The 134,268-nt window shown below is 40.2% G+C and overlaps 4 protein-coding genes and 3 long non-coding RNA genes across 14 annotated transcripts in view; 2 read left to right on the forward strand and 5 right to left on the reverse strand.

The window, feature by feature from the left end:
* w (eye pigment precursor family transporter white) overlaps positions 1–29,161 on the reverse strand; it is a 74,197-nt gene extending 45,036 nt beyond the window's left edge. Inside the window, exon 1 of the mRNA XM_071670644.1 lies at positions 28,612–29,161. Within this exon, the coding sequence (XP_071526745.1) occupies positions 28,612–28,734 (123 nt within the window). The 5' untranslated portion in view covers positions 28,735–29,161. The remainder of the gene's footprint in view (positions 1–28,611) is intronic.
* On the forward strand, positions 3,079–37,402 carry LOC139753785 (uncharacterized). The gene is made up of 3 exons (XR_011713764.1): positions 3,079–3,324; positions 11,969–12,042; positions 37,158–37,402. It is a non-coding gene; the product is annotated as an uncharacterized lncRNA (long non-coding RNA).
* Positions 37,403–39,089: 1,687 nt separating this feature from the next.
* LOC139753784 (uncharacterized) lies at positions 39,090–41,868 on the forward strand. Its single transcript, XR_011713763.1, has 3 exons — positions 39,090–39,227; positions 40,270–40,359; positions 41,687–41,868. It is a non-coding gene; the product is annotated as an uncharacterized lncRNA (long non-coding RNA).
* Positions 41,869–42,032: 164 nt separating this feature from the next.
* Positions 42,033–56,552, reverse strand: LOC139753778 (uncharacterized). 2 transcript variants are annotated; one of them, XM_071670633.1, is made up of 11 exons: positions 53,590–56,552; positions 51,880–53,075; positions 49,464–49,648; positions 48,762–48,931; positions 48,073–48,226; positions 47,223–47,325; positions 46,846–47,019; positions 44,509–46,313; positions 43,843–43,980; positions 42,583–42,656; positions 42,033–42,195 (listed from the first exon to the last, which is right to left on the reverse strand). In XM_071670633.1, exons 1-8 carry the CDS (start codon positions 54,032–54,034, stop codon positions 45,816–45,818), a joined length of 2,925 nt encoding a protein of 974 aa, XP_071526734.1. In that variant the 5' UTR covers positions 54,035–56,552; the 3' UTR covers positions 42,033–42,195; positions 42,583–42,656; positions 43,843–43,980; positions 44,509–45,815. The 2 variants fall into 2 exon arrangements, with proteins under 2 accessions (XP_071526734.1, XP_071526735.1); XM_071670634.1 differs by lacking the exon at positions 53,590–56,552 and having other exon boundaries at positions 51,880–53,213.
* A 7,609-nt stretch (positions 56,553–64,161) lies between these two features.
* LOC139753786 (ribosomal RNA processing protein 36 homolog) lies at positions 64,162–74,651 on the reverse strand. 3 transcript variants are annotated; one of them, XR_011713766.1, is made up of 3 exons: positions 73,514–74,651; positions 70,864–70,948; positions 64,162–64,790 (listed from the first exon to the last, which is right to left on the reverse strand). XR_011713766.1 is itself a non-coding variant. In XM_071670650.1 (2 exons), the coding sequence occupies exon 1, from the start codon at positions 74,421–74,423 to the stop codon at positions 73,542–73,544; it is 882 nt and encodes a 293-aa protein (XP_071526751.1). In that variant the 5' UTR covers positions 74,424–74,651; the 3' UTR covers positions 64,164–64,790; positions 73,514–73,541. The 3 variants fall into 3 exon arrangements, 1 of the variants encoding a protein (XP_071526751.1); XR_011713765.1 differs by lacking the exon at positions 70,864–70,948 and adding an exon at positions 72,565–72,606; XM_071670650.1 differs by lacking the exon at positions 70,864–70,948 and having other exon boundaries at positions 64,164–64,790.
* Positions 74,652–77,303: 2,652 nt separating this feature from the next.
* LOC139753787 (uncharacterized) lies at positions 77,304–90,083 on the reverse strand. 4 transcript variants are annotated; one of them, XR_011713769.1, is made up of 3 exons: positions 89,888–90,083; positions 87,687–87,796; positions 77,304–79,130 (listed from the first exon to the last, which is right to left on the reverse strand). It is a non-coding gene; the product is annotated as an uncharacterized lncRNA (long non-coding RNA). The 4 variants fall into 4 exon arrangements; XR_011713770.1 differs by lacking the exons at positions 87,687–87,796; positions 89,888–90,083 and adding an exon at positions 80,842–81,078; XR_011713768.1 differs by lacking the exons at positions 87,687–87,796; positions 89,888–90,083 and adding an exon at positions 80,738–80,857.
* A 7,205-nt stretch (positions 90,084–97,288) lies between these two features.
* On the reverse strand, positions 97,289–121,679 carry LOC139753788 (DNA polymerase iota-like). 2 transcript variants are annotated; one of them, XM_071670653.1, is made up of 3 exons: positions 121,546–121,679; positions 108,030–108,167; positions 97,289–99,770 (listed from the first exon to the last, which is right to left on the reverse strand). In XM_071670653.1, exon 3 carries the CDS (start codon positions 99,657–99,659, stop codon positions 97,539–97,541), a length of 2,121 nt encoding a protein of 706 aa, XP_071526754.1. In that variant the 5' UTR covers positions 99,660–99,770; positions 108,030–108,167; positions 121,546–121,679; the 3' UTR covers positions 97,289–97,538. The 2 variants fall into 2 exon arrangements, with proteins under 2 accessions (XP_071526754.1, XP_071526753.1); XM_071670652.1 differs by lacking the exons at positions 108,030–108,167; positions 121,546–121,679 and adding an exon at positions 102,462–102,580.
* Positions 121,680–134,268: the final 12,589 nt, after the last annotated feature.

A 134,268-nucleotide genomic window follows, 5' to 3' on the forward strand; every position in this document is an offset into this window, starting at 1 on the left:
CACCTGCAGTGGGACCGCAAACCTTCGTGCTGTAACTATTGTTATGTCCCTCATTTTCATGTCCCTCACCGCTTGCGTGTACCTAGTTGAGCAAGGCAAGTAAAGAGCGGACTGTCTTCCCTATTTTTATTTTTGTTTCGTGGGCAAAAGATGATGGGTATTACATAGTAATTCTAATATTTTATTCTAGCCTAATCTAAACTAGCCTTACTCCGAATTATCCTAGCTCAAATAATCTAATCTCTCACAACCTAACATAGCCTACCTTACAGTAAACGAACCAGAATGTTAAATTTCTGATGTCGAAATGTTATGATACTGAAGTGTGTCTTCCATTCTCCTAAGCTTACTTACTTTACTTTACGTAAACTAAGGTCACTAACTTAAACCTGAAGTAAAATCATCTGACCTAACCTTACCTGACCCTGACGCAAATTAACCTTACCTAACCTTACCTAAACTGCCAGAAATAATGATTGAGGTTTATCAGAGCGTTAACCACTTTGTTCCATTGTTCCATTTTCATCCTCTAGTAATGGAGGGTCTTGGCAGAGTTTGTTACCCAGCGGCGGGTGTTATAAAAACCCCTATAGAGTATGAGCGATGTGTAAAACAGTGGAATGAGTTTGTTGTGCGCCAAAGTTAGAATTAATTTGTATCGGGGAAGAAGAAAATAAGTCTTTGTTGTCGTAATTTTCCACTCGCTCAAAAGTTTTAGTTAAGCAAACATAATGGTTGTTGAGGCCTCATTAGCTTTTGCGTCTCCTTCATCCTTTCCTAACACACTCTCTCTCTCTCTCTCTCTCTCTCTCTCTCTCTCTCTCTCTCTCTCTCTCTCTCTCTCTCTCTCTCTCCAGCCCTGGTGAATTGAATATATATATACGTATGGAACATCTATCTATTCATTTATACATTACTTGCCCATTCTCCTGATTAGATTGTTATTCAATTGATGGCAATCTTGTACCACTTCTCATTTACTAATTGACAGGAAGTGACGTTGTATAGGGTCACTGAACCCATCTAGGGTGGGGTGAGGAAGCTGAAATTTGCTCCTTGTTACCTCAGCGTAACCTGACCCAGTGGTGATGGGTGATTAGACACACACACAGTAATGATGGGTAGATTTGTAAATATGAACGTATATAGGTAGACTTGTAAGAAGATGCAGAAATAGGTAGATTTGAAGGTAGGTACGTATAAAGGGGAATATGTAGTTGCCACTACGTCTTCTCTCCACCATTAGCAATGTTCCAGTCACCCTGAGACTCCATGACTGCTTTACCCCTCCCTCTTACCCCACTAACGCCCTCCCTACTACCTCTCCCCAATGCCCCTGACACCACTACCTTCCACCCACACCCACCCTAGCTGTTCTACAGGGGGGGCCCTCAAGCCACCAGCACCGACCATCTCTCTCAGGTGGCATTACCCCTAATTACCAGGGAGGTCACAAACATTACTCATAAAGTAAGTAACTAATTACTCCTGTCTTAGTCTAGGGTGTAATTACTTGAGACACAGCTGAGACACTGCAGGTGCCTTTGATGCAAATTACTTTAAACGAGTGGTCGTCCCCCCAAAAAAAATGAAATATCACAACATATTTGTCAACAAGGACTTGGACACTTTACGCAGCCGACCTCTCATATCCAGGTCATGTGTGCTAATGTATTCCCCAAATTTAGGTATTTCCTTTTCTCGTTGCTGTCAGGTCTTGGAAGTGAGACTCTATTACGGTGCATTATATATAAAAAGTCTTGGAGTGCTTTAAGTGATTATGAAATTCGTAATTATTTAGTCAATACAACGTCTCCTGTCTTGGGATAATTTCTTGTTCGTACCTTAAGCAGAGAGTAACAATTAGATAGATTAATTGGTTATTATAAATGCTAATCAAATTTAGGTAACCAAATATCCGACTGTAAAGAAATGCTTTTCCTTAAAAAAAAGGAAAATTAAGAAGAATAAAGAAGCTTTTACGATGAACACAAATCTTTGTACTTGTCCTGAAAAATCTTGAAGCTTTATAAAGGTTCCAAGGTGTGACTTTGGTATGTAGAACTTTCCTTTGTAAGTTGATGAAGTCAAAGTTTTTATTCAAGAGTTTTGAGGTATAAAGCTTCTTTGCAAGATAATAATGAAATAATGGTGTCGTTCTGATATTTTCATGCATAGATGTTTCCGTGAGAACAAATTTATGTGTATACAAGTTTCCATTTCCAGAAATGTCTGTGTGAAAATGCATATACGTATAGTTTCCGTATGTAAAAGTTCCCATGTGTAAAGGCTTCTTTGTATAAAAGTTTCCATATGTAGGGGGTTTCCTTATGTAAAAGTTTCAGCATGTAGAGCTTTCTGTGTAAAAGTTTCCGTACGTAAAGGTTTCCGCGTGTAAAAGTTTCCTTTTAATTGATTAACAGTAAAAGAAATATCCTTTGTGGAAGCCTTTGTTATACTTTTTCTTTGTAATTTTCCTGCCGAAAGTTTTTCTATCTCCTCAAGAGGCTAAAGACAATAAAATCATAATACTAAAGCTTTTAAAAAGTTTTAATTTAGAAGCTTCACTGAGATGTTAACCAGAGCATAGGCACCATGTAAAAGTTGTAATAGTTCCTATGGAGACGCTTCCTTATGTCTTTACCTACAGTAGAGTTCCTCTCTACATCTCTCCTTATGGCACAACAGCAGCCGTAAAGCCCCTAGGACATCTCTTCACGCCCGCGGCAGCTACTACTACGGGTAAAAGTACTCACCTTTTAGTTATATTTTGAGAAGTCCCGAATTGGGGTCGACTCTTCTGCCTCACCTGTAATAAAAAAACATGAGAAATTAGTACGTATTCGATTCTGACAAGCTTAAATTTTTCTTTGTATCTATAAATACTTGTAGCTGTAAAATCTTGTCCTTTTTATGTGTCATCTAGTCAATATATGTATATGGGACCTCATTTATAGATTACAAACTGGAAATATAGATTCATCATTACATTACGAAAAAGCAATAGTTACAAATACCTCTCGAAGTTACTGACTTAAGATATGATGTGTAAAGCAGTCTCTTTAAACAACCACTTGAGGTACCTGAAAAATTAATCATCATTGCGAAATATTGACCCTGAGTCGTTTGAAACGTAGGCAAGTCGTTCGAAACTGATTTGAAGTCCTGATCCGAAGCATGACTTCGAAGCAATAGCCCATAACACATCTTGGAGACGCCCAAGTTCCAAACAAAAACGTTATCTGTGTTCACTAGTGAAGTTTCTCCCATTAGAACCACCCATACTGGTAACAGCCCGTGGAAATGTCCTGTTCTAAGCCTCAGGTAAATCTTACTGGGTTCACATAAGGTTGTAGTGGCTGTCTCACTGGTTGTGGAAAGTGCCGGAAAACCTCCATCACTGAGAGTACCCTCCTAGCTCGTCTCCTTATTATGTTGAGTTGTGAGAGACTCATGATGAGTGAGTAGTCGACTGTAACATGCTCTCTTGCCTAGATTTCGATGCCTTACGTAATCAAACGTATTTTGACGTTGTTCCGTCAAGAATCTTGCTTGATACTATTTCTTTTATGAAGGGTTTACCCCTTTTAAGAACATTCTTCGCGCCTTTTCCCACCTTTACTCAGATCCCTGACCTCTTTCGTTGGTTGTAAAAGATCGCACGATACCTGCAGATAATGTTTTCCTTTCAAAAAATACGTAAACGTAAATTTCACCCTCAACCGTTCTGGTGTTGACGCTTAAGTTCAGCTGGTCTGAGCACTTCGACACATCCACCAGTGCGTGAGGGAGTCCATCAGTCTCTTATTCTAATGAACTTGGCCATTTAACTGGAACGCCATTAGTAAAAACACGTCTTTTAACTAACGTCTGGCAGTTAAAGCCCGTTATGGCGTGTGGTGTCCGATCGTCTACCTCCAGACCCGCATGTGGCCTTGGCTTACTCTTCCTCACTTAAATATTTTGGGCTTCCCTAATGTAATACTTATAATACCAGCTTATGATTTTCACATATTTTTTTTCGAGATGAATGTACGTTAACTGTAGAGGACACCGTCAATTAACAATGACAGTTTCATAAAACAATTATCATTCGAGTGTCAGAACACGTACAGGGGAGTACTCCATACATCAACACCACGAAAACAAAGGCAGGAGGATCCGTGACGTCACGAAACTCCCACAATGCAATTTGCGTGACGTCACCGAGCTACATGCGGCAAAGTCGTGACGTCAACCCCGAAGTGTTTAACGATCGGGAGGTGCCCGCTGATTGGCTAATGGGCAGCAGCGCAGGAGGAGGAGGAAGAAAAGGAAGAAAAAGTGAGGAATACACGAGGAGGAGGAGGAGGAGAACAGGGACTTTTATAAATTACTCCTCATTAACACATAGAGTATACGATAACTCACTGGGTCGGCTCCCAGGCCGTACTTACGTCATTTAATTCTGAAGACACGCGAAGTAGCGATCATCTTTTGTGACGGGCGTTCTATTCTGGACTAGTAGGGTGGCTGGCACGTGACGCTCCGAGGCACGACAGGTTATAACTAGGTAGTGGGGGAAAGAGGAAGGGCTAGGGATACGGTAAATGAGGGTGACATGGATGGCAATTAAAGAAGCAGCTAAAAATAACATCATTAACACCCAAAAATTTTTTGTACAGTCTTGGCCACGATGATGCAGGCCTTTGGTATGAATGACATGGCCTTTAATCTGGTCCTTAAGGGCCCGGTCAAAGGCCACGCCCTCATCGCCAAGGGTTTGTAATGTCTTTGTTCAAGAGCTCGCACTGTCGTGTTCAAGGGTTCGCACCGGCGTGTTCAAGGGTTCGAACAGTCGTGCTCAAGGGGTTGTACTATTGTGCTCATGGGTCGTACCGTCGTGTTCAGTGGTTCGTACCGACGTGTTCAGAGGTTCATACCGCCGTGTTCAGAGGTTCGTACCGTCTTGTTCAAGGGTTCGTACCGTCGTGTTCAGAGGTTCGTACCGTCGAGTTCAAGGGTTCGTACCGACGCGTCCTCGAGTTCACAGAGCCGAAGTATGAAATAAGCCTGGCGACTCTGAACTCCATCAGTAGCGACGTCATCGTCTTTGTCTTCAGGTAGGCAATACAAGCAATAGAAAAGCCGCCATCACGTACAGACCAACCACAGCCACAGACTAAAACCCCTCACAGACATATCGCCCTCACGTACAGACAGCTACAGCCAATATGACCCACAGACCATCACCTACAGACAGATACAGCCACGGGTTAAGACCCTACACAGACACACCGTCTCAACAAGCTAAGACTCTCCACAGACGCACCACCAAACACGTACAGACAGTCACAGACGAAGTCTAAGATCCTCCGTAAATGCAAAAGCTCTATCGATTGAAATAACGCAGCCATGATTAATTCACGGAAGGACCGTCCTCGGATGGTTTGACATACACATAACGCCCAGGGGGCAAAATAGTTTCATGCCATTAGCATAAATATGAGTTGATTTGGACACTTAGAGACTAGATATTCCCATTTTCTGAAGCGTGTTCTTCCCGTTTTCTGTAAAAAGGTGATCTTTCCGTTTTCTACAGTGTGTTGTTCCCGTTTTCTATAGTGTGGTGTTCTCGTTTTCTAGAGTTGGCTGTTTCCGTTCTCTGTAGTGTGGCGTTCTCGTTTTCTAAGTGGTAAAGTTCCCATTTTCTGTACAGTGTCGGTTAACGATTTCTGCCTCATTAGTTCCCTGCACTGATCAACGATCAGTCGCTTGCTGTTGGTTATGTCGTTGAACATTCATTAACCCCTTATCTTAGGTGATGGTCAACGAGGAATCTCCATTGATGTGAGACGTGGGCACTGACAGTTATGCTAGGCTGATAGCATAACTATTACTAAACTAGTAGTAAGACTATTACCAGGCTAGTAAAGGTCTATCATTAGACTCGTAATGGGGTCTGCTACCCCAAGGAGCGCCACTCTTCCCACGAGCCGTACATCTGAAATTAGATTCTGGTGAAAAAAGTTAGGTCAGGAAAACTGTGTTTCGCGGGGTCAATACGTTTGCCCTGGGTCGTTATTATTCCCAGTAGTGGAAAGTTGTGATCCTGTAAGCACATATGTTTCCATCGCCGCCTACACACACACACACACACACACACACACACACACACACACACGTAGTCATATAATTTAACATTAACATGGCAGTGGTCGCGAGTAATATCGATGCTGAAATAGATGATGACCCCCGCCACATTGCTGAGGTGTCAACTCTTGACTTGGAAGAGGTTCTGATCACTGTAGGTAAACAACCGAGCGTCTGGCTGGGGGGTGGAGGAGTCCAGTAATCGCCCTAAAAGGATTAAACCCTGGGAGTACTGGAGGATTGACGAAGCCTTAGGAGATTCGCTCTTTGGTGAAGGGTTGGTGGGCGCTTACCTCTTAGCTCGGCTCCTGATCAACTGTGTGGTATGACCATGAACAGCAAACGTGGTACGCGTCTTTCTTAAGAACTAAAAGGTACAACTACGTGATACCGAACGCTAGCTGAGGACCTGAACGAACTTGTGGAACGATTTATGAACACTTAGAAAACACACCATCGTTGTTCTAGAGAAATATAACTCTGGGACAGTTGTTGAACGCTTTCTGTGCCACACGGCGACGTGGTGGGTGGGGAGACCAGTAGCATCTGTGGCTCTCTCTTTGCCCGTCAGAGACCTCTAGGACGGTAGAGACACTGACTTTGACATACCGTACCTTACCTTATGCTTTCTGAGAAGTACAAGGACGCGGGGGGAGGAGATTACGACTCTTGTAAAGGCTTCAGAGGAAACAAGATCAAGTCAGTAAAACGAAGCTAAAATGGGCGGCCGGTGTTTTGACTCGTATAATACCTTGCGGTACTTTGCTCCTTAGGTCACAAGACCAGAGATCTGGGTCACGGGGTCATTAAAGACGTATCCTTGAATACTTAAATGCACAGGCAGATAAGAACTCTCATGGACTGATATACACATACGCGTTCACATATATATGTACACATTTACGGTGCTTGCAAGCATGAATGCATACAGATCGATGGGGTAACGGATTTACGCTCACGCATACAAGCACAGACGAGAAAACGAACGCATACATGTGCCCGATTCGAGAAATAAGCGTAGAATTTGAAATTATATAGAAACGATATAGAAAATTATGACGATAAAGACATATGTGTCTAATAGAGGGTATGTAAACACAAAACTGCACTAATACGAGATGGGTACACACACACACACACACACACACACACACACACATACATATACATACACACAAACACATACATACATGCATACATACATACATACATACATACATACATACATACATACTTCATTTGTGAACTAATTTCATGATGCTAACAGTGAAGTTATTCGGGTCATGCAGAGATGTAGCAACCAGAGATCACTGCTAGAAACTAAGTGAAAAGCTTGTTAGAGAAGATGTCAAGATGATAAGCACCACTGTGATGGATGACTGGAGTAACCAGCTGACGCAACTGTGCATGTGAACAGCAAACACGAATTCAGAAAGTTATAATGCTGGAGAAAGTTCGACGGCTGTGGGGCCTCCACGAGTGTAGAATTCCTTTCACCTGTACAACATAAATAAGTAATTGACAAAAAAGTAACGATTACACACACACACACACACACACACACACACACACACACACACACACACACACACACACACACACACACATAAGCTCACACACTTATGCACACAAAAACATGCCATAGAACATCATTATATAGAAACTTTAGAAACTTTACGAACGAGTGGGTAACTATGATAGCTTTTATTCGAGAAGTCAGCAAAGTAAACTTGTATTGTCCCCTGACAGTACAGCACAGGTCCCTCCCCCAGCTCTCTCTCTCTCTCTCTCTCTCTCTCTCTCTCTCTCTCTCTCTCTCTCTCTCTCTCTCTCTCTCTCTCTCTCTCTCTCTCTACATCACTGCTCTTCCCCCCTTCCCCTCTTTCCTTCACTCTTTGTCCCTTCCCTCTTCCCCATCTTTATATCTTCTTTATATCATGGTAATTACCTTAGCAGAAAGTAGTAATTATCTCATTAGCATAATTGGCCGTAATGCATAAGATAGTCTCCCGTACAGTTCAAATGACTTAGACCTTACACTCTGTTATTGGTAATATACGCCCAGACGATATAACACGTTACTTGTAAAAGAAATTTACATGATTGTAACATGTTGGAAAGTTACAGAACGAGTATATATATATATATATATATATATATATATATATATATATATATATATATATATATATATATATATATATATATGTATATATATATATATATATATATATATATATATATATATATATATATATATATATATATATATGTGTGTGTGTGTGTGTGTGTATTGCAATACAGTTTCGGCCCCTCAGGGAAGCTTAGTCATCTGGTAACAATGATTTTGTCTGACCTACAGCATGTAAGCCTTGCCTCTCCCTACATGTAACACTCGCCCGATAGGTAACATCACCAACTATGACCTGACCTGTGGCGTTGAGTAACAAGGGGTTTTGTAACTGTGGCGTTGAGTAACGAGGGGTGTTGTAACTGTGGCGTTGAGTAACAAGCGGTGGTGTAACTGCGGCGTCGAGTAACGAGGGGTGTTGTAACTGTGGCGTTGAGTAACGAAGGGTGTTGTAACTGTGGCGTTGAGTAACGAGGGGTGTTGTAACTGTGGCGTTGAGTAACGAGGGGTGTTGTAATTGTGGCGTTGAGTAACAACGGGTGTTGTAACTGTGGCGTTGAGTAACGAGGGGTGTTGTATCTGGCGTTGAGTAACGAAGGGTGTTGTAACTGTGGCGTTGAGTAACGAGGGGTGTTGTAACTGTGGCGTTGAGTAACGAGGGGTGTTGTAACTGTGGCGTTGAGTAACGAGGGGTGTTGTAACTGTGGCGTTGAGTAACAACGGGTGTTGTAACTGTGGCGTTGAGTAACGAGGGGTGTTGTAACTGTGGCGTTGAGTAACGAGGGGTGTTGTAACTGTGGCGTTGAGTAACGAAGGGTGTTGTAACTGTGGCGTTGAGTAACGAGGGGTGTTGTAACTGTGGCGGTGAGTAACGAGGGGTGTTGTAATTGTGGCGTTGAGTAGCGAGGGGTGTTGTAACTGTGGCGTTGAGTAACGAGGGGTGTTGTATCTGGCGTTGAGTAACGAAGGGTGTTGTAACTGTGGCGTTGAGTAACGAGGGGTGTTGTAACTGTGGCGTTGAGTAACGAGGGGTGTTGTAATTGTGGCGTTGAGTAGCGAGGGGTGTTGTAACTGTGGCGTTGAGTAACAACGGGTGTTGTAACTGTGGCGTTGAGTAACGAGGGGTGTTGTAACTGTGGCGTTGAGTAACGAGGGGTGTTGTAACTGTGGCGTTGAGTAACGAAGGGTGTTGTAACTGTGGCGTTGAGTAACGAGGGGTGTTGTAACTGTGGCGCTGAGTAACGAGGGGTGTTGTAATTGTGGCGTTGAGTAACAACGGGTGTTGTAACTGTGGCGTTGAGTAACGAGGGGTGTTGTAACTGTGGCGTTGAGTAACGAGGGGTGTTGTAATTGTGGCGTTGAGTAGCGAGGGGTGTTGTAACTGTGGCGTTGAGTAACGAGGGGTGTTGTATCTGGCGTTGAGTAACGAAGGGTGTTGTAACTGTGGCGTTGAGTAACGAGGGGTGTTGTAACTGTGGCGTTGAGTAACGAGGGGTGTTGTAATTGTGGCGTTGAGTAGCGAGGGGTGTTGTAACTGTGGCGTTGAGTAACAACGGGTGTTGTAACTGTGGCGTTGAGTAACGAGGGGTGTTGTAACTGTGGCGTTGAGTAACGAGGGGTGTTGTAACTGGCGTTGAGTAACGAAGGGTGTTGTAACTGTGGCGTTGAGTAACGAGGGGTGTTGTAACTGTGGCGTTGAGTAACGAGGGGTGTTGTAATTGTGGCGTTGAGTAACAACGGGTGTTGTAACTGTGGCGTTGAGTAACGAGGGGTGTTGTATCTGGCGTTGAGTAACGAAGGGTGTTGTAACTGTGGCGTTGAGTAACGAGGGGTGTTGTAACTGTGGCGTTGAGTAACGAGGGGTGTTGTAACTGTGGCGTTGAGTAACGAGGGGTGTTGTAACTGTGGCGTTGAGTAACAACGGGTGTTGTAACTGTGGCGTTGAGTAACGAGGGGTGTTGTAACTGTGGCGTTGAGTAACGAGGGGTGTTGTAACTGTGGCGTTGAGTAACGAGGGGTGTTGTAACTGTGGCGTTGAGTAACGAGGGGTGTTGTAACTGTGGCGTTGAGTAACAACGGGTGTTGTAACTGTGGCGTTGAGTAACAACGGGTGTTGTAACTGTGGCGTTGAGTAACGAGGGGTGTTGTAACTGTGGCGTTGAGTAACGAGGGGTGTTGTAACTGTGGCGTTGAGTAACGAAGGGTTGGTATAAAGAGACGAGGGAATCGATTCCTGATACCGACTCATTAAAGGCCAGAACTATGCGATAATTCCCTGTGTCGACCGGGTACTGGGCGTTGCTGAAGACCAGGGTTCGAAGAATTGGTAGTTACCTATGTAAACTCATGTGTACCTCAGCATACACACACACACACACACACACACACACACACACACTGATAGTTCATTCGACAGAGCACTGGGACAGAATGCTTTTAATGATGAATTCACATGACATCATTAAACGACGTCATTGGTGAATTACACCCCCTAAACTAACTAACCCCTGACGTCATCACGCAACTGTTCCACACGCTCTGATTGGTCCACCGCCTATCATCATAATGGAGTCTATTTACTGTGGGCGACAAATTGCCTTGACAAGTCCTTAAATGTAGAAACTAGCCATTAAGATTTAATCTATTCTAATTTAACCTCATCTAATTTGACCTAATAGTTTCTATGCTACATTACCTTTGATGATTTCCTCCGGGACCTGATGATATTAATAGAATCATAAAAGATATATATACAACGCTACAACGCCATGAATTTTTGTTTGCTTTTTGACATATCAACTAAATTTCCAGTGTTGGTACGTAATAACAAGACAGCTAGGGGTGCGATGGTTTCTTTGGCCCACCAGTAACCAGATTTGATGTGAAAATGTGTTTTATATCTGATTTCCTTGATGAAGCTGACTCTGGCCAAACCTTCAGCCTTTAACGCAGGAAGAAGAAATAATTTGTTAGCCATAGCGGCACCCTACTCCTTATACAGTATCATAACAGGTCATTGGCTCGATATACGTGTATCAGTAAACGCTTTGTCACATATCATACAAGAAATTTTTACTTTTATAAGTCATTGAAGCACGTACAGTAAGTAGAACCCCAAACTAGGTTGTATTTGAACATGGGATCTTCCTTCCCATTCATCAAATGTCTTAAATATTCCATCTCCCTTTTAGCGTCTAAGAAAACTCATAACTGATTCCATTTTCTAATGTATAAAGTTGTAAGGTGAAGGATTGCATATATCTCTGCTGGAGGAGAAACGCTGGAACGCAGGTTATCGTCCTGAATAAAAATCACCTTATTTATGTGTGTAAGTTGATATAGATGAAGTCAAAATGTCAGAAGGCTTAATTTACATGTTAGTCAGCGACTAGTTTATCGCTCATCATCATAATGCATTACAAAGATATTTCAGATGAAATTCCATCACTTAAATATTTTCTGAAGTAATTGTCCATTGCATTAACAAAGCAATGTTTAGAATCTTAATTTTGTTATATGAGAAATTTATTGGGAAATGCCTTTTTGGCTCAAGCCATATTCACCTCATATTCATCTTCCATAACGTAACATGAACAATAAATTCAGACAGCACTAACACTCATTATTCGGTCGCTGACTTCATAGAAAACATATTACCCATCTGACACTTCTTAGAAAACGTAATATTTTTTTCTTTATTTCCAGGGGGGACTTGAAGGTTACCATTACGGTCACTCCTCATCTCTACTGTGCTCCCCCGTCGTCCCTGTAATGCCGTGGTAAGTGTTCATAGCTTTACAGATAATGAGTTATATCTAGAAAATATCTTAGCCTGCATGCAACATTATTTTTTCAAGCTGTAAGCATGATAAGGATTTACTTTTTCATAACTCGGTTGGTAACTAAGTGAGGGTTGTAGCATGAGAGGTCTAAATCAGAAATCTTCTTTTGTAGTAATCTGTATTTTGAAAACGAGGAGCAAGAGATGATCCCTCATGTAATGACGAAAATTGCATGGCACATACATGTTGTATTATAACATGAAGAATGTATCACTACGCAAGAAAGTTTCTGTTTATAATTTTGCTCTGTGTGGTAGGCACTAGGCAGCCATCGACCAGGAAGGTATATTACATATACTACCCACCTGCGTATAATCAGATCGTCAGAACTGAGTACAAATATAATAGAACCAGAATGTAATATATGCACTCAATCCTGACGATGTAGTTATACGCTTGGCATCGTATTTTAGTTTCCTTGCGGTTTTGCTTGCATCATATGTGCACTCGCTGCAAGTATACTTGTATGTATGTATGTATATATATATATATATATATATATATATATATATATATATATATATATATATATATATATATATATATATATATATATATATATATATATATATATATATATATATATATATATATATATAGAGTGTCCTTTACAATATACATAGTTTCTTGTTTTCAGTGATTCAATGAATAGTGATGAGTACTGATCATATATAACCTCTGCTCTGCAGTTTGAGTGTTGTACTTCAGTCAGTAGCAGGGTAGCCGTGGTTTCTTTTGACGGATGTTTCTCAACGAGGTTGTAATCCTTATCGGTGTTGATATCACTCGTGATAGAACCACATGCAAGTTGAACCCGATAACATTTATCATCTAACAGTCTATATAAATATATCGCAGACACTCGGGGAATAAAGTGCTGTCACGCGTATTTGTCGTGTATGGGGGTGGTGATTACAGGGTCAAAGGCTGTCCAGAGTGTTGTCATGTTAACTCTCTCCTCCTGTGTGTGACGAGAATATGGCACGACAGCCACTGCTGGCAGGTCGAAAGGACTGGATTGTCGTCATACAGACACTCGGGCTAATGCAGTTCATATACTCACTTTAACGTAATCTAACCCGACCTTTTCCTGTTCTAGCTTAACCTAAATTCAAAGCAAAATTATAATCGTATAACTAACACGAATCTTTTTCTAATGTCTCGCAATTCATTCTTCATCTACGCTAACCTAACTACAAAGCATAGCATTAACTAACAAGCTAACGTCGTGGCCAAAAGATAGCCTACCTTAACTGCAACCACGATTATTTCAAAACTAAAACCCCATTAAAAATCTATTCTAACGAAGGCTAATAAGATGTTTTTCTTGTTACTTTTTTTTATTTTCGTCTTTTTCAACGTTACGTGTACATTATTTTCCTTAGTTCTAAGGTCTTTCGTCAGGAGATTTAAATCATGTACCATAGCGTAGCCCAAACAAAGACTTTGTATTTATCATTTCTTCGATCGACGTCCTCGTTCGAATCCTAAGGGGGTCATGGGTCATCTATCCTAATTTCTACGATAGAAATCTTTGGGAATAGTACGATCCATTAACCCCAACACAGACTAAGGAGATGATTGCATTTCCTCACGAATATCGAAGCCCCCCTCTCCCTCCTCTTTTTTTACTGCATTAGTCTTTCACCAGATTCCTGTGTGTAAACCTCTTACATTTATACTGTAGGACCTACGAACGATTTACGTTCAAATGTATCAAAGAAATTTCACATTTCATTGATAATTTTATAAATAATTCACTTGCACGAGTACCTTTACGTTCGAATGTCATGCAAATACTCAAAGACATTGTTCACGTGTATTCTACGCTGCGTATATCCAAGCAGCATTTTAACATGGGTGAGATTGCTATTGTGGTTTAGTGTGCAGCTGTTCACATTAAAAACCCAGTATGTACTCAGACTTGCAACGCAAATAGCAAGTATGTCTCGTTAAATCATTTAGATACTTTCGCACTTCCTATGCATGGTGGATACTCAGTTGGTGTGTGTGTGTGTGTGTGTGTGTGTGTGTGTGTGTGTGTCGTTTATCTGTGTGACTTTGGGAATGTATATATAAATATTTATAAGGATAAGACTCAGGCGCCCGTGATACATTTTCGTTTTGCCGTTGTAGAACAACTGTGGACTGTGTCGCTGAGGCACTGGGCGTAATTGTGACTTATGGTAGCGTTATTGACCATGAGTCAGCACGTGACATCCCAGGGGGTCGGATCCACATGCGTTCGAATCCTATGGTCGGTCGTCAGCGTGCACTCAACCCAGATGTTCATCTTTCTCACGGGGCTAGTCGATAAATAGGTACCTGGCTTACGCTGAGGTGTATATGTGAGTGTGTATACATACATAGAAATAAAGACATGATACATATATTCGAGGTAAAGGGGCAACACGCGTGACACACACACACACACACACACACACACACAGTGCGCGCGTGCCGCAATCATAGAGGCGCAAAGAACCAACAAAGAGGATCCTGATGAGTGACATAAAAGCAGTACCGAACCAGAATGAAGAGAGCTAGATTAAAACGAAAGGACAGAGGACTCAAATGTACCCCATTTTAGCTATCATCCAGAACGCCCACAAATCAGGTGGCGTTCAAACTTCTCGAAGACGAAACGAAGAGTAAGATTGCCCAAGTGAGCACAGATGCATGGCGAGTATCTAAGGTTCTAAGACATAAGTGATCAATCGAGAACTGAGTGAGCCAGGAGGAGAGATCCCGAAATGAGAGGAGAAGCTAAGCTTGTGAACGATGTGTTGGCGTTGTTGTCGATCTGTACAACAAATTCATTGCTTAGCAAATGACTACATACCTTCAAGTCATCCGCCAAGTTGCCAGTAGGAACAAAATAGTGGATCAAATGTGTGAGAACCCATTGCACCAAGTTAGATAAGGAATAAGGTCCCTATGTGTTAAGATATGTGCATTTGTTTTATGGATCTTTAAGCTCGAAAATGGTTCCATCTTGGGATTTTGATACTGTGTTACCATAGCCATGGTATGACATAGCAGGCTATAGTCTGTGGTCACTACCTGCACTGAACCGTGAGAAATATGATCAGTTGTTGGTCAACATTGTTTCTCTTTAATGCTTTGCCCCGACGGAGGCGTTCATGTAGCCAGGATGTAGGTAGGTAGGTAGGTGTACAGGAGAGAGAGAGAGAGAGAGAGAGAGAGAGAGAGAGAGAGAGAGAGAGAGAGAGAGAGAGAGAGAGAGAGAGAGAGAGAGAGAGAGAGAGAGAGAGAGAGAGAATGTGGATGGATGGGTAAGAGAGATGTCATCCTTCAATAGGTTTCTTGTGTTTTACACGATGTCGAGTTGAATACGCCAGCCACAGGGTACTAAGGTTACGTCAACGCACACACACACACACACACACACACACACACACACACACACACACACACACACACACACACACACACACACTGGTTTATGCATCCTAGACCAGTCGTGAATCTGTTGACTTCTGGGGAAAAAAAATATGTCCATCTGTCCTTCTATCGTCTATGTATCCATCATTACTTCATTCTCAGTTTAACAGGGGGCGAGGGTGACTTATCTTTATAATTCCAGGTCAGAGTTTTACTCCTTTTTCATGTATACAATAGAACAATTACTGCCTTTGTCCAGTCATCATGCGCCTGACTGTTTTCCCGTGTTTCCATACACACTTTGCAGGTCCGCTCCACAGAAGGTTCCCCACCGCGCTGTACTGTCTTGTTCACCAGTTCTTGTATCCCCACAGCATCTCAGTTCTTATAGGGCCTTACTGCTCTCCTTGATTCTTCCTTTACAGTGTTTTCCTTTCCAATATACCCATATCTCTCCCACCCTAACCTCTGTACATATCTATAGTACCAATAGGGACTTATCTTTCACTCCCATTTCCAACCAGTTCTTTACCATATTCTCTTCATTTATTAAAGATTTTATTCTTTATTTTTAGTATTCTCCCAAACTTGTCCTATATAGTCTCAGTCTTTACACATATGTATCTTCTACTGTGGGACGCATGTGGGAACAGAAGCGAACGAGCAGACATGAAACAGAAACAGGATAGTGAAACAGTTGAAGTAAACAGTCTATAACCTGGCCAGGAAGAAACTGATTAATAGTTAAGTTAATATTATGTAACATGACTTTGAGGAGCTTATTAATACCTTAGGTCAGAAGCACTGTAACCAAGCTAAGTCACACACGTTAGTAACACGATAACGCCAGTTGATATCATCATTGAGAAACACTTCAACTACGAAACACTTCCCTTAAAAGCACTATTCTTATGAAACACTGTAACTACGAAACACTTCACCTAAAACACTGTAAATAAACACTAACTAACAAAACACTGTAAATGAGAAACACTGCAGCTAAGAAACACTGTAACTACGAAACACTTCACCTAAAACACTGTAAATGAGAAACACTAACTAAAAAAACACTGTGAATGAGAAACACTGCAGCTAAGAAACACTGCAACTACGAAACACTTCACCTAAAACACTGTAAATGAGAAACACTAACTAAAAAAACACTGTAAATGAGAAGCACTGCAGCTAAGAAACACTGTAACTATGAAACACTTCAACTGAGAAACATTGTTGCTACGAAGCACTGCAAATGAGAAAGACCACAACCAAGAAAAAACTATAACACAGTTATGTCCACCATCACTTGGGTCTGAAATCCCCTTAAGTAACGAAGTGACGTTGGTTGTAACCACACAGGTCACTGAGAGAGCGATACAGGTCAGGTTCACAATCGCACAGGTCAGTCATAACAGGTCGTATTCAGAATCACACGGGTCAGGTTTACGAATCGCTCAGGTCCTCCCCACAATCGCACAGGTTTGTACCACTGGTTAACAGGTCATCCCTACAGTCACACAGGTCAGCAGGCTACCACGGGTTCACAGGTCAATCTTACGAACAAACAGGTCAATAGGCTACCACAGGTACACAGGTCAACCCCACAGCCACACTCACAGGTCAACCCTACAGCCACACTCACAGGTCAGACAGAGGTAAGCGTGTTAGTGTCAGCTTGCTGTGGCCTCACGGCTCACGTGAAAGGTTTGGAGGGAACTTGACTCCTACATGCCCCCCCGTGACCAGCCCCAACGACACCGCCACGGCCGCAGCCGAAGCAGCCGCGGACGGAGCCACCGCTTGCGGCCACAGACCGCACTTTAGTGCTCGCTAGTCCACGGCTAACTTACATCGACCGAGGTAATCACTGGAATGCTTCTTGCGTCTGGGTTTTTTATTTATGGATGGGATAATTTGCCTCACCAAGACTATAATTTGTCTCACTGGGACTATAACTTGCCTCATCAGAACTATAATTTACATCACCAAGACTATAATTTGCATCAGAAAGCCTATAATTTGTCTCATCGAGACAAATTTCTCCTCACTATAACTTGCCTCACTAAGGAGATATGATTTGCCTCACCAGCACTATAATACCCCACGCCAAAATTATGGATCGCCTCCTCAAGCTTATAATTTGCCTCCCCAAGATTATAATTCAAAACCACCACGAATACAGATAAGCTCACGAAGTTTACCCAAGCCTTGCACTCGTATATACAGAAGAGGTACGAGTTCATCTCCCCTTCAGAACACATGGCGTACCACACTTCTTTTTTCTTTATCTTTACATCGTCATTTATACCTGAGGCACGTCTTATCTGACACCACTGTGCGAATCTGAGACTTTGCTAAATATAACCTCTCGTGCATGACCTTCGAATGTACCTTACTATACCAGTCTGTGAGCCAACCATGGCAGAGTTCTCAAATTGTGTGGGGGAAGGGGAGGGTTTTGATATGGTATGTCTGTCTGTCCCACCCGACCTCCTCATCATGACGGTACGATCGTTGAGAGCGACGGTACGACTCCGGTACACGACGGTACGAGACCATCCGGGTATGACAGCCTAGCATCTGACCTGACCCTCATGGATCAGGGCAAGGGTCACTGATCATCCCATCATCCCCACGGATCGTACCCTGTATCATACACGAACATACCCGGCGTATACGCTACATGATCAAGGCGTCTCGTTGCGTCAGAGTGAGACGTGGGTTACTCCCTCAACCCACGTCCGCGTCGTCCACTACCTGGTCGGTCGCTGTGTGCGTCACGTGGGGCGCCACGTCGCGCATCACGTAGGGCTTCCTAGCCTGGCCGAAGGGCTCCCGACGCCTAGGCCTAAGGAGGAGGACCCTGTCACAGCCGGCCCCCCATGAGGGGTTTGCTGTGGATTATCACCGTCTTGACGCACCTCGTGTTCACTGCTGTTCACTGCCATCATCGTCTTTCACGTTATTAACCTAAAGCTTCATGAAGGTTTGCCTCGATCAGGGATAGCAATTACTTCGAAAAATATCGATAGATTTTGCTTTCTTCGACTGAACGAAATATATCGAATTCGCTCTAGCATCTTGCTGTATTAAGTTACCAAACTTATTTGGTTTCTTGTTTTGTCGCCTTATTGGCATGGATGAAACTAGTCGAAAATCATGAAGATCCTATCCAGGATACCGATATTTGGTTGAATATCTGTCAGACTGATATTGTTATGAATATCTATTGTGGTGATGTCTTGATGAATGTCTTTCATACCCTGATAAACAGCTATCGTACCGATATTCCGATGAATATCTGTCATTATGACATATTAATATTCAATAGGATATCTTCTTTCTTAAAGCCAGGAATGAAACACTGAATGAATATCCAAATATTCATCAGTCAAGATGTGATATCGAATTGCATGTAAGGCCTGCAGACCGAATATTATCTCGAGAATCTTGTGGTGAAATCATCTCTAACTAAAAAAAATGGGAGTTTCAGGGGAGTATTGGGCAAGTTGTGTGTGTGTGTGTGTGTGTGTGTGGGTCGGTGGATGGGGGGGGGGGGGTTATCGGGTTGCCCATAGTGCCGGAAACCACAGACCAAGATTATGTCGTGGCGGTGGTGGTGGTGTCCACGGCAGACTGGCCAAGACAAGTCAAGAGCTGGGCTGGGCTGAACTACGTAGGCCTGAGAGAAGAGGAAGCTCATTTGAGTCGTTAAAGGGACACAGGTTCACTGTAGTACCCGTGTGACGAAGAGTTTAGTTGACTTTGGAGGCTCTCTCTCTCTCTCTTTCTCTCTCTCTCTCTCTCTCTCTCTCTCTCTCTCTCTCTCTCTCTCTCTCTCTCTCTCTCTCTCTCTCTCTCTCTCTATATATATATATATATATATATATATATATATATATATATACTTAGTCGCTGTCTCCCGCGTTAGCGAGGTATCGCAAGGAAACAGACGAAAGAATGGCACAACCCACCCACATACACATGTATATGCATAAACGCCCACACACGCACATATATGTACCTATGCATTTCAACGTATACATACATGTACATACATAGACATAGACATATATACACATGTACACATCCACACTTGCTGCCTTCATCCATTTCCGTCGCCACCCCGCCACACATGAAATGGCACCTCCCTCGCCCTGCTGCAGGAACCACATAAGGACAGAAGGGGTTCGTGGGGCAGGAAGGTAAGGTAAGGTAAAACCGGCCGTGGGTACTACGTGGATAAAACTTTAATAAAATCTCACAGACTTCAATGTAACATTACCCTCCATAGTGACGACTTTTAATTAAGTCATTGAGGGGCTTTTTCACGTGCGTTTTCTATATTCTGATTTTTCCCGAGGGATTTAAAGACACGTTTCTTTACCTTGCTGGTTATCTCTCGTACAGTTATTTATTTGGTAATTTCTCGTACGTTTATTCATTACTGTGAATTGCTTATACAGAACTGGACATAGGATTGCTGAATGGTTACCGTGACGAGGTTCTCATTCTTAGATTATCTTATTATCAAGATAATCCTTGTAGTAGCAAGTTTTACATAGCTACCGTGAAGATTCGCTGATCAGCTAAACGGCGTACATGTAAGAAGGAAAGTCTCACTACATCACTAGTCACTTTCGACCTTATGATTCCTACGCTGGTGGGACAAGCGTGCGCGGGATCTCATTTTCTGTTTAAGAATTTTTTTTACCGTTTTCTCTTCATTACACCTATCATGTCACGGCGTGCACTTTATCCTTGCCTGTTGCACGCACTCGTTTCTCAACTCGTTGCACACGTATGCTGCAGGAGAGTACGTTTTCCTCCCTGAAGCTTGAGAGCGCTTGAGAGAGTGTTGAACTTTACGTTTGTGTCTTTGTACATGACAAATATGAAGGCAGAAGTTAACGTAAGACAGTTAGAGAACTTGTGTACCCCCTTAAGTTGGCATGAGTCAACTTCATATTTCGTTATTCCTGAGAGAGAGAGAGAGAGAGAGAGAGAGAGAGAGAGAGAGAGAGAGAGAGAGAGAGAGAGAGAGAGAGAGAGAGAGAGAGAGAGAGAGAGAGAGAGTGGAGAACCCTATGGATATATATCATGAATTATATTTTGAGATACAACTCGAGCGGAGAGTTACCTACCTGGAGAACCTTCTTATTATTTTAGCACTCGAGGATTAGAACGATGGTGATTACTGATCCACTCTGGCCCTCAGGAATAGAAGAGCTATTCTTTTCTCCAGTGACATATATATATATATATATATATATATATATATATATATATATATATATATATATATATATATATATATATATATATATGTAAAACTCTCTCCCCATAACAAAAATAGTAATCAAAAATGGTAATCACACTTAAGGTACATATTCTCTCCTTGTTTACCACAAAACCGCAGGGCGGCGACTACTTATGGCAAGTCCTTCACCCTCACACTTGTATGTGTCATCTGAGCTAGACCCAGCCACAGGCATCACCCTGACCATCCTTAAGAAACACTAGACGCACCAGAAACACAATGTTCCATAGCATGTTAGCCGTCCATGTGTTGCGCCTCTGCTTCATGAACCAGCTGAGGACAAGGGCTAGGGAGGAGGAGGCAGGTACGCTAATGAAGGCAGTTTATCAAGCGTAGGGGGGATAGGGGAGGCGGAGGAGGAGGAGGAGGAAGGGGGATTAATTAACGATAGTCTAACGTTTCAATTACGAGGGTAAACATTCCCTCATGATGCTCACGAGGGCTGGGAGGAACACAACACGTCCCTTCCTTACCCTCTGGGGGTTCAAGGCAAAAAATCTGAGGGTTTCGCACGAGTTTTGAGGTCCGAACGGTGCGTGTGTGTCCCCGGGGGCTGTGCACGGTCCACACGATGCGATCTGACGAGGGGGATGGAATTACACCTGAGGGAGGCTGAGGTGTGCCGCCCCACCTCCTCCTCCCCCTTTCCCTCCTCCTCCTCCTCGTCAACGACACCACCTCTGCGGTGCGAAGAGCATATCCCTCCTGCGAGACGTACATATCTCCGGGTGTGGCTCTTGTGTTTTTGACAGACTGGCATGCACCAGGTTAGTTCTCCAGAGCTGGTCATCAGCTTTGTGATGACTCAAACGAAAGATTTCTATTCGGGTGTCATGCAGGATGCGTTGTTCAACTGTGCATGATGGATAAACACGGAAATCATCTGTAGATCTTGCACGTATAAAAGCGGTCATGAGATGTATGGGGTACTAGAAAATGTACAAAAATTGGTATCCAAGATCATTCTCCGTCCCTCATATCCTCTCTTTCATCACTTATAAAGAAGCGCTAAACACATTGGTTCCCCGAGCTTCCGAAAACCTTCAACCAGGAGGAAACTAATTCATTATTCCGCCACCGTCACCTCCTCTCACCAGAGATCCCTCGTCCCCGAGTTACAGGCTGGCGCTACAACTGCATCGAGCCAATTCGCCGTTCTTACATTTCCCACCAGAATATCATCAATAATCAATAGACTGGCTCCCCATTGTCAGTATAAAGCCTTTCCTTCACCCTCCTCTCTCCCCTTCCATTAACAACTCGCTGTCTTTGTATTATCTATACATTTTTCAGCCTTTGGCTACATTTGATTTGATAAACCACTAAATACTGTTATTACTATGATTAGCTAGACAGCAACGAGGGACAGACTGAAGTGTTCCTGGCGTGTGTAGTATCACGATATCATGATAGAGGAAAAAGGAAGCAAAATTGATGGGTCAAATGAGACGCTAAAAATTATGATATTAGTACATACTGCCTCCTCATTGAAAGAAGTTCATTTCGAGTGTTAAGCAATTTTCCGCTGATTTCAAGCTTGCCAGAGAGACATTCCAGGATGTTATCTGTCTTGCAGAAGAGTTAACTCGACATAATACACCGAGAGAAAGTATCATTGATAAATGAAGAAAAGTATCCCTGACAGAAATCGTTCGAAGAGGGATTCGAATTCGTCGCTTTAGGATTCACATCCAGTATTCCGACGCGAATGCATTAGAATGCTATATAAGAGAAGGATTGTTTCGGAAGAAAATGGACGATTAATATTCTTGTAAAGGTGGAAATGTAAATGTACACAGATCATAATGTTGAACTTTTCCATCCGTCGCTTAATAAAGTTGATATTTTTATTGAGAATTTGTTGAACAGGTTAATAAAGATTACTGTTAATGCGGAAGATTTTACTGATTATTTCATGTAAGAAAGCAGCGTAGGGGACAGAAGCGCACCTCGATTGAGTGAGATTATATTGCCTTGAGTTGTGATCGTCATTACATATAATGTCACTTGATTTATGATTGTTGCCAAAGCAGCAACATGTGCTTCGGAGTCACTTCAGATATCGGTAAAGTCCCTTAGTACCATCCCAGAGTAGAAACGGTACCTTTGATGCTATCTTATTGAGGCCTTCATAACTCCTCCTCCTCCTCCTCCGCTCGCTCACTCTCTCTCTCTCTCTCTCTCTCTCTCTCTCTCTCTCTCTCTCTCTCTCTCTCTCTCTCTCTCTCTCTCTCTCTCTCTCTCTCTCTCTCTCTCTCCTTTCGGGGACAAATTCACGCGAACATGTAACTAGATCTAAGGAAGAGATAAGATAGTGCGAGCCCGAGACATGTGATATAGGGGGGTTGAGGACAAAATTATGCGTATGGATGGAAGGTGGAAATGCACCTGGGACGTGATGACTAATGCAAGACGCGGTTCGTCCATGTCTGTGGTGACCGCGTCTGAAACCCGGCCCTTCGCACCACAAGCAAACACGTTACCACCCGATCTCTCACGGAGACGGAGAACATTAGAGAGGAAAACTGAGAATCTCTTTCTTTATCGCGGTCGTCACAGCTCGGAGACGTCGTCTGAGAGGTCGCAGACAGTGAGGATGGGAGGGGGTAGGGTGGGGGGGGACTGGAGGAGGGATGGCATCTGGTTTCACTGGGATCTGTACAGCCTCGTCAGTGACATAAAAAGAATAGGCAAGCACGAGCTATCAGTGATGTTTACATTGGAGAGTGTTTTATGGCAGTGAAATATAACTTTCTCTCTCTCTCTCTCTCTCTCTCTCTCTCTCTCTCTCTCTCTCTCTCTCTCTCTCTCTCTCTCTCTCTCTGAATAGGGTGGTTAGAGGAAAGGAAGAAGAGGTGGGTCAGGGGAAAAGGATAGTTTGAAATGAGACGAAAAGACTGATGTGTGTGTGTGTATAGGTGTATAGCTGATTTTCTGGAAGGATGTTGTTGCCTTATTCATATGAATACCCTCGGCAGGCTCGTGGTGTGTATGTATTCGTGGTGTATCCTTTTCTTTTTTTTCGTCAGGTGTTGGAGTATCTTATACCGTATGACGTCATGGTGACGTGCTGTATTGTGGCCTATGGTATCGCAGTGATGATGATTCTCCTCACGTATGACGTCAAGGTAATAGGTAGTCTTGGGGTATATGATATCATATATGAGTGGACGAAAGTTGTTACATCACTGACATTGGGAGCAGAGGCATCTCTCTCTCTCTCTCTCTCTCTCTCTCTCTCTCTCTCTCTCTCTCTCTCTCTCTCTCTCTCTCTCTCTCTCTCTCTCTCTCTCTCTCTCTCTCTCTCTCTCTCTCTCTCTCTCTCTCTCTCACTATTCCTGAATCTCTCCCTTACTCTATCTCCCTCTGTATTCGACTCCTCCTCCTTCACCTTCTCCTCCTCATCATCATCATCATCACTTTCCCAGCTCTTCGTCAACATCGCCTTTGCCTCTTCCTTTTCCCTTGACGACCCTCGCCCAACTGAGTCCAGGGCAGGTGTGAGAGCAGATCCGGTAGTGCTGCATCACCCTAATTATGAGGCTACTTGTCAATGAGGTGTGAGGATGATTGTACGATCTAAACCTCAACGAAGAATAAAAAAAAAAACGGTCATAAGAATGATTTAATTCATCTTCGAATCTCCTTTTCCTTTGAGCTCATCATCTTCAACCCTGTATGAGTAGATCTCTTTTATTCTCGTCAAACAAACTCACTTCCGCGTGAGCTCGAACTTTTTGGTATGGACAGACTCACTCTCCACCATATACAGACGCACTCTACATCCCACCCTACAGTATCTAGACTTATGGTATAGCTATTTCCCTGTACGATAATGAATGTCTACTTTTCTGTACGCAGAGTTGTCCATCTACGCCACTTCCCCTTTTCTCTCTAACGCGTATGTACGCAATCCCACCATCTGCGGTCATATACCGCACCGGACGTAAGTTCGTAATCGCTATGCTTCGAGACGATCTCCTCTATACGCAAACATTTACGTCATGTACGTAGCTTACGTTCCTGGTACGCAACGCGGCTCCGACGTGCCCTCGTCATTGGTTCAGAATCCCGGGACAGGAGGATCTGTGGTCTGTCCCGTCCCTTCAGTCCCACTCACAACCTCGCCTGCTGCCTCCTCCCTTGCTCCGTCATCCATCTGCCTCGACCCCTCCCATCACCGCAACCGTCTGTCCCTCACTCCCTCCTGTCCCAATCCCCTACCTGCCTTCTCCCCCCCCACACCCCCGCTGTGATCCCCTTCCTGGTATCACCTCCATAATCGTGGTAGGATCTGAGGGGCTGGGAGTGAGCCGTGCCGATGGTACTAAGACCTACCTGTACGGGCACCAGCTGGCCGACACCCAACACCACTTTCCTCCCTCTCCGTCAGCCATGGCTAACCCGGTGCCTGGAGCCCTTGGGAGGTGCATGTATTCGTACGAATATATTCGCTTCAAATCCACGACTCGCATTACTTGCAGCTCCCTTGGCTACAGATCTGTGTACATTTTTCTACTCCTACCACATCATTTCATGTCTCTGTTCTTTTCTGACCACAAACAGCCTCGTTAGGATCCAGTGGTCTGTTGCTTGTGAGGCAAAAGACCTGAGAGAGAGAGAGAGAGAGAGAGAGAGAGAGAGAGAGAGAGAGAGAGAGAGAGAGAGAGAGAGAGAGAGAGAAGAGCCGAGTTGTCTGGCGAGCGACTTGAGCTGTGTGAGGTAAAACTACCAGGTCACAGAAAGATCTCTTGTCACTCGTACGTCTTCACGGATTATCTCCAAGATGTTCCACTGGCGAGGATGGTCTGTACTGGGTGTCATGTGGGTGCGCATTACTCCACTACACACACACACACACACACACACACACACACACACAGTCAATAGATAAGGCCCTGCTAGTGTAAAACTCCCTCCCCACACAGTAGATATACGTACTCACAAACAGGTAATTACACACTTGATTGACTTTACATGTATGTAATTATCTACCATATCTGTAATGACGTACTTGTAATGTATGGATAAGGAGCTTTATACTCGTGAGGCCACACCTCTGGAACATTACCATCACATAGCTTTCTACACTTCTGTGTGCTGGCGGCATTCACGATTTCATGACTCAATTTGTTCTGTTCATCCATCATTCCTGTACCATCAAAGTACCTTACCTAACACATCTCTTGCTTAATTTCATGCTATGGTTTCACTTTGTCTTTACATCTTTCGGAGAAGTGTTTATTGTTATCGTCTTCAAATTGGTTTTAAATCTAAATGGCTGTGACTGCATCACCCTTTGCTCTTCTCTCTTTTATGGTGGACACTTTTTTTTATTGTACTTGTATAACTGTCTTCGTTTTACCTTGTGTGTGTGTGTGTGTGTGTGTGTGTGTGTGTGTGTGTGTGTGTGTGTGTATATGTGTGGACACGGGGAAGGATGGTGATAGCATATCAACCCCCTCCCCCCCTTACCCCGCAGTCACGGTCTTGCCACAACCTCTCGACCACATAACCTACACCCGCGCCCCTCCTGCCACGTCACATAATCTTTCATTTAGTTATTCGTCTCAAATCATCATCACTTTTCATCACATTTCACTACGTACATATTTTACACTTGTAATTGCCGTTCACAAGATCAGGCTCCGTAGCTTATTGCCAAGTCTCACGAGCTGAAGTATCTGCCTGGCCTCCACAAACAGCTTTATGGATCAACAGAACTAGCTCTGGGTTTTCCTCCAATTACATGATGGACGAGACAAGTAATTACTTATCCTGGGTTACAATGATTGGTGTGTGTGTGTGTGTGTGTGTGTGTGTATAGTACACGAGCGAAATATCACCGTCGACCAATAAGTAAAGCATCATCGGGAACCTATCCGAGTTAATGGAGCCTATCTGACACTGCTCCCGCAAGGGGCGCAGCCTGGAAGCTGCAGGGGCTGTGTCCTTGAGGTAATTATGAGACAGCCGTAGCGATATATCGATTGATCATCTCGGTCATTAAATTTCCTTCTCCATTTGATTCATATCTTGATTTAGTCTCTTGTATGATGATGCATCCCATTTTCTGTGATTACTATTTGTGATTGCTATTTGTGTGTTACGGAGGAAGAGTTTTACAGTCGTGTTGTCTCTTCTCTTAACTTTGTATGAATTCATCATGTCTTCACTCCTATGTATGTACACACACACACACACACACACACACACACACACACACACACACACACACACACATACAAAGTTCGATTATCAGATTCACTGCTTTGGAAATTCTGTCACATTTATTGATGCTTATCTCGCAAGAATTATGGTATCTATAAACAAAACTACGATGGCGTTATCTTTCATATATGCACAGTGGCTACTGGTATAACAGAATTCTTTTATTCGCAATGGCGAAAAGAGAAAGAAATTGATAACTGATTGAAGGGACTGAAAGCAAATAGTATATCGGAGGTAAATGAAGTTACCAAGGGACGGTAGGGCCGCTTGCGTTGGTGTGTTACGGCCGCATGCGTCGCTGGTGCGTTAGAGGGTCGCTACGTGTGTTGTGTGTGTTGGTGTGTGGTGTTCCCACGCACTCTGCCCAGAAGGCCTAGCTAGATCCCCTTTGCCAAAACAGGTTCGTCCACGCCTGTGTAGTCTCTCAACCGTAGCCGTACTACTACGGGACGGACTACGTCTACTATGGGGTGGGTTTAGGTAACGGTATGGGGCAGGGCATGGCTACTATATAGCGAAAGGGGTATGGCTACTATGATAGTGGGGTATGGCGACACTGAGACGGGATATGGCAACTCTACTGCTGCTGTTGTTTTTATCTGCTTCTGGTATTGTTCTTATGGCTTTTGTTGCTACTTCTAAAGCTGTTTCTGCAGCTGCTGTTGTTCCTAGGGCTTCCTGTCGTGTATTGTGTTGTTGTGGCCACGACTACAGCTGCTTCTGTCACTTGGTGTACTTCATGTTGGTAGCGTAGCCCTGCAGTGGCCTTCATCTTCAGGAATTCATATATTTGTGAGGTGAGGAAAAGCTTGTACTGGACCCCTTGATGCGAGGGAACGACAAGCTACACTGCCTAGCTAGTCTGTGCGTGAAATCCTCAATTAGAATTTGACATCAGATGAATTCGTTGTACTGCCATTCCTCTACGTAACAGTTCATCTGCGTATGTTATTCATATTCACCTGTTCATTTGAACGCTGTACGACTGCAGTTTTAATATTCTTTTTATCTGATTTAGTCTTTGTAGTTACATTTCCACATAGACTACGTAAGTTATGTGACGAACCGCAGTTTTTCACACATGTGACGTGCAGTTCACAAGTGACTCTTGACTTGATCCCCCACGACTGACACTGGGATATATATAAGGAAAATATAAAGAAATATCAAAAGGCGTTTTTAGGAGATTTAGTCTTGCAAAACATTTGCAAAGAAGAGCTCATTATCTCCTGGACGATGTGAAGAAAACTGTTTGGTCTTTGCCGAGATGACAAAAGGCGTCTACCACGTCGTAGGAGCTCAGTCCCTGCACTGTCCTTTTAAGGAATAGTGCGTATATCAGCTCAAGAACACATATCATGCAATTCTTGGCCGGATTAAACTATCGAAGTCAGGGATGTCAACATCGAACTCAGAGGCCTTAAGTCTCCGTACCCAAGTTGATGGCTAGCGGGCCAAACGCACTGATTTACGGACATTATAATCATACCCATTGAGATAGTTATCGTTTTTTCCTCTGATCAAAACCTCCTCCTCGAGAACTTAAAACTTACCTGTTCAGAGTTGTGGTGGCGCACCTTGCTGCTGCTGCTGCCTCCGTTGGTCGAGGGTCCCCTTCGCAGCTCTACTGAGTCGTACTTGTGGTTGTCTGTAGCCAGGAGCTGCTGTTTCTCCATGTTTAATGCAACACCAGCACGAACCAACACCTCCGACACCTCTCTCTTTCTCTCTCTCTCTCTCTCACACACCACACAGCACAGTCGCCGCGGGATATCACGGACGGGCGGTCAAATTCCAGTAAAAACGTTTAGATTCTTTTTCTTTAACTTCGAAGAACGTTCACCAAGCAAGGAATTCTGATGACAACTATGTTGGGTATCCGTTTTGCGCATCTGGGCTCGTTGTTCGATACGCTCCTTTGGGCTTCTGTAAATGCAACATGTAGACTAGTCGGCCACTACTGACGGCGAGACGGAAGGAGCATCAAAAAGTGACGGTAAAGTGGGTGTTGCTCTCATTATTCCCAAGTACAGTGCGTACCGCACTGGTCCCACGTCGTCAGGAGACTTCGCGCTCGATTCTTGAAAAGTCCACTTCCCTTTCAGCTTCCTTTCCTTTCATCTAGTAGAATTTTGGAATTCCCATAAGATCAACTGTCAGCATTTATGCTACAGGGGTGAGCTGAGGACGTAGGTTGTGCATGTGGGGGTAACTGTACAGTCGTGAGCGTACCCCTCCGCCCGCTCGTGTCAGCTACGTAGTTCGGACTCAAGTCACTGAGTTCGCGGCAGCGGACGTCGAGGAGAAGGTGGACAAGTTGACGTGCCGGGGTCGTGGAGCCGTCTAGCGCGGTGCCTACCTACCCCTAGCCGTCTCCACCAGTCAGCTGATGTGTGCCGGCCTCGAAGCTCGACCTCCCGCCTCACACGGCTCTACCCCTCTCTCTCTCTCCCTCCCTCCCTCTCGACCCTTCCTTCTCACCTCATTCTCACACCTCCATTGATGTGTCTTCAGTTCCTACCTCACTCTCACAATCTTTCAAAGTTTGTCTATAAGCTCTCTCTCCTTACTTTAACATCTCTCCTGATTTGTCTTTAGCTCAAATCCTCACTCGCTAATCAAGCAGTCACACACACGCATACACACACACACACACACACACACACACACACACACACACACACACACACGCCTCTAATAGCCCCTCGTATTCTCAATGACCATTGGTCACTCAGAGTGCTTCCAATGGTCGTCACCTCTGCCTGTCATACTTGTTAAACGTTTTTGAATACGTCAGAAGCTGTGACCTGGGAACAAGCTGTGGGATGTGCCGATATAACCTGCTGATCCACTGGATATTAACTTTCGATCCTCATAGCCTTTACCGATCCCCTGATCCTTAACCGATACCTCATCCTGATCCTCAACCGATACCTTATCCTGATCATCAACCGATACCTCATCCTGATCCTCAACCGATACCTCATCCTGACCTTAACCGATACCTCATCCTGATCCTTAACCGATACCTTATCCTGATCCTTATCCTACTGCTGCTTATGATATATCCTCCTACCGATATATCCTCCTGATCCGCAGCCGATGCGTCCTTCCGATCTTCAGCCGATATATGCTGATGGTCTTTTGCAGCCGATCAGGAGAGCAGAGGTAATTGGTCAGAGGGGAAGTCAGGAGTGAGAGGGGAGAGGGGCGGCCATGAGTGAGATGGGCGGCCAAAAGTGAGAGGAGAGGTCAAGAGTGAGAGGGGAGGTCATGCGTGACATACGAGGTCAAACGTGGATGGGGAGATAGAGAGTGGGAGGTAAGGTCAAACGTGAGAAGGGAGGTCAGGAGTGAGAGGGGAGGTCATCTCGGGTTACACCGTGTCTGGCTACTGTAACGTGACCCAGCGAGGCATCACTCAGCCGCTACCAAACACCCGCACCCCACGATTGTAGGCCTTCACACACACACCCGCTGACAACACTGACCAGCCCCATCGGCCTTAGGCTTCCACCGACTGGCAACACTGCCCCTCCCACCCTCCCTAACCCCAGAGTGATGACCCCCCAAGAGTCGATCTTTCCACCCATCCAGTGACAACACTATCCAACTCCTCCAAACCCCTGACCCCCATAAGGACTCACTAACTGACAACATTGTCCTCAGTGACACCTTGTCTCAAACCTGACCCTCAGCGCAGTAACATTAACAAATCAACTCACAGTAAGCTACTGCAGAGCATAGATCCTCTGTTTAGTGTCCCATGACGATCTACATTTACTTCATTACTTGAGTGAAAGTGCGAAACTAAACTATCTTTGATCCCTTCACGTCAAGGTGGACCAAATATTGTAGATATTTCAACACATCGATAATATCAAAGACGTACATCAACATTACAATAAATGGTAGTCCAAATGTAACTTGACGTTTTCTCATTTGTTTTGGAGTGACGTATTCCACTGATTTCCTATTGGGGGTGGAAACTAGCTAGTAACGAGGCAGTAACTAGTTTCTACCATGGGAATAACTGCTGCAAAGTTCTTGAGACGAGAGTACATCTGAAACTCTTGTAGATGATCATGACACACAGGGTTTACGATCCTTATACTGTTCATTTGTTGAGCAGAGTTTTAGGAATATTTTGCTTTCCAAAACGTATATATTTCACCAGAATTCTTGACCTACTGGTGATGATGTCATCACCTCGAACACGATGATACGATCCTATTCACGACCTTACGACCATTGTGGCATATTGACATGTACGACCCTTGTATTATGATGACATGTACCTTTCTACAACCAGCCCTTTCTGTCCACAGCGGCTCTCGACCTGTTCTACAGATATCATTATGGCCACTGGTTTCGTAAGTTGTCTGCATGGGTTTGAGCCTTAGGCACTCGTCTGGCTGCTGCTTCTCATGTTTTGTGTGTGGACACTGACAACACGAGGATTAACCTTTAGGATACGCCTTTCCTTCGACAGGAAAGATGTGGAACTCCCTTCCTTCATTCATCTTACCTTCTTCCCATAATCTGTCTATCTTTAAGGGTGTCGTCCATACACACTTGGGGAACCCTGATCCTCTTTTTGTTACACCTTTTCTTTTCGCACGAAATGGTCTTGATTGGGATATTTTAGTCAATATATATATATATATATATATATATATATATATATATATATATATTCCTATGAGTCCACGGGGAAAATGAAACACGATAAGTTTCCAAGTGCACTTTCGTGTAATAATCACATCATCAGGGGAGACACAAGAGAGAAATATAACAATCAGTTGATATACAACGGAGAGACCTAGCTAGGACGCCATATATATATATATATATATATATATATATATATATATATATATATATATATATATATATGAAAATCCTCCCCTCTCGTTTTTTTTCTTAATTTTCCAAAAGAAGGAACAAAGAAGGGGGCCACGTGAGGATATTCCCTCAAAGGCCCAGTCCTCTGATCTTAACGCTACCTCGCCAACGCTAAAATGGCGAATAGTATGAAAAGAAAAAGAAGGATATATATGAATGTGTGAAGAACGTGTCCCGCCAGAATGACGGCTTCAGCCACCAGCAGAATTGGGACATACATATTTGTGGCAGAATTCTGAGGTAAGAGAAGCCGTGTTGGTTCTGAGGAGGGGATGACCGCTCAAGTTACCGTCACGTGCCCACACTGCCACCAGCGCCACAGACCTCACCAGCACTGCCACCGGCACTGCCACCACCTATCACTGTATTACCACCACCTCACTCCAAAAACACCACCCTATCACATAATTGTGGTTCACATCTGTGCCATCAAGACCAGTCACACTCTTTGTGCAACGTTCTCTTCCTACCAGCCCTGCTTCCAACATTGTTGTCACTGTCACCACGCTGCCCACCATAGTGCCAACACTGTCGTGTGGCCACCAGCCCACCACCCCAAACCGCTGCGCCGACCACACTACCACCATAACACCATCTCTGCCTTCACGCTAAACATCTTCACACCATCACTATTGACCCAACCCCATCATCACTATTTTCTCATCACCATCATCATCACTACCACCACACTATCACCACCATTCATACAATACCATTACAGCATAGTCACTCACACTACTTACACGACAGCATCTGTACATTGTGATTACACGCAAGACATTTACCGTGATGTCTTCGTCATAAGAAGTATTAAACCCTGAATATATAATGTTCAGTAAGCCATTACTAGAAGTACAGGGAGGATAGTCATTAGAAAACGCAAGGCAGTGCTTAGCTGAAGTGCATACAGTAAAGAGGATATTCGTTTTCATAACCAGAAATACACAATAGAAAACGAGACTTATTATTTGCTCATTACGCCTTGAGTCAGACCGCTTTCAGGCGACGTTTTCCAGTCCTGACCACCGAACTTTGTCGAGGACGAAAGAATAACCAGAACAAATCCTAAGAACAACAATGAAATTGATTCTGTTGTTCAGGAACAATCCTGAGCGAAGGAAGACTCGGAGATTTCGAGTAGAATTGCACTAGCCAGAAATATTGGTTTGAAATCAAACAGAAGACGTACAAGAAACATGGAAAAAAAATTTTAGCTGTAAATTTTTCAAACTTTCAAACAAATTCCTCAGATCCTATCAAGGCAAAGATTATTATCTATACATGTAAATCACTGCTAAAGTAATGCTTTGATTATTTTGACTATCACTGAGTAAACGTGTTCACGAATGACAGAGTAAAATGTACTTATTCCATATTCTTTTTTAGAATAGAGACAACAAAACACCTTGGTTGAAATTATTTCGGAAATTGTTTTCCATTCATCTCTTCCCATAGAAGTTCCATGGTAGTACACTTTCCCCGCCCCGTAATGCAGGAGGAGCCTGAATAGCTATCTATTTTCCTGTGAGCTGGTGTGCCGTAGGGTGTCGTGGACCGGGAAGGGGATCTCCTCTTTTCTATCTCGTCTCCTTCCATATGAATCAAGAATGTAGGGGATCCTATTACTATTCCCCGGCAGGTACCCTCGTCATAAACCATCAGATCCCATGTTATCTTTCCTTCCTATAAACCACACCCACAACCACAGCCACAACCACAGCTCCCAGACGTCAACCTTTCATCATCTTTCACCACGCAACCCACGCTACCACCACACTACCATCACTGCTACTACTACCACTACTACTACTAGAAGTAGTAGTAGTAGTGGTAGTAGCACCACCACTGCTACTACCATACTTCAAACATACCCAAAACATAAGACTCTCATTATTACGTCTTGTGAGAAAGTTTGTGCATTAAGATGCTTATATTTAGCTTATATTCTTTCAACGGACTTGCATGTAGCGCTGTCGTTTGTATTACTCCTCAACCGTGGAAGCCTCCTGGCTGAAGGGCAACAACACTCATTTGAAGTCAGACTCAAAAATGATATTCTATCATTATCGTAATGGTTTTTAGTAATGTAACTTTATTACCGTAATTGTCATTTCTAGTATTAGAGCTTAGAAATTCTTATTATTATTGTCATCATTATTTTCATTATTATTATTATTATTATTATTATTATTATTATTATTATTATTATTATTTGAAATTATTATTTGAAATCATTTTCCATAGAGCGAGATGTGGTAAGCGTATACCGACTAGAGAAGGTGTTTCTGGTCTCCTTGTGATTGAAATGTCAGCAAGTTATGCTAATTTAGGGGTCATTCCTTCAGTAGATTTTCAGCTAGATTCAAGTATGTGTTTCAGCTCTATTCTAGAAGTTGGCAGACCCATTATGGCGTGGATTTCCGCTAGATTTAAGAGCCTGTAGTCGTACTAGGTTTTAGGGTTTAGAAGTGCGGTTGTGGTAGACAGTTTAAAAATTCAGGCCACCGTCACAGAAGGGAGGTGCTATCTGCTGGAGCTGTGTTATCTTGGTGCCACAGTTTAGAAGTCGTGGCTCAAAAGTAATAAATGCAGAGAGCGCAAGGAAATTTTTCCTCGAATATCTTGTCAAGTGTTAGGGATCACAACGTCTTTGACCTGCTTATCTACCTCACCTCTGACCTGTGTGACCTTGTTTGACCTACTGCTGCCAAGATTTCAGAATCATACCTGACGGTGACCCAAATGACATCAGTGCTCTTGAAACAGCTTCAAGAAAGAGGCGTTAATCGTAACCGTTGTATAAACTGACCCTCGGGTTGATAGGTGGTGGGAGCGAGACGCGCAAACAAATGGTGTAGGACGAAGGAATCACTCAGGTTGTATTATTTGACGAAAACACCCATGATGGTGATTAGAAATCATATAAGTTGTTAAATACATTCATACAGACAGCTTTTCAGTACGCGAGATAATCACCAAGGCGAGGATGGTACGTGTATAAGAGTGTCACAAAGATGATATATTGCCACCATGACAAGAGTGCCACCACGACATAGGTCGTCTTCCTTGCTGACCTCAATGATGCGTCAGCCAACAGAACGCAAAAGGTCTTTTATAGAGAGTAAATCCTGAAGTACATTACTATTCGCATGTTGCGAAAACTCCACATGACCTGTGCATGACATTCATCCCGGTGGATTCCAGAATACCTGGAAAAGAGAGACGGCCAGACAGTAAGTACACTTAGTCAGACAGACAGACAGACATGGAGACAGACAGGGAGGCAGACAGAGAAAACGCAGTACAGTTTGGTTGTTAGCAAAATCGTCGTTGAAAAACTAAGAATTTTGTATCCTTCGTTTTCTTTACTTTCTGTTAGACGAACATGCCAGAAAATATAGCCCAGTTTTCTTGTGTGTGTGTGTGTGTGTGTGTGTGATTCATACTTATTGAAACAACTTTACCTATGAAATATTCAAAGGGCAGATCGAACCTTGCCGTCATGGTCACGAAATCTTAACGACAAGAAAATGTGTCGACGAATCAAACCATCACACATTCGCTGATGTGTTCCTTCCTCGCCACATCACTAGACGCAGGTGTGTTAAGGGCGCGGGGCGATAGGCCTTGTGTCTCCGTGGTTGCATCACCGGGTCATTGCCGTCTGAGGGGTATCGTCTACGCTGTTATCTGTTAGTCATCTACCCCAGACCTCACCTCTACCCCAGGTGGGTTGGTCACCAGAGGGAGAGGCTGTCGCCTGGGGGAGGCCAGCCAGGTAAGGAGCTTGTGAAGTATTAGCATGAGGGAAGGGGGGACTGGCGGGGTGGAAGGGGGAATGGGGGAAGGAGTGATGTAGGGGAAGGGAATGGGTTAAGGAGAGGTTGGGATGGGGTTGTGGAATGGGGTTGTAGCAGGGAGAGGAAAGGACTGAGGTGAGGAGGGATCGGAGATGGAGAGGGAGTGGTGAAGGGGGAGTGAGTGATGTGAGGAATGGGATTAGTTGGAAAGGGAATGGGTTGAGGTTAGAAAAGGACTTGTGGAGGGTTTGGGTTTGGGGAGGAATATGATGAGAGAGGGTAGGGGGTGAGGTGGGGAGGTGGACAAATTTTGATGGGAGAATGAACTGGAAATGGGTAAGATAGGGTTAGGAATGGGAGTAGAGGGAAGAGATTATGATGAGAGAGTGATTGGGATGGCGAGAATTCATAGAAAAGTGAAAGAGTAGAGTGGGGGAGAAGTGGGGTGTGGCAGGTAATTAGATTGGAGGGAAGGCTTGGGGGAGGGGGATGTTGGTGGATCGTGAGTGGAATAATGAGGAAGGGAGGTGGGAGGAGGTAGGCTGCAGGGGTGAGGAGGTCGCGAAGGAGGCAACAGAAGCCGGACAAGATAGACGTGTGGGTTGCATCACACGTGTCGCCTTCTGCCTCGTCTGGCCCACCACAAGATGTTGTTTCTTTCTTTACCCCAACAATCACAGGTGCCAGTCCTTATCTTGGCCAGGCCTGGAGTCAGACGTGGAAGATAATCACGATGATAAAGATTTAGTCGAGAAACTTGAAGTTCTGAAGAGTTGGAAATATTTCTCTTAAAAAAAAAAAATAGGTTATTATTGTTATCTAGTGATTTATTTATGGGAAATGAGGGAGAGAGAGAGTATTTGTGTGTGAAGATAGGAAATGTGAAATGTAAGTTAGGGTCATATAGAGGGTTGCTTAGTTGAATCTAGCCGAGTAGCTTAGTATCCGTGAGATGAAGTAAGACACTGAGGGTATAGGAAGGTTCCTGGCATCACTTCAACACACCTCAATCAGAAGCGTAGTATTATCGTAGGCGGCTGCTGTCTGCAACCTATTACGTACGTGCTGTTGGCGAAAGGTATAAGACGCTCATGAAATATCACAAATTACTCGAAAATCTTACATAACACCAACTTCGTCAGACGCGAGTTGAACCATGGTGGAATTTCGATTCCTTGATTGACTTAAACAGTTTGTTACATGGTCATGGGATCAATCATACATCATATACCACAACTGTTATTACATATAAACAAGCTAATGGTAAAAGTAAGTTGTAAATCTAAGTGAATATGAAACGCCTCGAATCATTATGAGCCGAGGGTTCAAACTCATGAAAATATTGCAATGAATGTATTGAGAAATCAACATAGTTTTATTGTCTTTTGTTACAGATTCACACCCCATAAAATGACGATGTTTACTGCTGCACACAGCAACGTGGCAAGACGCGGTACAAGTGCTAATTCTGTGCTTAAAAACAACGTTAGTTCTACGTACATTCCCCCTCCCCCTCCTCCTAACTCGCTTTAGATGAGCTCTTTGGATAGTATTATCTTTGCGTTGTCGTCCTATGCCTTCTGATATCAATCCTGTGATCTGAAATATTATCTAGAGGCGATAAAGTCCTGTACTTAAGCATGGAAATGATTAAAAGATAAAAAAAGAAAATCATAATTCGCTTTATATCTATTTGGTACCTGTCTGTCAGAGTATTATTATATATTTCTTGAAATTTTGTTTCATATATATATATATATATATATATATATATATATATATATATATATATATATATATATATATATATATATATCATTTCAAGTATAGGAGTCTTTTCCTATGATATATTCTAGTTCTAGGGTGAACGAGGCCTTTAAATTTTTCAGGCGCGCGAGCGTTTAAATTTCTTGAACTCCGCCATAAATGCCGAGACGAAACAGGTTTTAGATTATTCAAACGCGTGACGATGTTTAAAGATCTTGGAAACGTTGAGGTTTAAATCTCTCGGGTGTACCAGCCTTTCAGAGGCAGTAGTAAATTTCCAGTGCGTGCAGTTATATATATATATATATATATATATATATATATATATATATATATATATATATATATATATCCCTGGGGATAGGGGAGAAAGAATACTTCCCACGTATTCCCTGCGTGTCGTAGAAGGCGACTAAAAGGGGAGGGAGCGGGGGGCTGGAAATCCTCCCCTCTCAATTTTTTTCAATTTTCCAAAAGAAGGAACAGAGAAGGGGGCCAGGTGAGGATATTCCCTCAGTGGCCCAGTTCTCTGTTCTTAACGCTACCTCGCTAACGCGGGAAATGGCGAATAGTTTGAAAAAAGAAAAAAAAAAAAAAAAAAAATATATATATATATATATATATATATATATATATATATATATATATATATATATATATATATATATATATATATATATATTGCTGTACGCACATGTGCATTATATTTTCATAAATCAATCGTGAAAATCAAAGCAACGACTGAATGATAATCAGAACGTTAACTAGCAAACGATTATACGACGCGGGAAACAGGTGCAAAGGCTACATAAAGAAATACAGGAAAGCCCGCGCTGCAGGCATGTATGCAAGGCAGATGCCAAAATTCCTAGATGATTTGATTAACGAGCGCCATCTATTGAGCGAATGAAGACCGACTCTTTTCTCTTGAGCATAGTGGCTGTTTTCGTAGTTTTCATGTGGATATTCTTATTCTATTCGTTTAAGATAAATCGTTGCCTTTACATGGTTTTTTTTATACTTAAAACATTGGTTATCATGTATTTTTTCAAGACGTTGCTGATATTTCCTCGTTATGTTTCACTAAATCGGTTGAGCCTTTCTTTGAAGAAGTTCTTCATAATTTTGTGTAATCCATATTAAACCGTGGGATCAACAGCAACCGATATAACTTGCTTCTATATTTGTGCTCCATCAATAATATACGACATTCCAAACATGTAATACAGAACTAGAGGCATATCGATCACATTGAACAAAACACACACACACACACACACACACACACACACACACACACACACACACACTTTTTTTGTCTTAGCGAAGAATATAAGAACATAAGAACATTTTTTTTTCTTGTACACAACATGGTTTGAACGAGCTATTCGTTGTAGTACACTAAAAAACGAGTTTCTTGAATAGTATTCATTAGTCCCGCGACATGCAAATAATTCGACGATATAATCATACACGAGTGCCATCTAGCGACTGGTTGGACGATCATGTCTTCGGTTGAAAAGTTGCCAGTTAGTCGCAAACGTCGACACTCTGTGAGTCCCGTCTGGCTGGGAACGTATTTGGCGGGGGTCACTTGACCACAGACCTACGATGAAATTACACAGCCATTTTTTCCGCAGCTGCAAGAGAGTCAACATATCTCCCATTGGTGACTAATTGTCGTTGGTTTACTGAGAGTAAGTTGCAACTTTTTGTTCATGGAAGGTGATTCTGGTATGTTTTAGTTGTTTTGAAGTGCATTTGCTTAGGGTTGAATAGTCAAGGTATTTTTTCAACTGACAGTCGACAGAACTTTAGAATGGGAGTTTGTTCAGTGATTAGTCCATTCGTGTTTTTGAATGCATAGAAAAAAGTTTATGCTAAACTGTTCGTTTATTTGATGGTTCGTTTTGGTAAATTAGCTCGTATGCATATCGATACTAGGTTAGGTATTTTTTTCTTGCAATTATAAGTGTAATACTAAGAATAAAAGCTGTTGAGCGTGACTTAGAACATCACATTTTTCTACCACGTCGATGATAATGGTGGTTATTTAGAACTTGTATTAGTTTGTGAAACGTTTATAACTAAATGACCACTTTATTTGACAAGACATGTGCAAAGCAACCATTATTGTTAATAACCGTTATGGTAATGTAAGGGCACTGTGATTTGAATTACATCGAAGAATCATGATGGATTTAGTAGTTGATAAAGCTACTTGTAGTGATTACTTCATAAAGAACCTAATCTCTAATTCTATTATAAAGTAATCACCAGGTAGTTTTAACTATACTGTATCTATTGATTTTCGAATTGTTATAAAATTACTATAACGTTTATTAAGCAAGTACGTTGCTTTGCACATGGCTTCATCCAAACTAGGTAGTTTTTTTCGCTTCGAATCTAGCGGGAAAAAATTTTAGTCGCCCACCGTTTAAAAAGGATACAACCGGGAAGGTTATCTTGGTTAGGTTGTTTATCGTAGTTTCAGGTAGTTATACTTGTTAACCGTAAAATTCCATGTCTTTAGACTGTGTTCCATGGAGTTAGCCGTTTTACCTGTGGGTAAGCTACATAAATCCTTTAGTTCAAAACTTTTTACAGGAGTGATAAGGCTGGATAATTGTAGTTTTTAAACTGCCAAAGAGGAGTTGAATTACGCATGTGTACAACATTTATAGGTAAAAATTTTTCAGATGAAAAAAGGACTAAGTTGATTTTAATCAAACGTTGCAGGTGACGCCGACGGTGTTGTCATGGATGCTGACATTGGTAGTACTTTCCACAAGTTGTTGGATTACGTCATCGTAAACTCCAACAGCCACGGTGAGTTGCCGTTCCAAGAGAGAAAGTGTTGGTCACTAGGAACATCGAGTTTGTGTCCGAGCCATTTTTGCAGTAAGTATGTGGATCAAATTGAAATAATGGACACCGTGCACCTCCGTCCATCGAATTTAGGCGTCGTTAAATACTTTGAAACACGAAATAAGAATGCACAGAATTGGTAACGGTGCGCTTTAGGGTCGCCATGAATTAAGACAGATGTGTAACGTAACTTGAAGCTGTAGTGTTTAGAGACTTTAAAGTTCTTAAGGAAAAGCGATTGATACTTTTATAAGTAAACGAATGTATAGCGAGGAAGGCTGTGATCAGGGGAAATGCTTGAAATAAAATCATAACTTACTATTAAGACTTTACATATATCCTAGCCGCTGTAGCTTGCATTTGAAAATTTGTGTTCCATTTGAAAGTTGGATATTTTGATTCCAAAAATGACACCTATTTAGGTACTCTAATTTAACTTGATAATGATTGAAATGGACATTTATGTAGGGATGTAAGAGAGAACATCGTTGCTACAAGTATTCCTACCGTAACATATTAACTTTTCTATTATAATGCAATTCCATGAACTCTGAATTCTCTGCGGTCAACTAAAATGTCGTGTTCGGTTCCTTCAGAATTATCGTAAAGCAGTTTTACGTTGCGATGATCGGTAGAATGTTATAATGTCTGGACAATTCGGAAGGTTCTTAGGGTAGGGAGATTTACGAATTAGAAGATGAATGGTAGAACTTAGAGAAAATGAAGGTTAAAAACATATTCATCTAGCAGAAAATGTTAACCAATTTCTCTAATAGGCATGTAGGTCGATAATTATTGTGACACCCGTCAATTCATTTAACTTACAATAACAATCGATATTGCTGTTGCCCTGATACAGGTTTACTTCATAATCTGTAAGAGGTCGGAATATAGTCTCGCATTAATTTGTTTGGGAGTATAGAAGTAGGCTTGTTTTTCCCGTAAATTTTGTGCGAGCGTGTTCGGTAACTCTATACCTATAAGCTTACACCTTTATCTTTAGGTAGTTGTACGCTCGCTCAGTGTAAAAGGTATGCAGGAAACGAGAGAGATCTTGTTTATCTCTAGAAAGAATTTGAAGCAGCATCGAAAACGTGTTTATAGTGTTTATTGCAATGAATGTGTATTATGGATCAAAAATAAGTATATAGATTACTCGAATTGGTTTATATGGGTGAATTTTTTTATTTTAGTGGGTGCACATTTTCACAGCTTAATGGCAAGGAAGTGGTTATATATTGGCAAAGGAATTTTCTGGCCATGAATTTAAAAGCCTTTATTATTTCAGGTTGAGAGTATGGAGACGAGATGCGGTGATGAAGGGTATGAGCACCCGGTCTGTCTACAATGAAGCATCTGATAAAATATCCATGCCAGGAGACTCTAGTTGAAGGACGATTAAAATGTAATTTTGGTATATTAACTGATGAAATTATTGTATATTGGCGGGAATAAAATGGAAAATTTTAATCTCTGTATTTATTCATAAAATATACATGAAGGATGGGTAGAAAATGGCCGTAATTTACGTTAAGTTTAAGCGGTGAATTGCACATAGATTTAGACTCCAGAACTATCTTCAATATGCCGCTTAAACTTAGTCTTTTTTTTTTTCGAGGAAATTCAAATATCCACCCAAAAAAACAATTTTTATTATATACCATCTAGATAGCTAAATACATTTTGCTCATCACATACAAAATTTCATTGCACGTTTCCTAATACTTTGGAAACTATTTTCGACGACTATCATCGATGACAAGCTGACGGTCACATATCTCGCCACACAAACACAAGCTGTAGAGAAAGAATATTAAAATGAAAGCTTTCAACATTCATAAATGAAAACGGCTAATAACACACCTTAGCACAGACTGCATTTAACAAAACTATAATTGTGACTATCAAATACCCAAATAAGCTTTTGGACTCGCATTTGACAATACTAGTCTTGCTTTCAACTGGAGTTAAACAGGATTCCAAAAGAATTTACAAAGATACAGCCTTCAATGAATGACTTACAAAATCAATCATAAAGCATGAAATAACACTTGCTGTGTAAGCCTTTTTAAAGTTATCTTCCGTTACCTAATAATGGTTGTGGAATGATGTTACCGCATCTCCCGACAAAAATTTAGAACAGTTACAACCTTCTCTTCTTGCTGCATACATGATGATACTTACCTATAAAGGATTTTGCTAACAGAACTGCAGATACGCCATGGCGAAGGTCAGCATATGAACCCCCGTCATCAAGCCTGGAAAACGAAATATAATTTCTTTAGTTGTAAATGTTGACATGTTTACCAACACTAAATACATTTACAAACATTTGTGAATGATTTATTGCATATACACATAGTAACATGAAAATTAACTGGAAATATGTAATTATCACTCATATTTCAGTTCAACTGCAGAAAATATCTATTCATTGAAACCTGATAATTTCAATTGTTCCGTCCATAACTTTTCATCCACTTAAATAGCCAAAACACAAAAAATTGAAAACTGTCGAAATGAAAAGAAACATACTATATGCAAATAATATTCTGATCGTGAAAACATGCCCAATACTATTTCAAATATAGGTTATCTGGTGTATCAAACGCTGCCTCTGGTTTAACAGAACTCATCCCAGATGGTAAATATCCCATAAAAAAAGCCACAAAAACAATTTACTGGTGTAACCATTTTTTTAATCAACCACAGTTTGATTCTTTTATTCCAATGTAATCATATATTTTTTGCTCATTTCTATTTGTTTTCAGACAAAACGAACAGAATTATCTGGTAATACTACTTAGGAATACTTCTTTACCCTATAAATCGCAATTATACTTGATAATATAACCAAATATGACTAGCAGTCATACTTGCACTAAAATTTACAGGATACAAAATCAGTGTACCGATTATTTTGATATACTGAAAGTAACTTCATTTGCCAACCTTCTTGATATTATTCACGATAATTTTGCATTAAAAAATTCTCTCTCTTATCTACATGATTTTTTTTTTTTATACATTTATCTATATTACCAATAGTCTCTCGACTAAGAGAACAGATTACGTGCGTGGATATTCTGAGCATCGAGGCAAACCCTCTTGCAGGATTTAATGCGTTTTTATTTAAAAATTTCACGAAAAAAATTGAAAGACATTCTTTAGAAATATTTTTATTGTCTAAGAACACTTCAAGGTAATGAATCAATATATAACCTTGCCTCGACTACGGGATTGTAATGGCTGCATCCCGATGGACAATGATTATGGTAATATGTATTACGGCTAGGATTTCTACAGACGACTTTTCATTGGGATTCATTAAAAAAAGAAATCGACTAATGCATCACTAAACATACGTACTCATCCCTGAGTTTGGCACAATCCTACGTCACCTCAAAGTCTTAGAGCAAAGCTTTCCCGTGTTACAAAACTTACAAAACTTAAAGTCTTCAGTGTCAACTTCCTCAGCATTATCTTGGCGTCCACAATGACATCCATTTGGCGAAACTAGAGATGCAGTGACGACCACACGAAGGTCAAACCATTTCTTGGTCAGCATTGCACTTTACCATTCTGAAAAAAAAAAAAAAATCTAAAATGAGGTAAAGATCACAACATTCAGGCGGCTGTGTGAAGCTCTCGTCAGTTTGAAAACCCCATACGAATTTCAAGTAACCAAAAATAAATGCAAATTAGCTAACAAAATAGTTGCTATGGACAACAGACGTTACTGCCAGGCAGTAACGTACAGGCGTTAATGATCACAGTTACACTGGAATTAACAATGGGAACGAATCTGCTCTTACAATAAAGTTGCTTGTGTCAGTTTCAACAGCTTTAAACAATAGGCAGACATGTTAACCCCAGTCATTTAGAAACTTCTGAACCAGAAGGCTAAAGTTCTGAGATTCGTTTCAGCAAATTAAAAGTGCGAGATGCTGAAAATTTTTGTTTAAAATGCTTGTTTAATACTACGAAACCAGTTAACTAATAATTATCAGCAAAATTTGATAAACATCAAAACCTCTGCTGCACACGGCATGAAGGTTTTAATATACACTATAAAATAGAATAAAAAAAATATTCATAAAATCAACTAACCTGCTTGACACGACCTGTTCCTCCAGCTGTCACCAACGGAAAGACCCGAGCAACATTTAGTTCGGCCCGACGCCAACTGTGTCGCTAGTACCGCTCCTTCTTTCGACCAATCACCGCGCAGCCAGACAAATGGAGAGCCAATCACCCAACTTCTTCCAATGATTTACAAAAAAACACATACACTGCATACCATATTATGATATATGTATATATATGTACTGTATGTATAATGTAGTTATGGTATAACTCAATTTATACCTGAATGCCTCCTCATATTTGTGTATTCACAGACAATGCATTCTGAACTGCTTGTTTGGCCAGTAATCATTCGTATCTTTGTTTTAATATCCTTCTGTATCAATTCACTTAATAATTAAGATCACCATCACCGTGGTATGCCACAGTAGTCCTTGGGCATATATTTCTTCAGGGACCAACAAGTAGTGTCAGACGCACAGATGTGAAGTTCCACTGATATTGTGAATTACGTCACATTTTACACCTAAACATTATTCATTTTCTGTGATCGGGCCGTAGCACAGCGCTGGCATAACAGCGTCACCACAGAGATGCTGGGCAGGGAGTATTCACTTGTGTTCACAGAAGTAGGAAACAGATCATATTTACAACTCTCAAAAGACCAGAAACTTAACCTTTGATCGCGACATAAATTTCCATTATTTACTACCCATTCCTTTCACTGGTTTTACAGGGGACCGCATCTTTTATTTCGTTGTATGAAGGCTAGACCAACTCGCTAAAACCATGGGGTCTGTGCATCTACATAACTCATACAAGGTATCACCTACACATTTTACTATGTCATCTCGTTTCTGGTAACAGAAATAAATGAAAGCATAGTGAGGACTCCCGTTTTCAGAGTAGAATCGTGTAGACTACAAGACTGATACTATTTCTAAAATGTGCCCATAAAATCCAAATATACTCATATCGTAGTTACCAAACAGGACTTCCACGAATGTCAGCATTCACAGGAGAAGCACAACTGTCATACAGTACCTCACAATATCAGCTATCGTCTACTTTACTTATGCAATCATTCATCAAAATACGTGATTTATTTTATTACCCCCACACTATCCCATCGTACATTACTCGTTCCAAAAGTATGTGATAGTAAGAACAAAGAACAAGATTAACATCCACTCCACTTCCACATCAACAAATCATGTAAACATCTGCGTATCGAATACGGTTATTAGGAATGTTATTAATGAAGGAAGTACAGTATACTGTATGCCTGTCACTGTGGAGATTTTTCACTTCAGTTGCTGAGCGAGAGGGCGCTACCCAATATAGGCTATTAGCCAATAGACTAGGTTGAAAACCATGAACACTACCACCATGAACATCCTAGCCAACTTTTCCATGCTCCTGACCGACATGCGAAGCTTCCAAAGTCTGTGTACAAGTAGCCTCCTCCTCCTGCAGGTCATGTCATTCATGGGTACCTCCAGCGTCATCATGTCCTCAGACACGTCACCATTTCTGTGGCCTCCGGCAGGCTTTTGGGGCGCCCCTTCATCTTGATGGTGATGTTGGTGGTGTGGCTGTTGTTGGCTTTGGACGAGTGCCTTACTAGTACTCGGTAAGAACACCTTCTCCGATGTTGGTGGCATCACGCTCAATTCATTTGTCTCGAGTCTGTTTCGCTTCTTCGCTTCGTGTAGGAAGGCATCGATAAGGATGTGGAATACGATGATGAAGAATGTGGAGAAGATGCAGAAGAGCAGCCAGATGTCGACCAGCTTGAAGTACGACGTTTTAGGCAGAGATGCCGCCACCTGTCGGAGGAATCAAAAGTAAACAATCAACTAAGCAAAAGTTCACGTCTTACGAACAGAGATGTGAGCAACAGCCACCTTACCCTGGCTGCACAATGAGATTAAGAGAGCCGTAAACCAGAGCCAAAAACTACAGCTTGAATTTAATGATCCCATAACGCCAAACATTGTTGTCTTAACATCAAAAAAGACTAATATGGTGTGAAATTCTGTAGGCTCATAATAGCCTTCATTTGCTCTACCAAGGATACAACTTTTGTTAGAAAGATAATCCTATAACCTTAATGATCTTTTGGTTTCAGTAATCTTGAAAAAATCATAACACAAAGAATATTTATTGATTTTTCTACAACTCCACAACCATGGTCATCTGTCATTTCAATTCTCGTAAAGAAATCCAATCATATTTTACAGATGAGTGCTAAGATTCCGACAATGATTACACATAATTCTTACACACTATAATTATCAGGTACTTCCTTAAATCTGAGCCTTGAATGATGTAGAAGAATTCCTCCCTCTATGACCTGACCTGAGAGAAGAGTGTGGCCATGACCAGGAGGGTGGTGAGGGAGGTCATGACCCGGACCTCGAAGTTGTCCCTCTTGAAAAACAGGGTCAGGTAGCTTATTGCCAGCATCGTCAAGGATGGCACGTAGATGTTGATGACAGCATAACCAACACGACGGGCCAGAGGTACCCTCACCTGGGAGACATATATATATATATATATATATATATATATATATATATATATATATATATATATATATATATATATATATATATATTCATATACAAGAAATCAGATCAAGGACATTACATGAGGGTAAGTTCACCACGAACGATGGGACCCACTGAAAGATGAGACCACTAAAAGTGAGTAACGAAGGATGAGTGACGACTCACCTTGAGTACTGAAGTGTTGATCCGTAGACTCACGGGACCCACCGTATACTCAAGCAAGAGTTCGCTTCCCTCGTACTCAGCCCAGCTGGCCTCCGAGTCCCACCTGCCAAAGACCAAGACTTTACTCATTATTTACTCATCTATCCCAATATGTAAGGATAGCTTACCTATAAAAGCTTCATGTAAATAACTCTATGCAAGCTTCAAAGCAAGGCATCACGTACTCATTACGCACTCGTCTTACTCAATATGTAAAAGTAGCTAATACATTCACTACTCATGTATTCAGCTAACTTTCACCGTGTCTAACTCATCTAACATTTGTTGCAGACATCTATCTAATCTACCGAATTTTCACGCGAGAAGATTTACTTTATTACTCAGTACACATTAACCATTTACTCACCTATCCTTGCAAAGAAAATATCATACCTGTCATCATCGTTTTAAGTCTCATGCAATATCAACGTAGCATTTCAAGAGGTATTGATATATCGAAGTATATTCGAGTATATACAAGCTTTTTATACACGTTCTTGGCACACTGATAATGCATGTACATTGTATATAATACCTAATATCATAGCATGAGTTTAGCTTTGTTAAGAACGCGTGTGTAGTACTGAGTGTTCGACAGGGTAGTGGTTATGGTGAAGCGTGTGTTGGTCTTGTTATAATGGTGGTGTGGGTGTAGTAGTAAGTGTGTGAATCCCGTTTGTGTATTGCGGGGAGAGAGTTATACTTTCGTGTTGCCCATCTCAACCTTGTATATATCTACTACCTCACCCTTACTCTTACGTGTGTGTGTGTGTGTGTGGGTGGGTGTGGGTGTAAAAAAGAGTACATATACCTGAGGTCCTCAGAGCTGTCGGCTCCTAGATGGAAGCCCAGGTAGCAAGTCTGCTCATCGAAAGGGTAGCGAGTTAGATCGAACTCACAAGTGAAGGAAGCCTGGTACTTACGCTTCTCCACCAGGGGGTTGTCCCGTCCCGGGAACAGCCGCACTGGGGACGTCAAAATAAACATCAGTCAGTGACGAAATCAAGATGGTTGGTATCAACACATGAAAGGGGATCAGAGACCCAAAAAGGAGTGGATATGATCAAACACGTGGATTCTGACCCATTATTTTCATGAGAAGACATCATATTCCACCTATAACACATCCTGCATGGCCCTTGTCCTGCCCCATAAAGCTAGTTTACAAGAAGATACAGTGCTATTCCAATTGGGTCAGTGTCTTTGGGCTACCAGACATACGACGCCTATGGGCAACATGATTTCGCGGTGCCTCAGCTTCATGTAGCCTGAGATGACTTATTACGATAAAAATCGTGCCAGTTCAGAAGTGACCTCAAAATAAATGATCCTTAACGTAACCTTATCAGGATTATGGTAACTAAACACGATCCCTTGACCTACTTCATCCAGAGTCACTGTCATGAAAATAAACCCCGTTTCTAACTTGACAGTAATTAACAACACCCGTGACCTAACCTGTCTCACAATACCAGTTGTTGTAGGTAGATCAAAACGTACCTTCCTCTGGTATGGAGTTGTCTGTGCCAGTGTGGGTGCCTCGCCGGAGAACGTAGGTGAGGGAGGGTGAGGCATGCTTTGAGCTGGAGGGGTGAGTGGTGTCCACGGTGTTCAGGAGCACCACGGTGGGCCGCCACACCTCCGATAGCTTGCTGTCCACCAGGTTCAGGCTGTCATAGACGGAGGAGAAGACGTTGAACCTCTGCCTGAACCTATGCATATGCCAGCTACCTTGAAGATCCGCCGATTATTATCAATCCTAAAAGTTTCTTGAATCTCCGTGAACCTTTACGCCAAAAACTTCACTGTAGCTTCAGTTTTCTCCCGGTTCTGTGAAGCTTTCATGCTGTATCACTCAGTATCGCTAAGCTTTCATACTGTGCCTCCCTCAAGTACCGTTAAGCTTTTATAACGTGCCTCCCAACACTGGCAAGCTTTCGCACTCTACCTCCCACACTGCTAAGCTTTCGTTCTTGTACCTCTTAGCACCATACACTTACATCACCACCTCTCGTACCGTACTGTACCTCCCAGCACTACCAACCTCTCGTACCGTACTGTACTTCCCAGCACCACCAACCTCACGTACCGTACTGTACCTCCCAGCACCACTAACCCCTCGTACCGTACTGTACCTCCCAGCACCACCAACCCCTCGTACCGTACTGTACCTCCCAGCACCACCAACCTCTCGTACCGTACCTAGGATCGCTCTTGAGGTTGACGTACGTGGTACGAGACTCGGTCCACACGAGGGTGAGGCCAAAGGCAACCTTGAGTAGCATCTCGGAGGTGTCGACGCGGAGGTTGCTCAGCGAGACCAGTCCAGCAACCTCCAACGCCTCGTTGTCCACCGATCTCTTAGGCAAGCGAGGCGCCACGTTTGTCTTTACGCAAGGAAGACGATTTGGGAGAAATTAGCCACAAATTAGTCACAAATTATGGAGAAATCTGGAAGTAGAAGACAAGATGTCTCACTGGACTGATACTTGTCATTACTATTTGTGTGCCATACTGAAAGCGATGCTTAGGACATACAAGCAACACATTTAGACAACACCAGGACTCCACAGGTAAAATGCCTCTATGCTTTGGTACCCCCGCATAAGTTCAGATCTCAGTCACTCACCGTGACACCAATGATAAGAACCTGTTATCCCATCCACTCCTTCTACTCTTACTTCTATCAATCAAGCAATAGAGGAGTTACGGGAATCAACCACACTCGTTACTCTAACGCATGAGGGAACTGTTTTATCATCAGTTCTTACCACTTAAAGTTTGGTGTCTTTTGCACAGTGGTTAGAAGAACGTTCGTCATTTTAACAGCCACCAGGATGTGGACCTTTGCATCCATCACTCTTTGCTGTCCTAAGCAATACAAAATGTTTTCATTCTTTTATTTTGTGCCTGTCAAAGTTACCTCAACAGAGTACAGATCTGTTTTTGGGTGTCGTATGCCTCGGTCATGGACACGAGACACTGAAAAAAAGAGGCAGAAAAAATAAAAGAGTGAAGAGAGAAAATAAATACTCTGAGTTATTTAGGAAATGTAAAACTTGTTTCTTAAACGGGGTCAGTTTGTCGTTGCCAGGAGATACACGCGATGGTAAGGAGTTCCCAAGCTTTGTGGTGTAGGGAAATATAGACATAACAAAGGTCCACCCTTGACTGAAGACAATGAAGAACTGGACTCCCTCAGCATATGAAAGAAAATGCAAGCCAGTAGGCTATCTATATACTGTTCATGCTTCCACTATGTTTATTGACAGGTTAACTGGAGTATGCAAGGTTCGTGCCTGCCTGTGGCTTCAACGATGTGTGTGTGTGTGTGTTTACTGTTTTGATTACTAGTTGTGTGTTACGGAGAAAGAATTATATACTCGTGTTGCCTCGTTTCTTGCTTAAATGTACCATGTTTTCTTTTTTTTTACTCCTGTGTATGCATATGTTAGCACAACACACCCTAGCTTAAGAAAGGTACCATCCATTCATCGACCAAACTCGAGGGCAGAATGAATACCTTGATTGACTGTGGGCCGACTGCTGCGCCAGGATTCGAACCCACTTGGGTTCGAATCCTGAGCAGGTCCATGATTAGTGACGTTAACCACGTGTCCGTGTTTGTGTGTATGTTCCTACATGAGTGCGTGTGTACTTTCTCACAATCCGGAACTGTACAAGCAACCACATGCAACATTTAACCGCTACCCAATCGAGGTGCTAAACTAATCCAGCTGATCGCGTGCTGAAGCCGTCTGTACGCGTTGTAATTGCATGAAGCTGAACACATGAATGACAAAGCTTTTTCTTCCATCAGAATTACGTCCTTGACAGTACAGCCCTTAACAGTCTTGAAGTGCAAACTCTTATTCATTGAAGCAACTTTGCCATGAGAAGTCTGCCGGTCAAACAAAATTATAGGATATTTCTTGAGAGCCAATTACATTCTGACCAGCTGCCTAAACTGCAACAAGATTGCTAATGTGTCCAAATTACCACTCCTGCGGTGTATATCGAAGTATCACCTAGGGGGACATGACGCTGTTGTGCAATATATGAACCAGTGACAGAGGTAACTCCAAATCTCAAGCCTTTTCCTTTATTATTCTCAAGGTTACCAAGAGGAAGGAAAAACACGTCTTCATTTCTGGCTCTCGATCAGAATTAGTCTTTGGTTGTAATTTTTTTTTCTAGATTGGAATCTGTACTGGAATTTTCTAATTTCAGACCATCTATGTCGAAAGGAACGTAATCTATTTCCAGGAATAATACTAGCGACTATAAACGAAGCCTTTTATAACCACGAAAGTATTGATTCCGTCATCTCTCAGTTCTGCTATTGTCTCCTCTATTACATTTGGTGAACGAAAATCTAAAAAAACAATCTATGTTTTTACTATGAGTAAATGTTTCTATATTTTGATTGACTACCCTACCATGTATCTGTATACCAACACGCCATACTTCCAGAACACACGTCCCCTTACAAGTGACTTATGAAACGCCTTCCTATACCCTATATATACTGCTACCAGCACGCTATCTTGCATTCAAACTCTCTCAAATCATGATACCAGGGTGTCACCATGTAGGTCTACTTGTCACAGCACATTACCTTGTAGTCCGGCGGGAGACGGACCAGCAGACAGTCGGCCTCGTCACTGTTATCTCGACAGTCGTATTTGAGGTCACAGCGGAGGGTCAGGTCGACGCAAGTGCCGTCGTCGCATGTGTACTGGTGTTCCTCACACACTGATAGCAGGAGACGCCGGACTTCGCCACTCTCTTGATCACACAGAGGCTCATCCAGATGCCACCATTTTCGCCCCATCGGGTAGTCGTACTTGGAAGGCTGCAAGTGCGCCATGGTCTCATTCGACTGATGGTTTAGCCAAACCCAGCGAGCGCCATCGTGGAGAATCTTGTAGTCGCCGTATCCCACGAAGACTCTCGTATCCTTGTCGTACTTCATCATGTAGTTCAAGTTGCGCACGTGGGTTTCGCACGACCCCTTCATAGTGAGGATGATGTCGGGAGGGACAACGCAACAAGTACAACTCAGAGCGGGGCAGTGCTCGTCGACGACGCCCACCGCGTCCAGAGCGCCGCAGTTTTCATAATGGAGACCGTTGGGTTCGTCGTCAGCCCAAGGTATACCGTAGGCAGGGCGTCCGTTGTAGTGGTAGACCCACTGCCCTTCATCTGCCTCGTCCTCGATGCCCACCCACAGCATCTTACACTCTGGTCGAAGCCTCTGAGCTTCGGAGTAGATGCCTCTAACGTCAGACCAGTTCCTTGGTGTGGGTATGAAGCCTCCTAAGGCTTCACACAGGTGACAACCTTCGTTATAGGTCATTGGAGGAAACACTTGGAACCGGGGAGGCTTCTCGTGATAACACAAGGCTTGGGAGTCTACCTCATACTCGACCACGTCTTGCACCTCCCACTCCCTGTCCCAGCTGATGACATCACCGCGAGGGAGGCTTCTACACATGGCCAGATCACTCACTTCCTCCTGGGGCAGCACCCGGCTCCACAGGTTAAACTGGGTCACCTCACCGATGAAGGATACAACGGTGTAATCCAAGGAGTCGACGTATCCTACTGTCACTTCAGTGGCCCACTGAGGGAGGGTCTCTGACAGGTTGTGGGTCTTCAGGGATCGACCGTCTAAGGACGTGGTCACCTGGTTCAGGCCTCGGTCGTGGTTTATACAGACGAAATACCATCGATACGGACGCAGCCAGCGCGTCAGCGGGATGAACTTGTATTGGTGGGACACCACAATACGCATCCTGTCCACATTGAACTCTGTAACGAGAACTAACATTTGCAGGAAGTCTCGGTAATTACAACTATGGCAACCTAAGAAAAAAAAATCAGTGGATCAGACAATGCCAACGCCATTTACTACAGCCATAGAGAAAAACTTTACGATAGAACCGCTACAGGCTCACCAAACTACCTTAGTCTCCCTTCAAATACATCTCTATTCTGTCAAAGAAAATGCTCTCAATTTTTCCATTTTCTTTCATCACATTTAACCATACACTATTAAAGAAGTAACCAAAAGGACAATAAATACCGGCAGTTTAGAAAGGCTTAAAAGGATATCTGTAAACAATTACGTTTATTTCTATGGAGGGGCTCCACAAGTGTAGAACTCTCCCCCTGTACCGTACAAGTAGTTAATTACTAAGAAATCACACACAGACACACCTGCCTTAACCCTGTTTCCAAAGCCTATTGGCCTCAAACTTAGTCAGTAACTTAACCATAAAAGAAAGAACAAAATCTTTTATTATATGCAATGAAGTTTACCAACCTAGCTGCAGTAGCGGTCGCGTTCCGTTGCCCAAGATCCTAAAGATGACGTTGATCCTGCGAAGCCTCAGGAATTGGAACCTAACGCAGGCGGTGAAATTGTGTCCCGGGGTGAAGTGGAGGTCGTGAGTTCGAGCCCCGGCGCCAACTCCGGGGTTAGCGTTGGCCTCGCACTGCAGGACCCGCTCACCTGAACTCACCCCTATAGCAGTATATATATATATATATATATATATATATATATATATATATATATATATATATATATATATATATATATATATATATAAGCTAAACATTGAACACTGTGGAATGATTAGCGGCGGTGTCTGCAAACTATGACATGATATCGTAGAGAGCATATGAATCATGACTGTTGAAGGTAGGCGACGACAATCGATTTCCGGTGAGAGGAAAAGAAGAAATATTAATTCTATTTCACACATCTACTACGTCAAAGGAATGTGAAGAATACAGAAAATACACACGGAATACCCGTAAGTAATCATAACGATGAAGATCTTGTTGAATGTTGTAGCTAGGTTTCACAAGATAGTCCCTCAAGCATTAGCTTATCCACAGAAAATTGCAGCAACTATTGACCTAGTTTTCTTTAACATTTTACAACTTCTTAACTAACATAACTTGTTCTCTGATTATGAGCTCTTCTCTTTTAATCCCTTGTCTCGAATACATACATCTATCCACCAAACCCCTGCTGTTGGCTGCTGCAGATTAAAACGACAGTAGCTTTTCTCCGGGCCAACAGGTTTATGATGTGTCTGAGGTAAACACAAGCAGAAAGTGCAAGAAGAAAAGATAGAGACGGATGTATGTGCAGTTGCGTAAGGACAGTGAATAGAGATGAGTACAAGGACGGCTGAAGAACCATGGGACAAGGTAATAAAAGAAGGCGAATATGATTAAGTAGATGCTATCTATAAGGTTGCCCAACAGACGTGTTTGAAGGACAGCATTTATACTGTAGGATACAGGCTGACAAGCGCGCGGATGGGGTAACAAAGGAAACAGGAGGACCATAAATCTTGCAATGAGGTTGGGGAACAACAGAGTACCTGTCCAGGTAGCGAAGGTCATCGCCATCAGCACAAGGAGACACCGTGCTTCCATCACGTACTCTTCAGTTAAAGGAGCGACGGATTGTTTTGTCGTCTGTCGTCGAGACATCTAAAAGTCATATGGCTCTCTTCAGTGTCAGTACTGATCCTCAAAATTATCAATCTGGGTTCATCAGAATTTGTATCGTCCACCTTAGTCTTGGCTACGTACGTTATCAAAACGTTTCAGCAAATCTAACATCCTCGTCAGTACAACTCCTTTTTTTTTCCCCCTAGTTTCATATACATATGTTTCTTGTATATGGTATCTTTGCTGTCGTCACCAAGATACAGACTATTCACTTGCAAGAAAAAGTTGGGGAATACCGTCCTTAGTTCTTGGATTTCCTTAGGTTACCACTTGTTGCTCATACAGATAACCAGCCACTGCTGGATCTGCTCTTGTTGGCTCGAGGGTCGAAGGGAGTGAGAGCTAGTCTTCCCTAGCACCATCACCTCACCCCGTCTCTCACGCAGGCGTCCTACACCCTGCATTGTCCACCTAGAGTCTCGGCTGTGTTTATGACATGTGGTCACGCCTGGTCGATGGGCACCTCTGCTGCATTCCTTGATGCGCCTCGATGAAGTTGATGTAGATGATTATCAGTTATTTTCATTATCATAGTAATCATTAATATTATTGCTAGCATTATCATTTTACTATTATCACATCAGTAGTAGTAGTAGAAGTACTATTTCACAGATAATTTACGTCATATACAATAAAGAGTTATCGTAAAGAAAGCACGCCTCAAACTTTAGAGTCACCACGTTAAACATGAGTATTGTGATGACGTCTTTGGAACATGATGTGAAGATGACAAATACTGATGCTGGCGCCTCACTAAGTATAGCCATTCGTCCTTTTCCATCAATTTCTTGATGAGCATGTAGCAGCTTGAAAGCCAGTCGACACAAATATATACACATCTTCTCCACATCAACAACAAAACATATACACACATAAGCAAAGACGAAATCAATACACATTTTCTCATAAGCAAGGTCGAAATATACACACATTTCCCCATAAGCAACGTCGAAATATACATAAATTTTCCCATAAGCAACGTCGAAATCCATACACGTTTCCCCACTAACACCTTACTTACTAAGGGTCTTGTTAGGTATAGGCCAAGTCCTTCTGAGACGCATGGGACTTTCAGGGAAATGTTAAGTGTGTCTCCGTCAGAAGCCAAGAACTTTGCCGATACTCTCGCTGTTGTTTCAATGGCACGTCTCACGTCGACGGTGGGTGTCGAGCCAAGGTTAAACCATCTATTATTTCATCCCTTCCCATACACTACCACCAGCTACCCATTCCCTACATCTACCACATTCCAAGTCCTCCCATAACACCACGAACCACCAGCTCTCCCCTCATCCCACCACTTACAACGCTCTGATCGAGTCCTTCACCCTCACGGTCGACAACCCACAAAAATATGTTCCCACAAAGTTCTTCTGTCAATAGGATATCAAGTGGGTCCCACTTTTCGCCATCGTGGTTGCGGAACTATCGATCTCTCGCCTGCTAAATTACAAGGCGTATTACAGAATGTAGTTTCATCGGGACCTTAACTTGGTGGCACTGTAATGATCGCAAAACCCGAACTGTGTAAATCATGAAGTGTTCATCACACGTTCAGAAGAGCTCGTGAAGGATACGTGTAAGGTGAAGTGTGTACGCAGATGGTAGGTATGTGTTGGGTGAACGGTTGTACATGGGTGAAGGGCATAATGTACGGTTAAAGGGTGTGTATTAGGTGAGCACAGGGTGGAGTGTGTACGTAAAGTAAAGGGCGTCTGTAGGACGAGGGGAGTGTGCACACTAGAGGTAGGTGTGTGCGTGTGTGAGGAGAGAGAGAGAGAGAACGGCATGTGCAGATGAATGCAGAGTAACTGTCTACGATATGAAGGGTGTGAGCAGAAGAGTGGAGAAAGTATCGGTAGCAATAACAGCAAAATAAAAAGATTAAAAAAAAATGCAAAATTGGATATAATAGTAAAAGGCAGCTGCAGTCACTAACGGTGTTTCGGATTTTAAGTTTCACCAGTGTTTTCCTTCATCTCAAATCAAACATGCATCGTTTCTGTATATAATCTTTTGTACAGTGTCCACAAAACTGCATTACCGTGAAAAAGATGAATTCACAATGAGTGCGTACGCTGAATGTTCCCGGAGAAATTTATTGAAATGGAGCAGCATTATCATAAAAAAAAGGAATGATAATGATTAAGTGTAAATACAGGAGTCTATTTTCAAGAGTGATCAGGAACCCGCTTGGCAGCTCTCACAAAGTACGGGAACCCGCTTGGTCAAGAGGCCATGATGAAGTCCAGGATTCTCATTGTAGAAAGCGACGGCCCTCGTGCAGTTCTCTACCAGCTTTTAAAAGACATTTTTCAGTCGAAGTTTTCCTTTGTACATCTACATATATGTACAAAATTTATAGGTATGACATCATCGATGATATGTGCGTGTATGTGTGTTTCGTTTATAGGCTCTGCAAACTTTGAATGTTCTCCAAGACCCTGGAGAGGACAGTGTTAGAAACCTCTTCTGCTATAATAAAACAGAGTTGAAATCCTTACCCGAGGATCTGCGTTAATTAAGGGCTCCTCCCTCTCCCTTTAAAAGCCTGCACAATTAAGCAAATTGTTACTGACTATTCAGGGAAGTAAATTACTTCATCGATTATTGAACAAGATAAATGAGCTTTCCCTTACCTGTGAGAAAAGTAAGACCTTTTGTATTATCAAATTCATGGAGCCAGGAACAAGAAAACCCCTAAATATATTTCAGTACCCCCAACAACCAATGAAAAAACTTTAACAAAGCGGACAACAGCAGCAGCACAGAAAATGGAGAAAAAAATTATCCAACTACCGAGAAGCGAAACAATAATGAAGCGAGAAGACAATGCAAGCCTGAATCAGCAACAAAGTTGTTAAGATCCGACGCCAGGGAGATATTGGACCACCAATCAACCTTTACCTTCTTTCCATAGGATCCTCTGGACCAATTATTACAACCCTTGACACAATAGAGCTAGATTTCTATACCACACCACCAACAAACGTGGGACTGGGTAACCTTCCTCCCCCTCCATAATACATAAGTCTGTGGTAAAGGCAACAGCAATGAGGGTCATGAATTCGTCATTGTTGGGTCGTATATCCGAAGTAGGTTGACTGAAACCCTCACTACTACGAGTCAATCCTCGTTATGGAGCAGCAGAAGATTTGGCATCATTCGTAGCTGGAATAGTCCCCATGCTAGCTACAACCCATGACCTAGAATGAGTCAACAGTTCTGTCACAAAAACAAAATACTTTTGTAGGCAGAAAGACGAGAGAGTAATGTATGTAAAGTAAACATACACTAGATGCAAGAGGATTTCTGCGGCTAAATCACTTAGCAGTGAATTCTAATTATCTAACAATAAAGTCTTTCTGATTATGGAACTAATAAATGTTTAACAAAGTTACGATATATAGAAAGCAATTAGGACAAAAAACAAGGTCACGGTGAAGATACCTCAATGCCTGTAACCAACATCAGATGTGAGAGAAGTAAAAAATGCTCACCTGGAGTTTCTCAATCCACCTTTTCACCTGTCGTGCACTTCGATACTGCCTCCTGCCCGCTATCTTGAGAACCCATCAATTATATAGCGTAACGCCTACGTTTTCTGAGCAATATATCACGGAGCTTTATCACACGGCTTGATGGGGTTACTATTTTGCCCTTCATGCGATACCTCCAAGAACGACAATCCATTTACCACACGCGAAAGTGATGTGGCAAAATTATTTTGCTGGTAGCAATAAGGACAATTGCCCCCTGCCCCAACACAAACACACACACACACAATTGAACAGATTCAGTGTGACGTTAACAAGCGAAGTACTTTTGTTTTCGTCAGTAAATACATTCCTCACGCATTGAACTAGTCTTTATGATATTCATTTTTACAAGCCAGGGCATTCAATACTACTTATGTCAGTTAGTTTCAAGTAAAAACATTGTTACAATTTTATCTTTAAAACATTCTTATGTACTGCAGGTTTAAAACCCTATAGAGATGGAAGAATCAGTATAAGGACTATTTTTCAAGATCAATACGAATCTGGGGTTGAAATTCTGTTTGAGAGTTATCAGGTCCTGTAATTAATTACTATATTCTAAGAAGAATGTGCCATTATTCGCTTCGTATTTATCTGGAATCTGTTGGGTAGGGGAAGCATTATGAGATATATTCTAACATGATTTCAAGTACAGAAGTGTTTTCATTACGTTATGTTACAGTTTTAAAAGAAAAAGGTTTTTAAGTTAAAAAAACCTTTTTCTTTAGCTTGCAGGAATAGAAGCATTTATCCTCTCTTCCTCCAAGATGACCTTTTCTTCCAATTCATCATTCATTTGTTCCTGCTCTGAGGCCATTCAGGCAGGGGATCAGGCATATCGGCCTTTAAAAGACTTTCCTTATTCTGACTTCCATTCATCTTTTATCACAATTCATAACCATTGCAAGCACATTATCTGTGAAGCAAAGCGTTCCTTTATTCAATGTGCGATAACCTTCCCTCGTCTCTTGGTCTTCAGCCAACACATCTCAAACTTCTGTTGCTCTACCTTTCCTTCACTTTTCCATTTTGACAGTACTATAACTATCTCTCCTGTAGACAAAGCAACTGTCTTTATTTTCTGTTTCTCCTCTAACTCCATATTGTATGACTAATATTAATTTGTCCCCTTATGACCCTCTTACTAATCCTATGGCCTTCCGTTAATCTCTTTTCAGACTGTCCAAAAAGTGCTTCTCTCTCTCTGGACACAAATAAGGCTTATGACCCTGATGATTTCATTCCCCATGCACTAAAGGGGTGTGTCTTTGAACTTGGACCTGTGCTTGCTCGTCTATTCCGTTTCTATATAAAAACCCCTCTATCATCCTATTGCTTTAACACCTAACATTTCCAAAACCTTTGAATCCCTCCTCAACAACCATATCCGACAGACACCTTGAATCTCACAGTCTTCTCTCTGATCACCAGTATGCTTTCTGAAAGGTGAGATCCTCTAGTGATATTATTTCCTATCTTACTATTGTCCAGTCATCATCCCTGAAAAATTTTGGAGAGCCTTTGGTATATCCAAAGCTTTTGACAAGGTATGGTGTCAGGGTGTCATCTCTAAGCTCCCCTCCCTTACTTAGCTCATTCCTCTCTGGCTGATTTTTCTCTGTGGTTGTTGATGAATCAGCTTCCCTATCCCCCACATCCACCTTTTTCCACCAACAGCGGTGTCCCTCAAGGTTCTGTTCTGTCCCCTACACTTTTCTCTCTTTTATCAAAGATTTCTTCTCTTCCACAAATAACCAAATGTCCTCTCATGCTGATGACTCAACACTGCATTCATCCACAGCCTTCAATTCCTGATGACTCAACACTGCATTCATCCACATCATTCAATCCTACCTCTAAGAAACTCAGAGTCCTGTTTAGATGCAAAAATTTCTTTTCTTCAGAATACTTGCTCTGTTTATACAAAGAATTGATCATCCTTGAGTGGAGTACTCCTCTCACATACTGAGTGGTTCTAGCTATGCATCCATACTAGACAGAGTAGAAAGCAGGCCAACTTATAAACTATCCCAGACTTCCTTCAAAACTTGACCCTCTTGCACTAAGCCATAATGTTGGTTCACTTTCCTTTTTCTACAAGTATTACTTTGGTTTTTGCTCCTGAAAGCTGGCTGCTTGCATGCCCCCATCATTAGCTAGACCACCCTATACTCAACAAGCTGCCGCATCACAAGATTACCATGTGGCTGTTGCCAACTCAGGGTGGGCCATTTTCATTACCGTTTCTTTCCCTACACCTCGAATCTTTGAAACTTTATACCTTCTCATGTCTTTCCCAATATCTATGAACTGGCACATTTTAAAAGATAAGGTTTCACTTCCTCCAAAATTCATAAATACTTTCTCTTGGCCCTTCTTTTTCCCTTTCATAATTTTCTGTCGCCACCCCGCCACACATGAAATGACAACCCCCTCTCCCAACATGTGCATGAGGTAGCACTTGGAAAAGACAACAAAGGCCACATTCGTTCACACTCAGTCTCTAGCTGTCATGTATAATGCACCTAAACCACAGATCCCTTTCCATATCAAGGCATCACAAAACTTTCCATGGTTTACCCCAGACACTTTACATGCCCTGGTTCAATCCATTGACAGCATGTCGACCCCGGTATACCACATCGTTCCAATTCACTCTATTCCTTGCACGCCTTTCACCCTCCTGCATGTTCAGGCCCCGATCACTCAAAATCTTTTTTCACTCCATCTTTCTACCTCCAATCTGGCCGCCCACTTCTCCTCGTTCCCTCCACCTCTGACACATATATCCTCTTTGTCAATCTTTCCTCACTCATTCTCTCCATGTGACCAAACCATTTCAAAAAACCTCTTCTGCTCTCTCAACCACACTCTTTTTATACCACACATCTCTCTTACCCTTTCATTACTTACTCGATCAAGATCATTGTGTGTGTAGCTATTCATGTATCTATAATTACATCAGGACCTCTTCATAAGAAAGGGCCTTGTTGTTGCTCCAGCAGGTAAAGGGTGCACTACTTCAAGGAGCAGGAAAATGTATACTCCTGTGGTTTGAGTTCATTGACAAGATTGTGCTTATAATGATACAGCCTCACTGTTCCCTGATATTTCAAAGCATAACCAATACTTTTGTATCAAATCAGAATTTCCTTACCTATTTTTTGCTGATACTAATTTTTGTTACATAAAACATGGTTTAGCAATGCACACCAAAAACAAGCTGTTAATCATTTCACTTTCTAAGTACCTGAACTTGTACAAATTGCTTCTCTTACTTCTTGTATTAAATAAAACATGTACACTGTAGGCTGCAAAAATCTAATAAAAATACTGAAACGGGTCCAAACAAATTACAATACAGTAAACCTAATATGACAACTGCTGTTCATAGACGAGTTCACATTCAATACATGTTGAGGAATAGTATTCAAAAATATCTTCATATTCTATTAAATTACACAGAATAGAAACTATGCCATTTCTGTTTTTATTTCAAGTAAGTGTTTTCTTGAGTTGGGTTCAGTTTGACCTCATACTAAAACTACTTGTACTGGAACATAATATGAGAGGGCATTAAAAAAGTTGGATTCATTTCATTACAAGTGAATATGTGAAAAATGAACTTTCTTTCCTAATTGGACTACAAAGACCACCTTAATTTAGTATCATATCACACATTTTTAATTCTGAGCTTCAATGAAACATTGTAATATTGGCTACAAGTGTGCTAACTGCCCCTAAAATCCTCAATATATATATATATATATATATATATATATATATATATATATTTGCGGAAGATGAAAGCCGGCAAGGCAGCAGGTTTGGATGGTATTGCAGTGGAATTTATTAAAAAAGGGGGTGACTGTATTGTTGACTGGTTGGTAAGGTTATTTAATGTATGTATGACTCATGGTGAGGTGCCTGAGGATTGGCGGAATGCGTGCATAGTGCCATTGTACAAAGGCAAAGGGGATAAGAGTGAGTGCTCAAATTACAGAGGTATAAGTTTGTTGAGTATTCCTGGTAAATTATATGGGAGGGTATTGATTGAGAGGGTGAAGGCATGTACAGAGCATCAGATTGGGGAAGAGCAGTGCGGTTTCAGAAGTGGTAGAGGATGTGTGGATCAGGTGTTTGCTTTGAAGAATGTATGTGAGAAATACTTAGAAAAGCAAATGGATTTGTATGTAGCATTTATGGATCTGGAGAAGGCATATGATAGAGTTGATAGAGATGCTCTGTGGAAGGTATTAAGAATATATGGTGTGGGAGGCAAGTTGTTAGAAGCAGTGAAAAGTTTTTATCGAGGATGTAAGGCATGTGTACGTGTAGGAAGAGAGGAAAGTGATTGGTTCTCAGTGAATGTAGGTTTGCGGCAGGGGTGTGTGATGTCTCCATGGTTGTTTAATTTGTTTATGGATGGGGTTGTTAGGAGGTAAATGCAAGAGTCCTGGAAAGAGGGGCAAGTATGAAGTCTGTTGGGGATGAGAGAGCTTGGGAAGTGAGTCAGTTGTTGTTCGCTGATGATACAGCGCTGGTGGCTGATTCAAAGCAAACCAATACTATTTGGTAAAGTTGAAGAATTCCTTACTAGTATTTGTGAATACAATTATTTGTACATAAGGTTAGGCAAGTCAATGCGAAAAGAATGGTGTAACAAATCACGTAAGTACGGTGATTTGTAAAATTCTTTCTTACTTCTGATTGAAATGAACAAGTGGATCATAGGTAGGCGAGCAAAATTTTACCTAAAATAAATCGGAACGTATCCAAACAAAACAATACGTTATATATATATATATTTTTTTTTTTTTTTTTTTTTTTTTATACTTTGTCGCTGTCTCCCGCATTTGCGAGGTAGCGCAAGGAAACAGACGAAAGAAATGGCCCAACCCCCCCCATACACATGTATATACATACGTCCACACACGCAAATATACATACCTACACAGCTTTCCATGGTTTACCCCAGACGCTTCACATACCTTGATTCAATCCACTGACAGCACGTCAACCCCGGTATACCACATCGCTCCAATTCACTCTATTCCTTGCCCTCCTTTCACCCTCCTGCATGTTCAGGCCCCGATCACACAAAATCTTTTTCACTCCATCTTTCCACCTCCAATTCGGTCTCCCTCTTCTCCTCGTTCCCTCCACCTCCGACACATATATCCTCTTGGTCAATCTTTCCTCACTCATTCTCTCCATGTGCCCAAACCACTTCAAAAGACCCTCTTCTGCTCTCTCAACCACGCTCTTTTTATTTCCACACATCTCTCTTACCCTTACGTTACTCACTCGATCAAACCACCTCACACCACACATTGTCCTCAAACATCTCATTTCCAGCACATCCATCCTCCTGCGCACAACTCTATCCATAGCCCATGCCTCGCAACCATACAACATTGTTGGAACCACTATTCCTTCAAACATACCCATTTTTGCTTTCCGAGATAATGTTCTCGACTTCCACACATTCTTCAAGGCCCCCAGAATTTTCGCCCCCTCCCCCACCCTATGATCCACTTCCGCTTCCATGGTTCCATCCGCTGCCAGATCCACTCCCAGATATCTAAAACACTTCACTTCCTCCAGTTTTTCTCCATTCAAACTCACCTCCCAATTGACTTGACCCTCAACCGTACTGTACCTAATAACCTTGCTCTTATTCACATTTACTCTTAACTTTCTTCTTCCACACACTTTACCAAACTCAGTCACCAGCTTCTGCAGTTTCTCACATGAATCAGCCACCAGCGCTGTATCATCAGCGAACAACAACTGACTCACTTCCCAAGCTCTCTCATCCCCAACAGACTTCATACTTGCCCCTCTTTCCAAGACTCTTGCATTTACCTCCCTAACAACCCCATCCATAAACAAATTAAACAACCATGGAGACATCACACACCCCTGCCGCAAACCTACATTCACTGAGAACCAATCACTTTCCTCTCTTCCTACACGTACACATGCCTTACATAATATATATACATATATATTATCCCTGGGGATAGGGGAGAAAGAATACTTCCCACGTATTCCCTGCGTGTCGTAGAAGGCGACTAAAAGGGAAGGGAGCAGGGGGCTGGAAATCCTCCCCTCTCGTTTTTAGTTTTCCTAATGAAGGAACAGAGGAGGGGGCCAAGTGAGGATATTCCCTCAAAGGTCCAGTCCTCTGTTCTTATATAATCAAGTGTAATCTCTATCACTTTCTTCATCCATATATTCTTTTTTGGTAAAAAGAGAAGAAAAATACAGCCAACTAGTTACAGATCATCATCAAGTTCTACTTTATCCCATGAGGCTTGTCAAACAGACTGGCATTTTGGACCATCTTCATTTGAGTGCAAAAGCATTTGACATCCATAAGTAAAACTGTTCGCTGGTGGTAATCTGGATGGACAGCCCAGTTATCCTCTTCATGACAATCCACATTTATCTGGAAAGAAAATTTTTTATCTCCTATAAACTTTACTACAATGAACAAATATGAACCATTTCAAAACACATTTATGCCCTGCCAAATAATCCTTCCCAAAAATCTCAATACATCTGGGGTAAACCATGGAAAGGTCTATAGGGGCCTGGATGTGAATAGGGAGCATTGGTTTTGGTGCATTACACATGACAACTAGAGACTGAGCGTGAATGACTGTGGCCTTTTTTTTTTCCCTTTTTGCTGGCACTACCTCGCTGAAGCGAGGGGTAGCAATGCTGTTTCCTGTGGGGCGGGTGTTGCCAGGAATTGGATGAGGGCAAGCAAGTATATGAATATGTACAAGTGTATATATGTATATGTCTGTGTATGTGCATGTATATGTATGTATAGGTGTAAATGTTGGTATGCATATGTATGCAAATATACATGTATGGGTGCTCATGTGTATATACAAGTATATATAAGTATGGTTGAGAGAGCAGGAGAGGGTGTATTGAAATAGTTTGGTCACATGGAGAGAATGAATGAGAAAAGATTGACAAAAAGGATATATGTGTCAGAGGTGGAGGGAACGAGAAGTGGGAGACCAAAATGGAGGTGGATAGATGGAGTGAAAAAGATTTTGAGCGATTGGGGCCTGAACATGCAGGAGGGGGAAAGGCGTGCGAGGAATAGAGTGAATTGGAACAATGTGGTATACTGGGGTCGAAGTGTTGTCAATGGATTGAACCAGGGCATGTGAAGCGTCTGGGGTAAACCATGGAAAGTTTTGTGGGGCCTAGATGTGGAAAGGGTGCTATGGTTTCGGTGCATTACACATGACAGCTAGACACTGAGTGTGAACAAACGTGGCCTTTGTTGTCTTTTCCTAGCGCTACCTCTCGCATGCATGGGGGGGAGAGGGGTGCCGTTTCATGTGTGGCGGGGTGGCGGTGGGAATGGATGAGGGCAGCAAGTATGAATATGCACATGTGTATATATGTATATGTCTGTGTACGTATGTATGTATGTATATGTTGAATGTGTAGATACGTATATATGCGTATGTAGGCGTTTATGTATATACATGTGTATGTGGGTGGGTTGGGCCATTCTTTTGTCTGTTTCCTTGCGCTACCTCACTAATGAGGGAGACATTTCCATTTACAATACTGAACACCCCGTGTACACCAAATATTCCCTTAACTGCCACATTACTCAACTTTGCATTCAAATCACCCATCACTATAAGCCGGTCTCATGCATCAAAACTGCTAACATACTCACTCAACTGCTTTCAAAAGACTTGCCTCTCATGATTCTTCTCATGACGAGATGTATAAAAGAAAGAGGCAAGAGGTCAAGAGAAAGGTGCAAGAGGTGAAAAAGAGGGCAAATGAGAGTTGGGGTGAAAGAGTATCATTGAATTTTAGGGAGAATAAAAGGATGTTTTGGAAGGAGGTAAATAAAGTACGTAAGACAAGAGAACAAATGGGAACATTGGTGAAGGGGGCTAATGGGGAGGTAATAACAAGTAGTGGTGATGTGAGAAGGAGATGAAGTGAGTATTTTGAAGGTTTGTTGAATGTGTTAGATGATAAGAGTGGCAGATATAGGGTGTTTAGGTTGCGGTGGTGTGCGAAGTGAGAGGGTCAGGGAGAATGGTTTGGTATACAGAGAAGAGGTTGTGAAAGCTTTGTGGAAGATGAAGGCCGGCAAGGCGGCAGGTTTGGATGGTATTGCAGTGGAATCTATTAAAAAAGGTGGTGACTGTTATTGACTGGTTGGTGAGGATATTCAATGTATGTATGGTTCATGGTGAAGTGCCTGAGGATTGGCGGAATGCATGCATAGTGCCATTGTACAAAGGCAAAGGGGGATAAAGGTGAGTGTTCAAATTACAGAGGTATAAGTTTGTTGAGTATTCCTGGGAAATTATATGGGAGGGTATTGATTGAGAGGGGTGAAGGCATGTACAGAGCATCAGATTGGGGAGGAGAAGTGTGGTTTCAGAAGTGGTTGAGGATGAGTGGATCAGGTGTTTGCTTTGAAGAATGTATGTGAAAAATACTTAGAAAACCAGATGGATTTGTATGTAGCATTTATGGAGCTGGAGAAGGCATATGATAGAGCTGATAGAGATGCCCTGTGGAAGGTATCAAAATATATAGTGTGGGAGGTAAGTTCTTGGAAGCAGTGAAAAGCTTTTATTGAGGATATAAGGCATGTGTACGAGTAGGAAGATTGGAAAGTGACTGGTTCCCAGTGAATGTTGGTTTGTGGCAGGGGTGCGTATTGGCCACAAACATCTCATTTCCAGCACATCCACCCTCCTCCACACAACTCTATCTATAGCCCACGCCTCGCAACCATATAACACTGTTGGAACCACTATTCCTTCAAACATACCTATTTTTGCTTTCCAAGATAATGTTCTCGCCTTCCACACATTTTTCAACGCTACCAGAACTTTTGCCCCTCCCCCACCCTGTGACTCACTTCCACTTCCATGGTTCCATCCGCTGCCAAATCCATTCCCAGATATCTAAAACACTTCACTTCCTCCAGTTTTTTTCCATTCAAACTTACCTCCCTATTGACTTGTCCCTCAACCCTACTGTACCTAATAACCTTGCTCTTATTCACATTTACTCTCAGTTTTCTTCTTTCACACACTTTACCAAACTCAGTTACCAGCCTCTGCAGTTTCTCACCCGAATCAGCCACCAGCGCTGTATCATCAGCGAACAACAACCGACTCACTTCCAAAGCTCTCTCATCCACAACACACTGCATACTTGCCCCTCTCTCCAAAACTCTTGCATTCACCTCCCTAACAACCTCATCCATAAACAAATTAATCAACCATGGAGACATCACGCACCCCTGCTGCAAACCGACATTCACTTAGCACCAATCACTTTCCTTTCTTCCTACTCGTACACATGCCTTACATCCTCGATAAAAACTTTTCACTACCTCTAACAACTTGCCTCCTACATCATATATTCTTAATACCTTCCACAGATCATCTCTATCAACTCTATCATATGCCTTCTCCAGGTCCATAAAAGCTACATACAAACCCATTTGCTTTTCTAAGTATTTCTCACATACATTCTTCAAAGCAAACACCTGATCCACATATCCTCTACCACTTCTGAAGCCACACTGCTCTTCCCCAATCTGGTGCTCTATACATATCTTTACCCTCTCAATCAATACCCTCCCATACAATTTCCCAGGAATACTCAACAAACTTATACCTCTGGAATTTGAGCACTCACCTTTATCCCCTTTGCCTTTGTACGATGGCCAATCTTTGGGCACCTCACCATGAGTCATACATACATTAAATATCCTTACAAGCCAGTCAACAACACAGTCATCCCCTTTTTAATAAATTCTACTGCAATACCATCCAAACCTGCTGCCTTGCCAGCTTTCATCTTCTGCAAAGCTTTTACTACCTCTTCTCTGTTTACCGAACCATTCTCCCTAACCTTCTCACTTCGCACACCACCTTAACCAAAACACCCTATATCTGCCACTCTATCATCTAACACATTCAACAAACCTTCAAAATACTCACTCCATCTCCTTCTCACATCACCACTACTTGTTATCACCTCTCCATTAGCCCCCTTCACCAATGATCCCATTTGTTCTCTTGTCTTACGCACTTTATTTACCTCCTTCCAAAACATCTTTTTATTCTCCCTAAAATTTAATGATACTCTCTCACTCCAACTCTCATCTGCCCTCCTTTTCACCTCTTGCACCTTTCTCTTGACCTCCTGCCTCATTCTTTTATACATCTCCCAGTCATTTGCACTATTTCCCTGCAAAACTCGTCAAAATGCCTCTCTCTTCTCTTTCACTAATAATCTTACTTCTTCATCCCACCACTAACTACCCTTTCTAATCTGCCCACCTCCCATGCTTCTCATGCCACAAGTATCTTTTGTGCAAGCCATCACTGCTTCCTTAAATACATCCCATTCCTCCCCCACTCCCCTTACATCCTTTGCTCTCATCTTTTCCATTCTGTACTCAGTCTCTCCTGGTACCTCCTCACACAAGTTTCCTTCCCAAGTTCACTTACTCTCACCACCCTCTTCACCCCAACATTCTCTCTTCTTTTCTGAAAACCTCTACAAATCTTCACCTTTGCCTCCACAAGATAATGATCACACATCCCTCCAGTTGCACCTCTCAGCACATTAACATCCAAAAGTCTCTCCTTCACACACCTATCAATTAACATGTAATCCAATAACGCTCTCTGGCCATCTCTCCTACTTACATATGTATACTTATGTACATCTCTCTTTTTAAACCAGGTATTCCCAAACACCAGTCCTTTTTCAGAACACAGATCTACAAGCTCTTCACCATTTCCATTTACAACACTGAACACCCCATGTACACCAATTATTCCCTCAACTGCCACATTACTCACCTTTGCATTCAAATCACCCATCGCTATAACGCGGTCTCGTGCATCAAAACTACTAACACACTCACTCAGCTGCTCTCAAAACACTTGCCTCTCATGATCTTTCTTCTTGCCCAGGTGCAAATGCACCAATAATCACCCATCTCTCTGCATCCACTTTCAGTTTTACCCATATCAATCTAGAGCTTACTTACACTTTAGCACATACTCCCACCACGCCTGTTTCAGTTGTGCTACTCCTTACCTTGCTCTTGTCCTCTCACCAACCCCTGACTTTACTCCCAAAACATTCCCAAACCACTCTTCCCCTTTATCCTTGAGCTTCGTTTCACTCAGAGCCAAAACATCCAGGTTCCTTTCCTCAAACATACTACCTATCTCTCCTTTTTTCTCATCTTGGTTATATCCACACACATTTAGACACCCCAATCTGAGCCTTTGAGGAGGATGAGCACTCCTCGCCTGACTCCTTCTTCTGTTTCACCTTTTAGAAAGTTAAAATACAAGGAGGGGAGGGTTTCTAGCCCCCGGCTCCTGTCCCTTTTAGTCGCCTTCTACGACACGTGAGGAATATGTGGGAAGTATTCTTTCTCCCCTATCCCCAGGAAGATGTTTTGAAATGGTTTGGTCAAATGGAGAGAATGAGTGAGGAAATATTGACCAAGAGGATATATGTGTCAGAGGTGGAGGGAACGAGGAGAAGTGGGAGACCAAATTGGATGTGGAAAGATGGAGTGAAAAAGGTTTAAAGTGATCGGGGCCTGAACATGCAGGAAGGTGAAAGGTGTGCAAGGAATAGAGTGAATTGGAACGATGTGGTATACCGGGGTCGAAGTGCTGTCAATGGATTGAACCAGGGCGTGTGAAGCATCTGGGGTAAACCATGGACTCTGTGGGGCCTGGATGTGGAAAGGGAGCTGTGGTTTCAATGCATTATACATGACAGCTAGAGACTGAGTGTGAACGAATGTGGCCTTTGTTGTCGTTTCCTAGTGCTGCATCACACACATGCGGAGGGAGGGGGTTGTTACTTCATATGTGGTGGGGTGGTGATGGGAATGAATAAAGGCAGACGGTAAGAATTATGTACGTATATATATATGTATATGGCTGTGTGTGTATATATATGTATACGCTGAGATGTATAGGTATGTATATTTGCGTGTGTGGATGTGTATGTATATACATGTTTATGTGGGTGGGTTGGGCCATTCTTTCGTCTGTTTCTTTGCACTACCTTGCTAACGCGAGAGACAGCGACAAAGCAAAATAAATAAATAGAATATATATATATATATAATTTTATATTATTATACATAATCGCTGTTTCCCGCGTCAGCGAGGTAGTGCCAGGAAACAGACCAAGAACAGCCCACACATATATATACATAAATGCCCTTGCACACACACAGACATATCAACATATTCACGTACACATACATATATACACATATACATATTCATACTTGCTTGTCTTCATCCATTCCTGGCACTACCCAGCTCCACAGGAATCAGCATTGCCGCCCCCTTCTTCAGCGAGGTGGTGCCAGGAAAACAGACAAAAAGGCCACAGCTCCCTATCTACATCTAGGCCCCACAGACCTTTCCATGGTTTACCCCAGACGTTTCACATACCTTGGTTCAGTCCATCAGCAGCACGTGGACCCCGGTATACCACATCGTTCCTATTCATTCTATACCTTGCACTCCTCTTACCCTCCTGTATGTGCACGGGAAAACTCAACTTTGGTGGGGTTGTATTGCTGACAGTAAAGTGTCATCATAGAACTTCTCCCTCTTGGGCTGCCAGAGCCTTTCTAAAGGCTGCTTTGTAAATCTAGAATGACATAAATTTATCTCTGCTACACAAGTGTAGCTTGAAGATAACAGCTCTCAAAGGATTATCAAAGATTAAGCGGCCAATGTCTTCAGAATGAAAATCACATCTGAGATATGCTGAACTGGTGTTTGTAGCATTATGAATATGAGTAATGCCCAAAACAAAGGTTAGAAAGTTTCACTTATACATCTCTAAAAAGAAAAATAATTTCAAATGGGTGTACATCATCCAAAACCATATCATCAAATTTATAGGACTACAATATATCCAAATCTAATAATAGGTCAAATATCAACATATCAATACCATTCAAAGCATTGCAGCAATTAAAAAATTTTGTCATGTCAATGTCCACTGCAGTATTTACTATAGCCAATGAATGAGAATAAGAAAAAAATTAAAGGAAATGAGGGCAAAATAAAGTGCATCCAAAACTACGAGCAAGGTTAAGTCTTTTAATGCTATCTTCTTTACCATGGATGTTTCACTGATTGTTACAGTATGTAACACAACATTATCCCTGAGGTTCATTATCCTCTCCACTATTGAATGATTTCAATACGTTGGATAGAAATAAATCCCAATCATACTCACCAGTCTTAATCTAGCACTTATATAAAATACAACATTCCATAAGCAAAGTACAGCATGCGATTCCACAACTAATGAAAACACAGTACTTATTAAAAGACTTTTACCCATCTTTCTCACCCAAGGAAATACTTAAAGTATAAAACGTGTATTCTAATTTTCCCAAACAAAGCCAAATGATATGCTAACCTACACTGGGTTACATTACATGTGGTTTAGTTAGCTTATCATCTTTGTGAGAGTGTTTACAAGTTTAGCAATGCACCAAAACTGGCTAAATACTCAGTAATTCCGTTTAGTAAAGGTCATGCAAAGTTTTGAAAATACAATAAGAAATGCTGAGTACGTTTTAGAGTATTATAAATTATTCAATACTGTTAATTATGGTAATAATGGTGTTATGAAAACCTTACTTAAATGCCCTGGTAAGTGGGGTTTATCTTAACTTTCAATACTCAAGCCAAAATATAACATTAACTTCCACGATGATGATGGCAACTGCTGATAAGTATCAGGAAACTGACTATGAACTAAGTGACCACTCTAAACAGCACAGCCTGGCAAGCACCCATTCCATGCAGTACCTTGCAGCTCATACCATTAATATTAGTATGATTCATCATAATCTTGGCTGGAGAAGATCATGTGAGGCTTCTCTAGGGTCTGTTTAGTTTTAACCTGTATTTTAACCTATACCTAATTAATTCCACATTATCTGATATTCATAAGCCTTATCACCATCAATATCATAGAATACCATGTGATCTAAATCACACTCTGTTGCTTCATTTAATTCTTTAGTCATTACACTACCACTGAAGAACAATAATGCTAAATATCTAAAGCTAATTTTAAAGTAAAGCTAAACTAGTAACATACTAAAATCTGTTATATTTAATTCTCACGTTTTCCTTGATCTTCATAGTCCTCCCCACTTTCTGGGTTCACTATGGGAGCAGGATGGAGAGAAGGGTAGTGCACTAATATGATGTACATCCTATCATTCCCACACAAAATTTCTCTTTTATCATCAAATAAATTGGAATGTGATATTATTGAAAAAATATGGTGGAACAAGTAAATATATAATTCGCTACTTAGAATGATATACATTTATAAGGAAATAAAGCATGCCAATTAAAGAATGAACAAAAAGTAAATGGTAAAAGTCTAATTTAGCTCTGCTTAGCTAATAGCTTTAGACATAGTGATATTTTTCTGCAGTGTTGGTTTAATGTTTAATGCATCATATAGCAGTTACTCAGTATATTCCGGAAAATTATATCTTAAGGAATAATGATGAATCAGGTAAAAGTCAAGGGAGCTATATATATAAAAAATATGTAGGATAAATTCATGTAAGGGTAAGAAATAAATTCAAAGACAACAACACAACCAACAGAAACTTTGCTAACCTCCTGAGCAATCAAAATCTATCTAAATTTCAATATTCTAGTCAAATATTCCAGTCATAACCATGGCTGACCATCAAGAAAATGGCACTAATAATCAACTAACATACAACATACTGAGCAGCCATGCAATCCCCAACAGCAATTCAACAACTGGGTATGGTAAGTGTGAGATTTTCAAAGGTGCGACTGATTCTTTACAACTGCTTTACTTGCTTTTACATTATTCTACGTTGGTAAACATAACCAAATACTACTGCTTTATCTAACTGAATTAAACATAATGCTCCAAATCATCCTCCCCAATTTATTTATCATCTACACAACACTACTATTGCAGAACAAAATCAGTGAATGTCCAAAACTAGTAGCGATAGTGAGCTAAAACTAACTTTTACCATAAACATTTATCTACCCTTAAACTGTAGAGAATTACTCTCACCTTATGAATTCAGTGCGGGCCTAAACATTCAAATTTTTCCTCGATTCTTCATCTCCTTTGCAAGCTTGCGCTTCTCCTTTCGTTCAAGGTATTTCTCAACTCTGTTTGTTTTCTTCAGCTCTTCATATTGAGCAGCCTTAAGTAAAATCTTCTGTTCCCTTTTGGTCATAAACTTTGGTTTCTTTCCTTGCCTAAGTGAATCCATTTGACGGTGTCTTACACCTTTACGGATTTCCATTCCTTTTTCATGTTTTGCTTGTTCCTTTTCCTGATTCTCCATACGCTGAATTATGGATCTCATCTTTTTCTTTTTGATAGGATTAGACACTGACTTCATTTCTTCCTTTAAAATTTCCTTTTCCTTCTTCCTTTGGTCTTTAAGGAAACGATAGTTTCCTTTCCATATCGTCATATTCAGATGTCCTGACAGATTATCAAATCTGGGATCTCGAGTAATCTTCTTCTTAACATTATGTCTTGGAAGAGAGAATAAACGTGGAGCAGCTTTACGCATCATTGGTACTTCACTGGGACGATTCTTGTTGGCACGTTTAAACTGTTCTTGTTTCTCTGTCTGCCTTGTTTCTGTGGGGTCAGAGGAGGGATGTCCACTTCCTTTAAGTACCTCCTGCTTGAATTTTTTCACGCCCATATCTTCTTGAAGTTTTAGAAGTTGTTTCATAGACATCTTACTGTAAGGATCTTGATCTTCATCATCTTGCTCTGGTATTTCTCCATCTCTGCTTTCATCACTATCAGTTTCTGAACTACTGTCACTCTGATATTCGGAAGGGAAGAATCTCTGCTTGTTATGGGCATTCATTTCCCATGCAAATGACGTACCTGATAAGCCAGAACTCGGCTTTTCTGCAAAATCTTCATTAAAATTCCGAGATGATGGAGAACTCATCCTTGATACACGTGTTTTTTTCAGAAGATAAACAATGGTACAAATCCTTTATTTCTTTGCACAGTTCACCTAAATCCCACCTGCTTTCTAACAGTGTGCTGTTTCATTCCTTCATGAGACTGACTGGTTATTCTATCCAGGTTACAGAGATGTAATCAACAATCTTTACCAAGAGAGACCACAGGACAACTTGTAAACAGAAACCAGGTGTTCTCTATCGTCCGGACAGTCGCGTTTGTGTTTATCTAAAAACAATTCCATACACTAATCTTTATAAAAGGTCATATGATATGAAGATTATATTCTTATATATAAAAAAAAATAAGTAATAAAAGAATTCGACTTCTTTGAATGAAGCTTTCGACGTTCGAGTTGATTTCGATTTGCTGCAAATTGGCTTTGATTTTATATGAAAATTTTCCCTCCCCCCACCCCCAAAAAATTATAGAATGACTTATGTTTTAGAATATTAGTCGAATTACACATAGGGCATTATTTCTTACTAGTTGAATCGAAAAGTTAGTCTAAGAAATTTAGATTTTTTCTTTTTTTTTTTTTTTTTGGAGGGGGGGGTGAAGTTCATCAAAATGTGATTTAAATGTCACTCAAACAGGGCCTATGGAAGGTGGGTGCAAAGGGTACAGAGTACCCGGGGGTCCAAAACGGGGTTCGGGAATTTTTCGGGATTTCAGGAAATGTTTGCGTATATTGAAGACTAGCATTCACATTTTGTGTGAGCTTACATAGAATATTAAGGCGTTTGGCATAAGAACAGGGATCAAGCTAATGACTGAGAATGTAACATTGTCCATCAGATATTCATAATACAGAACACTGCCATGGAGGGCAGAATTTAGGTTGGTCCCACATGTAATGCCTGTCCATAGAAAAGAACTGAAGCAACCATCTCTCATCTGTTCTAGGTTATGTGAGAAGGAAGTCAAGTATAGTTTTGTGGTGAAATTTATTAAACTGAACTGATATTATAAACATTAGGAAATTTAAATGTATGATAAATTCACATCAAAAGTAGCAATATGACAAATCAATATATACGGGAACTTCAGTATTTTCAAAGTCTATAGACTCCTGCTGTCAACGAACACATGTATCACTTAGGGTAAACAGCATTTCGTTCTTCGTTAATTCATGCATCAGCCACATACCACATCTTCCTTTTGTCTAATCAATGGTTGTGTATATGACCTAGAGGAGTATTGTTGTTTTTACATCGTTGAACAGAGTTAATTTTGAGACGCCAGTAATAACTGACTGCACGCTTTGCCATTGTAGTCATCAATGGATTGTTTTATGAAATCTATGCTTATAAGCCAAGCCCTGGAGCATATAAAGCTATTCAGCGATCTTAAAAGTTTATAAAATTCTTAGAAATTCATTTCGAATCAAATGACCAATTTCAGGTTTGATAGACCAAGAACAGAACAAATAGTATATATATAGTATATAGCATGACCTTTGCGGCATGGAAATTATAATTCCTACTGCCATAGCTCAACCCAACACTGCTCCACACAAGGCCCGCCACAGTGTTAAGTCCATGTAGATCGTGGGGAGTCAATGATATTAAAGTATAATATAGTTACCTAGCCAAACAAGGGAGGTGTTTTATTCACTAGAATTACTTTCATTTATTGTTTTCTTGATTGTTCCAGTAATTTGTAATGTATAGTACGTTTTTAATCTATGAAAATTTGTAGTTTATATCCTGTATGAATAATCATGTATCCTAATAGTGCATTTATGTAAACAGCCATGTGTGAAAAATGTTTATCAAATGACACTTCATGGAGAAAAACTTTTGGTGATGGGAATATCACTGTGGTTTCTCATAAGTGCTGTTGTACCTGTGAATTCTCTTGAAAAACTGGTTTTTGGCACAAATTTATACGCTTTGCATAATCGATTATGTGGTGCAGAAGGTAACTCTTTTAGTTAGATGGCTTTTGGACATTCACACTGCTTCTCTGGTTTATCTAAATGTGCTTCACTAAAGTACTCCTTGTGTTCGGCGGTGGACTTATAAATTCATTAGCCATTTTCCCTCTTCACCGATGCAATTATCAGCAACAAACGAGCCTTCTTGGTAAATACATCACACAACTATCCTTTACTTTTGGAAAATATTGCATTTAAATTTTTCAATATCTGAAGACTTTCTCCAAGTTTTCAATGATTTTCAGGTACTGCCAAAGCAAATTGGTTGCGGTAATGGCAATTTTTATGAATTTATGATGCCCATTTCATCCAATGTTTTAAAACTGGGGACAGTCCGTTCGACCAATGGGGCTACTGGAAATTATCAATTTCCAAGTCTTGATAGTATTTAATATAAACCATAGTAAATCAATTTTCATAACTGTAAACTTCAAGTTTCTACCAATTAGGTATCTAACTAAATGCAGTTTTTAACATGCTTTTTTTTGTAAAGGTAGATATTTCAATTATCAAACATTTTAGTTATTACGTGACACATTGTCAGCATCATCCTGGAAAAAGATTTAGGTTTTAAAAGTATCAAAGTTGTACAGTTATTTTATTCAAAATACAATCCAAAGTACATTACATTGCAGAATATCATGCAGATATTCTGTTTGACTAGTTATGGTCTTTTTAAATTTTAGTTTATTAGTAAAAGCTTCAAATAAATCACAAAATTATACTAAAATAAACTTAAGTAATTACACATTGTCACCCTAGCATATTAGGGTAACTTCAAGTTACCACACACTCATTACATGTAGTACAATCTACACGAAAATACAAGCTTTGTAGCGTTACCCGAACAAGTTCTATACCACACTACAACAGTCTTCATGTGCCTTTACCGGGAGGTTGTGTGTGCGGGGTTCCTCCCTCACCGCTGGGGGTCATCAGAGCCAGAGATTCCACGGAAAGGGTTTTTGTTTTACCAGCGATGGGCACTTCCCTTTCCTCCACTCACGACTCCTCGCCAATGTTTAATCACTAGTGCCTTTTGCAGGATATTTCACAACAGAACCAGGAGGTTTATAAAATGTCAAACTGCTGTATCTAATTGTACACTTTCCCGGTCACCTTACTACGTTCTAGCTTCATAAACTGACAAGTTACAATTCTGTATCAGAGAATATAGATTTCTACCTGTACAAAGTCGATCTATAATAAAAGCAAAAATTTTAGTTTGCCTACTCCTAGTCTAGCAAAGATTCTGCACAATATGTGGTACTAGTTTTTAAAACCTAACACTTCTAGCTTCCGTACTTGCATCATTGCGCCTAATACCTACCTAAATGTATACCTACCATATCTTGTACATTCATATTTTATAATCCAACCTTCTTCCTACAACGTCTTATGCCCACGATTCATCTATATTCCCAGTTATTGCTCCTCAAAACCCACTCTGACTACAATATAATCACTCAAAAACCCACCCTAATGCCAAACTCCAGTTTGTTTTGCCCCTTAAATGCCTCAATTTCTTTATGCTAGTGAAAAATAATCTCCAAACAATTTACTAGACTCGATTAATGTCAAGCTAAAATCTACCCAAATCCCATTTGAAGCATTAGGGCTTCATTGCTACGATGTGCAGTGCAGTTCATTGTCGGTCGTACGTTGTCCATCTCATGATCCGAAAACAAGAAAAAAGTAATTACCAAGAAATTATTCAACATAATCTGGCATACATTGGTATAAAAAATCGTCCATGCTAGAACGTCATGGATATAACATGTATAATAAATGCAAAGAAATATTCTAAAAAAAAAAAATCTTAATATGATAAACACTTCAAGTCATATCAAGTCATTATACCAAATTTATAAAAGGACAAAATGCATGCACATATATCAAAATATTAAAAATATAAGGAACAAATATAAGCAAGAAATTCTACACAAATTCCAATTGTTAAATTGAATACAATTAAGAAAATATAAAAAGAATCAAAATAAACCAGTCTGACAAGTGAAAAGTATATGAATATGTTCAATGTACATACAAGGCAAATGCCCGTAAATATTCAGCCAATCCGAACCCATTCCCCAGTCGACATTTAGCCAATCATATCCCAACCACCCCTGTCGACATTCAGCCAATCAGAACCCCAACTCCTGTCGATATTCAGCCAATCAGAACCCTAACCTTTTTGAAATTCAAAATGGACACTAAACATATGAAAAACCTTTGCTTATATGTATAATTTGGATCAAGGCCATGCAGATACATGGAGCAGATGCTCGCCTGAAAATAAAACATGTGAAAATACTAGTAATTGAAGCTATCAATAACCTAGTTAACAATATATGTACATTTAGGCACAAGAATCAGTAAATTTCAAAATTTTCACTTTGTTCACACTGACGAACAATTTCCTGAAAAGGAAAAAAAAAATGCATTAATAAACTGTCGACAAAGATGAATTTATAAACTTGCGACTTAAAAGTACACAAGACAAATTAACATGAAGTGGCAAAACAATAAGATATTTAATCATGGAAAAATATCACTTATAATAGATTTCCTAAATTCTGGCGATCTTTATGAACGCCATGTTAATATACGTGTTAATGCTGCAGACAAGCTGGTCAAAGCCAATGTGAAGCTCTGGTATCGCCATTTCAAGTATGAACATTTGGTAACAAGAGGTTGTCTTGTCCATGTAAACACATAGATGATTCCATCAATTCCAAAGTCCGATGACATCTGAAAAAAAAGCAAAAAACTTTAAAACCACAGTACGTAGTTAAACGAAGATCATACAAGTACCAGTCAGGCGCTTAGAATTAAAGAGCAGAAGCTAAAAATTAACTGCAGTCTTTATGAAAAAGAAAAAACAGGCACAAGGACTTCTTAGAAACTTTCAGAAAAAAAAAAATCAGGCAAACTAATAGGATAATTTCCCCCTCAAAAAAGAATTGTACAGTCTAGGGGAAACATTTTTGGCAGAGAGCCTTTCGTTTCATAAATGAGTTCATGCAATCACATTCAACTAATATTTTCTAGCATGGTTATATACCGAACCTTGGCCTTTTGATATTGCTTTTTAAAGTGAAAGTCTCAATATCCCGTGGTTTTAACACTACAATGTTTATATGATTTCTGGATATATCTTTTTTTTCAAGGAGATAATCTATCATTCAATTGTCAATCTCCTCAGTTGAACTGCTCATTTAACTTCGACTCTACACCTTCACTTAGAACACGGCCACTCCAGCTCTACTCTACCCCTGTTCTGGCACCAGTAGTTCCTTTTATAGCCTCAAAGTTCCTCTACTCGATTTCAAAATGCCAGAGGATCCATTAATTGTGCTCCTATCCAAGCTGGTCCACTATCCACAGATAAAATCCTTTCCATTTATGTCTTTTGGTCCTGCATCCTTATTAACCATTGGACGAATAATTTTCTGTTCTTTATTTTCATAAACTTTTACACTTGAAGTCTAACCATCACTTCTAGTTTGTATCTTTGCCATGATGCTCATAAGAGAGACCCATAAGATTTTGAAAAATAAGTACACATTCTATGCACATATGGATGAAGGACATTTAAAATAGTTCTCGTATATAACGTGTCTACGTCCTATGCAAAAAAAGTTGGTGTACAACTCATTCCAGACTTTTTAACCTCCAAGCCATTGACAGTAGCCACACAAGTGACCATTATTAGTTAATCACACGATTACGGCAATCACTATTATGGGAAAAGTAAACAAACTTTACTAAAGAAACTAAAATTGCCTGCATTACATGTTAATCTCTTAAAAGTAACAAGCCAAGGACCAAGCGATTTCATGTCAAACTAAAGAGTCAATTCGGTGGTTACTGTGATACGAATAACTAAGATTTGAAAATTTTCCAATTTCATATATCAAACCTTACGTAGTACCTACATTGCCTATTTTCCATTATAATGAATCTAATCCATCTTAATCGAATTATATCTAGAACAGTATTTTATATCTGATTAAATCAAATCACTCCAGTAAATTAAATGAATACCCAGTCATTTTACGTTACGATAAATTAACCTAAACTAAACCATCCGAAGTGTCAATTACACTCTAAATATTAAAGTTAAATATATTCGAAACCTGGTAAAAGATACTCAGACCCACATTCTAACGTGGCTACCCAACCGGCAACCAGTAAAGAAAACCCTCAAAGAAAAAAAAAAACCCCGACATAACCCAAGTAGGTACAAACATTGACAAATACACAAAATGTTTAGCACAGCAACACTGACTAAACAAACACAGAAAAAAATTGACGACAATCAGGCTTACAAATCCTCAGCTCACGCCACTTCTCACCACAAATTCTTGGATGACACAGAAAAAACGGATATTTTTGCGAGTCATAGGTAAACTCGGTTGAAGGGCTTCATGTGAAACTCCGAAGATGGAAATATATTAACCTCGATAGAATCGAAGTACTGTTCTTTACGATACGTTTTCTCAGCACTGCAGTAACACTATCCATATGAACTCATCTAATTCTCACGAAGGATTCCAGAGTAAAGATAGGCCGAAAGGTGATGACGTGGATAGTAAATACTTTAAAGCCGCTCGTGAGGTGCTTTAAAACTGCATCGAAATATGTCCGAGTGTCGTCTTCAGTGCTTCGTGACGTCGTACCTTCTGTTCGAACGCTTCACACCTCTGGACCAGGAACGGGATTGTTTACTTATTCAAAAATCTTAATAATTTTTACTTGATATATACCTTTAATGCGTTGCCTCGTACATCTCACAATGATAGCACTCTGTATTCTCAAATTCAGCGATTGCTCCTCTGTTCCATTTACACTTTCGAAACAGGAGTCATCCGCCACTGTTACCAACACCAGCAACAATGCAAGTGTTCAATGAGTAAGAGCGTCGTTAAGGTAGTATTCCATTCCTTCCGTCGTCTTCTTTTACCATCTTATATGAGAAGCATCTAATTCAGTGGCTATGGAAGCCCAGTTTTCATTAAAGCAAATTCTGAACAATATACGTATGTCTGACAAACATTAGATTAAAAGACAACTTCTCTCACATACTCGAACCTTACCGACAACCTCGTCCAACTTTATATCCAAGAATAACACCACCAGTGTTCTACGTCAAGAACCTACTAGTAGCATGGAATATATTTTGGGTCTGGTTCTAAATAGAACCATAACCAATATCTACCTGAGTCTTACTTTTTTCATGGAGGAGATAGGTTAAGATTACGCAAATACTTCTATGACAGACCCTTAAACAACTTTGTAACATTAAAAGTTACCGATGTTATTCATGGAGATAAAGAGAGATCTATGTCTCATGCATAGCGAAGGGAACCTGGACACATTGATGACTGTTACAATATCACAAACTGGACTGTTTTACACACACACACACACACACACACAAATAACTGGAGAGATGGTATAGCTAAGTAACAAAAATTTATTCATTATACAATTTTGAAATGTCTGTGTGCTATGATTTCCATTCATAAACGTGTCAAAACAAAATTCGACGTCTTGAATCAACTAGAATCAACCAACGTATCAACCAGGGACAAAGTTAAGAGGTGTTCGAAACCCAGAACTTCTCGTCTGGACTCAATTCCATGTATTGTGGCCCGCCCGGCACCGCGGTGGACTTGGCCACAAATGTAAACACGGGTGAGTCCAATTCTGCAAAGGGGAAGTCTATGAAATAATGAAATCGAAAACTATTTACCTCGATATCTAAGCGGTACACTGTAATAGGTATTCTTTGGGAAACGATGGTATGTATCACGTGCACATTCAAAGAAAGAAGGTTTAGAATAAATACTGTGGCAAAGGATGGGACACAAGAGACATGGGCGAGTCCATTCTCGAGTGAGCGATCGAAAATACGATCCAATCCTCTCTTTCTTCTCGAGAGAAATTGAGAGTAACGGGAAGATGATGGGCTCTGCTTGCCTCTCACCTTCTTTCACTCACTTTCACCCCAAGATTCCCCAGCTCTCTCCTTCCTCTAGTGGACTTTCATCTCCAATTTTCAGGTCAACTTGTCCTTTCTCTGTAGCGAAGAATGTTATCATTCGCTCTCTCTCTTTCTCGAAGTTTCAACTCTCCCCTTTGTCATTGTATTAAACGTGACTTAAACATCTTAAAAAAGGGTCTATTTGCATCTCTCTCTCTCTCTCTCTCTCTCTCTCTCTCTCTCTCTCTCTCTCTCTCTCTCTCTCTCTCTCTCTCTCAGATGGGCGAGTCCATTTCAAAGGAGGAAACTTGGATGACGTTCGCGGTATCGATCCATATCTTTCTCCTCAGGAGAGAGTGAAAGTAGTGGACAGATTGCGCGGCCTTGCTTCCCTCCTTCACCCCCACTTCACTCACTTTTACCCCCATGGATTCCTTCAGCTCTCTCTCTCTCTCTCTCTCTCTCTCTCTCTCTCTCTCTCTCTCTCTCTCTCTCTCTCTCTCTCTCTCGTCCCTCCTCCTGAACTTTCATCACCCAATTCAAGGTCAAACTGTCCTTTTTTTTTTTGATCAATTGCATCACTGTTTAGCGCTTTCTCTGAAATTAATATTTACGTTTTCTTTTTCAAATCTCTCTCTCTCTCTCTCTCTCTCTCTCTCTCTCTCTCTCTCTCTCTCTCTCTCTCTCTCTCTCTCGTACATGATTTCGGGTGAGTCCATTTCGGTCAGGGGTCTTCTCCGTCTCCACTATCAATGCGTAGCTTTTCCATTCAACGGAAGAAAGTGAAAGTTGTGGGCGGATCACCGGATTTCTTTTCTACGCTCTTCTTCTTTCACTCGACGATTTTCCCGCCTCTCTCTCTCTCTCTCTCTCTCTCTCTCTCTCTCTCTCTCTCTCTCTCTCTCTCTCTCTTTGAGGACTTTCAGCCACAGCTTTCAGGTCAAAATGTCCTATTTCTTTTCGATTAGAAGCAACGGTGCTCCCGTTTTCTCTGAGTTTCATGATTGCGTTTTCCTTACTTCGTGCAGTTACGTACGTGACGCTCTCTCTCTCTCTCTCTCTCTCTCTCTCTCTCTCTCTCTCTCTCTCTCTCTCTCTCTCCTCCACTCCCACTCTCTCACACACATACCTGGGCGAGTCCATTTTGGTGTAGGGCAACCAGAGTCTTGGCAGCGTCAAATCGACCACTCTCTCCCCAAAGAGTGAAAGTAAAGAGGCGACTGAGCGAGTGTTTTCGCTTCCACTCTCCTCCCCTTTCACTCACTTTCTCTCAAGAGTTCTCTGGCTCTCTCGTCCTTCTTAAAGACTTTCAGAAGCAATTTCGTGGTCAACCTGTCCTCTCTCTCGAAAACAACGCCATACCCGTTTTCTCTGAGTTTCACTTTTCCGTTTTCTCTGTCTCAGTAGTGACGTAAACATAAACATATCTGTCTGGCTCTTTCTCCTTTTCTCTCAGTTTCTTTCTTTCTATTTAAATCTTTCAATTTGTTTCTCTATTTTTCATTAATAAACTAATTCATTCTTCTCTCTCTCTCTCTCTCTCTCTCTCTCTCTCTCTCTCTCTCTCTCTCTCTCTCTCTCTCTCTCTCTCTCTCTCTCCTCATCCGTTTGCTTGTCTGTCTGCAGTCTGTTTATGTCTCTTACTCTTTCCTATTACATTCTCATTAATCTTATGTATGTGTATGTGTGGATATATGTATGTACGTATGTACGTATGTATGCATATATGTATGTATGTATGTATGTATGTATGTATGACTGAATCATAAATGCATATCGGTTTGTCTATCTATCTATCTGTCTGTCTGTCTGTTTCTCGGTCTATCTATCTATCCATCTATTCATCTATCAATCTGTTTCTCTTTGTCCATCTCTTTGTTTATCTGTCTCTCACGTGAGTAAGTCCATTCTGGTACAGGGGAAGTCGGTGTGCCAACTGACATGGAAGGCATTGCCACCTCATAAGAAACTGAAAGTGACAGACAGGGAGTGAAAGTGGCATCGGGGTCTACGTTCCTGCCTGTTTTCCCTTTCATATCCACTTTCCTTCATGGGATATATCGAGCTTTCTCGACTTTCACTCTCAATATCAGGTCACATTATCCTTTCTCTAGCAACTCTACATCCGGCTTGACTAAATTTCTCCTTTCCATTCTTATCGTCTCACTCATGTTCCAAGCTTTCATAAATCTTTCTCTCTTGGTCTAAAACACTCAAACTTATACAGGGGTAAGTCCATTGTGGTATACGGGGGCACTCGCTACTGAAAGTGAAAATTCAAGCCTTTCCCTTCTCAAGGGAAAATGAAAGTTCAATATGAGTGGCCTTCGCTTCTCCTTGACTTCCCTTTCATTCACTTTCGCTCACGGTTCTCCAGCTCTCTCGTTCGCGTGGAAGACTTAAATCCAGGTCAAGTTGTCCCTTTCTCTACCAACAACAACTCTCTTTCCATTTTCTCCGAGTCTCCATTCTCTTTTGTCTTAGAAATGGATCAAGCGTTCACATATTCTGAGTTTCTCTTTTTTACTTTCACTGTACCTCCGTCCCTTCCTTCCTCTTCTTTATCCCCGACGAATGCGTCTTTCCCAGGCCTTCCACATCAACTCATTGTCTTTCCCTATCCGAAGAAAGTGTTCCAATTATCAATTCACAATCCCAGAAAAATGGGTAGACTCATCGACCTGAAAATCCATTATGAGATTGACTACTTCACACAGCGATGGGTGTATAAAGTAAACGAAAGAAATATATACAATCATTTACCACAAATGAGCAGTAAAAATGAAACCAAATATCACACACATAACTGTACGAAAGCGCAGGTAATCTTATGGAAACATAGAGGACCAGTACCTTCATATACAGGGTGTCCCCCCAAAAAAAATGTACTAACTTTTTTGCACCCTACAACTCACTGAATATTTTTTTTTTTCAGATACAATTGAAATTGATCCTGAAAAAAATTCAGTGAGTTACAGGGTGTCAAAAAGTTAGTACATTTTTTTTGGGGGGGGGGAGGGCACACTGTATTTAAAGAGCCACAACGTAAACCCTGCAAGAGTCAAGTAGACGGCAGATGACACTTCCATCTATGAACGTCTTCATTTGTTCCCATTATGGATACGTAGGTGCTAAAGATACACTCACATCCTCTCGTCAACAATATCTCTAGTAATCCCTAGCTACTGTTTTCTTCCATTTCTCATCTAACAGTTCAACAAGGTATCCTGAACCACTTAGAATTACTGAATCAGTCTACAGCTGTTGTGATGTCGCTTCACACGTACATCTCGCACCATTGCTGTGGGGCTCATGTAACTCCCTCTTAAAATATATATAATCAAAGTCTCTCAACCTAGAGATATCTACTCCGAAGAGTGTAACAGCAGTAACAGTCACTCTATCTTAGAAATCCAGAGGCTGTGGTATTCAAGTACTCAACATCAAGAAACCTCACACCTTCCACTCTTTATCAAATCAATTTAAAAGTACTCATTTCTCTGTAGCGTTAAGGCCAGACCACTTCACTTGGACTTTGAGGAGCCAACTCCCTCCCTAAGCTCTATAAAAATCTATTAGAGTCGTGTTACTACTCGAACAGGTCTTTCTAGTTACGTTGGGAATGATCTTTGTGATCTTGGCGATAACAATAAGGATATTCTCGACCCAGAGGCAGGCACCAGTGATGCACAGGTGAATATAAGGCTACAAGGAGGAAAAGCTGATGATGTAAGATGTAACTGGTTTCAGCGATTAAATCTTTGATCGACTATTGATTTCTGGACAAGGGTTTGCCATATACGTTTCTGTGTTTTTAATCTAATTACTCATTTGTACTATGTGGGGGAAAAGTTCTACAATCGTTAGGCCCCATCTCTTGGACTTTCTCTACCACATACATCTTAAAACTTCTACAAGCTGCCAGCCATAACAATTTTATCGCTTACTCTTATAATATTTAAGTAACTCTTTGAATATGTTCTAACAAGGTAATTGCTGCTTAGCTTCTTGTTATGTCCTTTGGTTCTGTCTTTCGATCACTTCCAGAAGCGTTCATTTTGACATGATAAAACTAGTTTACAAAAAAGAAAGAATGATAAAACTTTAAGGCCTTGATCAAGTCACACTTCACACTTCAATCTTCCAGGGTGGACAAATCTATGGCCTGTGACTCTTCACCGTAATCAAGCTTTCTTAATTCTGGCGCGCGTATGTGTGTGTGTGTGTGTGTGTGTGTGTGTGTGTGTGTGTGTGTGTGTAATACATAAGATGAATTAATTGTGAATGGCCACGTAAGTTACATATTGTGTATACATACGTACGTACGTAACTAAGGCAAAATTCAGCATCACTTTCTGTACATCCTGAGGACCAGCATGATCGCTAGGGTGTCATAGTAACAGAGGGAAAGTGAATGAAAAGTGAAAACATGAAAGCAATTTGAAAGCGGTGAGAGGTCCTTCTTAGCACTAGAAAGGACAGTATAGCCCACGTACCGCATCCCAAGGTCCTTGAGAAGCGATAGAAAACGGAGGGAAAGCGCGTAACGCGGCAAGTGAAAATAAGTGAAACTGATTGTCCACCTCTCTCTCTCTCTCTCTCTCTCTCTCTCTCTCTCTCTCTCTCTCTCTCTCTCTCTCTCTCTCTCTCTCTCTCTGATTCCCAAGGTCGGATTCTGGCCATCACTTTCACTGACGGCATTTCCTCCCCCGTCCAGATAATGGACTGGTTCCATCTGCTATATAAACAGAACATCATCTCTTAAGTCCACAATTGTCAGCTGAACGAACTCGCACCATTCTTGCAGGAAATCAGGATTTGCTATTTTTTTCTAGTATTACAGTAATGGTTACTACATATTTCGGCTGGCTTTATCGACGTACCTGATTTCTACTTATAATAACTTGAATACTTTACTTCTGCAAGCAATGTGGCCATACGAAATTTGGATCTTAAAGCAGAAAAAAAATAATGTCTGCTATTATCATGGCAGCCTTATCCCATACGTCATACCACTTGATGTAGTGAAATGAGCCCTTAATCTTTTCCCCCGTTACGACTTTCGTACATCAGTCTCCGTCGGGTGTGTTGTTATTAATCAATTACTTTTTCTGAAGTTATATTGATTAGTCCGTCTGGAATATTGTCCACGAACACGAACGTGTTTACGGAATACGGAGCCAAACCTCTAAGTGTATTTCAGTTACCCATAAAATTTTGACTGATGGTTTTGTGCGAGTTCAGCTTAATTTCTAATCAAATCTACCATGAGTAGAAATGGTAACGAAAGAGACAGAGAGAGAGAGTCGGCAACTCACCTCCTCCTCCTTCTCCTGACGACAACATGAAGTCGAAAGTCGGGTTCCATCGGTCGGTCAGTCGATGGCGAGGGTCAAGCTGCCTCTGGTGCCTTTAATGTTTACAATACCTGCCAAAGATGGAGATACAACGGCGATTTATATAATTCGTTATTAATCACATCTCACATAATGTCTATAGTCGGCTGAAGGCACTCATTAGTTATTTCCTTTATAACTGTTCACATGTATGTTATTTTTTTTTTCTGTAGATAAAACCGTGTTAGGCAGTGAACTAAAATCCTCATAAACACGTCATTTTACACTGACTTACTATTGGATGTATAATGATTTAAATCGTGTATTGCAAATTCATAAGAAATTCTTGATGATTTGTATTTAAGATAAGAGTCTCTCATGCTGATCCAATTGTTTAAATGGTAAGATATTTGTGGCAATCACCGAGAGACCAACACCTTGTGAAGGTCAATTGTAAGGTCTGAAACCCATTTCCTGCATGGCCCACCAGCCAGTCTACCCTGGTGGAAACAATCACTAAACACTCCATAATAAAGTCAAAGCTAATAAGAATGCGGATCTGAATTAGACATTTATTAATATGCTTCAGTGAGAAGCGAGACTGATTCATTAAAGAATACACCGCGTTTTATTGTAGGTGATAGAAGAAACAATTATAGTAGGAACAGAAAATCCATTGAATATGTGTTGAATAAATGTCGACGAATTATATGCAGAGTAGTCAACCTTTCCTCAACCTCAGCAATACTAATGGAAATGGGTGACATTAGGCCGGACGTAATCAGATATTACAGATTTGAAAAGACTTTCTTTGTAGCTAGCCATTAATTCCATTTTCTCTAAATAGTATATGACAGAAAATGAAAAGATTTTAGGGGAAACATAATCAAATGCTCCTGGTATTTATTGTTAATAATTGGTGATAATATTGAATGAAAGATTTTTCTGCTGAAACAGTCAATAACACAAAGATAAAGGAAAATTTGCTTAGAAATAGAATGAAAATGAAGGAAACAAAGACGTTTCAAATACCAAAAGTATACTAGAAAAAAATGCTTATTGCAAGGCTTTATCTCCATCATCATTATTGATTAAAAAACTTGTTGTGTAGTTACCGATTGTAACAGTTTTCTTTAAAAGTAAAACTAAAGAAAATGAGAATATCTAGGGGAAACTCAATCAAATGTTAGTAAGATCATTAGTGAATTGTGATTTGAATCGTGATTACTTTGAATTATTTTTTTATATAAAAAAACCAATGATACTGTTCATTTAATCGCTAGACATCAATGACCTTGTTAATTTCTTTAAGGATTTTAGAGGTAAATATTGATGGTAGAAGTTACTGGATCAGAAATAGCTTATACAAAGCTTTTACAAGTTCATTTACATTCACCAGTGAAACCAGTCGTACGGAAATGTTATCCTTAACACCATGCGTTTAGGACAGAGGTGGGCTGCTGGTACACTCAACAAGGTAGTTTTCTGTGTTCCATCCTCAGGGACGGGTGTTGTACTTAATAAATAAAACCGGATGATGCAACTTGTGAGGTGAAAGTTTAGGATTACAGTCAAATAAAAACACATTCCAGTTTCAAGATACAGAAAACGATAACAAAAAGAAGGAAAATGAAAATACATCAGAACGATGGCGTCAAAGCTAGACGAAAATTCCTACACCAATTTTTTTGATAACAGAAAGAGGATACTGATGTAGGAAAAGTTAAGAAATAATCTTAACATCTGACGAAAGTGAATTGAAAAATTCGATTATGCTAGACATCATCTCATTATGTGAATATTGATTGAAAGAACAATTGGTTAAGTCTTATGAATTGGTGAACGAGAAAGAAAGCTTATCCTAATACTGAAAGAACTGTCTGTATTAGTGTTGTAAACAGTACTCATGAGATGAGTCTTAACGAAAGATACCCTGAATTCATCACTTTCGTTTGACTCATTCCCTGAAATGTTGAAATGGAAGAATAAAGACAAGATACATATGAGGAAGGTTAACAGAAGGGGCAACACGAGTGTAAACCTCTCTTCCTGCAACTCAAAAATAGTAATCAAACACAGTAACATAATCAGGCCTAAAGAATAAGACATTTTCAGAACTTTACAGTTGACTAGACTCAAAAAGGAAAAATGAAATCCAGTTTTCTTTGATGATGTTTACCAACCTGGCTGCAGGATAGGTCGCGTTCCGTTGCCCAAGATCCTGAAGATGACGTTGATCCCGCGAAGACTTAGCAATTAAAACCCGACGAAGGTGGTGAAATCGTGTCCCGGGGTGAAGTGGAGGTCGCGAGTTCGAGCCCCGGCACCAATCCCAGGGTTGGGCTTGGCCACGCACCGTTGTACGCGCCCACCCGATCTCACTCCTGTAGCGGGAAGGAGCGAGTAAGGCGGTAATAATAAACTAAAGGCTTCGCTGAATCTGTCTGGCCTGGCAACCATGTTGGATGTTTGATCTACACGAAAGAGGCTTTAGTAATGAAGTGCCTCTGTGAATTTATGGGTCTTATACAACATCTCCAGGACATAAAGTCTTCGCTGAAGGAAACATACATTTGCCAAAACACTCCAGTTCTGCTCTCCGTGACCTGAGGAGGTAGTGAATGAGGTATATTTCACGGGGACTGTAGGTATTTATGTAACATTCCGCACACACACACACACACTCTCTCTCTCTCTCATGGCAGCTGAGGGCACCTGCGAATGAATGACGAACCTGTCCGTTGGGAAACACCTGATGCATTCCTTGATGGTTGGTTCTTCCGGTCTCGGGACATGTCAACTGCCAGGAGCCATTCAGGACAACAATGACGTTTTGGAACCACCAATCGAGATAAGATTGGAACAAATAATGCTATGATCATATATGTGTTCACTGCATATTTGGCCTTGTATTCCTTTATAGAATCAGTGGTCAACATTAATCTCATTCGTTTTCTAAAAGCTTCAATATTTCCGTGTAAACGTTATCATCATTATTATTATTATTATTATTATTATTATTATTATTATTATTATTATTATCATTATTATTATTAAGTCTATTGTCTTCTTCTCAGTATCTTTAGAAGTGTTAGTATCATTATCATACCATCGTTATGATGTGACATCATCATTTTCTTAACAGAAAATGTGTCTGCAAAAAGACCTATCGTAAAACACTCGTTCAATTCTACTTAAAGAAGGAGAAAGAGTTGCCGTAAGTAAGCAACCCCCTGGCTGTTTTACATGAGGGTCACCAGGCTTAACACGTGTTGAACATGATGATGACGTCTGCAGAATGTACAGTGATCACAGGAACATAACACGCGACCCTGGCTAAGCCCAGACGTCAGTAATGCCTGACGAAGGATGTCAGACCCCGATAATCCTCGAGTCTACTCCAAGATTATCTAACCAAGACATCTAATTTCCTCGATAATTTGCTTCGGAAAATATTCTAAAATTATGTCGTCTTTCCCGACATCCGCACCCCCCTACCCCAAGGATTCCCCCCCTACACCACCCACATCTGTTCCCCCACCCCTACCCCCAATCCCAAACCCCACCCCCACCAAGCCATTAGCTAATCTTGCTTCTTCTCCCCCGCCCTCCTGGGGTCTGACATTTAACCCACAAATCACCCCAGAAGCCCTACTGTCAGGAGGGAGGGTAATTGAGGAGGACCCCACATTCCGTCGGTGTCGTTTACGAGGACCTACCGATCTCTGATGCGGTAGTTACGAGGTGGATTATAGAAGAATGTAGTTTCACCGGTGAGGACCCGCATCACACCTGGCAAGGTAATGATAGCGAACCTCGAACTGTGTAAATCACGGAGCACGTAAAGGGTGCGTGTAAGGTAAAGGGTGTGTGCAGGGTGAAGGGTGTGTGCAGGGAGAAGGGTGTGTGCAGGGTGAAGGGTGAATGCAAGGTGAAGTGTGTGTGTGTGCAGGTGAAGGGTGTATGCAGGGGTGATGGAGACTGTATCAACACTAACAATAGCAGGTCAACAGGAAGGACACTGATAATAACAACAATAACAGCACAGGCAAACACAACGGCAGTCATTGTTATCTTTTCTTTCCTCTTACCTTTACCACCTTTCTACCTCTTCCCTCACCAACAACATCCCGGGTCCTACCACACCACCACCACCATCAACCACACCCCGGGTCCTACCACACCACCACCACCATCAACCACACCCCGGATCCTACTACACCATCACCATCATCAAACACACCCCAGGTCCTACCACACCCCGGGTCCTACCACGCCACCACCACCATCAACCACATCCCGGGTCCTACCACACCACCACCACCATCAACCACACCCCGGGTCCTACCACACCACCACCACCATCAACCACACCCCGGGTCCTACCACACCACCACCACCATCAACCACACCCCGGGTCTTACCACACCACCACCACCATCAACCACACCCCGGGTCCTACCACACCACCACCACCATCAACCACACCCCGGGTCCTACCACACCACCACCACCATCAACCACACCCCGGGTCTTACCACACCACCACCACCATCAACCACACCCCGGGTCCTACCACACCACCACCACCATCAACCACACCCCGGGTCCTACCACACCACCACCACCATCAACCACACCCCGGGTCTTACCACACCACCACCATCATCAACCACATCCCGGGTCTTACCACACCACCACCATCATCAACCACACCCCGGGTCTTACCACACCACCACCATCATCAACCACACCCCGGGTCTTACCACACCACCACCACCACCAGCCCACACTAGCCACACCCTGGGATCCCCCACACCACAACCATCACAAACCACTAACGATCGTTTGCAAATCACAACCCTCGTTTATGAAGTATCTCACATTCATATTATAGCTAAATCACCGATGCCAGAACTTTCACTAATATAATATTCCTAGAATTCATTGTTTAAATTTCTGAAAATAACACGTACACACACAAAAAATTAAAGATTGTTGTATGATAACAGCACCTGAAATCGTCTACACTGCTCTCATAACACGTTCAATACCCGGGTAACCTAACTGATCTCAACGCCTTGTTTCAGAGATAACTGTTCAGCTTCCAATATTTTTTTCCTTACGTTAACCGACATGGGAAGGGCAGACACGTCTTAATCATGGCCATCGCAAATGAAAGAAGAATACACACACAAATAATAAAAACAAAATATCAATCAGCGCTCTGGAGCTAATTGAACACTTTACTGGCGCAAAAGTGCACAAGAGTGGAGTGGGTCTGAGGATGAAGAAAGGAGAAAAGAAAGAGATAGGTGATAGGCTTTATCAGTGGGAGAGATAGCCATAGACTGATCAGGTTGACAGAGAGGAAAACAAGGTTGAGTTATAAATAGTTGTTAGAGATAGTTTTGGTTGAGGGACCATATTGAGATATATCAAGCAAAGGGGATGCAGGTAGAGGATTAGCAACGTTCATGCAAATGTCGCCACGGCTATTCTATTCATGTCTTCTCGTCACAGTCCGTGGTGGGTGGAGAGCTCTTCCTCCCGGATGCTGAGATAGAAAGGCACCTATCACACCATCTCGATGAGGCAACGATCACCGTAATGACAGTGAAAGTCGCGCAAGATGGGGGCGAGGCGACTCGACAGTGACCAATTATTAACAACACCACGGGAGGGAGGTGAAACGGGATGATAACTGAGGACGGAGGTGTGATTAGAGTAATGCTCAAGAGTAGAGAGGACGTCGGGATGATGCCTGAAGACAAAGGTATGACTAAAAAAGCTCGATGGTGAAAGAAGGACGTCGGAATGGTATAAGTCAAGATGATGATCAAGGGAAAGGGGATACTCATCCGGATAATTACAGATAAATGAGCTTTTAGGATGATAACTACATGAGGAGCTAAGTCGCGATGATAACTGAGAGGTAGAAGAATTTTGCTTAGGTAAACACTAGATTCCACAGTGCTGAGGTAATTATGTGGTCTCTATGATGCTGGACAAAAATACCTGGTCTGAGAGAGAGAGAGAGAGAGAGAGAGAGAGAGAGAGAGAGAGAGAGAGAGAGAGAGAGAGAGAGAGAGAGAGAGAGAGAGAGAGTCTACATAGTATTTAGGACGGAATCCTGCATTGAAGTAAGGCTAGCGTGAGAGGGAGAGAGAGAACTTGACTCAAAATCCATCAGATACCGAATACTATACTTGATAAAAATGTTGTGTTTATGTATATGAAGTTCATTCCTGACACCCAAAGCTAACTGACTTCATACCTCCGACACATATATCCTCTTGGTCAATCTTTCCTCACTCATTCTCTCCATTTGCCCTAACCACTTCAAAACACCCTCTTCTGCTCTCTCAACCACGCTCTTTTTATTTCCACACATCTCTCTTACCCTTACGTTACTCACTCGATCAAACCACCTCACACCACACATTGTCCTCAAACATCTCATTTCCAGTACATCCATCCTCCTGCGCACAACTCTATCCATAGCCCACGCCTCGCAACCATACAACATTGTTGGAACCACTATTCCTTCAAACATACCCATTTTTGCTTTCCGAGATAATGTTCTCGACTTCCACACATTCTTCAAGGCTCCCAGAATTTTCGCCCCCTCCCCCACCCTATGATCCACTTCCGCATCCATGGTTCCATCCGCTGCCAGATCCACTCCCAGATATCTAAAACACTTCACTTCCTCCAGTTTTTCTCCATTCAAACTCACCTCCCAATTGACTTGACCCTCAACCCTACTGTACCTAATAACCTTGCTCTTATTCACATTTACTCTTAACTTTCTTCTTCCACACACTTTACCAAACTCAGTCACCAGCTTCTGCAGTTTCTCACATGAATCAGCCACCAGCGCTGTATCATCAGCGAACAACAACTGACTCACTTCCCAAGCTCTCTCAACCCCAACAGACTTCATACTTGCCCCTCTTTCCAAAACTCTTGCATTTACCTCCCTAACAACCCCATCCATAAACAAATTAAACAACCATGGAGACATCACACACCCCTGCCGCAAACCTACATTCACTGAGAACCAATCACTTTCCTCTCTTCCTACACGTACACATGCCTTACATCCTCGATAAAAACTTTTCACTGCTTCTAACAACTTTCCTCCCACACCATATATTCTTAATACATTCCACAGAGCATCTCTATCAACTCTATCATATGCCTTCTCCAGATTCATAAATGCTACATACAAATCCATTTGCTTTTCTAAGTATTTCTCACATACATTCTTCAAAGCAAACACCTGATCCACACATCCTTTACCACTTCTGAAACCACACTGCTCTTCCCCAATCTGATGCTCTGTACATGCCTTCACCCTCTCAATCAATACCCTCCCATATAATTTACCAGGAATACTCAACAAACTTATACCTCTGTAATTTGAGCACACTCTTATCCCCTTTGCCTTTGTACAATGGCACTATGCACGCATTCCGCCAATCCTCAGGCACCTCACCATGAGTCATACATACATTAAATAACCTTACCAACCAGTCAACAATACAGTCACCCCCTTTTTTAATAAATTCCACTGCAATACCATCCAAACCTGCTGCCTTGCCGGCTTTCATCTTCCGCAAAGCTTTCACTACCTCTTCTCTGTTTACCAAATCATTTTCCCTAACCCTCTCACTTTGCACACCACCTCGACCAAAACACCCTATATCTGCCACTCTATCATCAAACATCATCAACATCATCAACACGTAGGTTCTAATTTCCTTCATTAGATTAACAATATAGGGATTTCAATTTGGCCTAGAACAGAAAATGTATCATACTAGCAAAGCAAATTACATTCTTTTAACTCCACCACCCCAAGAGAAAGGCGCAGAACTAGCCATTTCTAGATCTAAGTGAGGCATGAATAAAGATAATGGAAGCAGCAGAAAAATGGATGAGGAAGGATTGATGAGCAAGGTGCAGAAAGCCAGCCAGAAGCCTCAAACTGTGGGTTATCTCAGCCAACTCTGCCACCACCAGCCACACTCATCAATACCAACTCCTCAGCCTGGGAACCCCCATGTTATATCACGTAGCTTCCACATTCTCATGCAATATATCATCCAAACAGTCAAGTTCATCATCTGCTGCGGACCAAGTTAGATTTACTTCAGCCTTCTGCGACATTCCTAAGAATCACGATCCATCATTATCTTCCAAGCGACAGTCATATGATGAAATCGTTTGTTGAAAGCATTAAGGGCAATTGTGCATACATCGAGCTGCTAAGCTAAACATGACATTAACAAATGGGGTACATTTTTCCTTTGTCAATAACCACATATTTCAGTGATGTCTAATCATTCAGTGATAAACAAATCCTCTATTCACTATCATATATATCAGTGAGTAAAGTTATTCATACTGAATTATATTCTAAGTGTCCCACCCTCATTAATTTACGTCATTTCAGGTTGAATTTCATCAGTTATGTGTCGGGCCAACCTTGGCATTTGTCTAGGCCCATTGGTAAGTTGCAAGTTGTGCTAACTTCCTCTTCTGATCCCCACTATAATTTTGGCAGCATCCACAAACAGGTTTTAATAGGATTCTAATACCTTTGGGAAGTCATTTACAAACATCAAGAGGAGCAATGGTTCTAGGAAAGACCCCTAAGGTAAGGCGCTGTTACATCACGCCATTTGAAGAAGACTTCCCAACCAGTAGTTTTGTTCCCTTGCACCAAGGTAATCTATCCATCATCAGTGCTTCCCCTTTATTCCAGTCTGAATATTCAGCTTTTTTACCAGTCTCCTAAGCGGTACAAAGCCAAATGCTTTCTGGGAGTCCAGATACAGACAGTATTGCTGTTTCACTAATGCAGGAAACGATAAATAAGAAATATGAGAATAAGAGTAGCCTTTGCTTTTCGTTTCTACTACGATTCTATTTCTTACAACTGTTATTGACCACAGTTCTGTTTCTTACAACTGCTATTGACTACAGGTTCTATTTCTTACAACTGTTATTGACTACGGTTCTATTTCTTACAACTGTTATTGACCACGAGTCTATTTCTTACAACTGTTAATTTCTTAAGCCTTAACTATATATGCGAATGGTTGCTCCTATTTATAATACAAATGATCTCCATGAATAGACAAATATACTGCAGAGACAAAGAAACAAACAAAAAATTCTAAGAAGCCTTAACAGAGATATTCAGATCTCTTCAGTTATAAGGTAACACCAGGCCTTTTTCATGCACTGTATTACATATTCAAAATGATGAAAAACCTGCAACTTGTGGACTGTGCTACATTGAATATACTTCAAGGATATGTATGATATGTGATAAGACAATCACCACAAAAAAAAATAAATTTTGAATACTGTGCTTAAATGAGAGAACAATTTGATACGTTGAAAAACTGATACTTCATGACTTTTACAATACTGTGGTGATGCAGTCAAAATTTCCCTTTTCAATTACTCAGTTATCTAAGTTCAATTATTCTAATTCCTTAAAAAAAAACTTGTTTTAGTTGGTCTAAGTTATTAATGATTTTACAATGGAGGATCAGTCACACACTATACAAAATGACTTATCATGATTTTATTATAAAAATACAAAAATGTATATCAATAAATTCCTTCCAGAACTTAAAAATTTCTGATTTACTTACACTTGTAATTACATATACAAAATGTAATCAGAAAATTTTTGATAAGTGATTATTAATGATATGCCCAAAGTCAATAAAATGTATAATTGATGCCCTTATTCATTTACCTGTAAAGAAAGTGGGCACAATTTTTGGAAAAGAATGGCATTTAGCAATATCATTAATTCTTTTTGAGATACTTCAAAATAGAACATGAGCTATCTCTTTTCCTATTAGTAGCTGGTGTTTTCTTAGACTGTGTTGAACTTTGTTTTAAAAGTCCATGCTCCTGGAGAATTTCTTTTTTCACATAATCTGGGAGAGCACTAAAAACAGTTGGATCTACCCCAGGAATTGGTAAATGTGAATCAAAAGATGAAGTTTCCTTCAAGTTACATATTTCAAGCTCCAAGGTTTCAGGAGACTCTGTAACACTATAGCTACAGGTGGGTTCACTGCCCTTCAAATCCTCATGGGATGATACATTTTCCAGAAAAACTTTGGAATTTGCTTTTTCACACAAAAAATTTGAACTGGACAAGTCCATGGAAACTCTAGGCTTAAAGAAATTATCTATTTTTTGGTTTTTACTGGAATCATATTTCATGGGACTTTGTTTTGATTTCAATTCTTTTCTTGTCTTCAAATTAGTATTCCTGCTATTATCACTATAACTATGAAGAATTTCATCTTGCAGCTCTCTTGGAAGAGCATTAAAAACTTCTTTATCTATGCCATTGGGTACCTTAAGAGAAGTATCCCTTTCAGATGATGCAAGAGAGTCAGTCTCATTATCACATACATTTAAGCTTTTTACACTATCAATTTCTGAAGAAATAAAATTTTTCTTATCACTAACATTGGCATTTTCCATCACTGTTTCTGTTTTCTTGGAATCATCTTCAAGTTTTCCTGAATGCTGACAAGTCTCTGAAAGTATATCTTCTTCTGAAACATTAACTTCATCAGAAGACACTGTAATACTCCTGTCTTCTCTATTTTTCACAGAGGAGTTTACTTTTAAACACTCCATATCAATACATTCATTAGTCAATGCATGAGATAATTTGCAATGTTTCCGATTACCTTCTCTTTTAAGCTCTGAGTCTTGATCAACAGTGTTTTCCCGAACACGCTTTGAGAAAAATTTACTTATTGACTTGTCATCTGCAGCCCGCTCAACAAATTTGGTGAAAGCAACACCAATAAGAGTGAGGTGAAAATTCTTACTTGTGTCAACCATCTTATGAAACAAACTCATGACCTGAGTCATTAAGGATGATTTGGTATTTTCATTTGCTTTTCCAACACCCATTGTAAATAGTGATGATGAAATTGAAACTTGTCTGGTTTCTCTGTGTCCAAATTTTTTAACGTTGTCAAATTTACGGACTGAAACCTTAACTGATGCTGGAATTCGACCATCATCAGCCAGAAGCTTAAGTAGTCTTTCAAGCAATGTAGAATACTTCCTTCTAACCTCATCAATTGAGGTTACTTTCCGAAAGGCATCTTCTAATCCAATGCTCTGTGGGCGTCCACTCTTTCTTACAGGAGTTTCATCTATTCCAAAACTTAGATCTTTTAATCGTTGACTAGTTTCATCATCAAATTTAGATTTTAGCAAGCTTATTGTAGCATTTTGAAGTTCTTGTACTGTTAAAATTCCTATGTCTTCAAGTGTTCTGTAAGTAACACTGCCAATACCTGGTATACTTCTTGTCAAATTTAATGAACTCATTATGTCGTGAACTTGCCAAGGGAATATAACTGTCTGCTGGTTAGGTTTGTAATAGCCAGATACAAGTTTGGCAAGCAATTTGTTGTGGGCTATACCAGCACAACAAGTGATACCTGTTGTCTCAAGTATCTGCTGCCTAAGTTCTCTAGCTATGTGTGTCCCTGCAATCAATCTTTTGCGGCAACCACAACCACATGGGTCCCCTTGATTCACTTGATCTGGTTTTTTATCACCATAGATATGGCCTTCTACTTCAGTCCTTTTAGAAGTTATGTAATCTTCTACAACTTCTGTTATATCAACAAAATTTTCATCTAAACCAAGTCTTTCCACAAGAGGTGTGAATGTGTGGGCAACAGCAGAGATCTCTGCAGAAAATTGTCGGTAGTGAGTCAGATCTGAACCATCAACAAATATCATATCAGGTAATATCTCTATAGCTTCCTTTATCCACATGCTCTTTTTGACTCCAAGAGACCGAGCTACATAGTTGCAGGTTACCATGAGGTTCTTCTGCTTAATTCCAAGAGGTTTGTCACGAAGGCTGGGATTGCGAACCATCTCCACCTGAGCATAAAAGCAGTCAACATCTATGTGTAGAATTGTTCTCTGATGGTGATCTGGAAGGATAGCCCACTCATCCTCTTCATGACTGAGACAGTCCTCGCTTATCTGGAAAGAAAACTTTATCTCCTACAGACTTTACTACACTGAATTAAAGTTATGTGAAAGTAAAATTAGACAAACTAATGGACTGGGCTTACAGATGGCAAGTGAATTCTAATATCAATGAGTACAAAATATTACACACAGGCATTAAAAATGACAAAAAAATACAATCCGATTCTCTTGACTTACAGCATGTAAATAAGGAAAAAGATAGGTATGATAATCTCAGATGACTTAAAGCCAAGTAAGGAGTGCAGAGAAACAATAAAAAAGGTAAACAAATTTCTTAAGTTCATAGACAAGGCATTTGATTTCAGTTCTAAAAGATTAATCCTCACAGAAAGATTATAACCAGGGTTAAGATAAATGTCAACTTTATTCAATGTTTTGATATATCACGATAACATCAGTGGCTAAAACAGAGAGACATTATAAGCATTAGAATTTAATATAATGAAAAATATTCAATTAAACACTAAAACAAAAAACACTTTTAAAACAATGATACAAAATCAAATTACACAATATTTAAAGGTACTAAAAACATGGTGCTGATTATCGATGGTTTGAGTATTCTTATTTATAGTGCTTCTAATGTTCTCAAATTATCATTAGAGCAGTTTTCAGTTATTATCCTTAGTTGAGAGAACATTGTTCAACTCGGATATTTTTTCCAGCTGAGTGAGAAGTGCACCCTTCCTGCTCCAATGATCTAATAAGTCATCTGTTTATTTGTCCTAGCTGCCAAGCAGGATATGTAGGAAAAACCATGCAAGCTTTCAAAACAAAAATGGCCAGGCACTATAAATAGTTTGTTAAACATCTATTCCATATCTTTCGATGTAACTTTATCATTTCCTTGTAAACAATTTGTTTCCATAAAATGTATTCTCCTGCAGGGGCATTCAGCTCACACGATATGTACATTCCCTTCTCTGACTCACAATTAGGTTTCATCTCTGCCTAAAATCATGGCAAATATTTTCATGAAGCAAAGCATTTCTTTATATAAAGGAGCTATGACATTCTCACTTCTTTTTTCATATGACCAGTATTTCTGAATTATAATCAAAAGTAACTGTATCTGTAATGATTTTTGCTATGCTACCTTTTCTTCACTTTGCCATTTGAACAACACCAATGCTCTCTCTCCTAATGGCAAAACCTCTTTCTATCTCTTTCTTCTCCTTTAACTCTAACTCTGTTCTAGCAGTCCCACACCCCACTACCCCTCTCTGCATCATATTTTCATACAGTCCCAAAAGAACTCTTCTATGGACACATATACATCATACAAAAGAACTGTATCCCTCGTGTTATGAAGGAATGTGCTTCTGAACACATGCCCGAGTTTGCTCATCTTTCTGCTTCTGCTTATGTACCAAACTTTTCCTTCTTGGAAGCATTCACTGGGAGAGATTACTGTATCAACAACTATTAATGATGAGAGAAAATAATCCAAATAACACTTCACCACTCTTTAACAATTCTCTACACCCTACACCATCCATAAATAGCAAAAATATTAACATTCCAAAGCCATATCTGTGCTGTCCTTAAATTGGAACTTTACCAGTGAATATAAGGTACTGATATTGTCGAAAATAATACAAATGGATTTGTCATAATTATTGGAGTTCTATATCACTTGTAGCAATCACTTCTGAGAAGGTTAAGTCATGTAAGATCAAGTTAGCTTAATTAAAGGCTGAGTGCTACTGACATATATTGTGTTACTGACATGTATTGTACACCTTACTGGCCCCTATCACCCGAGCACTGGGGCAGGCAGGGGAGCACTCTTTGTACAAAACTGGCTGCTTGGTCACCTAACTTAACCTGGCAATTGTTTAAGCTACTTGTGCCACTTTACTGCTACATTCATCGCATCAAAGGAAAAAAAGTTATTGCAATCACTGGGATTCCTACAAATATTCATTCTGATGTGTGAGAAGAGGGATTTCTAAAATTCAGTGGATAATTTCAATATTTCCAGCGTAATGAATTAAAGAAAATCTCTTACCAAGAGCTATATTGAAGTCTGGGTTAAGATCTGGGATAAAACAGTCAAACCAATCAACCTTACTTAACCTTCACAGAGGAGTTTCATACCTTGGCTCTCTGACCATAGCCTACCAAAAGATGGACAATAATAAAGAAAAAAAGGAAACCTGGACCTAGCTAGTCATCTACCTGTACATTATTCACACTGCTTATTATAATCTCTGATATCATGAATGTTGCGTGAGGCTGCGAATGTGCTAAACTTTCCTTCTTTCATCATAAATATTTTCAAAACTAGCTTTACAAATTAACATTGCCTGAACTGTTAATAAAGCTACAAATATACCAACAAGAAAGAAGAATAATGGGTAAAGTTCAAGAGTTCAAGTCCTGGGGAAACAAAGAGACAAATTATGGATTTGGAAAAATGTCAATGGACTTCATATACCTAACAGAAGTAATCTATTCTGGATCAATGACTTGGAGCATTATTGTTTCCTATGACTGTTAGATGTAATAATAGAGGGCTTGAGGGTTATGATGATTAAGGGAAATGTGAAGAGTAAGGGAAACTACTACAAATCAATAGAATCTCACTTAACTCCCATAACAGATAAAGAATTACTCTCTCAACGCAAAACACAAGAATCAATATGAGATAACATATTTCTTTGGCTTATAAAACCATACCTCATCACTTGAATCCATGGGCGGGGTATTATTGTTTACACATTCGCAATCACTTTGTCGTCTGCCAGCGCCGCACGAGGCCAGCGGTCATTCAAGCTAGCAAACACACGAGCCATCACTGTCCAAAAACCCACAAACAGAAATGAACGACACAATGATAAACTTTACAAGAAGTCTTGTGTTAAAGTATAATTTTAGATTATTTTTTGGATAACAGTTAGATATAAATACGGGAGTATGAAAGCAAAACAGACTAAAGGAGGAAACAATTTCTGTTACTTTAGAGGCGTCAATATTCATATATTGTTCATAAAATTGGTAGAATTCCTAACAGCGTCCTGAGGCGTTAGCGATCTGTAACGAGGATAAACCAATAGTGATGAAATAATCTTTAGGCTGTCATAAATCTATATCTACTAAAAACTGGCGTTATTACTCATTTTTACAAACGTGTTATCATTTCCAACTAAATATGAATGAAATAAGATTCAGAGAATAGCGTCTTTCAAATGTGAGTCAAAATACCACTGAGAAAAACCTTATCTCAAAAGAAAAATGAGATAATGTGTAGAAAAATTTCATTCCACATTATCAGACTTCGAGTAAACTCGCTGAAAAAATAAACACAGGAGCTGCAAGCTTTCCTCATATGAGAGAAATCTTTAACAAGTCAAAAACTGCTGCTGGACTCTCTTAAAATGTGACTGCTGTACTGGCTGCTGACCTACAGACCAAAAACAAAGCGTGGACGCAGCAATCATGAGACGCAGTGGCTTGCTAAGTCTTTTCGTGGTCTAGTTCATGGCGGAGGCACGCATTCAGCGGGGAAGATATAAAACAAAAGAAAGCTATGTAGGTTGTCTTGATGAAGGGGGTTGCATGAGCTCCCCTCTGCCATCCTATGCACGGGTACCTTTCCATCTGCTTGGAAGGTGCAATGACCTACCTGGAGAAGGGGAGAGGAGAGACTGACACATCCTGAACAAATCCCAAAGTAATCATTCCCTCTGGGTAGGGAGAAAATGACCCTCGCTCCTTCACTGCTGACGTGGTGGAGACTGAATCATTTCCTGTTGACAATGTCCTCAGCGATGTGGATTCACAGTCAGAGGGCCAACTTTCATGTCTGGAAGAGCCTAAATGAGTCCAGACCAAAACGATTTTCTGTGTCTGTTGTTTGTAAAGATCCGTTTTAATATGTGGAGTGATATGTCTGACGACCTCATGAGATCTCGACATTGATCATCATGAACCAGATATCTGGCTCGACCCCATGAGATCCTGACAAGGATCATTATGAAACCTGATATCTAAATGACGCACGGAGAGATGATATCTGCTTTGAAATGCTGTGATGAACACACTTCCTTCCTCTGCATCCTGGATGTGTCAGACGTAACCCGCTCCAACAACACCTTTTAGTGCTTGTGTGAAGTATATATCAAGCTGTAAGATCGTTCTTAATTCAGCGTGAGCACAGTGATTATGGTCGGGGAATCTATGTTGGTTGCATTCGAGTCAAAGAGGACAAAAACGTTCTCTGCGACTATCAGTCTCGAGGAGGACCAGGACCAAAATTTATGGGAAATAAAAGAGAGTCGTGTTCATCCTTATCATACATGTAAACTGAGCATCATCTGAGTCTCGAAGAAGCTTATACACTTTATCAACTTAGTCTACAGAAACAGTAAGTGTAACAGGCAAACAGACATTTTGATCTGTATGACAATGCTACGTTCTGAGCCCGTATGTTTTGAGACTATTCTGTCCACAAGAGAAAACTGCACCCAGCAGATGCTGAGGCCTCTTTATGTCCGGGTGGATGAAAGGCTTATATACAAAACACCAACTTTGAGTAGCATGTGCACTTCTGTATAAGAAAGGTGTGTACGTTTCTCCGTAATGAGAGAGAGAGAGAGAGAGAGAGAGAGAGAGAGAGAGAGAGAGAGAGAGAGAGAGAGAGAGAGAGAGAGAGAGAGAGAGAGAGAGAGAGAGGACGGGGGAACAAGGATTTCTATTACACAGACTGAAAGGATGGCTGCCTTGTGTATGGCCTGGGAGAACACACACACACACACACACACACACACACACACACACACACACACACACACACACACTAACCCGGGGAAAAGAAATACCACAATCTTGAACCCGGACGCCTACATCAACCGAAACTGGCAGAGGCCACGAGTGAGATGTGGACTAAAAACTTGATGTGCAACATTACCGGTACTTGATGATTCTCACAGCAACGAACAGACGAGTAAATAGCTGACATTTATTAGATGACCCTTAGGGTTGGCTTGCTTGGTAACCTGGGGCTTAGCTGGGATGATGACCTGGAGACAAACTGCTAAGAAAGTCGCAGGTCTACGTGTAGAAGGAAAAAAGAAGAGGAGCAAAAAATTCAAACAACTGTTATGTAATATGGAGAGTGTAAAGATGAAAAAGAAATATATGACGAGAGAAGATATATTTGGATAAAATTGTGTCCAGTTAAATTTCAGATTATAAATTTCCAGGACCAAATTTACTGTAGATTTTTTTTCAGTAATAGTTTTTTCAAGGACGATTTACAACTTTGTTGAGTAACTGAAGTTTTGCTTTGAACATCACCCATTCCATTAGTTACCCTCCCTTCTCCATCTGTTAGATACACACGCCATGACATATCAGCTGCCCTTCAGTACCTCAGTTGAGGACGCATTGCATTTATAATCTGTCGTCCACTAGTCTTCGCTAGTGGTACAGTTGGTGACCTTGTGACTCGAAACTTCAAGTTTGTTGGTCGGTGGCGAGAGCCCTTTGCCTGGCTGTCCAAGTCCACTGTTGTAGAACAGGCGGGCAAGTAGGTGGGTGACCCTCCGCCATTTTTCTGTTTAAGTTACACCACCACCGCCACTAACACCGCCATCATATTTTACAGTGGAAAGGTAGCTACCACCACTTCTGTCACAGTGGACAGGTGTCTACCACCACCTGCCATTATTCCATGGCGTTTTTCTCGTGTTGGTTTTGTTTTGTCGTATCCATGAGAAGTAAAAAGAGTGTGTGTGGATGTTAAACTATTACATGACGTTCCTGACTTACACGCTAGGCCATTTACCACCACTCTTATCCTACCTCATACGTCAGGCCATTCACCTTGATTTCTTCAGACAAACACAAAGAAAATTTAACCGGTATACAGTTGTTCTATCTACCTCCTCTTTCTTTACTGAGAACAAAAGTAACACTATCATATAAACTGTTCACACGAGCGATGAACACTTTACTCTTCATATCTAACCTGTTATGAAGTTCGTAACCAGACTTTCAAATACTGAGAGGTCAAGCTGTGGTCTGGAGAAAAGAATATGCAAATCTAGACGTTCCTTCTAACTGGTTGCAATATCTAGTGTGTCCTCGACAGATAACACAGGCAAAGAGTGCTTGCTTGGCTGTTCGCGTCACCAGGCAGTTAAAGCTTCTCCAACCTCTGTATTTCTGTCGGACCATCACACCACCACATCTCTCTGTGGACAATGGCTTACTCCCCAGCCGTCTCAAAGTTTCACAAATCTTATAAAGATCTGTGCTGGCTGTGTTCCAGCAGACGGAGTCTATGAACCGTGAAACTCACGGCCCAGTGACCAGAGAGATCGTCACACGCACGCTTATTCCTGGATCCAGTCAGATACGTCCGGCAGCGTGGGGGAAGAAGACACTATGTAGGTGAGTTCCGATGTCACAAAGCAGTATAGGTCATGATCGGTGTTGACGAGGAAGTAAGAACACATGTTGGGTTCCATCCTCCTCACAGGGACGGTCACCCGTCTCCAGATCACCCTGTTCTTGTTGCTTCTGATCTTTGATGAATGTCGAAGGGGTTTTCACGGCACGTACAAACCCACTCCCCTTTATAGAAAAAGGGAAAACAGCTTGACTCTTGTACAGGCACATAAGATAGTAAATAAGTGAAATTAAGACTAGGGTGCCACTGCAATGCTAACTGCTTAGAAGGTCGAAGAACTGTTTCGGGAATCTTCCTCAACGAAGGCTAAAAACGATCATCTGACCAGTGAAAGAGTCTACCCCTTTATTCCTGTCTGTGGCTCTAGGTTCTTAATTACCCTCTAATGGGGTAGAGTCAGAAACTTCCTGGCATTCCAGGAATACACAATCCATTCATCTCTTCGATCTTAGATGAACTTCTTGCTCATATGGAGTTCATCATCACATAGAAGGGAAGAAACGTTGAACTGCATGTCCCTCTTTCCCTTTGCTTTGTGTGTGTGTGTGTGTGTGTGTGTGTGTGTGTGTGTGTGTGTGTGTGTGTGTGCGCGCGCGCGCGCGAGTAAACTGTTGTTAAAGTTTCTTTGATAATTAACAACAATAGTCAACAGCAACCAGAGTCAGCATGCTGGGATAAGCAAATGATGGAGGTATCCAGCGGCCCAGAGGGCGAGAGGTGGAAGTGGTAGACACTGTGGCAGGTATGACGGTACATGGCGGGCGTCGAGGAGGCAGGCAAGCAGACAAGCAAGGAGGTGTATCACACGGCAGGTTGGAGTGAGGATGGGCGAGGCGGCAGGCAAGCATCTCGCCAAAACGGAGCAACAAAAGCAACAGTAGTAGCACCGGCAGTGGCTCCTGCTGCAGCCGACGGACCTGCCTCATCCCGGCTGTGCTTGGTCATGTAACCCGCTCTCGTTCCAGACAACCCCCTCCTTCCAGAATGGACAAGCTCCTAAGCTCCCAGTAACCTCCTCAGGTCTCAGCCGCCATCTTAAATGAGATCGTGTAGCTTGGCCTTATCATTCTTATCTCACGATCAATTCTGGTTATCTCTCGTGGCTTGGGCTTGGCTGGAAACTGACTAGTTTGGGCTTTCCTTCGACAGTCGCATCTGGGTGTTATCGCCATTTCGCATTGCCCACTCGATACGTAAGCTCCTTGCAGTGCTTGCTTGCCTGATAACACACTGCGTAGTTGTATCTTTTTTTCGATACCGAGTCAACACTCGAGCTTAACATTGTCCACTAAAATATGAGGAGTCAGTTATTCTCTTGTGATCAACGAGGCTAAGGTGGAAGGGGGTCAACCTCAGCTCCTTACACCAGGAATGGTAGGTAAACAGGCCGACATCCAGAAGAAAACAGCAGTGTTGACACAAAAGGAGATGGAATGTAACGGTGATCAAGGCTGAGCTTACAAGAGGCAGTCGTGGTCAAAATCTCAAAGTTCAGCTGGTGGTCTGTGTTGGTGACAAGGATGGCCTTCGTCTAATTTTTTTCTTTTATATTTTTCAGACATGAGCCCGTACGATGCCAGTCACAAAAAAAGGGTATACCCTCTCCTTCTGACCTCTACTTTCATGATGCATATGCAAATGAAATTGGCTTTATAGTCCGCTATACCGGCAATAAAAATCCTTGACATTTGTTTATAATGTGCATCCTTATATTTGCTGTGTACATATAATGTGCATAAAGACACACGCACATATATCTATATAGATAACATATTCACATATATTCAAGCACACATGGACACGTATACCTACATACTTACAGATATACGAACCTCCGTAGTGCAGTGGCTAACATTGTAAATCCATCAATCTAACGGATCAGGGTTCGAATCCTGGATAAGGTAGACATCCCGCTCACAGTCAGCCCAGCTGTTCATCCATCCACATGAGTCTAGTCGATAAATGGGTCCCTGGCGTAAGATGGAGTGCGTACATGAATGAGTAATATGCGTATATAAGGTTAAGACATGGTGTTTATATACAAGGTTAAGAGAGTGGACAACAAGAACACAAAACTCGCTTCTGTAACAGTAATTACACACAGATACTATGGTGTCACACACACACACACACGCACACACACACACACACACACACACACACACACACACACACACACTTATACAATGAGGCTATACATAACGTAGTGGTCGCGGGTGAATCCAGCTCTACCGCTAACGTACCCTGTAACCTCCCATCCCTCCTGAGGGAGTCGACCCCATGGCCTCTCTTGCTGCTGGTGGCAAGAACAGGGTTCTCTCTCGCATCTAGTCACTGGTAGAGGATGGCGCTCCAAAGGAAAATTTCTCCCAATGAGGAGATCAGTCAATTTTAAACTTAATCTAAGCCAACTGTTTGGATGGATAAGTCAATTTTAAACTTAATCTAAGCCAACTGTTTGGATGGATCAGTCAGTTTTAAACGTCATCTAAGCCAACGGTTTGGATGGATCAGTCAATTTTAAACTTAATCTAAGCCAACTGTTTGGATGTATTCGTCCAAAGGTCCACCAAAGAAAATTTAATCTTTAGTGGCTCCTTTTGCTGCCCAGTATATGTAATCGGCGCCTGTGGGACTATAATGACGACTAAACGATGTTTTAACATCAGATTTGTATTCAGAATGAAAAATACTTCTTATAAAAAGTTTTTAAAGGAAATCTAATTTCTTGAGAAAAATGCTAAAATTGAAGGTCAGGGTGTTTTTTGGCTCCAAAAACTTTTTGTTTCAAAATTGAAAGATGATATATTCAAACTCTTCTATAATTGAAATACTCTTGGAAAATATATTATAATGCTCTTAGTTTCCGATACATGCCCAGTAAATACGATTTAAAGAAGCAGAAAACATTTTGAAATTGACTTCATTTAACAGGTTAAATGAATGTCATAAGGACGACTAAACGATGTTTTAACATCAGATTTGTATTCAGCATGAAAAATACTTCTTATGAAAAGTATTTAAAGGAAATTTAATTTTCTGAGAAAAATGCTAAAAATTGAAGGTAATAGGTCAGGGTGTTTTGTGGCTCCAAAAACTGTTTGTTTCAAAAATGAAAGATAATATATTCAAACTCTTCTATACTTGAAATACTCTTGGGAAATATATTACAATGCGCTCAGTTTCCGATATATGCCCAGTAAATACGATGCAAAGAAGTAGAAATTATTTTGAAATTGACTTCATTAAACAGCTTATTTGAATATCATAATGACGACTAAACGATGTTTTAACATCAGATTTGTATTCAGCATGAAAAATACTTCTTATAAAAAGATTTTAAGGGAAATCTAATTTGTTGAGAAAAATGATAAAATTGAAGGTAATAGGTCAGGGTGTTTTTTGGGTCCAAAAACTTTTTGTTTCAAAATTGAAAGATAATATATTCAAACTCTTCCCTACTTGAAATAATCATGGAAAATATATAATAATGCTCTCAGTGTCCGATACATGCACAGTAAATACGATTTAAAGAGGCTGAAAATATTTTGAAATTGACTTCTTTAAACAGCTTATTTGAATGTCATAATGACGACTAAACGATGTTTTAACATCGGATTTGTATTCAGCATGAAAAATTCTTCTTATAAAAAGTTTTTAAAGGAAATCTAATTTTTTGAGAAAAATGCTAAAAATTGAAGGTCAGAGTATTTTTTGGCTCCTAAAACTTCTTGTTTCAAAATTGAAAGATAGTATATCGAACCTCTTCTATAAGTGAAATACTCTTAGAAAATATATAATAATGCTCTCAGTTTCCGATACATGCCTAGTAAATACGATGCAAAGAAGCAGAAAATATTTTGAAATTGACCTCGTTAAACAGCATAATTGAATGTCATAAAGACGACTAAACGATGTTTTAACATCAAATATGTATTCAGCGTGAAAAATACTTCTTATAAAAAGTTTTTAAGGAAAATATAATTTTTTGAGAAAAATGCTAAAAATTGAAGGTGTTTTTTGGCTCCAAAAACTTTTTGTTTCAAAATTAAAAGATAAAATATTCAAACTCTTCTATACTTGAAATAATCATGGAAAATATATAATAATGCTCTCAGTTTCCGATGCATACCCAGTAAATACGATGCAAAGGAGTAGAAAATATTTTGAAATTGACTTCATTAAACAGCTTATTTGAATGTCATAATGACGACTAAACGATGTTTTAACATCAGATTTGTATTCAGCATAAAAAATACTTCTTACAAAAAGTTTTTAAAGGAAATCTAATTTTTTGAGGAAAATGCTAAAAATTGAAGGTAATAGGTCAGGGTATTTTTTGGCTCCAAAAACTTTTTGTTTCAAAATTGAAAGATAATATATTCAAACTCTTCCACAATTGAAATACTCTTGGAAAATATATTATAATGCTCTCAGTTTCCGATACATGCCCAGTAAATACGATGCAAAGGAGCAGGAAATATTTTGAAATAGACTTCATTAAACAGCTTATTTGAATGTCATAATGACGACTAAACGATGTTTTAACATCAGATTTGTATTCAGCATGAAAAATACTTCTTATAATAAGTTTTTGAAGGAAATCTATTTTTTTGAGAAAAATGCTAAAAATTGAAGGTAATAGGTCAGGGTGTTTTTTGGGTCCAAAAACTTTTTGTTTCAAAATTGAAAGATAATATATTCAACGTCTTCTATACTTGAAATAATCCTGGAAAATATAACATAATGTTCTCAATGTCCGATACATGCACAGTAAATACGATGCAAAGGAGCAGAAAATATTTTGAAATTGACTTCATTAAACGGCTTATTTGAATGTCATAATGACGACTAAGCGATGTTTTAACATCAGATTTGTATTCGGCATGAAAAATACTTCTTACAGAAAGTTTTTAAAGGAAATTTAATTTTTTGAGAAAAATGCTAAAAATTGAAGGTAATAGTTCAGTGTGTTTTTTGGCTCCAAAAACTTTTTGTTTCAAAATTGAAAGATAATATATTCAAACTCTTCCATACTTGAAATAATCCTGGAAAATATAACATAATGTTCTCAGTGTCCGAGACATGCCCAGGAAATACGATGCAAAGTAGCAGAAAATATTTTGAAATTGACTTCATTAAACAGCTTATTTGAATGTCATAATGACGACTAAGCGATGTTCTAACATCAGATTTGTATTCAGCATGAAAAATACTTCTTATAAAAAGCTTTAAAAGGAAATCTACTTTTTTGAGAAAAATGCCAAAAATTGAAGGTCAGGGTGTTTTTTGGCTCCAAAAACTTTTTGTTTCAAAATTGAAAGATAGTATATTCAAACTCTTCTATACTTGAAATAATCATGGAAAATATATCATAATGCTCTCAGTTTCCAACACATACCCAGTAAATACGATTTAAAGAAGCAGAAAATATTTTGAAATCGACTTCATTAAACAGCTTATTTGAATGTCATAGTGACGACTAAACGATGTTTTAACATCAGATTTGTATTCAGCATAAAAAATTGTTCTTATAAAAAGTTTTTAAAGGAAATCTAATTTTTTGAGAAAAATGTTAAAAGTTGAAGTTTTTTCGCACCATAAATTTTTTGTTTCAAAACTGAAATATAATATATTCAAACTCTTCTATAATTGACATACTCTTGGAAAATATATAATAACGCTCTCAATTTCCGGTACATGCCCAATAAATACGATGCAAAGGAGTAGAAATTAGTTTGAAATTGACTTCATCAAACAGCTTATTTGAATGTCATAATGACGACTAAGCGATGTTTTAACATCAGTTTTGTAATCAGCATAAAAAATTATTCATATAAAAAGTTTTTAAGGCAAATCTAATTTTTTGAGAAAAATGCTAAAAATTGAAGATAATAGGTGAGGGTGTTTTTTGGCTCAAAAACTTTTTGTTTCAAAATTGAAAGATAATATATTCAAACTCTTCTATACTTGAAATAATCCTGGAAAATATAACCTAATGTTCTCTGTGTCTGATACATGCCCAGTGAGTACGATGCAAAGCAGCAGAAAATATTTTGAAATTGACTTCATAAACAGCTTATTTGAATGTCATAATGACGATTAAATGATGTTTTAACATTAGATTTGTATTCAGCGTGAAAAATACTTCTTATACAAAGTTTTTGAAGGAAATCTATTTTTTTGAGAAAAATGCTAAAAATTGAAGGTAATAGGTCAGGGTGTTTTTTGGGTCCAAAAACTTTTTGTTTCAAAATTGAAAGATAATATATTCAAACTCTTCTATACTTGAAATAATCCTGGAAAAAATATCATAATGATCTCAGTGTCCGATACATGCCTAGTAAATACGATGCAAAGAAGCAGAAAATATTTTGAAATCGATTTCATTAAGCAGCTTAATTGAATGTCATAATGACGAATAAACGATATTTTAACATCAAATATATATTCAGCGTGAAAAATACTTCTTATAAAAAGTTTTTAAGGGAAATCTAATTACTTGAGAAAAAAGCTAAAAATTGAAGGTAATAGGTCAGGGTGTTTTTTGGCTCTAAAAACTTTTTCTTTCAAAATTGAAAGATAATATATTCAAATTCTTTTATACTTGAAATAATCATGGAAAATATATCAAAGTGCTCTCAGTTTCCGATGCATGGTCAGTAAATACGATGCAAAGGAGTAGAAAATATTTTGATTTTGACTTCATTAAACAGCTTATTTGAATGTCATAAATACGACTAAACGATGTTTCAACATCAGATTTGTATTGAGCAAGAAAAATACTTCTTATAAAAAGTGTATAAAGGAAATCTAATTTTTTGAAAAAAATCCTAAAATTTTTTTGGCTCCAAAAACTTTTTGTTTCAAAATTGAAAGATAATATACTCAACCTCTTCCATAATTGAAATACTCTTGAAAAATATATTATAATAATCTCAGTTTCTTATATATGCCCAGTAAATAGGAGGCAAAGAAGTAGAAATTATTTTGAAATTGACTTCATTAAACAGCTTATTTGAATGTCATAATGACGACTAAGGGATGTTTTAACATCAGATTTGTATACAGCTTAAAAAATTATTCATATAAAAAGTTTTTAAGGAAAATCTAATTTTTTGAGAAAAATGCAAAAAATTGAAGGTAATAGGTCAGGGTGTTTTTTGGCTTCAAAAACTTTTTGTTTCAGATTTGAAAGATAATATATTCAAACTCTTCTGTACTTCAAATAATCCTGGAAAATGTGACATAATGTTCTCAGTGTTCGATACATGCCCAGTAAATACGATGCAAAGCAGCAGAAAATATTTTGAAATTGACTTCATTAAACAGCTTATTTGAATGTCATAATGACCGTTAAACGATGTTTTAACATCAGATTTGTAATCAGCATGAAAAATTATTCAAATAAAAATTTTTTAAAGGAAATCTAATTTTTTGAGAAAAATGCTTAAAATTGAAGGTCAGGGTGTTTTTTGGATCCAAAAACTTTTTGTTTCAAAATTGAAAGATAATATATTCAAACTCTTCTATACTTGAAATAATCCCGGAAAATATAACATAATGTTCTCAGTCTCCGATATATGGCCAGTAAATACGATGCAAATGAGCAGAAAATATTTTGAAATTGACTTCATTAAACAGCTTATTTGAATGTCATAATGACGACAGGGCAATGTTTTAACATCAGATTTGTATTCGGCATGAAAAATACTTCTTATAGAAAGTTTTTCAAGGAAATCTAATTTTTTGAGAAAAATGCTAAAAATTGCAGGTGTGTTTTTTGACTCCAAAACCTTTTGCTTCAAAATTGAAAGATAATATATTCAAACTCTTCTATACTTGAAAGAATCTTGGAAAATATAGCATAATGTTCTCAGTGTCCGATACATGCCCAGTAAATGCGATGCAAAGGAGCAGAAAATATTTTGAAATTGACTTCATTAATCACTTTATTTGAATGTCATAATGACGACTGAACGATGTTCTAACATCAGATTTGTATTCAGCATGAAAAATACTTCTTATAAAAAGCTTTTAAAGGAAATCTAATTTTTTGAGAAAAATGCTAAAAATTGAAGGTAATAGGTGAGGGTGTTTTTTTGGCTCAAAAAAGTTTTTGCTTCAAAATTGAATGATAATATATTCAAACTCTTATATACTTGAAATAATCCTGGAAAATATAATATAATGTTCTCTGTTTCCGATACATGCACAGTAAATACGATGCAAAGGAGTAGAAAATATTTTGAAATTGACTTCATTAAATAGCTTATTTGAATGTCATAATGACGACTAAACGATGTTTTAACATCAGGTTCGTATTCAGCATGAAACATGCTTCTTATGGAAAGTTTTTCAAAGAAATCAAATTTTTGAGAAAAATGCTAAAAATTGAAGGTAATAGGTAAGGGTGTTTTTTGGCTCCAAAAGCTTTTTGTTTCAAAACTGAAATATAATATATTCAAACTCTTCTATACTTGAAATAATCCTGGAAAATATATAATAATGCTCTCAGTTTCTGATACATGCCCAGTAAATACGATGCAAAGGAGTAAAAAATATTTTGAAATTGACTTCATTAAACAGCTTATTTGAATGTCATAATGATGACTAAGCGATGTTTTAACATCAGATTTGTAATCAGCATGATAGATTATTCATATAAAAATCTTTTAAGGAAAATCTAATTTTTTGAGAAAAAAGCTAAAAATTGAAGGTAATACGCCAGGGTGTTTTTTGGTTCCAAAAACTTTTTGTTTCAAAATTGAAAGATAATATATTCAAACTCTTCTATACTTGAAATAATCCTGGAAAATATATAATAATGCTCTCAGTTTCTGATACATGCCCAGTAAATACGATTTAAAGAAGCAGAAAATATTTTGAAATTGACTTCATTAAACAGCTTATTTGAATGTCATAATGACGACTAAACGATGTTTTAACATCAGATTTGTATTCAGCATGAAAAATACTTCTTATAAAAAGTTTTTAAAGGAAATCTAATTTTTTGAGAAAAATGCTAAAAATTGAAGGTAATAGGTCAGGGTGTTTTTTGGCTCCAAAAACTTTTTGTTTCAAAATTGAAAGATAATATATTCAACCTCTTCTATAATTGAAATACTCATGGAAAATATATCATAATGCTCTCAGTTTCCGATACATGCCCAGTAAATACGATGCAAAGAAGCAGAAAATATTTTGAAATCGACTTCATTAAACATCTTAATTGAATGTCATAATGACGACTAAACGATGTTTTAACATCAGATTTGTATTCAGCATAAAAAATTCTTCTTATAAAATGTTTTTAAAGGAAATCTATTTTTTTTTAGAAAAATGCTAAAAATTGAAGGTAATAGGTGAGGGTGTTTTTTGAAATTCCCAGTAAATACAATGCAAATGAGTAGAAATTAGTTTGAAATTGACTTCATTAAACAGCTCATTTGAATGTCATAATGACGACTAAGCGATGTTTTAACATCAGATTTGTAGTCAGCATGACAAATTATTCATATAAAAAGTTTTTAAGGAAAATCTAATTTTTTGAGAAAAATGCTAAAATTTGCAGGTAATAGGTCAGGGTGTTTTTTCGGTCCAAAAACTTTTTGTTTCAGAATTGAAAGATAATACATTCAAACTCTCCTATACTTGAAATAATCCTGGAAAATATAACATAATGCATTCAGTTTCCGATACATGCCCAGTAAATACGATGCAAAGGACCAGAAAATATTTTGAAATTGACTTCATTAAACAGCTTATTTGCATGTTATGATGACGACTGAATGATGTTTTAACATCAGATTTGTATTCAGCATGAAAAATACTTCTTATAAAAAGTTTTTAAAGGAAATCTAATTTTTTGAGAAAAATGCTAAAAATTGAAGGTAATAGGTCAGGGTATTTTTTGGCTCCAAAAACTTTTTGTTTCAAAATTGAAAGATAATATATTCAACCTCTTCTATAATTCAAATACTCTTGGAAAATATATTATAATGCTCTCAGTTTCCGATATATGCCCAGTAAATACGATGCAAAGAAGTAGAAATTATTTTGAAATTGACTTCATTAAACAGCTTATTTGAATGTCATAATGACGACTAAACGATGTTTTAACATCAGATTTGTATTCAGCATGAAAAATACTTCTTATAAAAAGCTTTTAAAGGAAATCTAATTTTTTGAGAAAAATGCTAAAAATTGAAGGTAATAGGTCAGGGTGTTTTTTGGCTCCAAAAACTTTTTGTTTCAAAATTGAAAGATAATATATTCAACCTCTTCTATACTTGAAATAATCATGGAAAATATATCATAATGCTCTCAGTTTCCGATACATGCCTAGTAAATACGATTTAAAGAAGCAGAAAATATTTTGAAATTGACTTCATTAAACAGCTTATTTGAATGTCATAATGACGACTAAACGATGTTTTAACATCAGATTTGTATTCAGCATGAAAAATACTTCTTATAAAAAGTTTTTAAAGGAAATCTAATTTTTTGAGAAAAATGCTGAAAATTGAAGGTAATAGGTCAGGGTGTTTTTTGGCTCCAAAAACTTTTTGTTTCAAAAATGAAAGATAATATATTCAAGCTCTTCTATAATTGAAATACTCTTGGAAAATATATAATAATGCTCTCAGTGTCCGATACATGCCTAGTAAATACGATGCAAAGAAGCAGAAAATATTTTGAAATTGACTTCATTAAACAGCTTATTTGAATGTCATAATGACGACTAAACGATGTTTTAACATCAGATTTGTATTCAGCATGAAAAATAGTCTTATAAAAAGTTTTTAAAGGAAAATCTAATTTTTTGAGAAAAATGCTAAAAATTGAAGGTAATAGGTCAGGGTGTTTTTTGGCTCCAAAAACTTTTTGTTTCAAAATTGAAAGATAATATATTCAAACTCTTCTATACTTGAAATAATCCTGGAAAATATAACATAATGCTCTCAGTTTCCGATACATGCCCAGTAAATACGATGCAAAGGAGCAGAAAATATTTTGAAATTGACTTCATTAAACAGCTTATTTGAATGTCATAATGACGACTAACGATGTTTTAACATCAGATTTGTATTCAGCATGAAAAATACTTCTTATAAAAAGTTTTTGAAGGAAATCTAATTTTTTGAGAAAAATGCTAAAAATTGAAGGTAATAGGTCAGGGTGTTTTTTGGCTCCAAAAACTTTTTGTTTCAAAATTGAAAGATAATATATTCAAACTCTTCTATACTTGAAATAATCATGGAAAATATATCATAATGCTCTCAGTTTCCGATACATGCCCAGTAAATACGATGCAAAGAAGCAGAAAATATTTTGAAATTGACTTCATTAAACAGCTTATTTGAATGTCATAATGACGACTAAACGATGTTTTAACATCAGATTTGTATTCAGCATGAAAAATACTTCTTATAAAAAGATTTTAAAGGAAATCTAATTTTTTGAGAAAAATGCTAAAAATTGAAGGTCTGGTAGTTTTTTTGGCTCCAAAAACTTTTTGTTTCAAAATTGAAAGATGATATATTCAACCTCTTCTATACTTGAAATAATCATGGAAAATATATCATAATGCTCTCAGTTTCCGATACATGCCCAGTAAATACGATTTAAAGAAGCAGAAAATATTTTGAAATCGGCTTCATTAAACAGCTTATTTGAATGTCATGATGACGACTAAACGATGTTTTAACATCAGATTTGTATTCAGCATAAAAAATTCTTCTTATAAAAAGTTTTTAAAGGAAATCTACTTCTTTGAGAAAAATGCTAATAATTGAAGGTAATTGAAATGCTAATAATTGAAGGTCAGGGTGTTTTTTGGCTCCAAAATTTTTTGTTTCAAAATTGAAATATAATATGTTCAACCTCTTCTATAATTGAAATACTCTTGGAAAATATATAATAATGCTCTCAGTTTTCGATACATGCCCAGTAAATACGACTGCAAAGGAGTAGAAATTAGTTTGAAATAGACTTCATTAAACAGCTTATTTGAATGTCATAATGACGACTAAGCGATGTTTTAACATCAGATTTGTAATCAGCATGAAAAATTATTCATATAAAAAGTTTTTAAGGAAAATCTAATTTTTTGAGAAAAATGCTAAAAATTGAAGGTAATAGGTCAGGGTGTTTTTTGGCTCCAAAAACTTTTTGTTTCAAAATTGAAAGATAATATATTCAAACTCTTCTATACTTGAAATAATCCTGGAAAATATAACATAATGTTCTCAGTGTCCGATACATGCCAAGTAAATACGATGAAAGGAGCAGAAAATATTTTGAAATTGACTTCATTAAACAGCTTATTTGAATGTCATAATGACGACTAAACGATGTTTTAACATCAGATTTGTATTCAGCATGAAAAATACTTCTTATAAAAAGCTTTTAGAGGAAATCTAATTTTTTGAGAAAAATGCTAAAAATTGAAGGTAATAGGTCAGGGTGTTTTTTCGCTCCAAAAACTTTTTGTTTCAAAATTGAAAGATAATATATTCAACCTCTTCTATAATTGACATACTCTTAGAAAATATATCATAATGCTCTCAGTTTCCGATACATGCCTAATAAATACGATGCAAAGAAGCAGAAAACATTTTGAAATCGACTTCATTAAACACCTTAATTGAATATCATAAAGACGAGTAAACATGTTTTAATATCAAATATGTATTCAGCATGAAGAATACTTCTTATAAAAAGTTTTTAAGGGAAATCTAATTTTTTTAGAAAACTGCTAAAAATTGAAGGTAATAGGTCAGGGTATGTTTTGGCTCCAAAAACTTTTTGTTTCAAAATTGAAAGATAATGTATTCAACCTCTTCTATAATTGAAATACTCTTGGAAAATATATTATAATGCTCTATGTTTCCGATATATGCCCAGTAAATACGATGCAAAGAAGTAGAAATTATTTTGAAATTGACTTCATTAAACAGCTTATTTGAATGTCATAATGACGACTAAACGATGTTTTAACATCAGATTTGTATTCAGCATGAAAAATACTTCTTATAAAAAGCTTTTAGAGGAAATCTAATTTTTTGAGAAAAATGCTAAAAATTGAAGGTAATAGGTCAGGGAGTTTTTTGGCTCCAAAAACTTTTTGTTTCAAAATTGAAAGATGATATATTCAACCTCTTCTATACTTGAAATAATCATGGAAAATATATCATAATGCTCTCAGTTTCCGATACATGCCAAGTAAATACGATTTAAAGAAGCAGAAAATATTTTGAAATCGACTTCATTAAACAGCTTATTTGAATGTCATAATGACGACTAAACGATGTTTTAACATCAGATTTGTAGTCAGCATAAAAAATTCTTCTTATAAAAAGTTTTTAAAGGAAATCTAATTGAGAAAAATGCTAAAAATTAAAGGTAATAGTTCAGGGTGTGTTTTGGCTCCAAAAACTTTTTGTTTTCAAAATTGAAAGATAATATATTCAAACTCTTCTATAATTGAAATATTCTTGGAAAATATATAATAATGATCTAAGTTTCCGATACATAGCCAGTAAAAACGATGCAAAGGAGCAGAAACTATTTTGAAAATGACTTCATTAAACATCTTAATTGAATGTCATAAAGACGACTAACCGATATTTTAACACCAGATTTGTGTTCAGCACAAAAAATAGTTTTTGTAATGAGATTTTAAAGGAAATCTATTTTTGGGGGAAAATGATGAAAATTGCATGTAATAGTTCTGGGTATTTTTTACCATAATGCTCTGTTACCGATACATACCCAGTAAATACTATGCAAAGGAGAAAATATTTTGAAATTGACTTCATCTAACAGCTTAACTGAATGTCTTAAAGACGACTTAACGATATCTTAACACCAGATTTGTATTCAGCATGAAAAATACTTCTCATTATGAGTTTTTAAAGGAAATTTGTTTCCCTGAGAAAAATACCAAAAATGATCATGGAAACTATATCATAATGCTCTCAGTTACCGATATATACCCAGTAAATACAATGCAAAGGAGCATAAAATATTTTGAAATTGATTTCGCTAAACAGCTTAATTGAGCGTCATAAAGACGACTAAACGATATTTTCGCACCAGATTTGTATTCAGCATGAAAAATACTCTCATAATGAGTTTTTAAAGGAAATCTTATTTTCTGAGAAAAATACCTACCATATCTCGGGTATGGCAGGTAGGGCAGGTGCCTTGGGCACCGCTTGAAGGAGGTCGCCACTCAACAAGTTTCTTTTTTGACATATGCTACCCGATTGACATTTTTAACTGTCTGGTTTTGTGTGATAAAAAAGAAACTCGCATACTTTTCAACTATAGTAATATTTTGCTACTATCAGTTGCATTACCGCTTCTACTTTAAAATTTTGATGAAATAAGTCTTTAAGATTTTAAGAGTTTACATAGAAGCTCTTCAACAATTTATAATTACGCTGTATATAGTTTTATATACATCCACTGTATGTACATTTTTAATCAAGCCAGGGGCGCAATTTCAGTGTTTGCCTTAGTCTCTATTGCCCTAGATACGCCCTTGTTTAGATACACTACATAAAAAATTGAACTAGAATATGGGGTTGATTTAGCAAATGCGACGTAATATTCTCCTTAATTATCAAATAAGGTATATCAACCAGGAGCTGAAAAAATAGAATAAGGCACACCTATCTGTATGTCTCTGATTATCTCTACCTCTCTATATTCTTACGACACTCATCTGAGTTTCTTATCTTTTCCCCTATCACAAACAGTCTCGAAAGGACCCAGTGGTCCATTGCTGTTTTCATTCTCTTGTATATTTTTGTATGATATCGTAACTCGATTCTTTTACAGTCATTCACCCTCATCTCGAGTCTTTCCCTCCTTCGTTTATCTCTGTTCCTCGTTCAACCACAATACATTGTATCAAACCAAACTTATTCACCTTTCCAAACTTGCCGGCCGCACATCATATCGCAAGTCGTTCTCCCGGCCGCATATATGAAATTCCTGGCCGCATGCGGCCGAAAAAAACGGGCCTTTGCGTTGATTAATGACAAGAAACTTTAAGAGCGTTGGAACTTTTGCTAATGTAAAAATTTTACGTGAAACCATCCATTTCCAGCGGTAGTAACAGTCTCAAGAAAAATGATTAGACTGATCCTATCAACAGTGATGTTACGAAAGATGACAATTACCTTAAAAACTAACTGAAGTACTTAAACTCAAGATTATAAATGTCAGACCTCACTGTTGTTCACTACACCCACATGCAGACGTCTGGCATCACTGCTGTAAACACCAAATCCTTGCCAAAAAGACGAATGAAATATTCACATAGATGTTACTCACTAATACTCCTGCGATGTATGTTTGTGGTAGATCACCTGATCTTGCAAGTTGCTCACCAATAACGTGTGAATTGTGGTTGTGGTAGACTTCTTGATCCTGCGAGTCGAGGCAACCAAACTTCCCCCAGGAGCGATGTAAGGCTATATCACAAAAGGCTGCTTGTTTACGTTTTTATCTGAATGATTTATTGCATGTAGCGTTCTTTCAGGAATATCCTACACATGAACTAAAGCTTAATGTAAGAAAATAGATTAATAAGTTTTGAGTGTTTGACTAAATTTATTGATTAGCAATCAATAATTCGTTATTCATTTACCGATCAGCTAGCATTAGGGGAAAAAATGGTCTTAGAATTATCCTTAACACCCGATGAAGGCGTTAAAAGATCTATCGGTCGGTGGATATCGTAGCTTGATGTTGACGGCTTTAAGAACCCTGGCAGCTGACAGACCTTAAGCCGCCTAGTCAAACATAATCTTTTCTTTAAGATGATTTCAAAAAGGATTTGAAAATTTATTGAAACGTAAATAAAGTTTACGTCTGACGGGGTATGATTTCAAAAGGATTAGAAAATTTGATGAAACGTAAATAAGCTGAACATCCAGTGACTGACGGGATATGGAAGCAGTTATTTGTTGCTTTTTTTTTTTCTTCCTGTAATATATAACCCGCCGCAGAATTCAACACGTGAATGAAAAATATAAATCTTGAAGAGATGCAAATAAAATTCCAAGAAGCCTAGGACACCTAACCTACAATATTCTCACAACTATATCAAAGTAAAGACCGAGGTCTGTTAAAGGAGTGTTCAGAATTCCATGTATTTTTCTTCTACAAATTTTCAAGTCTTAGATATAGTTCAGACTGAAAGATTTATACTTAAAAAGTATGGTAATACGGTTGTGGAATCTATATGATCTTAAGTATGGTTTACGGTATGATGGAAAGCAAGGCCGAGGGGCATAGTTGAAGGTATGATGAAATTATCGTATAATCGACAGTAGACAGCTCATGGTAGAGACTGTGGCGATTGGATATCTAGTAGTGTCTGGTTTTAGGATATGATGAATAGTATGGTGATGGGTATGACGGAGGTATGGTATATGGTGCACTTCAGGGCATGATGAGAAGCATACTGAAGGGTAAAAGACAAGAATGAGTTGGAGAGGATAGTTGAAGACAAGTTAGTGGCATTGGTGCTGTTAAAGAAAGGGAAGAAGATATGGTTAAGGGATTGGACTAAGGTCAAGATGAAGCCATGGTAGATAGGTGATTAGTCCTGCTCAGGGATATTTACGCCAAGTACCATCAAAGTGACTGCTCGATATCAGAATCATCAAACTACTTATTTCTAATTGACAGTTAGCTCACGTTACATCACGAGATGTATAATTTATTCTATACAAAGCTGTGGAAAGACATCCGTAGGAAGAAATCGACTGAGATCACTTTCACTTGTCATGGAGTATTCGATCGTATAATAGTTATCTCTCCTTGATTTTCAACTCCTTAGGTAATCGAAAGTATTGACTGAGGACATTTAACAGTGCATGGGAGGTGGCCACTACGAATTTCAAAGGCGAAGGCCATCCACCTTCTTTTGCTTGCTTTCGGGCCGTTAGGATAATTGTAATATTCGGGGAGTTTATGCGTCAGTTGACTGCTTTTGCGATGGGGTCTGTAGGACTACGTGTTGTTGTGGCGGACGTGGTGGTGATGAGGGCTGATGGTGATGGTGATGGTGTGTGTCGTGGTGGTGATGGTTGTAGTGATGGTGAGTGTCGTGGTGGTGATGGTTGTAGTGATGGTGAGTGTCGTGGTGGTGATGGTTGTAGTGATGGTGAGTGTCGTGGTGGTGATGGTTGTAGTGATGGTGAGTGTCGTGGTGGTGGTGGTGGTGGTGAGTGTCGTGGTGGTGGTGGTGGTGGTGAGTGTCGTGGTGGTGATGGTTGTGGTGATGGTGAGTGTCGTGGTGGTGGTGGTGGTGGTGAGTGTCGTGGTGGTGATGGTTGTGGTGATGGTGAGTGTCGTGGTGGTGGTGGTGGTGGTGGTGAGTGTCGTGGTGGCGATGGTTGTGGTGATGGTGAGTGTCGTGGTGGTGGTGGTGGTGGTGAGTGTCGTGGTGTGTCGTGGTGGCGATGGTTGTGGTGATGGTGAGTGTCGTGGTGGTGGTGGTGGTGGTGAGTGTCGTGGTGGTGATGGTTGTGGTGATGGTGAGTGTCGTGGTGGTGGTGGTGGTGGTGAGTGTCGTGGTGGTGATGGTTGTGGTGATGGTGAGTGTCGTGGTGGCGATGGTTGTGGTGATGGTGAGTGTCGTGGTGGTGATGGTTGTAGTGATGGTGAGTGTCGTGGTGGTGGTGGTGGTGGTGAGTGTCGTGGTGGTGATGGTTGTAGTGATGGTGAGTGTCGTGGTGGTGGTGGTGGTGGTGAGTGTCGTGGTGGTGATGGTTGTAGTGATGGTGAGTGTCGTGGTGGTGGTGGTGGTGGTGAGTGTCGTGGTGGTGATGGTTGTGGTGATGGTGAGTGTCGTGGTGGCGATGGTTGTGGTGATGGTGAGTGTCGTGGTGGTGGTGGTGGTGGTGAGTGTCGTGGTGGTGGTGGTGGTGGTGAGTGTCGTGGTGGTGATGGTTGTGGTGATGGTGAGTGTCGTGGTGGTGGTGGTGGTGGTGAGTGTCGTGGTGGTGATGGTTGTGGTGATGGTGAGTGTCGTGGTGGTGGTGGTGGTGAGTGTCGTGGTGGCGATGGTTGTGGTGATGGTGAGTGTCGTGGTGGTGATGGTTGTGGTGATGGTGAGTGTCGTGGTGGCGATGGCGATGGTGAGTGTCGTGGTGGTGATGGTTGTGGTGATGGTGAGTGTCGTGGTGGCGATGGCGATGGTGAGTGTCGTGGTGGCGATGGTTGTGGTGATGGTGAGTGTCGTGGTGGTGGTGGTGGTGGTGGTGAGTGTCGTGGTGTTGGTGATAGTGGGGGTGGCGATGTGTGTTCGTAGATAGTTTCGCCAACCTATATCTGACAGACAGTTTTATAATACACCAAGTGATTATCGTAATCATTTCATGATCATATTTCCATAGATTTTCACAAATACACATAGAAATATCACAGATTAACATAGAAATATTACAGATAAACATATATCAATAATCACCAATATTATTCTTGGAATGAGAGACAAACAGGTAGAAACAAATCAGAATGAAAAAGATACAAAAAGGAGAAAGAAAAAGCATTAAAGAGAGAAGAGTAAGATGTGATTTTACTTACACCGTTTCAGTGTTTACACCAGTTTGATGGGTGAAGCTTTCCTCGAAAGATGGAGAGAACAACCAGAGGCCATGATATAAAATCAAGCAAGAAATTTGATAGAAGAAAATAAGAGAAATATTGTAAAGTATAAGTGTTGAAGATGAATGGAATAAAATGATTAATGAAAGCCTGAGTGTGTACGTCACACAGAAGTTTAAGAAGTTGTGTGATAGTAGACAAAGTCCCTGACATGGTGGCCACCATGACTGTAGAACTCCCTCCCTTTGTGCCGTACAAGTAGAAATGGTGCCTCACGGGTACTCCTTCCCCATAGAACACAAACAGATATTAACCAATAGATAATTAAACACCGGAAAACATACACAGAAATATACAGAGGGAATAGAAAACCATTTGAGTCCACTCCAGTTTCAAACTAGTGTCGATATTAAAGGGGATAACTGGTTATCGAAAGTCACACGAGGGAAAAAATCAAACCCGATCACAAACAGATTAAATAATGCTCTTGCGCCACGACTCAGTGTAACTGTGGCGCTGAGGGAGATTCCGGTATTCTGAGGTGTGTCGTCTGACACTGTGTATAGATTCTACGAATGAACAATTAATGATTTACTTTTTTCTTCGACAAAATCCTTTTAAGAAAAGTATCATTTGGGGAAGTTTAACCATAGCCTAGCTACACTGTTGGGAACTGCCTATGAATTTGATAGGGACGTTACCAGCTAGGATTAACATAGGCCATTCTTAAGTTTTAGTGCGGATTTCTTGAAGTATATTTTCAACTGAACCTTTATTGAGATTTACAGCCATACAGCAAAAGAAGAATCCTAAAATCTCAAAAATGATTACATGATAAAAAGATAAGTTTGACTTTCATCATCCTGAATTGACAATACCTTTAAAACTCCACAAGGTCCAGAAACTGTTTATTCATAGTAACACGAAAAGAATATTAAGAAAATGCTTTTGAGAGCAGGTGTTACGCTAGTTTGATCGTATCGTCAAACCTGAGTCGAGGATCGTGGCGTGAGAATCCTTATCGTCAAGACGTGATCAGTGGTATGTAGGGAGATCCAAGATAGGCTACGACATCTGTCGAGCCTAGCACGACAGACGTCGAGAGTGGGGTAGTGTAGGCTCTCTGGCGAGGGGCCCAGAGGACCTACCTGTCTTGAGGTCCAGGTTGAGGGGGTGCGGGGAAAAGCCCTCTGGTGGCCAACGCCAACAACCAAGGTGGCCACAGCAAAATGCGTCTTGGTTGTAGTTACAGTATGAATGAGCACCTCCGGCCGTACCAGCTGATCTGGCTGGATGCTCCACCAGAGATTGAGGTATATAAGGGCAAAGTTTAGATCTCAAATTACAAGAGAGGAAAACTTGGGGACAATTTGATGAAACTAGACAAGTGGCTTAATTGCCAATTACGATTTTCTGAATAATAAATGGGTACAAATGTCATAGTGAATGAACAGGTTGAAAATTCATGGTGTATGATATTCATATATGTTAATTTATAGATTTCATGAGGAAATCATTCTAACGTATGTTACCTAAACCAATACTTGTTAACTGTAGATGATACAGTTTGTAAGATACCAGTGATGTTGATGCAGAGTCACGAGACTAAATCTAACAAAATAAAACACCTGGCCTGAATGACGTATTAGTAAGGGACATTCAAAGTAAGACAGGACACGAAAATGATATTTCTAAACCGTTGGCATAACACGCACACCTTCACATATGCGAATACACACGCGCGCGCGCGCACGCACACACACACACACACACACACACACACACACACACACACACAGATAGCTTTTAACAAACAAGTGGTATTTCGTTCAACAAGTGGCACTCATTCGTTTAGGGCAGCACTGGACCCAAGGTCACTCCGACACAAATATAGACAGACGTGTCCAGAGACCAGTGGTGAGTATATAATCTTTTTCCTCAGGTTACAAACATGTGTCAGGCTCTCGAGTCCACTTCTTATATACAGAATTAGGGCTGAACTCATTCCCCAGTTTCTTATGCTAAAGATAATGCCAGTCTAGCATGCTCCGGTTCTCCTGTGTTAGAAAGGCCATACGCAATCCTTGCCACAGTCAGTCAGAACAATGTAGTTTTAACTGTTCTGCATCAGACGAAAAAAATCATTGGCTACGATTTACATATGTTTTTTTTTTTTTTCCTCGTCCTTTTCTCCGTCTGGCCCTGTGGTGTCTGGGGGGATGGTGGGAGAGGACACTCACTAGTTCTCCTCACTCACAAGGGCGGTCAGGAGGCCGCTTCGTAAGGTCGCCACATCCACTGTAAGTGTGCTGAGTCTAAGTGAACCTACACCCTCAAGACAGGCTATTGTAGTATTCCCTCTTTCCTCAACAGCAGCTGCAGTCCACATCCAGACTCTCTTCTTATCATTCTAAAAAATCTGATATCTAAGTCTCGGCTTCTATATAGCTATCCTGAGTTACCTGCTTTAACCTTATCCACCAGAGACATGCAGTCCCTATTTATCACTCTTTGAAGCCTGAAGCCTCCAACGTATAGTCTTTGTGAAGAATGAAGCCTTCATCATGTACTTTGTGAAGACCATTGAAAGTTTCTTCGTCTGGCATCAATCGCTTTTTTTTTTCGATGCCTTTTCCTCTTTCAACATCCCGTGAATGAGTCTTTCTCTTGAGTGTGGTGAGTAAAAACACCTCATTTGCAATAGATGGTAAAAGCTCCTCAGTCAGTTCCTTTACATCTCCTTTGACAACTTTCTTTTGTCCGTGTTTATCATAACGAAATGAGTCGCTCACTGATGTACTTCGTATAACACACGTCTTTCCTTTGACTCGGAGGCTTCCCTGACTTGATATCAAGGTCACACGGAGAAAGGCCATTATGTAGTTAACTTCTAATTTCCTTTTTGCCCCTCTGTTCCCTGCGGTGTTCTCCCTCGGCTTTATTGTCCATGACTGACTGTGAACTTTCGAATGGATTTTTTTATTTCGATGTCATGATTCCGTCAGGTTCAAAACAGGGAACTTTCCCGTCGAGACTGTGAATAGGAATTTAGGGTCCTGGGAAAACCCGCTTTAGATCACTACCTTTTGTGTTCATTCTCTTTTCTCTTCTATATTACGCTACGTCAAGGCTTGCATTCAAACATTCGTGATGTCTGTCAAGGGAGCTCATCAAATCAGTGACTCAGTTACTGGTCTGCTACAACGGTCGGGAAGAATACTGCTTGATGGTATTCTGATTTTAATCTGTGTAACAGGATTATCATTTGTGTATGTCTTCTTAACAGTAACCTCATAAACCTTTAACCATCGGTTCAAGGGCCTTTTTTTTTTTTATAATGTTAGCTGAGACGGCTCGGGCAACTAAGACACTGTTCGATAGCAGTTCAACCTCTTTACAGTGTCTCCTTAGATTCATCTCCTCGATCACATCGTCCACATACACCCTGATGAACCACAAAGACATCACGCACCCTCGTCGGTAGGATCACAACCCATCCTCAAGTTCGCTTTTCCTTCTCCATCTATCCTTACTCTTCCTTTACATTTTGTATCCATATAGAACATCATCTCAGCACCCATCAGGTCACCTCCCACGCCATAAACTCTCACCATCTTCCACAGCGCCTTCCAGTCCACTCTGTCGTATGCAACTGGTTTTAGAGGCATGCAGTTGCCAACCTCATTAAACTCATGGAACTGGCTCGTCATGAAAAAAGGTGTATGACGTGTTTCCTAGAAGAGACAAGCCCCAGGCGAGGGGTAAGTTGAGGCGAGTATTAGAGAGAGAGAGAGAGAGCGAGAGAGAGAGAGAGAGAGAGAGAGAGAGAGAGAGAGAGAGAGAGAGAGAGAGAGAGAGAGAGAGAGAGAGAGAGAGAGAGAGAGAGAGAGAGAGAGAGAGAGAGAGAGAGAGAGAGAGATCTGGACGTCTGAAGAATGATTTCGATACTCATATGCTTCCATGCCTCTCCCTCTCTCTTGCTCTCCCTTGATTTCATTTTCGTTCTACTCTATGAAATGTCCTTTTCTCTCCGTGCTGTTATGTATATATATATATATATATATATATATATATATATATATATATATATATATATATATATATATATATATATATATATATATATATATATATATATATATAAATATTCACATCTTTCTACATCTTCATCTGTGTCTTCACGTCTCCTAACCCTATAGCATTTCAGTCCTTGGCCATAAAGTAAGCCCTAACATAACAGCATTGAACGTCTGGTTGAAGACGTGTTATAACATTGTGATGACTCACTGTTAAGAGATGACCTAGCATACGTGATGGAATTCAATGTAGAGTTCCTGTTGTTGTATGAATGATTCTTCAAGTGTCTGTGACAGACCCTCCAGTCCGCAGACCACCATACATCTAGGACAGACCCTCCAGTCCGCAGACTACCATACACCTGGGACAGACCCTCCAGTCCGCACACCTGGGACAGAGCCTGTATTGTTGAAAGACGTGACAGGTGGTCAAAGGTCGAAATGCCATAAAGAGAACACAGAGCAGCGTTTGATCAATTGGAACACTATCTCGTGACTTGATTGTCGTTTCCCACGGTAGCGCCAGGAACAGACGAAGAAAGGCCACATTCCGCTACATAAATTTTCTGGCTGTCATGTGTAGTTCACCAAAGCCACACCTCCCTATCCACAACCAGGTCCGTAGACCTTTCCATGGTTTATCCCGGATGCTTCACAGGCCCTGGTTCATTCTAGTGACAGCACGTCGACCCTATTCCATCAACGAGGGATCATTTACAGATTTAGATCAAAACAAGTTAAATCGTAAAAGAGAAAGATCTGTTTTGGTACAATCTTTATTTCCAAGTAAACAAGGTATATGAATAGCATCAATACATTTCGCCTGAACCTTGTTGTGTTGCTCAGACACATTATCAGATATATTTTAGTAAGTCCAAAAATCACGATTAATGTATATTTTGTATAAAATGATTTGGACAGACACTTCTACTGTTTCAGCTGATGCATTCGAATTGAAGAGTTTTTGAATTATTCTTAATAGGAATATTCCATTTATTAGAGAAAAAAGAGAATGTGGATAAGTCATGTTGACAGCAATGGCCATTGGATGGTAGATGATGGTGGCGTCAGTTTGAAGCTGGTGGATGTAGATGGTAGTGATGGGTGGAGAGGGGTGGTCGAGACCTCAGCGGCCCCGCAGGCTTCTGGATGAGCTGCCCGTCAGAAAGCAGGACGCAGAAGGAGGGCTCTTCCCACTCCCCTCCACTAAGATAGTGGCGAAGGATTTCTTGAAGACCACCAGCGTTGGCATTCCCTTAAGCGTCCACCATGATTTAGGGATCGACCCTGCGCAGGTATTGGTCGAACTGGATAAGCTTGCCCGACTTGGTCACGATGGCAGATGGCCCCCTGAGCAGAATGTCATGGGCGAAGTCATGGCTGAAGACCTCGTAGGTACCATCTGAACGCAGAATGGCAGATTCGCCGAGCCTGCTACCAGTGGGGAGCTTCCACTCAGTGGGAAGAGCTCCCACAGCGGCCACCAACACAAATAACAAAACCTGCGGGATCGTAACAACACGATTACTTACAACCAACATGCAGCGTACGCTACAACCTCCACTCCGGTAGTCAGTTGTGAGAATAAGTTATGTGTATAAAAAAAGATGATGAAGGAAGGTTAACGAGGAAAGTTTACCGAGTCTAGTGATGTGTGATGTACAGGTGAAATATACTGACCAGGGAATACGCAAAGTCTGCGTATTTGTGTGTAATTGTTATATGTATGTAACAGGGAGAGAGTTTGACGCTTTGTCTCATAAGATATGCACTATGTTTTGTTCTCGTTTACACACACACACACACACTCACTGGCATAATCAGGTACCCATTTTTCGACCAGTGTCGAGGGCAAAATAAACAGATGGTTTAGGTTCGGGCCAACTACCGGAATAGGATTCGAACCCGGGCAGGCCCGTACATGAACCATGGTCAACGACGCTAATCACCGCACTTTGTGTGTGTGTGTGTGTGTGTGTGTGTGTGTGTGTGTGTGTGTGTTTAAGAACTTGTTCAACTAAAGCAAGTCTTGATTAGTGTTGCTAGGTCTTAGCAAATTCTTTATAATTGAGAATCAGATGAAAATGACTACATTTTCTGCATCCTGTAAAGAGGTTAACTATACTGTTAGGGTCTGTAAGGCACAGCTGGCCAGCTGAGAGGGGTTAGGTAAGCTGCCATACTCACCAAGAACCTCATGACTGCTAGTCGGGTGTGTGTGTGTGTGCGTCACTACAGAAGGATACTCCAGCTGTGATGTGCTTGAAACTCCTCCCTGGCCTTATATACTATCACCCTCCCCTCATGTGGGTCCGTCAAGGTCTGTCCGGTTAGCTGTCCGTGCAAGCAAAAAGCCAAATGCGCCTTCTTACGCCATCTAAATGTCTCGCGAAGACTCTTGAGGACAAGTCTCCTAATAAATTTCTTTCGTCTTATTCCACAGACATGAAACTTTGGCTTTTCCCTCCAGGCAGGAGCAAACGAGAGAGAGAGAGAGAGAGAGAGAGAGAGAGAGAGAGAGAGAGAGAGAGAGAGAGAGAGAGAGAGAGAGAGAGGCGAGGATGTGTGGATGGGACAGTGAGGTTCCGTCGCACCCGGCTCTCCTGCCTGCTGGTAAACTCTCTCTCTCTCTCTCTCTCTCTCTCTCTCTCTCTCTCTCTCTCTGTCATGGGACTCACATGAAGTCCTTCGCTTTGCTTCTAATGCTTCATCTAACCACCACATCCACCTTCTCTAACAATGATCTGTCAGCATGTTTTTTTTTCTTTTTGTGTTATTCTGTTTCTTTCAACGTGCGCGTCCAGCTTTACTCTCGCATTGTTGGTTTTGTGGATCAAAATGGACCTGTACATGAAGCTAAAAAATTACCTTATTGATTTTCTGTCTCGGCTCGAAAATAAAGTCGAATCATGGATCGATAGCTCATCCGTATCGAACCCAAAGCATGGCTTTCGGCTTGGGATCTTATTCAACGAGGTAATAACGTGCCTTTATTTGAATACTCCAGTCCTGATCCCCATCTAAGGCTTATAGATGGAGGTGACGTGTTGATTCATCTATCCATAGACCATTACCGCGTTTTCCTAACCATAATCTGTTGATCATATTTAAATATTCATAAAACATAATGTGGCTCCACATACCATCCACATACCCACCCACTTGCTTCACTAATCTACAATGGAATTATATTTAATCAAATTACATCAATTAATCAGACTTTTATCTCATGACCAAAAATGTGGTTAAAGTGATCATTTGCAAATGTACTTCACTTATGTCTTAAGTAGTAATTCCTTATCATTAGTTACCCTAGATGATAATCATCAACATTTGGTAAGCCTTGGTGAATCTATCTCTCTCATTGATTTATGATAATCGAATATGATATACAGTCAATGATGATTTGAAAACTCGGGAACTGTGTATGGACATGGGTATGAACAAACAAGCTACATCATTAAGCCTGAAATGAGGATCAGTAATGAAATACTCAAGTAAAGGTAACGTGTTACCTTCCAGCTCAGGCACTCAAGCTAAGATCAAAGATTGGGATTCACTATGAACGACTTATCGAACAGTGATTCGACTCTATTTTCGAACCCGAGCAGAGAACCGGTGAGAAAATTTTCCTGAACCACATAAAATTCAACGAATCTTAACCAAATCAACAACAAATCGGGAGTAAACTGGCACCAGCATGTTGACAAAGGACGGATGATCAACACTGATTAACATCATCAGACATTTGGAAGAGTTGGAATGTGATGGTTGGACGAAGCATTGGAAGCAAAAGGCAGGAACATCGTCTGAGCCCCTGAGAGAGACAGATAGAGAGAGAGAGAGAGAGAGAGAGAGAGAGAGAGATTACCAGGAAACACAAGAGGCAGAAGAGATGCGGGAGATCTGGTGATGAGCATATATATATATATATATATATATATATATATATATATATATATATATATATATATATATATATATGTATATATATATATACCTGCCTCCCCGCCCGTACCTGCGTCATGCAAGGTCCGTCCACCTTCCCAAGGCCTCCAGGAGGTGACAGCCACACCCACCCTGTGCCTCGCTGATCATTCTGCGAGGGTAAGTCAGTGATTATTTTTTTCTTTTTCTTTTTTTATTTTTGCCAGTCGGGTGCGAGTCTCCAGCACTAGTATTATAAGCTGGGATGTGGGTGGAGGTGGCGTGTGGCCCAACAGGACGGTGAACTACCCTCATCACCGCCATCAACAACACCCATTGAGGCCTAATCGTATGGCCACAATACTCATGCACAAACACGCACACTCACACAAGCTGACATTCAGAATGTGTGTGTGTGTGTGTGTGTGTGTGTGTGTGTGTGTGTGTGTGTGTGTGTGTGTGTAGTTACCTATTTGTGATCACCTATTTGTGTTATGAGGGGAAGGAGTCTTACACTCGTGGAGCCCCATATCTTGAACATTCTCTAATATCGTCAACCTCTTAAACTTGTGTGTGTGCTGTCCACATTTTCCATAGTCTCGTTTAGTTCATTCCTTTCATTCGCTAAACTTATGTTATTAAAGCACTTAATTACATCTTTTCAACAATTTTATTAAGGCTTGATATCATGCTATTTTCTCTGGCTGTCTTATCCCTACATCTCTCAAAGAACAGTCCACTGTCTTCATCATTAATCTGGTTTAAGAACGGTATGTGATCAGGTCATCCATAACTCCTCTATTTTCCATGGTGAGCAAATTCAAAGCTTCAAGCCTTTCTCTGCAAATCATTTTTATTTTTCTAATGTCATTTTTATTTCCCTCTTCTGAGCCTTTATCATTACTTCTCCATGACACTTTAGTTGAAGTGACCATCCTTGAGGAACTTACCATTTGTTCGATGATAATCATATAGAGGTTGTCTTTTAACTCTTCCGTTCTTCAGTACTTTACAATTGCTCGGGTCGAATCCATCAACCATGTATCAGGACCCACTTTGGAATATATGTTTAGGTCGTTTAGGTCCCCTTGTATGTTGCTGCAGTCGTCCACCTTTTTCACTTTCCTCATGACCTCTGCATCATCTGCAGACATACTCAGGTAGGAGTGAGAAATTGCAGAAGCTAGAGTTTGAGTTTAGGAAAGTGTAGGAAAAGTTGTGAGTTGATGTGAATGAATGTAAAGGTTATAAACTGTAGCAGGGGAAAGAGATAAGTTGGAATGTGAGCTTATATGGACAGAACCTAAATGCAGTGAAGTATCTTAGATACTGGAGAGTAGACATGTCAGCGACAGAATGAATCAAAGCATATGACGAAGGATAGGCGAAACCACTGACAGGTATGTGGGGCCTAGTTGTGATTAAGGGAAAGAGA

Source organism: Panulirus ornatus, chromosome 15 (genome assembly GCF_036320965.1).
Source record: "Panulirus ornatus isolate Po-2019 chromosome 15, ASM3632096v1, whole genome shotgun sequence".
Taxonomy (NCBI): domain Eukaryota; kingdom Metazoa; phylum Arthropoda; class Malacostraca; order Decapoda; family Palinuridae; genus Panulirus; species Panulirus ornatus.

Bases quoted from the DNA above. Each gene is read 5' to 3' on its own strand.
- LOC139753778 (XM_071670633.1), bottom strand. From the start codon at position 54,034: ATGTGTGAAATAGAATTAATATTTCTTCTTTTCCTCTCACCGGAAATC. The intron at 49,649-51,879 runs GTAATGTGCTGT...CCTTGCGTAAAG, and splicing joins GTCTCCCGCCGGACTACAAG to ACAAACGTGGCGCCTCGCTT. The intron at 46,314-46,845 runs GTCAGGTCATAG...TTCCTCCGACAG, and splicing joins TGGCCACACTCTTCTCTCAG to GTGGCGGCATCTCTGCCTAA.
- LOC139753786 (XM_071670650.1), bottom strand. From the start codon at position 74,423: ATGAGTTCTCCATCATCTCGGAATTTTAATGAAGATTTTGCAGAAAAG.